The 135,389-nt window shown below is 46.6% G+C and overlaps 7 protein-coding genes and 3 long non-coding RNA genes across 14 annotated transcripts in view; 6 read left to right on the top strand and 4 right to left on the bottom strand.

The window, feature by feature from the left end:
* The first annotated feature begins 47,642 nt into the window (after positions 1-47,642).
* LOC142878982 (L-threonine 3-dehydrogenase, mitochondrial-like) lies at positions 47,643-50,734 on the top strand. Its single transcript, XM_076012393.1, has 10 exons — positions 47,643-47,676; positions 48,160-48,354; positions 48,439-48,481; positions 48,557-48,627; positions 49,114-49,263; positions 49,366-49,538; positions 49,705-49,795; positions 49,914-50,006; positions 50,094-50,270; positions 50,368-50,734. The coding sequence occupies exons 2-10, from the start codon at positions 48,168-48,170 to the stop codon at positions 50,493-50,495; spliced, it is 1,113 nt and encodes a 370-aa protein (XP_075868508.1). The 5' UTR covers positions 47,643-47,676; positions 48,160-48,167; the 3' UTR covers positions 50,496-50,734.
* Positions 50,735-54,642: 3,908 nt separating this feature from the next.
* Positions 54,643-64,545, top strand: rp1l1a (rp1 like 1a). The gene is made up of 7 exons (XM_076015709.1): positions 54,643-54,887; positions 55,099-55,494; positions 55,578-55,842; positions 55,928-60,210; positions 60,290-61,186; positions 61,266-62,198; positions 62,833-64,545. The coding sequence occupies exons 1-7, from the start codon at positions 54,654-54,656 to the stop codon at positions 63,250-63,252; spliced, it is 7,428 nt and encodes a 2,475-aa protein (XP_075871824.1). The 5' UTR covers positions 54,643-54,653; the 3' UTR covers positions 63,253-64,545.
* Positions 64,546-65,314: 769 nt separating this feature from the next.
* gckr (glucokinase (hexokinase 4) regulator) lies at positions 65,315-73,686 on the bottom strand. Of its 2 annotated transcripts, none has more exons than XM_076012392.1 (19): positions 73,478-73,686; positions 72,429-72,581; positions 72,272-72,340; positions 72,101-72,169; positions 71,778-71,851; positions 71,625-71,691; positions 71,358-71,411; positions 71,165-71,259; positions 70,993-71,089; positions 70,548-70,666; positions 69,734-69,832; positions 69,295-69,392; positions 68,694-68,770; positions 67,873-67,969; positions 67,639-67,751; positions 67,478-67,555; positions 66,876-67,016; positions 65,723-65,857; positions 65,315-65,623 (listed from the first exon to the last, which is right to left on the bottom strand). In XM_076012392.1, the coding sequence occupies exons 1-19, from the start codon at positions 73,505-73,507 to the stop codon at positions 65,507-65,509; spliced, it is 1,782 nt and encodes a 593-aa protein (XP_075868507.1). In that variant the 5' UTR covers positions 73,508-73,686; the 3' UTR covers positions 65,315-65,506. The 2 variants fall into 2 exon arrangements, with proteins under 2 accessions (XP_075868507.1, XP_075868506.1); XM_076012391.1 differs by having other exon boundaries at positions 66,876-67,019; positions 73,478-73,682.
* Positions 73,687-78,931: 5,245 nt separating this feature from the next.
* LOC142881622 (XK-related protein 6-like) lies at positions 78,932-86,703 on the top strand. The gene is made up of 4 exons (XM_076016009.1): positions 78,932-80,085; positions 83,947-84,143; positions 84,561-84,978; positions 85,560-86,703. Exons 1-4 carry the CDS (start codon positions 79,460-79,462, stop codon positions 86,062-86,064), a joined length of 1,746 nt encoding a protein of 581 aa, XP_075872124.1. The 5' UTR covers positions 78,932-79,459; the 3' UTR covers positions 86,065-86,703.
* A 1,876-nt stretch (positions 86,704-88,579) lies between these two features.
* Positions 88,580-92,530, top strand: LOC142881790 (uncharacterized). Its single transcript, XR_012925705.1, has 2 exons — positions 88,580-90,628; positions 90,675-92,530. It is a non-coding gene; the product is annotated as an uncharacterized LOC142881790 (long non-coding RNA).
* Positions 92,531-92,889: 359 nt separating this feature from the next.
* Positions 92,890-99,597, bottom strand: enpp4 (ectonucleotide pyrophosphatase/phosphodiesterase 4). 3 transcript variants are annotated; one of them, XM_076016036.1, is made up of 9 exons: positions 99,456-99,597; positions 97,534-97,761; positions 97,149-97,442; positions 96,190-96,294; positions 95,695-95,893; positions 95,429-95,602; positions 94,624-94,896; positions 93,640-94,553; positions 92,890-93,107 (listed from the first exon to the last, which is right to left on the bottom strand). In XM_076016036.1, exons 2-8 carry the CDS (start codon positions 97,759-97,761, stop codon positions 94,456-94,458), a joined length of 1,371 nt encoding a protein of 456 aa, XP_075872151.1. In that variant the 5' UTR covers positions 99,456-99,597; the 3' UTR covers positions 92,890-93,107; positions 93,640-94,455. The 3 variants fall into 3 exon arrangements, with proteins under 3 accessions (XP_075872151.1, XP_075872137.1, XP_075872143.1); XM_076016022.1 differs by lacking the exon at positions 99,456-99,597 and adding an exon at positions 99,248-99,427; XM_076016028.1 differs by lacking the exon at positions 99,456-99,597 and adding an exon at positions 99,211-99,335.
* A 1,388-nt stretch (positions 99,598-100,985) lies between these two features.
* LOC142881696 (chloride intracellular channel protein 5-like) lies at positions 100,986-106,321 on the top strand. Of its 2 annotated transcripts, none has more exons than XM_076016104.1 (6): positions 100,986-101,120; positions 104,116-104,225; positions 104,475-104,600; positions 104,687-104,793; positions 104,939-105,102; positions 105,222-106,321. In XM_076016104.1, the coding sequence occupies exons 2-6, from the start codon at positions 104,170-104,172 to the stop codon at positions 105,384-105,386; spliced, it is 618 nt and encodes a 205-aa protein (XP_075872219.1). In that variant the 5' UTR covers positions 100,986-101,120; positions 104,116-104,169; the 3' UTR covers positions 105,387-106,321. The 2 variants fall into 2 exon arrangements, with proteins under 2 accessions (XP_075872219.1, XP_075872218.1); XM_076016103.1 differs by lacking the exon at positions 100,986-101,120 and adding an exon at positions 102,330-102,483.
* A 1,443-nt stretch (positions 106,322-107,764) lies between these two features.
* Positions 107,765-135,389, top strand: part of mgat5 (alpha-1,6-mannosylglycoprotein 6-beta-N-acetylglucosaminyltransferase) — a 54,442-nt gene continuing 26,817 nt past the window's right edge. Inside the window, exons 1-4 of the mRNA XM_076015985.1 lie at positions 107,765-107,901; positions 119,877-120,293; positions 124,950-125,114; positions 135,097-135,173. Of these exons, the coding sequence (XP_075872100.1) occupies positions 120,053-120,293; positions 124,950-125,114; positions 135,097-135,173 (483 nt within the window). The 5' untranslated portion in view covers positions 107,765-107,901; positions 119,877-120,052. The remainder of the gene's footprint in view (positions 107,902-119,876; positions 120,294-124,949; positions 125,115-135,096; positions 135,174-135,389) is intronic.
* Positions 109,035-133,748, bottom strand: LOC142881797 (uncharacterized). The gene is made up of 3 exons (XR_012925706.1): positions 133,308-133,748; positions 132,800-132,913; positions 109,035-110,169 (listed from the first exon to the last, which is right to left on the bottom strand). It is a non-coding gene; the product is annotated as an uncharacterized LOC142881797 (long non-coding RNA).
* LOC142881812 (uncharacterized) lies at positions 121,537-132,548 on the bottom strand. Its single transcript, XR_012925713.1, has 2 exons — positions 129,035-132,548; positions 121,537-128,581 (listed from the first exon to the last, which is right to left on the bottom strand). It is a non-coding gene; the product is annotated as an uncharacterized LOC142881812 (long non-coding RNA).

Below are 135,389 nucleotides of genomic sequence, written 5' to 3'. Positions count from 1 at the left end.
CCATTACTGTTGCCACACTTTGTCGCACATTGTCAAAAAAATCATAAAAAACAAAATATTTTCCCCCAAGTATTGTATTGATGTCTTACACAGCAACAAATTGAATCCTACTTTATGTGGTTCGGAATTACTAGTGCTGTAAATTTGGAATGCTAGCTTAACAACCCATTGAATTGACTTTAAATTGAATTGAATTGAATTGAATTGAATTGAATTGAATTCATTTATTGTAATTGCACAAGTTGCAACGGAATTGAAATTGCTGCTTCAGTGCACTATAACTATAAAGCTAAATAGTTTAAGTAACAACAACAACAACAGTTATAAAGTGCAGACAGTGTGAAGTGCATCTGAGGAGCAAACAGCCGCTGCACCACCGCGAGCCACCATATCGCCAAGCCAAGATACCCACTGAGTTGTTAAGCTCTTGAATGCTAATAAGCTTGTTCATGTTAATGTTAATAAGCAACGTAAAGCTGGAGATTGGAATGTACAGTATTATCTAGCGACGTTGAGAGGTTGTAATAATGAAATGATAATAGATTTTATTTGTAACGCACTTTACATTTGTGGTCAAACCTCAAAGTGCACAGTGTGATGTTAGCCGACATCCTCCTGCTAGCTGTAGCGATCAGCTGTTTGATCACTCATGTTTCTTGGAGCGTTACATCGCGAGGGATTCCAGCGCTCGCCTAAGCGAGGCTTTAGATACTTCATGACCCAAGCGTGAAGTAAAGAGAGCTGTCGGTTGCCATGCTGTCTTTTCACTTTAATTACACGTCAATTTATAAACACAGAATCTATTATGTCCCGTAGTGGCAACCATAAAACAATTATTGCATTTGTAATTGTAATTATAAAAACTTGTTTTACGATGCAAATACCCACTAGTGAGACGTCCTAGTGCCTGCCTGCTAGACCCACACACTTTGCATATAATTACGCAAATGGCGCCACTTCTCATGGCCGGGTGGTACACGGCCTGCAAGCGAAGGACAATTTTCACATCAATCAGTGTGTATTTTCCCTCGCTTACATAACTTGGCCCAGCGCCAAAATTGTTTGTGTGCTTCATTTAACAGTGTAAGACGATCTACAAGTGAATCTGCAAAATATATGTCGCCGGCATTTGTCATTTCGGTGCGCAATGCTGCGAGACGTGGGACCAGGAAGAGTCTTTTTTACGCACTTTGAAACAAATACCGTCCACATCGAGAAGGTAATGGGCAGAAAATGGCACCCAGACACCCAATGTTAAACTTTGGGGCTCCGTTTTTGGATATCACGTTCCAGTCCGGGTCGGGGGGGGGAGGGGGAGACCTCGTATATCACAGGGTACTGTTAAATCTGTGGTCTGGCACGATCCCGTTTCACAACTCATGGGAACCAGACAGTAGCTGGAGGAGGACAGCAGTCCCCCCCACGGAGAGGACAGGAATCCGAGGGAGGCACTTGAGGAAATTGTGAGAGCGGCCGATGAACATTTGAGCAAACGCTGACGTCAACCCGTAAGACGTTGCCGGGCGTCTCGGACACGCACGCAGGAAGAGTTGCGACTGTAGTTTTAAGCCGCGCCGCAGACGGACTGAATGAGACATTTCCTGTAAAGTTTCTGGAGAAAAGGGCTAGCGGGTGCAACCATCTCTCACCAAGAAATATGTGATGTTAGGTTAGCATAATGCGACAGACCAAGAAAGCAGCGCAGCGGAGTAACACAGCCGCCTGCTCTGATCTTGTGCTTAGCTCTGCAGTTTCTTTTCCCACAGGCCAACTCTTGATGGTTTTGGTTAATTTGCAAGAGCACTTTTTTAGGCGGTTGAATCTTGTTCCTTTGTCACACTTTGACCAAAGCGCTGTTAACAATGTTATTAACATTCTTAAGACTCATTTTGCTGAACGCTCACAGGTTTTTCCAAAAACTTTTGAGATGCCAATAAATCACTGATCAGCCGAATGACCGCTTTTTCCCAATTTGCTTTTCCAAGGCCGACAGCAATGCAGCTGCTATTGTCTGACATTTAACTTTATTTTTTTGCGCAGCTTACTTCTGGACAGATCAATTCTAATGATTCCAAAATCTTTCAAACATTAATTTGATCTCACACTTGGAACTGAACAAAATGAATTATCCTCCCTCAAGGAGATGATTTGTGTTGTTGATTTGTTTTTTCCTTTTCCTCTGGATCTTTTCCGTCTGTTTCGCCCTGCAAGCGCACCAAGATGGATGGAGCATCGCTCCGACCGCAGTTGAAGACACGAATAAAATCTGGTTTCTGCAATCGGCGAAGATACTCGGGGCGAACACGAAAGAATGCAGATGTCAACATCTCGTTGCGGCCACAAACTGGCAGTTGTGACATGGCTGAGGTTTTGTGCCTCTTCTCTCTCTCTCTCTCTCTCTACCCCCCCCCCACCCCCCGACTGCCACCACCCTGGTCCTGTCATCCTCCTCCTCCTCCTTCTCCTCCTTGCCTTCGTCGCCCTCTCCGTGTCCTCCCTCGCCTCCCCCACTGTGAGAGATTACAACTAAAGAGCCTTTTACCTAATTGTGCGCATCAGTGTCACCAGTGAACAGGGTTTGGTTTTTTTTTGACCTGCTGAATGCAGAGTGCTTCCCGGTCATTACCACCACAACCAAAACAAAAAAAAAAAAAGAAACTGTTTGTGATTCATCTCATTTTTGTGACGATCCAAAATTCCCAATCATTTTCCTCAACGTGTCAAAAAGGCAAAATCCCCCCCCCCCCCCCCCGGGTTAATTCACACTGTCACAAGTGGTAATTAAGTTCCCACTGGATGTTTCAAGGCGAATCCCTGCAATTCAACCTTTAGCCTTTTTTTTCTACTATTTCCGAACACACAAGGCTTTATTTCCTTTCTTCCAAACGGGACTGGGAATAACACGCCTCCCATTGATGTGCGGCGACATCATTTCTGTTTATACTGCAACATTGGAAAAAGGCAGCCGAGTGTGGGGTGACTTTGGAGAGGCGACCGCGGCTCTGGAAAACACCGCTCTGTGGTTCAGGCAAGGACACGACGGGGAAGTCTGTCGGGATGTGAGCCCACACAGCCAAACAAAGGCTGCTAGCATCTGTAATTGGTGATGTGAGGAGGAGGTAGGGGGGGGATGCCTCCGGTCACTCGTGTGGAGGTATTTGAAATCGTGCAGAGGAGGAAAGATGGGGTTTTTGAATAAGAGAGGTTGTCTGTTCAGACACAATGTGTGAAAACGAGTCATCGGCTGTGGTTTGGGGGAAAACACGCGGAAGGGGGGCAATGGGGAGAGTAGAGAGGGGAGAGGAGGGGGTCCCGAAAAGGGAAAGGGACAATTAACTTCCTTTGATAACAATGCCACCATAAAGTGTTGATAATTCCACATAGTGGGGGAAAAAATTGGGGATTGTTGTTCACAGAGCAGAGCGGTAATAATTGAGGATAATTTATCCCAGCGCTGTTCGTGAGTCATTTTGTCACCTTCCACCCTGGCATACGCCCCTTCTATTCCCCCACCCCATCAGAGTCAAAGCCAAAAGAGCAGACACTCAATTGGAAGCAGGAGGAAGAAGAAGTAGAGATGCTGCGAGGGGAGGGAGGGGAGGGAGTGGGGTAGGAAGAGCCTGGAGGAGGAAAAAAAAGCAGGGAGAGAACAGAGTGTCTATCAGCGGTGGATTAGCGTGGAAAAAGAAAAGGCTGGTAGATTTATTTGGCAGGGTTTGACATTTGGAGTGTATCAACAAGCAGCTTTCTCCACAAAGACAAGCAGGGGTGGGCGGCGCTGGCGGTATCCGAGAGCCGAGCAAGGTGTTATGACAGAGCGCAGAGTCGGAGAGGAAGACAGGAGATAAAAAAAAAAAAAACTACACGTGTGCCGCGAGCTCTGCGGGGACGGATAAACAGCGATCGGGCTCTTGCTTTTTGTTTTTTTCTCCCTCGCCAAGGTGTCAAAATTTGTCAAGCCTCACTGCGACGCTAAGTAAATAGGCGCTAGTGCTGCTAAGCGGAGGTGTAAAGCACTTGACCTCATCATTCTTCAATTAATTTGCGAGGGTCCGCTCGTTGAACATCTCCGCTGAGGAACCTCTGGGGGGAGGGGAGGTGGTCGTAAAACACCCATCAAGTTTGAAACGCCACTCTTCTGTTCCTCAAGTAAACGGCTAGCTTGGGAGATGCAGAGGCTCGGGGGGGGGCGATGCGTGTACTTGTGCGACGCCAACTTATAAAACGTGCGGTGCAGCCGAAGCGGACGGAGCAGCGCTCATAAAGCGTCCTTACCTGCCCTAGACATGTCTGCGAAAGAAAAAAAGAAAAAAAAGAAAAAAAAAGCTAGGTCGTGGCTCAATTTAAAGGGCCGGCAGTAAATCCATGAATAGTCGAGGAGGAGGCCCGATGTCTGTAAATAACAAGCATCGCTGAGCCGCCATGTAGCCCCTCGCCTCCACCCACAGGCTCAAATTCAAATGTTCCCGAGGTACCACCGACCTTCTGTTTTTGACTATTAGCTAACGTTAGCGAACGCTAGCACGCTAACGGTCGCACCGTGTGATGTATCAGACTTATAACAACTCAGCTGAGCCGAGCAAGGTTGTGTGTGTCGATGGGGGGATTAGTCAGTTAGCTGATTTACTCTGTAATTTGCTCAGTAAATTGATTGATTGATTGATTGAAAATTCGGGCTTGATTTAATACACCTCATGCCAATGCGTTAACCGCACTGTAAAGTCGTAGTTGGAAGAATTGTATTTATTTATTCATTTGCTAACACAACTGCAGTGGATGTTTTGTTTGGGAGCGGGGGGGCAAAAAATAACTGATGTGCGGAAGGTAACAGAATGTCGTAGAGTATGTGAGGGATGATTCAAAGACGTCCGTATGAACCAACGCGTTATCTTTTCTTCAGCTTATTATAATAAATATATTTGAGATCTATTTTGAGATGCTTATTGTGGCCAACTGTTTTAGTTTGATTGACGTGGCCTGAACGCTGGACGTCACCAGGGCAGCTTACTCTTGAGAAACTCGGCTGACCTGACTGAAGATCTGCGGACCAAAACTTTAGCGAGTCAATAAAGATTTATTTGTGGCCCAGACTCGGTTGTGCAGTCAACTTCCTGTTACTCAATGTCTGCTGTTGACCCAGACATGTATCATATTGCCAGTAAAGCCACGAGGAACATGAATAAATCATTGAAAAAAAAAGAAAAGAAAAAAGATGATTGGCCCTCTGTTGCAAATTCTCTTGTTATTAGATACTGTTGCCAGAATAATGGATGTGGAGGATAAACGTCTTTTTTTTCTTTATGGCTCCTACAGTTTTAGGTAAAAAAAAAAAAAAAATGTTCAGGCGACTTCAGCTTCATTCCTTTGCAGAGATGGTCCTCTCAACTCTTTTTTTTTTTTTTTTTTATCAACCATGAGTTTTTAAAAATATTTTTTCTTGACTTGAAAATAAAACGGTGATTGAGATGCTAAAAATCTAAAAGTGAAAAATTGTCATAATTGCATTGCTATTCTCTTCTTACGAAGACAGGTTGCTTCGAGGGGAAACGCTTTTCTCGGCTAAAGGCCAAAGGCACCCAGGAAAGGAACATAATTTCCATATAACAAATGCAAACAGACATACGGCCACATGTTTAGCGTAAACTGCACGAGGTTGACTGATGGCTAAATTATCTTTGAATGGAGGGGTGGGGGGGAGGGTTGAGAGAACTTTATTCTCCCTATAAATGAGCACAATTAATCCCATCAGTTTGTTCAGAGGGGCCTGACATATCGCACAGGGAAACACAACACGCACACAGAGACACACGTACACACACACACTCGAAAGGAAGGTTTAACAAGCAAGACATGGATTGGCGAGTGAGTGAGAAAATGGTTGTAGTGTCAGAGACGCTTTGTCCCACATGGTTCCCATAAGCGTGTGTGTGTGTGTGTGTGCGTGTGTGTGTGTGTGTATGTGTCTATGTGCGTAAGCACACGAGTGTGTGTCTGTGTGCACATGACGGACGTTGCTGTTTTGCGTTACACTTTGCTCCGATGCGACTCTGAATCACCGCCGTCCACAGGAATTACATGTTTCGCGCGGTGATGGCAGACTTCTTTTCACTGACTCGCGTTTGTACGAGTCAGCGAGTCCCAACAGCGGTGTTTCTGCGTCTTTGAATCCCTGACAGTAATGCAGAGCCGCGCGGAGAGGCAAACGCAATTTCTGCCCAACTGGTTCCTACTGTCAAAGCCAATGACCTGGGATGGGGAAACAGTCGATTTTATCGCAGAATTAGCTAATCATGCAAAAAAAAATGAACTGCATTCCAGCAAGCAGACCGATTATACAGCACCGAGTTGAAAGAAGAACACTGAGCCGTAAGGAGGTAATGGAGACGAGGATTCACGACTCACGAGTCAGCAAAACAACTCGAGTTTCCAACATTGGCATATCACTGTTTTGGGGGGAACCGGTGTTGTGTCAATGCTCTCAGTCACACACTCTCTTCCTCTGTCTCTCTCTCTCTTTCTCTCTCTCTCACACACACACACACACACATACATGCATAGCAGTCAAGTACATCTTGATCTCGCTGTCAACGATCAGTGCCAGCACCATCGTCCCCCCCCGTCCAACAACCATATTTCACTCTCGCCCTGTCTAGCAGCATGCAGATATGCATGCAAAATGTATTCGTCCACAAACACACCCACACACACACACACACACACACACAAACCATTTCAGTGCGGGTCCCTCCACTGTAGAACAGTTGGCTCAGTGGATCAGAGTGCGCACACACGTCATTAATAAATAGATAAACAGGACCGACAGCAAGGCAGCTCTGAGTCTGGGAGGATAAAATACGTCCACGCTAACGTTTCTGTTCCTGCACAACAACAACGGAGGAAAAAAGAAGGATAAAAACTTGGTTCCAACAAAAGAAAGCTGGCCTACGCATCTGGTTTGCGGTCGGCACTTAATAAAGATTAAGTAAGGTCTGACAAACCTTCATCAGCAGAAACCGCACGGAAATAAAAGAGAAATCTCTCAACGTATTAGCATGGAATGTTAGCCAAGAGCAGCGAAGGTCCTACACAAGCAGAACAAACTGAGGGGATGCCTGGGGGGGCGGGAGGGGCAAGACAAATGGGCCGGCGCAGAGGTGTTACGGATAATCTCGCCGAGGAACAGATCCGGTGTCTGGATCTCTGTAATAGTCCCATTTCAAGTGTTTGTCTGCTGCACTTAGTTCAAATATGTGGTCGTAAGCAGGTCGTAACGCACGTCCTCTTAACCACCGGGTCCATAGACTGTACATTGCTCTCTATTAAGCTACTTTGGATTCTACATATTCTAAGGAGGGGCAACGGTGGCTAGCGCTCTAGCTGCACAGCGAGATGGGTCTGCATTCTTAATTTGCTCCTCCGCTAATGAAAATGAAATCAACTTTGTCACGCAGGAAACATAGAGGCCAGGAACCGATCATCAAACTGGACCAGGTCTGGACCTTGTGGAGCACCGCGATCATTAGTCCTGATTTTCCACTTTGAAAGCTAATCAGATACTGAAACCTTATCGTCAGATCTTTTTCAGCTGATTCCTTCAGTCGAGTCACTGAAACATGAGGCCTGTGCCACCACGGCAGAGCTTGCATCAGTAACCGAGGCGCTCAGCTAAGTGTCGCTCAGGTGGGTTGACTGTTTTCTCGTCCCGGGACTTCGTCCACTTGTCATTAAGTGAACTGTTTCACAAATACGACAGCGAACGCTGCGTTTCGTCCAAGCAGGAAGTGACCTGCATCACGCCGATCACGAGGCCCGAGCCCGGTGGTGACAGGCGGGTCCTGATTGGAAAGAAGAAAGGTCCGTCGTATGCATACAGGCACATTTATACATTACATATTATAGGATATTATACAGTATATGTGGCTCGGCCCTGGCTGTCTCTCTGTGGTAAACACACTCGTCAGAAGCGGGCCTGTCCCCGGAGAGCGGGCGCATGTTTGACATCATTAATTGGCTTTTTCAGAGCAAGAAGTCAGGGAGATGAAAAGCTTTATCAAGCTGAAATAATTAATTTTGTCGCCGCCGCCCCCGAATTCGCTGACACTTCACTTCTCTCAGAAAATGAAGAAGGCGAAGGAAATGATATTTTCCCTTCCCTCCACCACCAAGCGCCCACCCCCCCCACCCCCTTTTTTTTTTTGGTCTTGATTCAGTCTCCTCTATTAACTTTTTTTTATTTCCTCTCCCGGCTTCATGGAGGAGACATATTAGCGGAGGTAATGCCCGGTTTTGTGTTAAAATACAATTAAAAAGGAGATTTAATTAACTTGAAGTCGCATAAAGGGGGGGGGGGGAAAGGTTAGCTTTATCTCACCCACTTACAAAAGCTATACATTAGAGGGGCAGCACTATGTGCCCAGTGCACCGTGCGCATTATCTCCAATTAATTCTAAATGGCTGTGAAAATTATAGGGGGTTTGATAAAACACCGTTGGAGAGAGTGTGCGGGGGGGGGCGGGTGGCAAAAAGTAATCACAGCGCCTATCTAGTGCAGCTCTGGATGGATAATTAGTTTAATTAGATCTCTGAAAGACATCCTCTCCATGTTGAAGTGAAAGAGGAAGTTTGAACTGTACCTGAGTGCGATACTGTGGCTGTAAGTGGGAGCAGGTGCAGGAGGTGGAGGACAGAGGCCTCCGATGGCGTTCTGGCTTTGCAGTTAAACTTTGCAGCGATGGGAATATCTGACAGCAGCTTTGCACCTGAGGCACCGGCACATTGAGACGTGAACCTCAAAACCGAGAGCCTTTTCCCGCTTCTTTAAAGCCCCGACCGACAGCTGACTGCCTCGCTCGGTGGTTTCTTGGTACGGCGTTTGAAAACGACAACATTTTGTGCAGTTCGGCCACAACTCAAACGCTTTTAGCGACAACTACGAACGCCGTACTGTGGAATTCGAACTTTAAGACTCGGCCGATGAGGTTCACCGTGCTCGCGCCAACTCCTCTCCGGCTGCAGAAACCCCTGTCCCAACAGTTCAGTCGTATTATTTCTAATTATGTCACGTGCAACTTCCAGCTCCTCTAATAACAGCAATTAGAACAATAATAACGGCTGATATCTCTCAGCACCCCAGGCCCCGACATACCCCCGTGGTGCCCCCCCACCCACCCCACCCTCTTGGAGCAATTTGAAGAATATGAAGAGTCTGAATAATAGAGTCAAATCCACACACACACACACACACAAACACACACACACACACACACACACACAGAGTATTCTAACAGCCTTCTGGTGGGAGAACAGTGAAGGTTCTGCTTCGCTTCCCAAGTGGAGAAGCTACATATTAAACCAAATCTCTCTCTCTCTCTCTCTCTCTCTCTCTCTCTCTCTGTGAGTGTGTACGTGTGTGTGTGTAGGTGTGTGTGTCCCTCTCCCTCTCCGACACATCTTCAGGCTACCGCCTCGCCTCAGTGGCTCCCTAACATACACAATATTTACCCTTCTCATTCGTCACAGGTCTGCGCCGTTATTGTGTTTGGATTCTCCCACACTGGTGGAAAATAAAAAAATAAAAATAAAAACACCAAGGAGAAAAAAATGCTATTAAAATAAATTATTTACACGGGCAGTGTAAATAACAGTGGCTGTTGCACAAAAAGAAAAGAAAAGAAAAGAAAAGCACTTGCGGTTTATTCAAACAGCGCAATAACGTCATTATAACGGCGGAGTGAAATCATATAATTCTGCCCCTGCAGGCGGGAACGTTGTTTTTTTTTTTTCTTTTTTTAAGGCTAATGAATGCGTTGGGAAGCGATGCTATATATTAGCGCTCAGCGCTGGGAACATGACTAACACCGGCTAATTATACATGCATAGGCGTAACCGCCGCTTTATCTAATCGCCCGGCTGTTATGCGATTATCAATTATTCATGTTAAAAATAAGGAACTCCAATTAGGGGTAAATACGCCCGTGTGAGCCCCCCCCCCCCCCCCAACCCCCCCAATTTCCCCCCACCCCCCTCACATCCGCGGTAAATGTAAAGTGACTGCTCAATGAAAAGACGACGAGCAGCGCTTTATTTACGTACGTGAGCGCGCCTTATTGCTTTCCAAAGCCCGCCGCGGCGGCACACCACAATTTTTTTTTTCTCTCTTTTTTAATTAAGACTAATTGTTTTCTTTACGGACGCGCGGCAGAGAGCTAATTAGATATAACGGCGCCGACATCTCCCGCAAGATTCGCAGGCGGCGGGGTTTTTTTCTCTCCCCGTTTCCTATTCACAGCGGGACAGGCGTCTCGCAGTTCTGCTTCATCATGCGGCAAAAGTTTGCTACAACTCAGGACTTTGCAACACCTGAGCAAAAACTGGAAGGCACGTCTGAGAGTAGTGGGGGGGGGGGGGGCAGTGAGGTGGGGGGGTATTTAAAGTCTTTTTCCACTTTATTAACAAGAGTGAAAGCTGACTGCACTCCATTTTCCACCATGTCCCCCTGCGAGGGGAAGACAGAGGAGCTTCAATCCGAGAGAGTCCAGGGTTCCACCAGCGAGGAAGCCCTCCGACCTCTGGAACCTCTGGGATGCCGCTGCCGCCGTCGCTGGACGGCGTACTTGATCAGCCGTTGCGCACGTTCAACGTTTGTGAACGTTTGCAGAGGTTGGATTGTCCCTCGGCGTGTCCCCCCCCCCCCGAGTCTTCCCATTCACAGTGCAACCGCACTGTCTCTGGTCCCAGAGCAAACAAGGAAAATGTTTGTTTTTATTTTTAGCACAATTCCTGCCGTATGGTCTGATTTATAAAAGAACAATAGGAATCCTGCTGCAGCAGTAACAGCTGGACACCAAACGCCTGCGTGTCGACACACTTTTTCCCCCCCTCTATAAATCTCAATCTTCAAAATGCTCCGTGACACATTCAATATAACGCAATCAGCTATTAGCTAAAAGAGTCAATAGCGCAGGAGTGCAGCAGATTTATGAAGCTCGTTGATAATGCAGGAATTGCGAAGCTAGCTAGCCACAGCCGTACGGTTACACAAGTTGGTCATTTGATGGCCTCGGAAGGTTGGAGGTCCAGTGTGTGAAACCTGGCTCGGTTTAGGATTAGTTATATTCGTAAAGGCTTAAAGTACGGCCCATTAATACAATGTTAGAGTGCATACTCACAGTTTTTCGAGGTTTTCCTACCCTGAGAACAGTTCTCATATACATAGAGCAATGAGTGTCTCGCTCTAATTAGCTGCCAACTTGCAACGCCATTCTTAAAGGAAGCCCACCTGACGGCGTCAGAACTATGAAACACGCTGTCAGGCGGGCGTCCTTAAAAATTTGACACACTGGACCTTTAAGATGTACTAGAATCTAAATACAAGTGTCATTACGAACAAACTGAAAAAATACATTGACTGGGTTTTTTTCTTTTCTGTTTAGAGTCACACGAACCATTATTCCAGGTGAAAAAGCGCAGTGGCCTCTGTGTGTGTGTGTGTGTGTGTGTGTGTGTGTGTGTGTGTGTGTGTGTGTGTGTGTCTGTGCGCGTCCACTCGGGGTGGTGACGGCCGCTAATTGAAAACGAGGAAATAATGACTGTCTTTAAAAGGGTGATGGAGGAGACACCGGGGGACGGTGGTGGGACATACGGGGTCATGCGGTCTCAGTGGAAGTAAATTGGTCCTCGGGGAATCAATCTGTTGTCGTTCACTCAGCACCGAAATGCCGTTTGCCACCACATCTCTTATCTATTTACATTTTTTTTTTTTTTTTTTTTTTTATCACCAACGACGGACGCACAAACTTTTCACAGTGCGGTGACAGACCTGCGCAGCCCTGAGGGACCGGAATTAGAAATCTGAAGGTTTGTGTGTCCCGGCGCTGATAACAAACGATGGCGATGGATCGGCTCGGGTTTTTTTTTTTTTTTGTGCGTGCGTCTATGTGTGTGTGTGTGTGCGCCTGAGGAACAGTTGGTGGCGCGGCCGTCCTCATCAGCAGATTTCAATTGGCAGTGCAGCCTAGCATGGAGACCCTAATCTCTCCGCAGACTGTTATTTACATTTATTACCCCACTGAGGAGGCTGAGGTACTCACTTCTGCGACGCGTGGGCAGGGAAGCACGTCGAGTCGCGCCCCCCCGACCCTAAGAAAAAAAAAAAAAGAGAGACAATAAAAAAAAAAAAGAGACAAAACCCCAGATCAGATATTGCACGTGAAATCATTTGGAAATGGCAGAGCAGGGGAGAGATTTTATGAGAATTTTCACTTTATAGAAACGTCGCCGTCATCCATCTTATTGCGAAGGACACTTCACACGCCCCCTTTTTGCCTTTGGGACGCACAGATGTCCCACCTCTATCTGCCTTTTTTCCCCTTCTTCTAACAAATGTGACAGACGACAAGAAATGAAATCACTTGCACACGTGGCAAAAATATTGCTGAATTTTTTGTCATTATTATTATTATTATTATTATTATTATTATCACAGCCCTGCTTTTGTTTGCTTTGTCTTTGTACAGTATTGATTGCTTTTGGACTGACTGAGTTCATTTGGAGCTTCCAGCTGTATTTTACCTGCATAAAGAAATTAGCAGCGTTACGGGAGTTACAAATTAAACATTGTAACGTGTGTGTGTGTACGTGTGTGTGTGTACGTGTGTGTGTGTGTGTGTGTGTGAGCAGGCGAGGCTTGTGGATAATCTGCAGAAGAGCACGTTCTAGTGGCGCGCTTGGAGCACAGCAGCGGCAGCGACAGCGACGGCTCAGCGGGAGCAGCCTGCCGCTCGGCCTGCTGTCTGTCGCTGTGTTCACCCTCCCCGGGCAGCCATCCTCCCCTTTCTCCCTCTCTCTCACTCTCTCTCTCTCTCTCTCTCTCGCACTCTCTTATATACACACACACACACACACACACACACACACACACACACACACACACACACACACTCTCCAAGGCAGGTCGCCGGGAGCAGGCGGTCTTTTCACAGCGGCGACAGAAACACTCTCCTCTGCAGCATGCCGCTACATGGGAGACGCAAATAGCGCCCGTCTGCTCGGGAGGAAAACATGTTTTGTTGTGGACGGAGGCCTGTGTGGGCTTCCAGCGCAAGAATAGCCCGTAGTAGCACCACAACGGCCCCCCCTTCCTCCCCCCAGTGAAGACTGATCCTCTTTTTAGACTGAGCGCGCCAAATTAAAAGCGTTTATTTTTACATTTATTCCGTTTTATCCCTCGGAGACGTACGAATAAAAATGTGGTGTGTCGCTCTCGTCGTGGTACCTCCTTAAAGGGCTCATTTAGTCGCCATTACGCCGTCATCAAAGCTCATTGACCTCTGCCAGGGGTCCCCGGGTTACTTTTCAATGGCCACCATTTCTCAACAAAGGGGCCGTGACAATGGGGAGGGGGGGCAGCAAAAGCCGCCTGTCGGTCTGCGTCGGGCGACACAACGGACCACCAGCATCCAGCAGCCCGGGTGTCCTGGGTGATTTAGGCGACGCCAGCCGCTATTTTCAGCACCCGCGTCTTTGCACTGTATATTTTGTTGACAATCACGGCGCTGACGCGTCTGTTTTGCTTTTTTCGTTTGGTTTTATTGTCCACTCGTGTTGCCAAGGGGTTTGTTTTTGCGCCCATTCTTAAATTCATTGCCCCCCCCCCCCCAAAAAAAAGCCAACAACAACATTTTTATTATATTGTTGACAGCACATTTTCCGCCTTGAGTGCGCAAAAACTGACACTGCATGACACGACGTTCCAGCGAAACAACCCCCCCCCAACCCCCCCTGCCAAAAAAAAAAAAAAAGGGACATTAGCATGTCAGCCAAGAGATCACAGCCAGCCAGCGAAATGCGTTTCGCGTCTCGCCAACTACAGCAATTAGAGGTTAGAGGCTACGACTGTGATGGACTCGCTTTATGACCCCTCTGCTGACACTGAAGGCTCAGGCCTATTGTTTTTTGGAACAAGGAGGAGAAGAAAAAAAAGGGAGGGAGAGTATAATTAAAAAATAAATATGGTTGCAGTTTAAAAAAAAAAAAAAAATGACAAAACAAAGAAAAAAAAAACTAAACTAATGTAAGTACAATGAGCATTTGTTTGGGAGCCTTTTCAAATGTGGATTAGTTTGCACACATTGCCCAAATTAGAATTTACTGCAGTGGGAAAGTGTGTGTGGCACTGGCTGAAAATAAACAGTTTTGCAAAGAGTGTAAGAGTTTTTTTGGTCACTGGAAACTGTTGTTTTCTTCTTTATTATTGGACCTTTTAAAAAAAAAAAAAAAAAAAAAATCATCATTACCCTTCATTTTAATAACAATTTATCTCCAGTAGCAGTCAAATTGCTTGTGTTATTTCCGTCATTTGTTTCACGGCAGGCGTATTATCTCTGTTTTTTTTTTTATCTTAAAAATTTAAATCCTACTGAGAGATGTGCGAAGAAAAACATTTTTCTTTCCCAATGATTAAAAATCCATTTCATTAGAGCAAACTGACAAAGTCCAATAAAAGGTCCGGCCCCAGACAGCTCCGGCGTGTGAAAGAGGCTGCCCTTTCCCCAATTTCCTACAAGGCCTGTGAGCGCGGGGCCCGAGGGACCCGGCAGCCACCAGCTGACTGACCGAGCCGCTTGCTCAAAGGCACAATTAGAGGGTCTTTGTTTCACCCCGAGTGGCCCTTTTGTGCCGCCACGTCGCCTGGTGCTGAAGGGGGGAAACGTCATCAGTCACTGGGGCTGAATGGTCCGACTGAGAGGACTGGTGGGCTCGCGCACACACACACACACACACACACACACACACTCAGGTTGGTGGTGTCCCTATCAAAGCGAGGCATCTGACGGCACCCTGCGGTGCTCCAATAGGCAGCCCTGCTCTGTTCGCCCTCCCGTCTGAAAGGGTGTTAGTGTCATGTGGACGGCGCTTTCATCAAAGTAGAGCGCACAATCCTTCTTATTCCAAACCTCAAAAGCAAAAAAAAAAAAAAGTAAATAAATCACACCTCACCCACAATTCCACAGTCTTAGCCCGACTGATGTGTTGCACAAAGCCAAAAAAAAATAAAAGGTCTGTGCGCCGTGCAAAAACGAGATTAACAGATTTGCAAATTATAATGGAAAAAAAAAACCTTCAAACACAAAACGACTGACCCGTTTTAAGTGTCACCGGCAATCACAATGTTGTGGTTACACAGTGTCGACTTTCGCAAAAAAAAAAGAAGGAATAACGGGAGATTGCGGCTTTACGATCCGTCGGAGAAAACCTGAGGGAGCGACTGGCGAGAGCAAGACATCAGCGGCGAATCTGAGCGGCGATAACAATATCTTTGTTTTAAAGGCTGGAGACGTGTAATTGAGGGACGGAGCCTCTTGTTGGAACGCCGTCAGACGCCTGCCGACGGTACTGTTTGCGTAGCATTTTTTTTTTTTTTCTCCCCTTGTCTGATGGGAAGATATCTTTTGGGGGAGGGAGGGGTTTAATTCAGCTTGCCCAAGATACGCTGGGGCCGAGAAGAGGGTGCTTATCAGCGATAGGGGTGTGCGTTAGAGGTACGCCGGGGAGGTTTGGTTTCAAAATCCGTACCGCAATTATTGTTTAGGGTTTGCAATTGGAAGTAGATAAAAAGTGGATTATCATAAAAAAAAAAAAAAGAATATAGCAACAGGAGGGTCTGTCGGTGAGGAGGGAACAAAATGGTGTTGCCATTGGAAACCGTCGACACCCGCTGAGGAGGCATTTAAGCAGGTCATATCAGTTGAAATGAATGAATATTTTTGATTGAACTTAAATTAGATTAGTCACAACTCTGCTGCCAATTCAATACATCCGACAGCTGTGTTTCAGCCGATGAGAGCTAAAAGCTTTCAAATGTTTCGCTAATCAAAAGAGACCATGGGCCTAAAAGTCTGAAACGTAAAAGTCATGCTTGTAAAAACCACCAAAGTCCTTAAAATATTAATAAATACTAAAACAAATTAATGTTGCAATTTCAACATATATCTTGCAGCGAGGGTTGAGGGCGTGGACTCGCAACGAGTTCTTCACGCACCCAAAGCTGCTCAAACTGCTCGCGCCTAGCTAGCTACCTACCAAGCTAGCCACGTCTGGATTGTGACACGGATGACAACATTGGACTTCGCCTCGCAGGAGCTCCCAAAGTGCTCCATTAGAGCTATTGTCGGCGGGGTGGCGTGCCAGCGCTAGCAGCCTGTCCCTGTTGCCCACAGACTCACCTGCTGGGTGTAATCTGTGCCGTCGACGTTACAGGCCAACTTCTAACTCACACGTCGCCTGCACCCTATTGCGCCTCCTCGGCAGCGCAGTCCACTGCTGACTTGTCCATGAAAAAAAACGACGTATCTTTCATATCGATAACTGGGCAGAATACGAGAGCATTTTCCTGTCGGTGAGTTCACAAGATGGCCAAATATTTCTTTCAACTCATCCACATCGAAAGTCGCCTCATCTCTGAACACAAGTGGTTTCTCTCGTCCATGTCTCCATGTCCAAATTCCATGTCTGCCTTTTCTGTAAAGATGCTGACATACCAAGATACCAAACGAGACGTAGTAAAGAAATGGTCACCCAAACAAACGGAGCCTTTTCTCTCAAGACGGAGAGGAGTAATTGCAGCTAGAATAAAAGCGCAATACATTCACGAGAGACCTTTTGGTATTTGCCTTCCAAAGAAATGAAAACAGGGAGGTGATTAAGAAAAGATGGGCGGGGGGGTGGGTGGGGTGGTGAGTGGGACAGTGACATTCACGAGTTGCGACGTGGCGACACTGACAAGGTGTCCTCCCCGCCGCTCGGCCAAGCTGTTATCGCAGTCGGCCTCCGTTTCCAGGTCGCAACCCTCAGCGGCACCGGCATTATTGGGTCGCGGCTTGGCGCCACAGCCCTGCCCCGTGTGGGCCGGCGATGCCATTGTCCGACCGCGAAGCGTGGCTTTGAGATACCGCACGCACACACACACACACTCACACACACTCACAGACACAGAGCGGTCTGCCCTGGCAACCTCCCTGGCAACCATCTGTCTTGCTTTTGCCATGCTCAGGCTTGGGCACAGCTAGCACTGGGCATGCCTGGACACTTTTGAGTTAATGGGACAAAACAGAGGAGCAGAAGGGGACAAAAGACTCGGGGTTCGAAGAGAGACGCAAGCAGGGGACGATTGGAAATGTAGACGCGACAAATAATGTTTGAAATAAAATCATTGAGCATCGGCACTATAGTCTGGAGATAACGGTTTGGTTTCTTCACCACGAAAATAGGGTACGATGTGGAAGAGCGACTTAGCTGGCAGCTGCAAATTTGCAAATAAATAAATAAATAAATAAAAGACCCAAAATGTTTACCTGAAAGAATTCTGGTGGGAATTCACCCTGATGTTTCCCAGCGCTCCCATTTCTGTATTCAACAGCCGACCTGGTCAACGTCATTGCTAATCAGTACCTTGTCATGGTCAGACATTAGCATGTGAAGCAACAACATGGTGATGACGTGACAACAAACAAAGACCTCAAGTCCAAAAACGTCTTGCGTATGGGGAAATCCACTGAATGGCTGACCCCACTGGGTTACGGAAAAAGCACCAATGCATAACCTTTTAATTCTGCAGCTGACCTCACTTTTGTACTTTTGCCGATTTGATTGTGATTCCAGCCCAAGACTGTTGGGAACGTTGCTGCCCTCGGGGTCACTGCGAAAGCGGGCAAGGTGCTGGAGAAATGACGGTTTGCTTGGACGAGAGCGGGTGAGGGCGGGGCCGAGCTGCCCTGCGACGCCACATCACAAACAGATACATCTTCCCCCGCCTGTCGAACTGGCTAGCCCACGTCGGCTTACCAGGGCCGCGCCAAAAAAGGCCTTTCACACCTCTCCTCTGTCTGTCGCCGGGAAAAGTCTTCTTTAACATGCAAACACGCTGCCTTTGTGAGGCCAAAACGCACAAATCAATTCCCCGACTCCCCTCCCCGACCGGTAGCCGAGACCCTCAGGCCCGGACTAGAAGCAGAGGGGCATGGGCAGACACCTCATGATGGAGCCTCTTTTGATTGCAACTGCCGCTCGTTTCACGCATTACTTAAAACAGCCAGAACCGGCTCTAAATATCAAACTGCGGACATCTTAAAAAAAAAAAAAACTAAATAAGAGAAAGTTTTCTTTCCAGACACAGGAAGAGATTCTAACATTTAGCAGGTTGCCAGACGCTAGACAGTGTTTGCTGCTCTGACCCCTTTACCCGCCTTTGACACTGTATAAACAAGCCATGTCAAGTCAAGAAGGGAAGCAAAGAACACCCCCGCTCCTCTCCCCGCTCCCCCGGGTCGTACAAGCGGGGAGATCAAGCGCTCATCATCGTCCCTACATTTTGCCGGCGTCTTTTATTTACTTCCTCCGAGACCCCCGGGCTGGGGCGCCAAGTGTGGGTTAATAAGAGGACGTCGCGATCGACTGGAGGATATGATGAATGTAGCAGATGAAAATGAGGCGGCGGCGGTGGGGATTTTGAGCCGTGCCAACTCTCTCCTGCAGCACCCCCCCCGCCCCCCCCCACTCCCCCTCCACCTCCCTCGCTTTCTTTCACCATCTTGCATTTTCAAAGAGCCGAGAGGCCACAGCCAAAGCGAATGAACCATGACCGCAGGCAGATGCTCCCCACATCTCTGGCGCCCTTCTCCCACTTGACACCCTCCATTTCCCACAACTAACTTAACACTGTTGTAACACCCGTCCTACATTTAGTCTCTCTCCTTTTAAAGCGATTGCGGCCGCTTACACCCTCAAGTGGACTCAAGACTCTGGAGGTAAAAGAAAATGAATCTGTTCTTATGTTAGTTGGGTATAGACGCTTAAAATGAAACATACCAGGAAACATACCTTTCTTTCATAGCTACCTTTGCCTATGCTGTCCTCTATGCCTTTTTTAAATGTTTAAACTTTTTGTTTTTGGCCGGGGTGGAATTTTTGAAAGAATGCCATTTGTTAATTTCTCCAAATTCCCTCGGGGGAGCTTGGAGGCCAAATGAGCACAGATGGGACATTTTCAGTGCTTTGGAACAGTTCATTGGACTGGTTTGGATTCAAAACTATTGTTTCACACTCTACATACCACACTTTGGCCCCTGTGATAAAAGTCAAAGGAAATTTATACATTTTTCAGACATGATTGAGGGTCAAAGTATATTAACAGCCAACAGTAGATTAAGGTTATTCTTTTTATATTCTATTTATCTCAACAAAAAAGCAAGATCTAGTCTGTAGATAATGTTTAAAACACTTTATTCTTTCACTTTTTTTGCTTCTTTGAAGCAGTTTGTTGTTAAGCTGTGGGTGGGCAGCATAATCTAAGAGATGTGTCCTTAAAAAAATAAAATAAGTTGTAATGTCAAAAGATTGAATCAAGCTTTGAAAAAAATAAATAAATGCAATAAATTGCCGTGCTGCATATTTAGTAAAAAAAAAGATTAAAGGTTTTCAAAAAAATAATTCTCATTAGAAAATTTTGCTTGTACATCTAAAGGCAAAGTGAAGGTTGCGAAAGTAAAATATTACTATATTATAACGCACACGTTTAGTTTTGCTTTAAAATATGGATAGATTGTGAGAGAATGGTGTTTGGTTTTAAAAAGAAAAAAAGAGAAATAAACTACATTATGTATTTACCGACATAACACCGTCAGTTTCAACCACGCACTACTAATTTTTACACCAGTGGCACAACACTCCCAGAGAAAAAGGTCTATTCAGTGAGTTTGTATGTGTCTGGTGACCATGACCGCGTTCCTGGGAGCAGGAATCAGGCCAGTCATTGGCAACCGACGGGGCAGTGGAGCGACCCCAAAATCCACTCTGCTGACTCTCAAAGGGTTTCCGCTGCAGGAGCCAACAACGCCGCCTCGGCTCTCCTCCCCCCTCCCCTGCCAAAGACAATGTTTGCTCGTTGTCTGAAGAATTTCTACACAGAGACGCTGTGATAAAAATGTTAGTATCCTGGCACTAACAAGAGTGTATTATTCCTTTATGTTGGAAACAATCGCACAAGAACTTACGGTGCGTGTGAAACATTTTTTCTTTTTTTTCATAAATGGCAAATCCCCGGCTTACAGAGAGAGGGTTTTTGTTGCAATAGGTGGCAACGACAAGTATCATGCATGATACCCAAACATTTTTTTGCTTCAACATATTCAACTGATTTAAAAGGATAAGTGGGATTAGTTGCAATTTCAAGAATAGGTGATAGAAAACAAGAGAATTCTGCACTGGTGTTTACAGAAAGTTTTCATAGATTAAAATGCTTTAGGACAACATTGGGATAAAATATTAATGTATCTGTATATTTCTTACAGTTTTTTTTCTGTGACGTTAAACAAGTTTGTTTTTTTTTAACAGTTGCAGCTTTCTTTTGAATGACCCTTCCAGTGTTAGAATGATTAATATTGTTTGAAGGAGATTGATTTCATTTCTTTTTTTATTTAGTAACAAAAATCAAATATGTGTAAATGCTGCACTAGGGGCAAGACATTTTAACAACGGTCTTCAAAATCAATACGCAACGATATGCTTTCTAATATACCATCATATACACACACATATACACACACACAGAGGTACGAATGAATGATAAGGTATGATCTACTCTAAGGGTAAAAAAAAAAAAAAAAAAGAAATGTTCAGAAAATCCGTCCTACACCAAATAATTCTGTAAATTGAAACTACTCTATTTCTGCGCCGGCCGTACGGCATGTTATTGCTCTGGAGCGCCTCTCTCTTTTTGAAGATGGAGAGGAGGCCCCTTTTTCTCCTCTCTTCAAAAAAAAAAAAAAAAAGGATATCCTGATAAAAAGGTGGAGAGAGGATGAGCGGGGAGAGGGACGCGAGGTGATACAGCACACAGAGAAATTTCATTTCCTGCCTTGTACGGAGAAAAGAGTATCAGCTGGGGAAAACCTGGCGGAGAGATGGGAGATTTACCCTGCGAACATTGATAACCATTTGTTCATTTCCTGACAACAAGAGCGGGAAGGCGGTGAAGGGGGGGGGGGGTCGCACAAGCCTCCTCTGAAATGGGGGGGGGGCGCAGAGATTTCTCTCTCTCTCCCTCTCTCTCTCCCTCCCTCTCCCTCTCCCTCTTTGGTTTTGTTCTGCGGCAGGATGGGAGTCTATTTCATAGGCCAACATGTGGCGGCGGCGGCGGCAGCGGCAGCGGCGGCGGCGCTCCTAATCACAGGATCAGTTATTATTGGAAAGGGTAGCACTCGCCGGTGCATCGTCTGCATAGCTGAGAGGCCAAAGAGAAGAAGGGCTCCGCGGTCAAATTCTCCCACTTTTGTGTCGCTTAGCTTCCCTTCGCTGGGGTCGGATTTGCATTTTAATGGAAGGCTTTTATAGACTTCTCGGTGGCGTTCATGCCACCACAAGTGGCATCATTAAGTGAACTAAGCCGGATTAGAGGCGATGCCGGGGTCAGATACCCGTACGCCATAACACAGGCCCGAGCTTTCTGCTCCTCGGGATTAGCAGGGGCCAAGAGACAACGGAGGACTTGGGGGGGAGGTGGGGTTTGGCGGGGAGGAGGTTTTGGTACTGGTGGGGGCAATGGAAAGAGAAAGGGGAGGAGGACGTTATAAGACAGGCCGCAGCAAGGTGATGAATTGCTTGTAAAGTGGCTCCTCTTCAGCTTGAGGGCCTCTCAGATCCCCCTTTTCTTTTGGGGGGGGGGGGGCGCTCCGGTTTCAAAGTGAGACAATTCAGACAGTTCTCGCAGATAAGACGATCGCTTCACAAACATTCAGTCAGGCAGCCTGGCGGCAAGCAGATTTGGAGCAAGGACTTTGCGAGGGGGAAATAAAGGACGCTAGGTGGTGGTGAAAGTTATGGTAGCAAGTGGCACTGGCCTCGGTAATTCAGACAAGAGAGCAGGCAGCGTGTCACAATTGTGTGACTGCAGTTCTAACTGTATTTGTAAGTACATCAAACTTAGTGCCATAAAAGCCACTGCTCTGAATTCTGGCTTCTAATCACCTCCACTTTCCCGTCTTTGCAATGAGGCTGAGCCATGAATGAAAAGAAAATCACTCAGTTGCTCCCAATGGCCCAGTTCCACTCACAAAAAATAACCTAAACAGAACCAGTCGGTTGAGCTTGTGTGCACATTAGAGCTCAGTGACTCAAATGACATGAGTCCTTGTGGGAGTATTTGTCACCTCTACCCAAAAGCATTGGCATTTGACGTGTTTTGAAAGTGATATTTCCTATTCTAATAGCAACTGCAGCCAGGCTGCACTGCACATCATGTGTGACATTAGATTGACCACACTCTTTCACGTCCTTCCATTAAAGTGGCAGTCTTGTAGCTTACCGTCACCGGAAGTACCCTAAACGCTACGCCTTCTTGTTGACCTTTTTTTGGAGTCCTACCCTTTTGATGGAAACATCACGGATCAATGCCTGCCATGATGAACATCCGCACGTGGCAAATGTGGCTGAGTAATGGTAAAGATCAACCTAATGATGGCAGTAATTCTCAGGTAAGGGCAGGGCGTGTGAGCTGGCAAAGGTGAAGTTGGTGAACCGTATGAAAGGGCGATGGGAGTCACAGCGGCAGACCGGCTTCTGGCTCCTCCGCAGCGTTTCTTATTTAAACAGAATCAAAAGAGCAACAGAAGGCGTGAAGCGGTAACAGATTGAAGGTTTTCTCTTGAAATTAGCCTGAAATTTGAGAATTCGTCATTCTGGGTTAAGATGCGCCCGCGGTCGTACAGGCAGAGACTGGCGGTGTATACCGTTAGCACTGCTGATGCTGACAGAAAAATACTACCTAAGGCAAAAAGACACATCAGCAAAGATAAACGGTGAAGACTAGTTCCCAGATTTCTGTTTTAATAACAAAAAAAAAAGTACACCGCAGACATCACTAGACGCAGAATCTGTATGTTTAATATGTGTTTTCACTTTGTGTAATGCTAACAAGTCGTCGTGCTGAGATGAGCGACCCATCACTCGGCAGCCATCTGCCCGTGGAGGTCACACCTCGACGGCTGCAGGTGAAGAAGAGATTATGATGTGTGCATGCATGTGTGTGTCTGTGTCTGTGTGTGTGTATTTTCTTTAAATAAGAAAACAGAGATTATGCATTGTGATATCTGACTGGGTTAGCGTAGCGCGCTGTGTTTGCATACAGGGGTGCCACGGTCTCACAGGTTTTAGCTTTAATCCCACACACACACAGACACACACACACACACACACACACGCACACACACAAACACAAATACAGACACACAAACGCACACACATCACACCATCATTTCCCACCGGCTGATTTGGCACTTTTTCAAAGTATTAGGCCACCAGGCGAGGCAGCTTTGTTTACCTCGACAGACGAGTCATCAGGTTTTTATGAAATCCCTGCTAGCCGGCATCTTTCTTTAGCTTCGTGCTTCGCTTAGCTAACGTGACACTAAAGCTTCATTGATAGTGATGTCTTTTTAGCACCAAAACATTATCGAAAAAGGACATGTAAGCATGCAATTTGGGAAGCCCTAAATGTTAAACTGTTCAGAAAAGTCACAACACAAAAGCCAGTTTTAGAAAAAAGGCTCGGAAATCACACAGACTAAAGTGTAATTTCCTTTAACAACTAAAAGTATTTGCCCAGCTCCTAAATTATTTTACCATTTCAATATTTTGGTTCGTCATTTCAGATAAACCAATAAAAGCCAAAATCATTAGTGCCATTTGTTACTCCACATTTGTACAGCCGTGGGGATGCACATATCTAAAAGGTTTTTTCTTAGTGAGGTTTAAGGAGGAGGGGAAGAGGGGGTGGGGGGGGGGGGGTCAAAAAGCATTTTGGGTAAGGTTGACTAAATGAACTAAAAAGATTTAATAACAGATTAAAATCAATAGGAAAAACAGCATGTCACAGTTGCTTTGATTAATGGACTCTCCTGGTTTGATAAATTAAAGTTGAAAACTTTTCTGTACACATTATTAACCCCCCATTTTCTAACTCATTTAAAAAGCTGTGGGCTTATTTCCCATTATGTTGATAATGCGGGTACGCGTTGCCAAAACTCTTTGTGCTAATTGTGTGTGGGTTCAAAAAGCCATTTTCTGTTAGAGTGCACAAATCCATTACAGCCTCCTCCTTAGGCCGGATAATGGGGATTGAATTAATGCAGGGGATAAACACATGGCCCGGGACTGCTGAAGATATGATTGATCGTCTTATTGCTGGGTATTCAACCGGTTTAGGTGTGTTAATCGATACCATTACCTACTCAGGATTTCACAGTGGGGCTGTTACCAGGCGGGCACCAGGGATGACGTGCACATGGCGATGCAACCAGTTAACGTACCCTTTATCCCTGGTAGCATTTTGGTTTAAAAAACAACAACAAAAAAAAAAAACATGACAACACAGAGGAGCCGGACAAAGGTTTAAGCACAATCCCTCTTTTCACTATGGACTCTGATGTAATGTTTCCAACTTTGAAGGAATCTTTGGAATTCTGTAGCCGTACTCATAAATAATAAGACCAGTGGCATCAGGGTATCAGTTCGTCCATCCACCAACCCAAATGGGGCCTATGCAACAGCAGATACTCGGGACACAAAGGAGCAGAGTTCCCAGCTGACCAGCAAGAAGGAACCGGAGCACTATTCTGGGGGGGGCATACAAATTTTAGCCTTAATGGCCATCCTAAAGATAAATACTGTAGATTAGATTCTGCCTCTGGGAACTTGCAACCGCCACCGATCTTCACGATTCAATGGATTCCAAAAGTATTTATGCATTTATTATTTAACAGGCAGTCAGCTTAAATCACTCCACTCTGAAGGCAGGTGTGCATAGAGTCAGCAGGGAGGGTTCAGACTGAGGGAGGAGGAATTGAGGGGGATGCAGAGGGCCATGATGGAATGGGTTCTAGAATTGGAGGCAAGAAGGCACCAGTGCCTCCGAAGCTTCAAAAGACATCACGGCAGAGGGAAAGAGACCAAAGAAGGTAACCTGGCAGGCCAGATGGAACGTCTCCCAAATCCTTTGGATTCATCTCATGTGTCCCTCTGGAAAGGAGCCCATAGAAAGAGTTTGGAAGAGAGGGAAGCGAAGCCACAAAGTGAGTGCTTGATCAGATTTCTAACTGCCAGTTTCGCCAGGTGATGAGCGATTGGGGCGTCCTCCTGGCGTGAAGGGCGACCACCCCATGGCAAGCATCTAGTGGTGAGTTTTCCACAAAGCCTTCTGATGCACATTTCCATTCAATTCCTCTGCTGGGTGTTTTTTTGTTTATTTCTGCTTCTTCCTGTAGCCAAATATCACCGGTCCTGAAAGCACAATTTTGACAACACGCCGATGGCATCAATGTATCCCGTCTGTTTAAAAAAAAAGTCTAATAATCACATGGCCAAGTTCAAGACTTTTTTTTTTTTTTTTTAGCAACGGAGCCACTGACGTGTGTAAGAATGCTTACGGGGATTAGGCAGCGGTGCAGGTCAAGCAGGAGGGGCAAGAGATGCTGGCTAATATGCTGCAGGATGATAAAGATAACCAGCGACGGCACCCAACGAGCGGAGGTTGCACCCACATGGACGAAGAGGTTAGACATGAAGGATGAGAAAGAAATAAAATGGATGGCTTCAAGGCAAACACAACAATTCCGTCTGTTTTCTTTCATTCAATTTCGCCTGCCACAAAACGTTGACGGGGGAAACTAATAAAGCTTTAGAAAGGACATTCATTTGAGTGTTTGGGTTTCAGTCTGGATCAGGAGTCAGCAACCTTTTTGGCACTGAGAGCTACTTCATGGGTCCTGAGTCATATGAAGGGCTACCAATTTGCTACACTCTCCTGAAATAAACTCTCTCAGTTAATTATTATTATCAACGATACTCATCTATTCGAAGACACTCATCAAGTTAATGAGTTTTCAATAATTATCAACAATGCCTTCACAAGGTTGGATAAAACTGAGGTTTAGACGCAGCTCAACGAGTTGTGCTATTTTTCAAACACGCCTGCTGGCTACTCATGAGGTCCTCGGGGGCGACCTGGGGCCCGCGGGCAGCACGTTGGCCCCTGGTCTGGATGGTATTTTGTTTTAACAAGGAACTAGACACTTTACCTGATTAAGTGGCTGATCAAGTGAGCACGCACCACCCCAGTATCAGAGGAGGCCGGCAGGAAGACGACGTTGGACGGGAAGCAGAGACATCATCTCACCTCACCGGAGCTCCTCCGACATGCCACCTCGACCCAATAACCCTCCGCCGATAGGAATCTCGCCGGCTTTATCCGCGTCTCCGCCAGCTGGCTTCACCTACCTCCGCTCCTCATCCCCTTTATCATCGCCCACTCCTCTGATCCACCGTCCCCTCTACACCTAATTAGGCCTTATCGCCATTTGCACACCTTTGGCTGTGACTTTTTTTTTTGTTAAAATCTAATAATGTTGCTTTTCACCTGCAGAGGGAGCGAGAAAGGCACAGAGGCATGCTGGGAGGATGTTTCTACTCTCCTGCGTGCTGCCCTCACGACTTCTCCCACTCTCTCTTGTCACACACACACACACACACACACACACACACACACACTGCCACTTTTGTCTCACCCCAAAACGCAAACACACACACACACACACACACACACACACACACACACACACACACACAGAAAGGATAATCAGACTGTACCAACCCTTTTATGAAAATACAATTCCAGATTGTCCGTGGTGGGTGAAGGCCCTTTGAGCAGGACCCCCGCTGGCCCCAAAGTCCCGCCCCCGACGCCTCCCCCCTCCAGAAACAGCCAGACACCCTGATAAAACTCCCCGGACACTCCTCCATTATGAGGCGATGATAGGAGGCGCTCTGGCCCCTATCGAAATACACAAATGCGGCGAGCGCGCTAAAGAATTGCATCCTTATCGAGCTCTTCCAGTGGCCTTTCCCATGCACTGTCGTGTGCCGTCCCTCTGAGCATAATCCCCCCCGCAACAAGCCAGCTCTCATTGATAGAATATTTTATTATATTTTCCCTCGTTTGTTATATAAGAGGATGGAAGTGTGTTTTCCTTTTCTTTCCACCTCCCCCCAGCGTGGTTCTTATGAATTATATGAAGTTTAAATCTCAGAGTGCCCTGGTCAGGGCTCCTCTATCCACGCTAAGCCATGTAGCTGCAGAAAGGCTCCTATCTGAGAGTCAAAACGCAAGTTAAAATTGAAAAAAAAGAAGAAAATATGTAGAGATTGTATTTGGGTATTAGGAAACAGGGAATCTATTTTGTGCAAGAAGTAAGCTGGCACCCGTTAAAGGAACAAATGTCAAATTTCAGAACTGCTCTGAACAGCCACGACTAACATTTGGAAAGTAAAAATGTGAAAGTTTCTTCCTTTTGAGTGCATCTACTCCAATGAATTGAGGAGCATGACATAGAGCTTCGCAGGATGGTTGTAACTGCACCACAGATGGACGATGTGCATCTTGCAGACAATGGCACTTCTTTTTCGAGAATGAAGAACAGTGACTACTCAACCAATTTGAGAAAAGAAATGCACGTTAACATCCAGAAAAAAAGCATTCAAACGAGCCTACGATGAGCCAAGTCTGTTCCCCGAAAGAGGGACAGTTTTCGTCTTCTAGAGAGTTGACCCTCGATAGAAAGTAGCCTGTGGACCGCGTCAAACCCCTATGGCCACATTTCTTGAGACACACACGCACACACAATTCCAATGTTTGCTTAGGACTCCAAATTATAAAATCACAGGGCCAGATCCACAAAGCGATCGCCCGGGTTTTGCGCCAGAAAGTCAGTGTAAATAGCCCAGTGCGTCCTCTCCACAGAGCGGACGCAACGAGAAAAGCGGAGGAGAATGTGCCGAGGCGCAGGTAGCGGCAGGGCCACGGCCGACTCATTTGAATGTATTTAAATTAGTCATTACGCGCAAAATGACACCCCCTTCCATGCAAATATGCCTCATTGGAAAGAGTTTGCCCTCACGTAATTTGACAGAATTAAACAGCGCCAGCCAAAACCAGCCGCAGCTTTGTCAACGTGTTTCTGGCGTCCGAGCAACTCTCTCTGGTGATGAGGTGTGTGTATTTAGAAAAATACCATACACACACACACTATTTGTATTTATTTATTTATTTATTTATTTATTTATTATCTATTTATTTATTTACTAAGAACGGAAAACATTGCAAAGTTACAAGTTCACTTACATCTGAAACCTGCACTTACTCAATCAGATCAGCCACTATACAGCTACAAATCGCACTCAGGTGGCGGTTACTGTAATGTACTTAACATAATGAACGATATATACTAACACAGTTGACTGCCTTCCAGGCATGACCACGGTCGTAATTCCCAGAGCGCACAGGAGCGCCAGAGTTTCTCTTTGTGAAATCAGACTAATTAAAATAATTTGAGGGTTCGGATTCGTTCTTGCCGTACAATCAACCACACTCGTATTCATACTGTAACGTTGCTGACGTGTGTTCGGTTTTGTACGCGTTCCACTGTTCATTCATTTTCGTGTTGCTGTTAGTATGGGGCCAACATGTTACTTATACTTCCCCTTTAAGAGGACGACGGAGACCCCGGAAAGGTGTGTGCACTGTGCTCGGGGCTGCGGGGATGTTTGGAGAGACGTGTGCGACCGTCTCTTTCTTGGCGTGAGTTCAGGAGAAAGCCAATGTGCATGTCATTTGACAACAACAGAAATAAAGCATTCCTCAGAAATTCAACTTCTGAATGCGATGCAAAGGTGGTGGAGATTACGGCCGCAAAGTCGCCGAAAAAATGCGCCGCAATTTACCGTTGCACTCCATCATTCTCTGTGTATCTGGCCCGCGGCGTATTCAGAAGGGTTAGGGGATGAGGCTCCGACCGAGAAAAGGTCGAGAGATAAAACCTGCTTTAGGTTTCAGTAGCAGTGGGCACAGCGGGGTGTTTTACAGGCCGGCAGGAGTGGAACCTGTCGGGGTCAAACTGTAGCCGCAGGAGGGGAGCAGAGGGGAGGAGGCATCATCTGGAACAGCAAGGTGCTCGGACCTACAAGGCTGACACTGATGGCCCTCTCCATATCTTGATCACACACACACACACACACACACACACCACACACACACACGTACATGCATAGGGACACACCCCAGAGTGCGTACAATATGTGATTTTAATGAACCTAATCTCCAGGATCACCAGGTCTCTGAGCCGGGAAATTAACGAGAGCAGGTTAAACACACACACACACACACACACACACACACACACACACACACACACGGGGAAGCGGGTTCAGTGAAACCCCCTTTTCAAATCGTGTGAGTGTGTGTGTGTGTGTGTGAGGGTGAAATTGGTTTTCCTCAGGATTAAAGGATTAAAAAGGCTGTTAGTTCCTCAAAGTACTCCAAATACCCCCCTCAGTATTCATTACAGCAGATACAAAAGGCACAGCAGCTCATAATGGCCCCAACCTTCTAATCATTTCAAGCAGGGACGCTCTGGATCCCTCACACACACACATGCGCGCACACACACCGCCTCTCTTTTATTATCATTATCCACGCTATTAGCATTAGATAAGAATTGTCTGGAAATCACAACAGGGGGAATTTTTAATGCGACGGAGGGAGATTACGGAGCAAACGGTGGCAGAACATAAAAACGCTTTTAACATTTGTTATTTTTTTTTTCTCCTTAGTATTATCACTACTGTGATTATCGATGCCAACAAGTCTCAGCCCCGAAGTCCGACGCCTGTGATCGTATGTCGTCATAAATCCATAAGTGCGTGTGCCTGCCGCACGCAGTCAGAGTCGAACCCTGTCCGTGCATAAAAAATACCCCGTGGAGGAACTGTCCCTCAGAGCGGTGAGGAGGGGGAGAGGAAGGAGGAGGACGAGGAGGAGGGGGATTAATTGAAAGTGATTGAGAACGCTTCTCACCGTGCCCTTTTTTACCGCCCTGCGGGGTGGCCACTTGTTTGCTGACAGCAGCAGAGGGATTGTTGGGTAGTGTTGTCTGCTGCCTCCACCGCTTAGGCTAACCACGTACAAGTGTGTACATGCGTGGGCCTAACAAAGGTGAAGCTGACATGGCTATATGGAGAGCCAGGTTTTTGGGTTTGTTTTTATTTTTTTCTGACTTGATGGCTGCTGACATTCGGCACCAGAAAATATCGCACTGATTGCAGTGGGAAAAGGTCAAACCAAGGAGACAAAAAAATGAGTCAGGGATGAATGTGTGCTCATGCTATTAAAATGGTTAAAAAAAAAAAAAAAGACGCTTTTACTTCTAATCTTTTATCTTCTATCTCTAAAGGCACTGTTTTTTGAGGCCTTTAAAAAAAAAAGATAAAGTAGGATGGAAAATATCAAAAATGAGCCCTTCATAAAAGGATGCAGGGCCAAGAAACAGGCCAAAAGAAGAACAGGAGGATCGTCAACATTTTTGCCCAAGTGTGCATCTACACGTGTTGAACTATTTCAAGGGGCATTTATTTCTCAACAAACACTGTCTGAAGAAATGAGGCAGGTGGTGCGCATATTTGTTCTACACGACAATGAACGCCGCTCGTCGATTAGACGTATTGTGCAACAATGAGCGACTTCAACAAACCTGCTCTATTGTCAGGCTGCTGGAGAGCGGAGCATCCCAGGCAACGGAACAACACGGCGTCATCTGCATAGAGATTGATTTTCTCCACCGACACAGACCAAAGAAAGCCCATTATCTACCGACGCTGTTGCACAAATTGCTTTATTTAAACTTCTTCCTGCGTTAAATCATCCTAATACTCCTCTTATGAGCTACTTTATAATTTATGGTTTCGGGAGGGGCAAAAAAATTGTAAAATAACTTAGGCCGCCTGTTTAAGGAAGGGGACGAATTAATTCAAAACTGCCCCTCACTTTCCGAACAAGGAGCTATAGAAAAGTCCTGTCCGTAAAAATATTAAATGACCTTCTCACAGGCTATCAGCTAATAGCGGTGGCACCGCATTCCACAACTCAATGGTTTCACTGTCCAGCCCGATGAAATCCCCTCCTGGGTCTTTTGGTTTGTGTTTTAAGAGGCACTGCTGACATAAAAAACACCCCATCAGCTGCTGCGGGAGACAGGAAACTATTACATGCACATCATTTTTCTTCACTGTTGGCACACAGGAGTAATCGCAGTACTCTCTCTCTCTCTCTCTCTCTCTCTCTCTCTCTCTCTCTCTCTCCCCCCCGTCTCTGTATCTTCCTCCTCCTTTACAAGTGGGAGGAGGGGAGAGTGGAAAAAAAAAACCTCCTCCCGACAAAATAAATGCTGCAACCACAGCTCGTACTTCCCCGCCCAGCCCCTGCTTTATTTTCCATCATCTCTGCAGTTGGAATGGGGAGTTTTGGGGGGGCGGGGGGGTGGAGGCCACTGTCACATCTATTGTCTGGGCGCACAGCAGCTGCTTGGGATATTTGGGTTATCGCACTATTTTTTCCCCCTACTCACCACTTCCTACTGTTGCACTTATTTTACATTGCTCAGGATAACGGTGGTGTCAGCTTAGTGCATAAATCACATTAGTGTGAGTCAGCATTTTTTGTTTACAAGGCAAAGGTCCAAAGGTCTTAATCTTTTTTTGCTCCTCGTTTCCTGTTTTAATAAAGTATTTACAATGGAGAAAGATGCTCTATAGGGCAAAATCTCTGCAGAAAGGAGGCATCGTGTTTTTTGGGGGTTTTTTTGCACCAGTGGTCTACTTCTTTACATCAATTTAAATTTTATATTCTTTATCAACTATCTCATCGAAATCATTCGCAGATGGGAAAGTACACAGCACTTGCAGGGGATCTATGAGATCCATCCAGTTTCTAACGCCGTTTCTCCTGCACTCAGGGTCACAGAGGTGCAGCGTCCTATCCCAGCTGCTTCTGGGGGTGAAGGTGAGGTCAACAACCTGGAGAAGTCGGCAGTTTACCACACAAAAGACAGGCACACGTTCGCACTTATCACGATGTTTCGGCCTTTGGACTGTGGGTGGAAGTGGGAGTGCCCGGTGGAGGACGTGCAAACTACACGCAGAAAGAGTTCATGGTCACAGAATCGGAGCTGCAACCATCAACAATGAAGGAGACCTCAGGGCTCTACCTCTCGTGAACACACTCACTGTGCCCTTTCATGCTTTTTCCTCAATTCATTTGCCACTTAGGCCAAAACAAACACAGATGCCAATTAAATTAAATAGGCAGGTTTGATGAGATTTTTACTTGACTCGTTACTTGACTGAGCCACTATTCATCTGACCTCCCTACTGATCAGCCCAACCCGGCTTCCTTCAGCTGTTTCTCTCCTCCACTTCCCTTCTACCTTTACCTCCCATTTATTTCCCCTTTTGTTTTTTTCCTGCGCAACTCAGCTTCATTTAAAATGTTAACGACTCCCACTAATGGGCCCGGGGGATCGATCCCTGTTGCCATTTGCGTGCGCCTCCCTTAATAAAGTGTGATTAGAGTTAGTTTTATCCACCGGGGCCTCTGTGTATATTTACGCTGGCGCGTCCAGCCGTTACTCTGATATATCGATCATCGACTCCTGCCAGTTCAACGCCCCGCTGGACCTTCTTCAAGGTTCGACGTGTCCGGCTTGAAAGGCGAGCGTAAAAATGACTACAGGTTGGAAAGCTACATTTGTCAAATCTTTCTTTAATTATTATGATACAATTATCTATTTATCTATTTCTTCAAATTCCTGCCCAACCCTTCGCAATTCTCCTGCTCGCGGTCTAATGTTTTGAATTATCCCCCCACCCAGCCATGTGTGTTTTTGAAGTGTCAAGACGCTGCAGGTGAGGTAGCCTGGACCACCGCGGCTGAAGCACCCCGGAGGTTACGCCGATCCCAACACAGCAAATCACAGCAGCTTTGATGGCAATCCCATATGCTCCCAGCTGACCGGGATAGCCACATAGCCTGGTCCTGCACCGCTTCCCGACGCTTCTTTAAAGAGGGATTGGCACAAGCTAGGGTATTCGCAGCCGAGCGGAGTCGGAATTCGGCCTCCGAAACGGCAAGTACAGCTGAGTGAGAGACAAATGAACCGTGTCATAACAGTTTAAAAGCTAAAAGGGGGAAAAAAACATCCTTGTTTCAATTACGCAACGGGCGCATTTCTGCCAATTAAAATAGATAAACACATAAATGTGTGAGTAGAGTGCGGAGTTTGGCCACTTTCTTTTGTTTGATGTTATCCACCGCGCCTCTCCGAGCAGACGGGCCCCCGAGGAGACCCCCCATTCGCCGCGGTTTGCATCTGCCGCCTTGATAATCCAGTGATTCCGCCGTCAGAGGGGGATTCTGGGGAGCGCAAACACGCACCAGCACACGAACCCCTGGACTGTGACGGCACCCATTGTTCCCCCCCAAACAATGTCTTCACTTTGATGTCTGTGATGCTTGGCCGGCCGAGGGAACTTTTTTTTTTTGTTTTTTTTCTCCAATCTGTGCCTCTCTAGTTACATCTTCTCTGCCAGCTACTCGTGAAACAACACCTTTTCTATTTTGGGGGGTTTGTAAATACCCAAGTTAAAAATAATAACAGCTAGATATTGTCAACATACTTTCTGAAATAATAAAACTAGACTTTGATTGCAATTGTAGGCATGGAGGCCACATATTTCTGTTCTTCATTTTATTTCTTATTTATCCCCATGCTTGAAAAAAACAATTGAACTTAAAAAAAACTGTACAATTTTATTTTCTATGCGATTCATATTTAAGATTTTGTTACTATATTTTAGTGAAAGTTAAATAAAGGATTTATTTATTTAAATGTCTATTGCTGCAAAGAGGAGAAATCCATGAGCTGTTTGGCTTGGTTTTATTTTTTATCAGTTAAAAATGCAAAAGTTGCATTTAAAATGGCAGGACATGTATCAAGATACGTTTGTAATTTTACTCTTTGTTCATTACTGTTTCTTTATATTATTTCTTTATTTCTCTGAAAACTTTACAATAATGTAAGTATATTGACACATAAAAAACAACTTATTTCAATTTTTGTAGTTTATTTTCTCAAAGTATTTTTAAAAGGGATAAAGTGTGTATTTTTTTTTCTCTGGAAAAACAGCTGACCAGTTTGTCACTATGGGCAAAAATAAAAGCGGAGGGAAAAAGATCAAATTTATAATAATGACGTAATGTGGTGGGTTATTAATTTTTGTTGCACTAAAATTTAAATTAACCTCAAAGGGTTAAACCCAAACTAGTGTGTGTGTGTGTGTGTGTGTGTGTGTGTGTGTGTGCGTGTGCGTGTGCGTGTGTGTGTGTGTGTGTTGTGTCACCGTCATTGTCAGGCTGCAAGGGGCAACATGCTGGCTTGGGCCTTGACTGACAGGTTCAATCCTCCAATGTGCTTTGGCACAAAAGGTGACAAGCAGAAAGGAAATTGGCTTTTGTCGCTGCCTCCGAGCAACTTAACCTGCGCCGGCTTTCCCATTCATTAAAAACAGACGCCGGAAAAAGAAAAAAAAAACTCTCAGAGACTTAGACAAACACGGAGAGGCTACAGTTGCAGAACGTGGTCTTGGATATTATTTTTATATTTTTTTTGAACTTAGAGCTTCAGCCTTTTTTGTTCTCATTTTACAGGCAGAGTTACAGATAAAGAAATCCACAATTTTGGAAGTGTAGGATTGTTGGTTTTCTGTTACTATTTACACTATATTTTATTTAGATATTGTGTTCTTCTTTACTGCTTTACAGATTTTATACATGATTTTATTTATAGAATAGCAATTTTAAATCAGCCTTTTAATTAACTCCTTTTTATGTTTTAAATGTGCTTAGTTGTTTAGGACGTGGGAGATTTTCTTATTTTCACTCAGATGTGATTACAAATTTAATTCTAAGGGGCAACTTTAACAGAAGAATAAAAACATTATAACTTGACCTTCTTTTTTTTTGGCATCTTTAGAGTGTTGGCAGCTGAGCACGAAAAAGGCTGGAGGCCTAAAATCTTGGCTGGGCCTGCCTCTGCTGATCTATTAACCAGTAGTTTTGTGCCCCCTTCTGGCAAAAGCCAAGCGGCTGGCGCAGCTGAGCTAAGCTGAGCTGAGCTGAGCTGAGGGCTGGGCTGAGTTTAATATAGCGATCACGTCGTATTCAAGCGTAGAAGAGCGACCGCCACTTGCATAAATGAGACAATGAGATGTGTGTGGGGGTGTTTAGTTGTCGCCCGGAACCCGGAACGTCCGAGCCGAGCTGCAGGGAACGGGTGTTTAATGCACGACACAAAGAGATATTAATAGATATGGAGGGGAAAAAAACTAAATTACAATCAGAGCGATACGACGCAAGCAGGCCTCCGAACCAGAGGGGGCATCTCCTCGTCGCTTCTTCCCCCGTCGTAACTCGTCATCCTCAACGTCAGCTTCCTTTGAAAGATGGCCGCCATTAATTTTCTTCCCCCTTTTCTTCCGACTCCCCTGTTTTCCGCGCCACGAACCTTCCGCCCTCCCTCCGTTTCTCACCTTTCTGCCCGTGTCCCACTTTTGCCTCGCTTCCCCTCCAAACCCCTTTTTATTTCCTCCCTTGTACCCTCGCCACCTTGACCTTCTTTATCTCATCGCGCCCCCCATTAATTTCCATTTAAAGAAAGAAAGGGAAAAAAAAGTGCTGACTGCAGCCAATCGGCGGCGGTGGCTGAGGTCTGGTACCGCTGGGATGTGTTTTGCAATTGTGAGGGAGCGAGTCGGGTGCCGCGAGTTGTCATTATTAACGTGGGTTTTAATTAGTGGCAGCGAGACGGGGGGGCGGGGGGAGGGACGGGGAGGTAGGGGAGGAGGGAGACGCAGGACAGAGTTCTATTGTGATTAATGGATCCCCTTTAAAAAAAAAAAACAACACTATTTTACCATCATAACTGTGTAAAAGAAAGGAGAGCAGGAAGTATGAAGACGGAAGACGGAAGACAACAAACTAAATCAGGGTGTGAGTAAAAATTCATATCCAAGCAGAAGGTATTAAAAATATTATAAATATTCAAACACTGGAGGCAAGTGGGAGAAAAACAAGCAGACCTGTTCGTTTCCTATGCAACTTGTGCCAATTAGGAACTGTGACAAAGAGGCAATCTACCATCACTGGGAATGTATTACTGGCATTGCAAGAACACCGTGTACACAATCAGATTCCATTAAACACACAATCTACGGTCATGTAATAGTATAATATTGGTTAATCTAATGATATCTCGCCGTGATTACCGCCGCGTCGTCTATACTTCACACCAAATTTGAATTAGGGTGGCTGCAGACCGGCAATCGGAGAGAAAAAACAAAAACAATCTGCTAATATAAATCTGCAGAAGTCACATGACGCTGGTGCTGCTTGTTCGAGCCATTTAAATCAATTCACCCAGGTATCAGGCACCACGATATTCATCTTCAAGTTCAAATACGCCATTTGGGTGATCCTTTTTCCAAACATTCAGTACAATTGGGATTTTTAAGAAAGAGGAAATGGCGGAGGACAGGTCACTACTGTTTTTGTTGTCGCCGCGTGCAAAGCAGGAGGGTAAACAAATCCAGTTTTAATAAGGGGCTTGTAGCTCATAATCCGGCCCCACCAGCAGGTGAGGGCCAGCATATGGGGAGAGACGGGGATGAGGAAGGCAGCATGGAGACACGCACACACACACACACACACACACACAAAGTAACACAAACACACACAAGCCGCATACAACAGCTGTCGCTTGTTTTCTTAGCCCGCGACGGGTCCAACAGGAGCACCGAGGGGTCCTGGGGAGCCGCGCCAAGAGAGGAAGAAAGGGAGAGGAAGGTGGGAGAGGGAGACGGAGGAGTGGGGGAAGAAGGATGGGAGCGCACGCGAGAGGAGGCGGAGAGAAGGAAGAACAGCGGAAGATAGTAATGAGGCTGATGGGCGGAAGGAAGTATCAGCGGTGTATTTCATGGTATCATTAGGGCCAATCACATGAAGGCCAAGGAGAGACAAGTAGGAAGGACAATCTGATGGGAGTAACGTTGGGTGGAGGGAGGAAGAGTGAAAGGAAGGAGGGAGAAGGAAGGAGGGGGTTAATGAGCAGGAGGGAAGGAAGGATGGGGAAACAGGCAGTTTTTATCATTGGAAGTAATAGAAAAGGAGGGATGAAGGAAGAGAGGGAAACGATGGACTGAAGGAAGGACGGTTGCAGGAAGGGAAGGACGACTGAGTTCAAACGAGGGGTCGAGCACAGTGGGAAGGAGGGACAGAGGGAAGGAAATGAGGAAGTCGAGACTGAGAGAACGAAGGATCATCAGGCAGAAGAAGAAGGGAGGCAGGGCCACGCCCCTTTGTTCCCCGCGACCTCTGACACTTTCACAAATCGAAACACAAACAGCGGCGGCGGCGCCACATTCCGCCGAGTGGAAGTTTGAGCCCGACTAATTCGCCACTCAATTCGCTGGGTTTTTTTTTTTTTTTTTCTGTAAACATCGTACGTTTGACTGGCTAGCGCCACTCGTTCACGGTTACTTTGCCCTTGTGTGCTCCAATGCGATAAAACGTTTTCAGCTGTGCCGGTGGGGCGGGCGAGGGAGTGAGACAGAGAGAGAGGGAGAGAGAGAGAGAGAGAGAGAGAGAGAGAGAGAGAGAGAGAGAGGGAAAAAAAAAAATCAATTTCCCCCCTGACTGATTTGGTTACACACAGCGCAGAGGCGGCTGGCTGTTCTCGCGCTAACAAGCACACTTTTGTTGTTTTTGTGGCTTATTCTGCGGAGTTGGGAGGGATTTTCGGAGGAGTCGGGGGCGTGTTCGCCGTCGGGGCCGGCTTAAGCTGATCGCTCAATAGTTGTTAACATGGGAAACCAAAAAAAAGAAGAAAAAAAAAGCACACACTCTGGATTTTTTTTTTTTGCTTTTTTTTTAGCGATTTTACATCACAGCGCCGCTCGTCACAAATATTTACTCTGGGAGTCGCTCGCTGCGCTCCTCCGTCTTCCCCTCGCCCTCCCCCCTGCTTCCTCTCCCCATTTTCCCTCTCAATTTATTCCAAATTTCTTGTCCGACTCTCCTTTGTCCGCCCCCCCCCCCCACCCCCCGCCCCCACCAGCACCGCCACCTCCCCCACCCCGGCTCTACCCGGCCCATTTCTGCCTCCTTATGAAGTGTGAAAAATGATCGTCCGCGGGATGAAGTGGACAGGATTCGCCTGCGTAATGGCCTGACAAAATGAATCGCGGCCTTCCTCGCCATCCATCACCGCTCTGCAGGCGGCGGCGGTGCGAGCAGCAGCGGCGGGTTAAGATCTGTGAAGGCGCCGGCTTATTGATTACTGGTTGTAACTACAAAGTGTCTGATTCAGTGTTTGTGGCGAGGGGGGCGGCAGGGAAGGGATGGGGAGGGGGCGGGGGGGTGTCGCTTGGGTGGAGAGCGGAGGGCGGGTTGGGTGGTGGGGGGGCAGGCAGGCCTCAAAAATCCCCTTTTGATAGATTTTAAATGGTGAAATATTGATCCGAGGCACAGTCCAAGGCCTGGCCGAGTGCTGGCCCGCAGGCCCATTTATCGGGGGCGTAATGCCGGACACCCAGTTCCACCGCGCCGCCATCAGTCATGGTGACACGGGGAAAAATGAGAGAGGAAGTGAAGGAGTATGGGGTGGGGTGGAGGGGGACAGAGGGAAATAAATCAATGGCCGGAGCCTGTTGGCTTCGCGGGGCGGCGAAACGAGGTCAGAAGCAGCGTTATGGAGATAGTGTAGCGCCACTGACTCAGTGTTTTCAGAGAGCGGAACAGCAGCGACGCCCCCCCTCACCCAAATCCCGCACATACACATACACAAAAACACAGACAAACAACGCCGACATCCACCCTTCCAACTTTCCTCGTTAAGCCCTTTGCGAGCTCGACGGCAGCAGCGGGCTAACGATCCCCTGAGAGCGCCGGGCCACAGGAAGGTGATTATTGTCCCTAATTCGATGTCCGCGGCGGCTGCGGACGAGCAGGCAGGTGGCATTAATCCACATTAGGGGGACGTCAGGGGGATGGGGGGTGGGGTTGGGTGGGGTTGTCGGCGACGGCGACGGCTGCTGCTGATTCACCCCCCTCCCCCAAGGGCTGCGTAGAACTACCTTAACACTTTTCAAGCACCAAGGGCTGAACTTGATCGGTTTGGGTTTCAAATGCAAAAAGATACTGCAATATAAAATTCAAGAAAAAAAAGAATCACAAAAAATATCTGAAGAAAATTTTAAATAAAGTTAATCTATTGTCAGTGTACTGTGACACAGCCCAACCAGGTGGGGGCAGTAGAGGTTTTACCCATTTATTTTTTACCTATTTCCATTTGTTTGTTGCTTTGCTCGTTTCTCTTTACACCTCAACCTTTAGTTTTGAAGGTCATTCTCTCAACTGCAATATTCAGCGTTCACTTCTATTGCCCAGACCGAAACCGCGTGCAATAAAACCCGTTTTCGAGTCCAGAGAGAGAAAATTCCCATCATTCCACTGTGACAATTCCATCCGTGGCGATTTATACCAAAAACAGCAAGGGCGTCGAGCGATGCCGTGTTTAATGCTGGTGGAAAAATTGAAATAAGGTCGAGAGCAGGTGGTGACCGCCACCCACCCACACACACACACACACACACACACACACACACACACACACACACACACACACACACACACACACACACACACACAGCAGAGAGGAAGCCCGGTCCTGGTGGGAGGTCCGAGGTCTGGCCCCATCCACATTCCACAGACGAGCGTCTCGCACCTGCTAGGCCTCAGTCAGCCCTTTTCGTGCCCGGCCAACAGATCAGGACGGGTGCGGACGCACTCCAAGTCTGTTAGCTGTGCAATCTGCGCGATCGGGTGGGCGTGCCGGATCGATCGTTGGCGTCGTCCTCTCAGGAGAGCCAACGACGTTCCGATGTTGTTGCAAGCGCACGGGACAGGGATAAAAACGCGCAACACAAAACTGGTGAGGAATCTGGAAAAAGAAAATGGGGGGAGGGGCGGGGGGCGGGAGGGGCTGCAAAGCACCATCTGGTTGAGCTGTGCACAATCTCTTACCATGCGTGGATTTCGGCATTGCAAGCGCACGCACGCACGCGCACACACACACACACACACACACACACACACACACACACGAGTGCGCGCGCGCAGTACCGCATGTACACAGATCTGCCAACACACCTTCAGCAGCCCATGTCTGACAGGTGCACATGTCGCTGCTTAGTTCAACCTGGATCAGAGCATTTGGTCTCACTCTGTAGCAGTCAGGCCCCCAGGGTGTGTGTGTGTGTGTGTGTGTGTGTGTGTGTGTGTGTGTGTGTGTAATCCAAGGGCCCGCTGCTCAGCACCCAGACACTACCCATATTGTTTCCCTCAGCGGAGTTGAAGAAAAAAAGCGGGGGGTGTGTGGGTGGGGGTGGGAAGCTGATTTACAGAGCTGTCTGGCACCGGGAGTGCGTGGATGCATGACTGTCTTGGCCCTTAATGGAGTTTTCAGCTTTTTGGATTTACACTTTTTCGCCCGATTTTTCCCCCCTCCCTCGGACGGGCTGACGGCTGCTCGTCTTTGCTGCAGCGAACATCCTTGTCCGCGTCGCTAATACCCGCCAACGGTCGTCTCGCTGTCGGCAGAGGCTCAGCGGCGTCTCCAGTCCAACTTTAGCGAGTGAGGATATCTAGAAGTTCAAGATTTATAGTGATGTTCCAAGTACAGTCTAAACCCACATTTCACAGCGGTGGTTTTTAACTAATAGAAAAACGGAGCTGTATGCGATTTACTTGTGAAAGTGAGGTCAAAAGCAATAGAAATGTTTAATAATTCTTCTATTATCTATTTGTTTAATTGTTGTCTGTGAACAAAGTCACAGAAAACATCTTTCCTGCTGGAATTTTGCCAAGGCAACTTATCAACCTCCAACAGGGAGGACCAGAAATACATGAAGAAGACCACTCAATAGACCTCAAAAAAGACATTGAAGGCTCCTCTTCATCGGGCAATACATTTATGTGTTGTTTTTTTATGATACTTTTACTGGGTTTTTTTGTTGGTGTTTAGCTGAACTTTCATATAGGTTTACCTGACCAGGCTATTCAAGGGAGCGCCACCACCTGGCCGAGCAAGCGGTCACACAGGTGATTTATTAGCTTTTCAATGTAGAAGAGAGACATTTTGTCCGGTCACTTTCAGAGAACGGAAGGGTGGAATAAAAAAAAAAAACAGGAAATGCGCGAGAGCTACGCCGCTGCTTTCAGAACTGGATACCAGACGAAAACGGGGAAAAAAAAGTTTCTGCGGACAGCATTGTTTTATTCTACTTCAAACTAGCTTCATCAGTTTAGTAGAACATTGTTGCCCATAAATACTGACGTGAATCCCAGCATCAACTGGACACGCTGGGCTCAACCAGTGACTCAGATGAGTGAGAAGGTGAGTCCACTCTCCCCTCAGAACAGCGGCCTATTTTAAAACACTTCCTGTGGGCTCTTTATTATTAGATGGATACAGAGTACAATCAAATCTGACCCTCCCTCCCCAACCCCCACCCTACCGCCCCCCGCCGACATGTCAGGTCAACTTTCTATGAACCAGGAAGAAGCTGCTCTGACTATTTTGGCGTAAAACAGAAATTACATTCCCCCTGGAGACTAAGCAGTAAATTAGGTGTCAATATCTACAAAGGGGACATCAGGCCTCCCCTCCTCTATGACTCATCATCGCGCCGAGCCAAGAGCCGAGAGCCGACAGCGCTGGGAATGGAGCTCGCGAGTCAAACTGGACCTAAATTGGTTTAGCCTGTGTCGGATCGCTGGACGGCCATCAGGGGCGCCCCCCCCTGCTTAATGTGTGCAGCTGCCCTTTAGGAAAAAAAAAAGAGAAACGCAGGGCTTCAACAAATGACTTATTTCACAGCTCGCAAAGCGTTTTTGGCCTGCAAACAGAACAAATCGGTTTGTGGGCCTTTTGGATGGACACCCACTCGCATGTGTGCGTAAGACAGTAAGTATGATGCCAAAGCTGCCGACTTAAGTCTGCGGCCCAAGTTTAATCCTTTGCAAGTCTGTCTGCGTAAGTGTGAAGGCTGCGGCGACGCAAGCGTCCATCAGTGTTGTCTCTTTTTATTTAATTAATTATTAAATCAGTGCTCAACTTTTATAACTCATAAAACATAACTGATTGTGTCCTCGGTCATTTCCGTGACCAGAAGTTTGTACATGTACATTGGATATGTGACGTATTCAATTGTTAATACAGGATTACTCCAGAAGAGCAGCAAACATAAATATTATTTTTACTTACTAAAATCATACACATGCTCAGAAATATATAATATACCACTTCTGGACATCTTTTTTGTGTAAACCAGGTATGGGCAAACTACGGCCCGAGGGCCATATGTGGCCCGTTTAGCTTTTTAATCCAGCCCATCGAACTTGAAGAATTTACATTAAGAGTAAGTAAGTAATAAAATGTATGTATTTCATGTATTTCAATGTATGTATTTCATCGTCATTTCCATAAAGAGCTAAATACTGTGGGGCTTTAAAGACACATATTTTGTTGTTATGCTTTTGTTCGTTTTCAATAGATATTAAAGGACATGTTTCCTGCATGTCCCATTGTATGTTTGTTTCTCCTATGAGGTGGGTCACCAAGACGCTCCATCCATCTGTTTCTGGTCCTGCCAACCCATCATGGCCACCATTCGAAAAGTTTTGCCACCCCTGGTCTAAACCATAAAGTGAACATTATATTGGTTAAACTCGGTGACAAATAACATTTCAATTGAATTGAAATAAGCCACAAAAACAAGTCAGCTACAATCATTCCGTCGCAGAAGTCTGAGCTATTGGACACATTTGCCATTTGACACTCAAGTGCACATGTACTGAAGGTTCTGAACGTCTCTTTAAAAAACACATGTGTGATTCATCTCAATATGATAATCCAAACGGTGCTCACGCACGGAGCTGCAACAATGCCGACGATGTCTGTGTCATTCTTTCACTTTCAAAAAGGCACCAATCAGTTCCAACGAAGCATTACAACAGATCCAAAACATCACAACACAAAGACAAAATGAGGCCAAGGACCAACCCCAACAACACACCTGCCAACCCCCACCACTCCCCACCAGTTAAAGGGACGACCGAATGACCTCAGACACTTTTCTCTGCCTGCCGCCGCCAACTTGGATCCGGAGTTCTTTTATTATTTCATCATTTTTGGAGAGATCATCTGGGGATTTTGAAGCATGGTCGCCAATAAAGAGCGAGAGAGAGAGAGCGAGGGAGACAGAGAGAGGGAGAGAGAGAGAGAGAGAGAGAGAACTCTGGCTGTCACAGCTCACGCAGCAGCAGCAGCCGCTTCGGCCCGACGTCAACAGTTGGCTAATGAACGCTATATGAAGTGGAAAACTGATTTCCCCTTAATCAGCTTATATTCCCTTTCAGGTCCTCTTGCTGTGGTTAAGCCTATTAGGCGGCGGAGCTGTGGCCAATCGCGTGTTGAAAGCAGCAGCCGTGGGAGGAACAACTGTGGCGGGGGCTGCATCCTGGAAAAGCTTTATTTTTTTTTTCAAATCGGGGGGGCGCGGCGTAATGTGCGATTAATTCACGCGATATATATATATATATATATATATATATATATATATGTATATATATATATATACATACACACACACACACATATACATATATATATACATATATATATATACATATATATATATATGAAAGCAGCCTCTGAGTTCTTCATCGCCTCCGCAGCGGCGTCTCTGGGGCTCCTTCTTCGCCACGTTTACTCCGACGGAGGGAGACGTTACGAGACTGAGGGATCACGGTCTCTCCCAATAATTAAAAAAGATAGCAACGGGCGCGCTTCCTCCTCGGGCGGGAGTCTCTGAGGCGTCACTCCCCATCCCTTCATATTGTATAAAGACTGTTCTATCAGCTCCGGCAAACGGCACCGGCGCTTGTAAATTAATTTAGGGTTCCTGTCAGTCGGCCCTTATCTGCCCGGGTTGTAATACGGGGAAGCTGAGAGGGGCTGCACCGAGAGCCCTGTGAGAAGAGGATGAAGAGGAGGACGGGGCGGGGAGGAGGGGGGACGAGGAGGGTGGGGTGGGGTGGGGTGGGGGTGAAGTGAGTAGGAGAGGGAAGAGAGATAAATAGGAGGAAGCGGAGCGAGGGGCAGGGACACAAAACAAGAGAGTTAGAGGCGGGAGTTGGTCCCCGCTGGGTGTCAGGAGAAGATTCCAGAAAAGGGGCCTGACTCAGTGATAAGTGAATATGGTCTGGCATCCTATTTCTCTACCCCCCCACCCCTCTCACTCTCTCTCTCGCTCTCTCTCTCGCTCTCTCGCTCTCTCACACACACACACACACACACACACACACACACACACACACACACACACACACACACACACACACATGCTTGGCTATTTGTCATCCTGTCCGGACTCCGGCGAGAGGCCTTCACCCATCAGCACTATTTGTCCCCGCATTGCAGTGCGCGGATAAATCTTCCACCTCGTTCAAATCCCCACTCCCTATTAACAGAGGGGTCCGGCCCCCCGGTGACCCTCAACACACAGAGACATATTACCCCCTGACCCGTTCTGTTGATTCGAATTAACCGCTCACCCACAATTCCCCCATGGCAATAAATAGATCCCATTAGCGCGGGGAGGGGGACATGACGGCGAATTATGAGCGCGGGAGCTGAACGCTGGTTTTATATTGAGGGCTTAGATCATTCACTGAATAGACACTCAAAGGATTATTTACGGAAACTACTCATTTTTCAGGACCTTTTTGGAATAAATACACAGTAGGTATTTGTGAGCAACAAAAAAATGCATGGATAAATCAATTTTTAACTGATGGAATAAAATTAGTTTACTGTTGTGAAACAAGTTCAAAACGATAGCTCAGAATTAAAAGGTTTTACTGAAGCTGTTTTTGCTTGATTCTTTTTTTCAAATGAGTAAGCAAGTGTAAGTTTGAGTCTCAAAGAAAAAATCATCACAACAAACACAGGGGATTTTAGGGAGAATTTTCTCCACCATTGTTACTAATTGTAATAAAACTAATAATAATGTAATAATACATAATAATCCCACAAGGCTCCACTCCATTGCGTTATTATAAACCCCATTATTTCATCAAGGTGGCGCCTCTAATTAGATTCAGGTCTGTGCACAAACAAATATTAATTTTCACCCTGCACCAACACAATCAAACAAAGAATATCTTCTTTTTCATGCAGGGTAGCAAGTCTGCTGCGTGAAAGGGAACGCACACATACACACATGCAGGGCAACAATGGGTATTACAAGCTTCGAAAAGTGTATGGCACACATTCAGGTATTTTGGCAGGCCTCCAGAGTAGCACAGAGCCCAGAAGCTATTTAAACCAGCGAACAATAAGACATGCATCATCTTTTTTTCTGCCTGCCTGGCAGAGTCAAATCTGAATGCGGGAGAAAAATTGTTTTGTATCCCGGAGCATATGCAAGCAGTGCTGGTGATTTGTTTTTGTTCTTTTTTTTTTAAGAAAAAGACTGTATTTTGCTATTAGGAATGTGAATTATTACACAGTACAATATTAAAAACTTTAAAACACAACGTGAATACACAGGCTTTCATTTGATGAACCACATTCGCCCAGTAAATTACACAGTGCTTTTGAAAAATGGGTGAGAAACCGTCAAATTGGTACGTGTAACAATGTTGGGATTTCTTTGCATCTATTGCCATCTGCTGGACACTGGCGTGATTGCTTTACCAGTTAATCTTACTGCTGTTTGCAGTTTACACAATATTCTTAGATCAATTTCATTTACCTTGAATATCCAAATCAGTTTCAGAGTCTATTTAAATGTGACATTGGACATTTTGTAACTCATTATATCATGAAAGCTATCAAAAAGGCAACTTAAATAAATAAAATATATGTGTAGTATAATACATCCATAAATCCATTAAATTGTGTAAATTTGTGATTTTTGATTATCGTCGTGACACTAATACATATATTTAAAAGGGGGAAATAAAATAATAAAATAAAGAGGTCTGCCTTACTTTTGAATAGGTGTCGTATTCATCTCAGTGTAGGCCACATTCAGAAGTCACCGGGTCTGATCTCATAGGGGGGGAAATGAAATATTAGATCCATACATAGACGTTTTTCCAATAAAAAATAAACAAAAAACTTCGAATTTAAGTGGTCACTAAGAAAAGGGGCTGGATATATGTTTAAAAGGTCAATCATAAAAAGCTAAATAGGGGAACCTTTTGAATGTATTATTAATAACGAATCTACTTCTTCTTGCCTATTTTTTCGTGTGGAAAACAACAAGTTTGTTCTTTGGAGTAACTAAGTGACATCATGCCATGAAACCTAATAGGAAAGAACAAACTTTTAATTCCACAACACGGGTGATATGGACTGAAGCTGGTGGTCGTAAATTGAGAATATTGATGGGAGACATGTTAACTTTTACATACAATTATTAATGGACAAATAAACGTGTCATTGAAGCTATTTAATTTAAAACAGGCACACACACACACACACACACACACACACACACACACACACACACACACACACACAAATACTGGTGTAAAAATACACTATTGCTAAAACGGTAGCTAACCTTGCTAGCTTCGCCAAGGCGTTTACTGGGCCTGCTGTGACGTGAACGATATACTGAACCTGTCTTTTACGACGTTTGTGAATTTCTTTTTTATTTTTTTATTTTTTTATTTTTTTATTTTTTTACCCTCTCTTCTTCTTCCTTCCATGAAATGTCCCGCAGCTCTTCCTTTTGCGGCTGACGGTAGACGAGTTTCTTGGCCAACGACGAAGTCCATTTTCCCCACCGCATTTCATTGTGTGTGCCAACAAGCAAGCCCTTCAAAAAGCGAACAAACTACTTCAGCTAACGTTGGCGCTTTTCATTAAAATAAAAAATAAAACATATACACATTATCTTGTACGTTTTAACTTCAATTAGCGTACTTACCTCACGACTGCTTGAAAATTGTTGCTACCGTAGTTTCACTGTACTCTGGGGGTTTTTTTTTTTTTTTTTTTCGTGAAACACGGCAATATCGAGCCAGATCTTCATCATCTGATTAACTTTTTTTTTCTTCTTCTTCTTTTAGGCGCAGTCCCACCGTTCAACCACAACGGCTAAGGGGCATTGTTTCGCTACGACAACACAGAGGGGCGCTATTTCACAGACGCTATTAATGTTTTATCAATAATCTCTGCCGTACAAAACTTTGCAACAAAGCGTTCGGAATGGACTTTTACAACAAAGTCTTTTGACACAATTCATCTCCGTATTCATCGAACAAGATTCCGTTTTTGTGTCACAACACAGATGGACGCTGTTTCACAATTGAAGGTGAAGATCCTCACACATGAAGATTAGACATACGAGTCGGGTGTGGAATTTTTTTGGTTCGTTTTTTTTTTTTTTCCGAAGTAACCGGACAAAATAGAGTGCTCACGAAAATCCCAATTTTATAGAAGTATCGAGTTGCACGATCCGGGAAGTGAAGCTTTGTCTTTCAGTCACATACCTCTGAGTTTTAAACCAATCACTCGACCAGAGGTGGGCTAAGTTTCCTGATACTGATCCACGGTGAGCAATAAAACGCCTTCCCATCATATTTATTTATTACTGCATCAAACATTGCCGCTGCCGCAATTTACGTTTTATACTGCACATCCACACATTTTGTAGATCTGCAGGAAGCTTTCTTCTCCACACATCTACGTCACATTTTTTTGGTGGTCTGTGGATCACATGGTTTATTTATAGAATCAGTCAAGACAAAGCCTTTATATGTTAATCTACAGGGTTGGATTGTGTAGTCTAGTGTTATTTTTTTTGTATATACACTTATTAAAGCCCAGACAGATGCATCAGTCTTCGAGAGTGTGAAAAATACTCTACATGTTGAAACATGTTAAGTAAGGTCGAAAATAAGATTTTCATTTTACTATGGGGCAAGAAGACTCCCCCCTTTCACATATATGTGCACAAGACTTCATATTTGGCAGTAACTGTTGTGCCGTGGGGGTGGTATATCATGGCTGCTGATGCATCCTTGTGTGTTTACAGTGAGGTGCATGATGCGGTTGATGCCGTTGCTGAGAAATGCAACAAAGCATGTCGGGAGCTGGCCACCGAGCAGCGTTGATGGGCAGATGTCAGCCGTACGCGTCATCAACTCGTCCACCCAGCAGTGTTTCGCTCCCTTGGAAACTCAGTCCTCAACATGCTCGGACCCCGACTACCCTAAAGTCCTCATCACTGGTGTGTTTTTTTGTCTCCTCAGTTCATTGAAAGTCTGATTGTCATTGTCATGACTGCATTTTGCCCTGTCTGTGTCATTTAAAGGAGGACTTGGGCAGCTTGGGTTCGGATTAGCCAGGTTTCTGAGGTATGAACAGTGTTTTTTAATGTAAAAATAGTGGAGAATAACGACAATTCCAAGCGATTTGTGTTTCACTCTTAGGAAACGATATGGCAAGAGCAACGTGATCCTGTCGGACATCAAGAAACCTTCGTATCATGTCTACCAAAGTGGTCTGTCGAATATCCAGTGATTTGTTTATAACAATTTAACATTTGTTCAAATAAAGTGGACAAAATGAGCAATTAGCTATAATGCAATCTGTTTTGGTAATCACTATAATTAAACAAGTCTTCTGATTGGGTAGGCCCACCTAGTGTTTGCCAAAGAATCATGGTCTGTGTGAGGACAGCTCAGAAAAACATGTTGCAAAATGAATTAAATTGGTGACAACCGTGAGGAGGACAGTGGAGTATATGCCGAGAAGCATTCTGATTATTGACACTCCAAATCTAGTGTTGCACTTGAGCATTCAAAATGACTCCTTTTTGCAGTGTCAAAGACTCTTTACATTAAAAACCAAGAGTCAAACCTGGTAAACAAATATTTCCCTGTTCAAGATATGATCAGATGTGGTTTTCTTAAATTCAACTCACCGAGCCAAGATGTCTTGAGACAGCTTTCCATTGGGCCATTCCAAACATCTCCGTCCCCCTCAGGTCCGTTCATCTTCTCAGACATCTTGGACCGTAAACGATTAGAGGAGATCGTGGTCAACAACAACATCGACTGGCTGGTTCACTATGCAGCCGTGTTGTCTGCTGATGGGGAGAGAAACGTCAGCCTAGCCAGAGAGGTCAACGTTACTGGTACACCCACACAACACACACACACTCACAGCCACTACTTGACACAACCCTATCAAAACTCGGCTATTCTGAGATGTTAATGTACCATCCGGGCCTCTGCAGGCGTCCACAACATTCTCGATGTAGCCACCAAACACAGCCTGCGTGTGTTCGTGCCGAGCACTATCGGCGCCTTCGGCCCGTCGTCCCCCCGGGACCCTGCCCCCGACCTGTGCGTGCAGAGGCCGCGCACCATCTACGGCGTCTCCAAGGTCCATGCAGAGCTGATGGGCGAGGTACATACCAATGTGCGGGCACAAAACAGCGAGTGCTACAAATTTGCGCTAATAACACAGAAACAAATCAGGTTTTCAAGACTCAAGGCGAACAGGTTTTTTTTTTTTAAAAAAAAGGAGAAAGAGAAATGGAACTGGGCCCTTCCCATATGATTGTCTTTGGCAGTACTACCACCACAGGTTTGGGCTGGATTTCCGCTGTCTCAGGTACCCAGGCATCATCTCAGCAGACTCCCAGCCAGGAGGAGGAACCACAGGTAGGCGCTCTATTTCTAACAACATCCACCTTTAGAAATATCCCAATGTTTTGCCCATTAAGCTGATAAGATTTATGTTAGCCATGCTGCCCTTGAATTGCTTTTCGGCATTTTCCAGACTACGCCGTCCAGATTTTCCACGCAGCCATCCGGAGCGGTTGCTTCGAGTGCAACCTGCGATGCGACTCTCCACTTCCAATGATGTACATTGGTAATTGGGGTCTCTTTTATTTTGATCCTCCGAGTAACAGTAACGCGGGTCTCCCTTTCATTTTTTTTTTTATCTCGCCCGGTATAGACGACTGCCTGCGGGCCACCCTGGAGATCCTGGAGGCCCCTGCGAAGGCGCTGCTCAGCCGCACCTACAACATCAACGCCATGAGCTTCACCCCATATGAACTTGCCAAGGAGATACAGAAAGTCCTACCCGACTTCAAGATCACCTACAAAGTGGATCCCGTCCGACAAGCCATAGGTCAGAACGCTTGGTGAACAAATGAGACACACGATAACATATAATTATTCAGTTCAACACAACTAAAAGCCTATATTCTCTGTTTTTGCCGTTCTAGCCGACGGCTGGCCAATGGCGTTGGAGGACAGCGCGGCAAGGCGGGACTGGGGCTGGAGGCACGACTTCGACCTCCCGGAGTTGGTGCACGTCATGCTGACTCGCATTGCCATTGCCAACCAGCTGTAGTGGGCTTTGTGTCAGCAGCAACAAGTGTGCGGGCCACTTACTTGAAATATTCAACCATTTTGGCTTTCACAAAACTAAATCTTACATCGTATCCTGAGATCCTTAACTAGGTATAGTTTAGTAAAGGAATTAAAAAAAAACCTCTTGGTTCAGGAAAGTGTTTGGTTCTGAGGTGCTTTCACGTATGGCTATTTCTTCGTTTTTTCTATTTCTTTTAAATCATACAAAAAAAGGTTAGTTACTGTATGTCTCAACTTGAATGATATTGTTGCTTCTGTTACAATTCTGCTGCCCCGGGGCTACAAGTTTTCTCAATGTTTCACCAATAATCCAGAAAGAAAAAGAAATGTAATGGTGTACTGTGTACTGGAGATGGTACTTTACTTGCATAGCTTTTATTTACTTTTTTAATCTGGTCAACAATTTCTTTTATTTTTTTAATAAAACAAGGTTGGAAAGCTTTAGCAATGAATTACCTTTTCATTTCTTTACACACATACACAACATTTCAGACTAACCTTGTGGTCAAACACAGCATTGATCAGGTCAGGTCAGGTCATGTGATATCCACCAGGTACGTCATCCATTGTCCCATCTGACCTGTATGTCCAGTGCATCCTCTGCAGCGCTACAAACTCGTGCAGTGGGTGGGCCTTGAAGTCAACGTTGGATCAGGGTTGTCGAAAGTTGAGGGGTACTTGAAAATAGATGCGTGTTTATTGTATCTACAAGACATTGAAAGCAACATTGCACGTCATAAAACTGAGCTCTTTGCAGACTCGTGGAACACCTGTAACAGACTGAAATACTGAAACATGAGTGTGAAGTACTATTCCTTTAGTTTTGTGCTGAGATGTGTATGTATGCTGTGGATTCACAGTAGCTGTGGGACCTGATCAGTGGTTTATCATTCCAGGGCCCACAGATGGCTCATGCAACCCTAATCCTCCTTAAATCCCACCGCTACACCCACTCTTCTTCCAACTCCTTCACCTTCATTTTGTGGCACCACAAGAAATAAAGTTATTATTATTATTATTATTATTATTATTATTATTATTATTATTATTATTATTATTATTATTATTATGAAACAGATAAGGCGCCCGATCTTGATGGTAGTATCGAGTTTTACAACATACAACATCCGGTTGGGATTTCAAAATTAAAGGTTCATGTGTATAATTATTTTTTTCCGCTATTGGATTTTGCGGACAACAAGTCAAGTGTACGATATTCAGGGTCCCCGAAGGATGAGGAAACGCCAACTGTCAAATCACCGGGCGCCTCCTTGAGACGCTCGAGTGCGCCGCGTTAAGTCGAAGTGTCCGCTTTCCCGCTCACTTCCGGTGTTGAAAAGCGCGACTTGATGCACGCCGAGCGCCGAAGGCTGACGCGAGGAGCACGTCGCGTCGCACTCGCTGTTCCTTTCGGCTCGATTGTCACACTGGAATTGACTGATTATTTATTTAATTCATTATTTATCTCCTGTCGGCTATGTAATCAGACATCCTCCTCCTCCTTCGTCTGTCGCTATGGATCCTCCCCGGTAAGACTGAGCTCTCTAACCCCCTTGTTGGAATTTAAACTCATGTGGTTTTAAAAATATTTCATTAGTGGTCCGGCCCATAGCTTGTGAGGTGAATTGCATCGGCTAGTGGTCCATCTATGTCTATATCTTTAATGATAATAATGATTTATCCAAGGTTAAATCGCTGGTATTCCATTTGCATGCATGCAGTTTATTTGTTGTGTGTGCTCCAGTTGTGAGGATGAGGTGAGTGACACACACACACACACACACACACACACACACACACACACACACACACACACACACACACACACCTTGCTAATGGGATGAGGCACAGTGAACATATGTAATCTCTCTCCTTTCGCCTGAGTCCTGCTGAATGGACACATATACACACGCTGGGCTCTGACGTGCTTTGTTAATTAAAAAAAAAAAGAAATTAAACAAACACACCATGTAAGTGGGATGGAAGGATGGAACCTATTGAGTAACAAACAGTCGCCCGTAGGGGGTGTGGAGCCCATGATTATGTCCACCTGGAATTACCCACAAATAGTAGCAGCGGGTGTTCCGGTGACTGACTCCATGATGGTTCCCTCCTCCTGCTTCATGTCAGGACGGGAATTACTCATCCCTGGTTTCCCGTCATGTTCTCAGAGGAGCACCCACTGCTAAAAGCCGAGCAGCAGATACAGATTCATTAAAGGTTGAAGCAAAAAAAAAAAAAAGGCCCATCAGTTTCCTTCTGTGCATCTTTGCACTAGGACATAAACAGAGGGCTAACTTTAAAGGACCGTTTTCGAGAGAGTGTCATACAAATCAAGTGTAGACGAGCTGTTACACAACAGTCTTTCGTTGTTGTCGCAGCGCGCCTCAATGAGGCTGTTTTTCTACTCGATAAGAGCAGCTGGTGTTTTCTGCACGGGAGGCGTCCTGCTGTCAGGCGAGGATCGTCTGGAATCACAATCCTCACTGACTGTCCAGACGGAGCAAAAGAGGAACTAAGCGACCGAGAAAGGCACATATTGACTCAGATTTAGTGCATCAAAGCCCCCCTTGTGAGATCACAAAAGGCCATTTTCCAGAATTGTGTGGGGAGGTTTTTTGCACACACCTTCTGAAAAGTGGAGCGAGAAGAAGAATCAACAGGTGGTTGATTCAACAGTTGCTAAAGTTGAATTTTGCATAACACCGGGGGCCTTGCAACACTCCTGTGTCCTGCGTGCATGGTGACAACAAAATCCGCTCGCTAATCCTTAATGCTGATAGGTCAGACTGATGGCATAAAGACGGGAGACGCCCGGCTTGTCTCCAAGCTGGACCTGCTGCTTTACCTCAAATTGCACAAGTTTGCAAATAATAATAATAATGAGTCACATAAACAATCAGAAAGCACTTCCTCTTAAAGATTGTGCGTCGTGTGGGGGAAGAAGTGACCATCATGAACTCAGCATGACACACACAGGTTCTTAAGCAGGCTTTTGGCTCTATCCTTAGCTGAAACCGCCCCTCCCCCCGCCTCCCTCCTGTCGTCTCCCTCCCTCCTGACGGGCCCGATTAGCCATTTTACCGCGAGAGCGCAAGACTCAAACAGCACACAATTGCAACATTTTTTGAAGACTGGATCGATCGGTCAGGTCCTGTGGCATCCGGAAGATTTTTTTTTTTTTAGCCCCCCCCACCTCCCAACTTCTCTTTGGACCATGTTCCTCAAACATGTGAGTCGTGTGCTAATTGGATAGAGTTGTTTTAGCGACTAGAGGTCAGTTCTTAAGTGAGAAACTTTACTTGTACATATAAATGCTGCTTTAAAGGGTCTGAAGTGGACATCAGACAGATATTAAGTTAACATAATATGGATGTATAATGGATGATATTGGCACTTGTAGAAGAATTAGCAATCTTGTCTATTAGCATAATGGATTATTTTATGCATTTTGTTGCCATGTATCATTAGAGCTTCAGAGTACTTTTGGCAAAAGCCAAAAGTACTCTGACGACCAGGTGGTATTTCAGGCGCAAAGATGTTAAGAGAGCGATGCAGCTGAAGCAGGATTAAAGAGCACAGCACTGATCTGTCCCCTCAGTCAGGCCTCACAGGACTTGACAGCCAGCTAAGCCTACTGTTAAAGTTTCTTAAAAAAAAATAAAAAAAATTCACAGGCTATTGGGAGGTATTCCTGCTTAATTTGAGACTTGCAAGGTTTTTATGGGCTTAAAGTCATGCAAGTTTGCTCACGGGAACAAGCATTGCAGGCCATTCGGCTAAATATAGCAGGCTGTGGGAAGCACAATCTTATATATTGAGTTGTTACATGTACAGTAGCTGTGGGTTCTGGCTGCTGTCGGTCTGTAGAAGGAGCTCATGGTTTGAATTTTAACTGAAAAAAAGAGTTCATTCATTCATTCATCTTCCATACCCGCGTATTCCCGAGCTATGGGGCAGGGGGGTCTGCTGGAGCCTCTCCCAGCTGTCTTAGGGCGAAGGCAGAAAAACATCAGGCCCCCTTTTACAAATGTCTCCATTATTGTCACAGATGATAAATGCCTCATATGTAATGTTTTTTTAAATAAATTTCTTACTCATTTGCACATCTCCCCTCAGGTCCTCGTGAGATCACAGCATGCACTCAGTCCAGACGGGGATGTGGGACCCCCAGCCCCCGTCTAAACATGCCTCACCCCTACCCCGACCACCGGAACCCAACCCACGGCCCCCGCACGTGACCACGGCCGCCCCGGCTAAACGGATCACCTTCTACAAAAGCGGCGACAGCCAGTTCGCTGGCGTCAGGATGGCAGTGCACAAACGGAGCTTCAAATGCTTTGACGCCCTGCTGGACGACCTTTCCCAAAAGGTCAGTGTGACGTGAGGGCTCCTTTTGAGGCTGACCTGCAAAAAGACTCACTTTAATCTTTTTATCTTGGCATCAGTGTTTGCTCTATTTCTGTCCTTCCTTACCGCTTTTCTGTCCTCATTGACAGAACAGTCTTGTCGGTTTAAAGAAGTTGCGTTTTTCTAACGTATCACACGTAAAGTGTATTTATACGTGTACACCCCTCACGCAGATGCCGTTGCCATTCGGCGTTCGCACCGTGACCACTCCCCGCGGCACCCACGCCATCAACCATCTGGAGCAGCTCCAGGATGGCGGCTGCTACCTCTGCTCGGACCGGCGGCAGACTAAACCCGTGGACATGGAGCTGGTCAGCAAGCGGCCCAACATCTGGTACCATCACAGCCACAGGCCCCATAGGCCGGACTTTACACCCACAACGCCCAGCGGCCATGTGCCGCACAGGCAGCAGCGACGGATCCTCCTGGTGAAAAACAGTGACCCGGGGATTAGGAGAAGCGTGGTGCTCAGCAGGAGGTCGGCCCGGAGCCTGAGGGCCTTCCTGGATGAGGTGTCGGAAGTCATGCAGTTTCATGTCCGTAAACTCTACACTGCAGAGGGACGAAGGGTAAGAGAAGTATTTTTTTTTAACTTTACAATCAATTTTCGGAGTGCTGCATGTGGAACCTAAAACGATGTAATTATGTTTAGATTGACAGCGCGCAAAGTCTGATGACCTGTCCTGGCGTGCTGGTGTGTGTTGGGCGGGAAGCCTTTAGCCCGACACTGGTGAACTTTATAAGGAAGAACTCAGAAGAAAAGCTCCCTGGGCTGGGCAGCAGGTCCTCTGGTCTGGGCCCCAGGACCCCTGGGAATGGGGCAAGGTCCCCTGCTATGCAAGGTGCAAGATCGCCACCTCATGGCGCACAGTCCAGGGCCAGCGAACACAGCGAAGGGCATGACAGCAAGAAAAATGGTAAGTCATTCCGTCCAACTGTTTTTTCATTTAGTGAAGGTCACAAGACTTACGTTCTGCTTTGCTCTCTCCCACTGGTGTGCAGTCAACTTTGGCCTCGAAACCAAAAAGAGCATCATCCACCCTCGCTCCGATTCCTCAAACCGCTCCACCCGCTTCTCCCTGTCTTCGGACAAGTCGTACAGCAACTGCATCGGCACTGACCCGCAAGCCAGACCTGCAGTCATGAACGAAGATATCGAGAAGCGCGTCCTGGTCAACAAAGACGGAAGCCTCTCCGTCGAGATGAGGGTTCGCTTTCGCCTGCAGAGCGATGAGACACTGCAGTGGTCCACTCAGATTCAAAAGAGGCCATCCCTGACCAATGAATGTTGCCCCCTGAGTCAGGCCCAACCCCACTACCTGCAGCAGGCCCAGTCGGAGAGCTGCTCTGACCCCGACTCTACGTCCTATGACCCAGAGGCTGTGGATTACTCCGCTCAACAGGTCCCGGGAGGAAACCACTGTCCCTGCTGCTATCAGAGGCAGGAACAGCAGTACGACCTGTGGGAAAACCCAGTGCACAGCCGCAAATACGCCGCTGTCCCTCACCCACATGCGACCAGCCACTCCCACACCGTCACGAGACACACCCACTCCTCCAGCTCTTCCTCGTCATGCAATTCCAGGAGGGTGGTTCGCTGCAGGGCACGTCTATCTAACTGCGGAGGAGACATGGATTCAGAGCAGAGGCACCTGGTTCAGGAGGAGATGTGCATGACGGAGCACCTTGAGCGTCGGGTGGAGGTGGAGCAGAATGGAGACAGGCATGTGGAGGTGTGCAGGGTGAGCCGCTGCTGCAGCCGCAGCAGCGAAGTCGTCGCCACAGACAGTAACCTGCGACCAAGCAGCGGAAAGTCAGTGGATGATGAGCTGAAGATGGAGGAAGGGGAGGAGCCTGCACTGTCGACTGTCAGTAGCTCGTCACATGTCCTGCAATCCCTCAGAGAGGACCAAGATGATGACCTGCCGCCCAGTGCCTCACAGTGCTCCCACAGGAATGAATCCGCCGCAACTGCTGATAATCAACAAGCAGGCAGCACCTGCGATGGATGTGTCCAGGGGGAAGGGAGTGGTAGCAGAGCGGTATCAGACTCACATTCAATAGCTGAAGGAAAAGAGGAGATGGAGGTGCCTCAGAGCGGTCATTCCAGAATGAGCAGAGCCTCCTGCAAGTCCAGCAAATCCCAGATCCCAGCCTCAGAGGTAGAGGGACCTGCAGATGAGGCAGATGATGTGATTGAAAGGGTTGCTAGTGGCATGTCTGGTCACACAGGACTTTCAGGGGACTTTGCGCAATCACGATCATCCAGCGTTTGTCTGAACTGCGGTGGGTGTAAAAGTAAAATCACCTCCAATTCCACCAGCAGAGCATCAAACAGGTCGCATCATTCCAACCATGGCTCTCAAAACACTGCGACCCCCATCCCCACACAAGACAATGGCAGTGATGGCAGCAAAGACGACAGTGGCTCCAATGATTCTGCTGTGTCGACACAGTCTAACAAGTCCAACCTTACCAACATTGGAGTACCCAATGGACTAGAAGACAGGCCACCCAGTGCCACCTCAACCAGAAGCCACAAGTCCAGCTGTTATGGCAGGATTAGCGCAGGAGCAGAGGGGGAGAGAAGCCCCAGCGCCCAGTCTCAGAAGTCCAAGTGCGGCATTACAGCAGAGGAAAATGACAGCAAGTCAGCAGAAGAGGCAGAGAGAGCGTCTAGCTCTTTGTCAGCCAAATGTGCTCTGTCTGATAAATCCAACATATCCGGCAAGCTTGGCAAAGCAGAAAGACCCAACAGTGCCATTTCTGCAAAATCAAATGAATCAAAGGCATCAGTTAAGTCTGGCACATCACACAGGTCAACCTGTAGTCACTGTGGACGAGCAGCAACGCCTGGCATAGCCAAACCTGTTGTTGAGACGACACAGCAGGAAGGAGGAACTGAAACAGAGGAGCGAACACAAAGTGTCCTGTCAGCAAAGTCTGGCAAAACTTCAGAAAAATCTGTATCTCCGAGGGTGGACATTGAAGGAGAGGAGAGGGTGATGAGTCAAATGTCTGGTAGATCTGTTAAGTCCAACTTGTCTGTCAAGTCCTCAAAGTCTAACTGCAATGGCTCCTGCAAATCCCACAAATCTAACTGCAGTGAAAGCCCAGAGGCAAGACCTGAAGAAGAAGACCAGACTGGAGATGGGGAAGAGCATCAGGAGCGGGCAGCCAGTGCTTTATCTGCAAAATCGGATTCCCCTTCCAAGTCAAATGGTGATGCTAATTCGAGAGGAGTTTCTCCGAGCACAAATGAAGTGAAGGCAGAGGAAGGCACGGTCAACGGCAGGACCCCTAGCGCCATGTCAGGAAAATCACACACCTCCGCCAAGTCCTCCAAGTCCCAGAGGTCAAACTGCACCTCAGCATTGCTAAATCCAAACCAAGACACCGGCCCCTCCACTGAAGCTGACAGCGATGAGAAGCAAACCCAAGAGCGAGTGGCTAGCGCCATGTCAACAAAGTCCAAATCATCAGCACGGTCTGGCACTTCTCACAAGTCAAAATCAAACCTGAGTGTCAAATCACTGTCACCAAATGTTGTCACTATCAAAACACCGGAGGACAAGGAAGGACATGACACAGTACAGAGAGCTCAGAGTTCTGTGTCAGCTAAATCAGGTAAATCCAATGTTTCATACAAGTCTGGTAAAGATAAAGCAACTGTTGTTGATAACGCAGATGCAGATGAAGACAACAGGCCAATAAGTAAATCCTCCCAACATTCTAATAGCCAAAGTCTCTCCGGTACCAGGGCTGGAGAGGCAAGAGGGCCCAGTGCCTTGTCAGTTCACTCCATAAAGTCAGCCAAGTCAGGCAGGTCTAAATGTAGCTGTGGAGCTGCGTCAGTAAAGAAAGTAGAAAAGGAAGAGCAGGAGGATAAAGAGGCAAAAAGTGAGGAGGCTGTCAGCATACGGTCACCCTCAACCCAAAGAGGGCGGATAGAATCGGGAGGTTCTGACCAACCACTCAGCCGAACCTCTTCCGGGTCAGTGTCTCTAGGGTTGCCAGCAGACACAGCAGAGTCAGACAGTGGAAAGTCAGGCATTTCCTGCTATGTGACCAGTGACATTCCAAATGAAGAGTCTATCTTGAATGAGGATGCCATGGAAACAGAGTCCACAGTATCCAAGATGTCTAAAAATGCTGAAAGCGTGCTATCTCAAAACAACCCAGCAGTTGAGATCCCGACAATTGAAACACCCGGAGGGACTGAAGACAAAAGTGAGGAAAGTGGAGAGAAAAGTGCAGGAAGAGCGTCAAGTGTTATTTCAGCCAAAAGCAACAGATCTAAGAAGTCTCCCTGTTGCTGCGGAACAGAAGCTGGAAGTGTGAAGTCTTCTTCAAAGACGGAAGTTCACGAGACAAACAGCACTGACAACAGGACCTCGTCTGCCCTATCATCAAAAAGTGCAAAGGTTCGCAGCAGGTCTCCAAGAAGTGCAAGTGCTAAAAGTGTCACTCCAATTGAAAACAAATCTGACTCTAGACCAGCTAGTGAGGCAAAGGAGAAAGAGTCCCAAAGTCCCTGCTGCCTGCTGCCCGAGTCAGCAGCTTCAGCTCTTCAGGATCCTTTGAACATCGACAAAAGTCTCAGAGCAAAATCAAGCAGTGTAAAAACCACCAGCTCTCAAAAGAAAGACAAACCACTCAAATCTTCAAGTCCGTGTCCTTTACACACTTCCAAACCAGGCAGCAAAGTGGAGACATGCAGCGGGAGCACCTTGTCACAGTCACTGTCTGCTGCAGACCTGCTCAAAGAAACCATGTCTGTTCCACGACCTCACAGCCAACAATCCAAAGCAAGTAAGACCAGCCAAAAGACCAAAAGCAGGAACCAGCATCACCAGGAGGACACAGAGGAACTGACACCGGCATGTCTGCCAAACGCTTCCCCCTCTGAGGTCGTCAGCGACTGGCTGCGAAGCATCCCTGCCGACAGCACCATGCTCACGCTCGGCGACGAGGAGGAGGAAGGGAAGGACAAGGGTGCGGAAGAAAACGCTGGAGAAGAGACAGCAAAGGAGGAAGCGAGTCCTGGGGATGAGGAAATCAATGGAGAGGAGGGGGAGGGAGCAGAGGGAGAGGAGGAAGTAGCAGGAGAAGAGGCCACAGAAAATAAGAGTTTGGATCCAGCTCCAGGCGACCCAGTGCATAATTCTTACCCGCATATGCTGCTGCTGAAAGGTGAACCTCAGCCTAGGAACTGGCAATCTTCTACGGCAGTGATGAAGGTTCTCCTTAGCTCTTCGCTGGGTCGGTGTCGGAGCTTGCCAGAGGTAGGTTAAACTCCTTGAAATAAATTCTATCAATGTGACCGTAAGTATGTGTAAGATAACCTGTATTTTTCTGCTTTAGGTCTCTCCATCCTATGGCCGGAGACTTAGCACATCAGCCAGGGGATTCTTGGACTGTTTGGCTCAGCTCCAGCTCATTGAACCATCCGTGAACCCAGACCAGCCAAAGGACCGCCGTTATGAGGACGTCATGGCCATCCTACAGTCCCTGTGGCTTACCGAACCAGGAGACATTCTAGCCAAGAACAATGGCGAAGAGCAAGTGACTCCACCAAGGTCCTCATCTGGGGTGGGTATGAGTAGTGGCTCCGGTGGATCGGGGAAAGAAAATGGCAACCAAGAGGGAGATGAGACAGATCAAAACCAAACAAATGAGGCAGAATGTCCACATGAGGTTGAGGGAGTGGAAAAGACAGAAGAAGAGCTTGAGCAGTGTGGTGGAGGTGCAGAGGCAAGCAAAGCTGGGGCAGAGGACACCATTGACAGTGTAGTTCCTCCAAGTTTGGACAGCCCAAAAGCCACCGACACCGACAAGAGTTCCGGCAACGACAGCTCCAAATCCCCAACTGACAACGAACACGAGACACTTGAGGATTCCAGCTCGGGCACGCCCCCCACTGTCCCGCGAGCACCCTTGTCAAAAAAGACATCGCAAGACCCCGACCCAGTCTGGATCCTGCACCTCCTGAAGAAGCTGGAGAAGCAGTTCATGAACCACTACGTCGACGCCATGTCAGAGTTCAAGGTCCGCTGGGACCTGGACGACAGCATCATTCTAGACACCATGATCTCTGAGCTGAAGAAAGAGGTAAGCTGCCGGATCCAGAGCAGTATTCAGCGGGAGATGAAGAAGATTCAAGGTCGCGCCGGCAGACTAGGGAGGTCGCCCCAGCCACCAAAAGGATCAAACCTGTCCAGGGATTCCAGCACAACAGAAAAGAGGCGTCGCATGTTGAGGGTAAGTCCAACACAAAATCTTTCAATCAAACTTGTCGCTCCTTAAATTGCAGAAGGATAACAGTTGCCTCATTTTCTAGGTCATGAAGAACCAGTCAGTAAAAACTGCAGATTCGCTCAGTGATGGGGAGATGACTGGGGAGTTCAGCGACCAGCGGAGCGATGACGAGTACTGCCCCTGCGACGCCTGTGTGCGCAAGAAAATGGCAGCACGGCCTTTTAAGGAAAACTCGCAGGCGGCCGAGGCGCCGGTCATGATGGAATTTGACCTACTCAAGATTCTGCAGCTGAAGAAAGGCCCATCGCCTGCACCAGCGGCCGCGCCACCACCGCCGCCAGAGAAGGAAGAATCTGACAGTGTTTTCACGGAGGAAGATGGCAGAAATTTAGATGTTGTGGAGGAGGAGGAGGAGGAGGAGGAGGAGGAAGAGGAGGAGGAAACTAAAGGGGACATCCAAGCTGATATTATTTTGGAATCAACCATCCCAGAAGAAGATGAGGAGGGAGAAGATGACGATATAGGTGGGACAGGAGCTACGGAGAAAGAGGTCGATGAATCCGACGAGAGGCAGGAAGAGGGAGAAACAGGCGGTGAGGGGGAAGGAGAGGAGGAGGCAGAGAACGGAGAGGAAGAGGAAGTAAAGGAGACCCAATGTCAGTGCCAGTGTGTTAAAACTGAAGGGCAAGGTAAGGAGGAGGAAGAGGGGGAAACAAGCAACAAGGGTGAGACAGCAGGGGAAGAAAGTGAGAGCGCAGACAACAGTGGCGAGGAGGGGGAGAGTGACAAGGAGACGGTGAAGGAGGCGACGACAGTAGAAGGAGAGGAGACAACTGAAAACGGCGAGGACGAGGAGGACGAGGAAACGGGTGGCCAGGACACTGCAGATGAAGAGCAGTCCAAGGAAAGTAGTGATGGGAATGAGGAAGGGGACGACACTGCTGGAGAGGAAGAGGGAGGAGAGACTGAAGAGAAAGCGAGAAAGGCATCCAAGGAGGAAAGAGCAACCCCGCAGGTAGGATGGAGGAAGTGCAACAATGTAATGGTGCACTTTTGTCAATGCGGTATTGCAAAAGTACCCTAATATAGTCAAATTGAATTCAAAGTATAACCTTTAATACCACCCAACAGTTTGTTGAGGTTATAATCTCACCTGCTGGTTGAACCTGAGTTACTTTTAGTTTGAAAAAGAAATAGTTTTAACTAATCTGAAAAGAGGGTGAAATGAGGTTGGATCAGATAACTCAAGAGTTATAAGTAACGGGTTGAGCGCCACCTATTTTTACTTGCCTGTGATGGACTGGGCATGAGTGCCAGGGTTAGAGCGTACTGTCCCTTAAAGAAGGGTCTGACCTAGTGCAGCCCTCGGCGCTGAGGCTAAGCCCAAAGGAAAAGATAATCTCACTATCCAATTAGCGCGACGGCGCAAGCAAATCTGTTTTTGCCGGTGCGGCGTCGTTACTGGCCGTGACAAGCTGTGCGCTAGAAGAGAGAACGTTTGCAGCCGCCGGAGATTAATGCTTTCATTTGTCCTTGCTGTCTCCTGAGAGGCCGTTAACTACTAGCGCTTAGATCAGCGCCGGCCAATTTAGTTAATCACAGCTGCTTGGCGATAATAATATACGTTGTCTCACCAATCGTGGCCACAGGGGGCAACGGAGGGAGAGGAGGCCGACGCTGAGGACTCAGACACCGACAACAAACGTCCCAGCGATACCAGCTGTGACGAATCCGGAGGTGGAGAGAAGGAAGAGGAGGAAGAGGAGGAAGAGGCGGAGGATCAGAAGGAGGAGGAGGCGGCTGTGGAGAGCAAAACTGAGGAAGAGCAGGAGGTGAAGAAGGAGGACGGCGCTCTGTTGCACCAGTTCACCAGGACCTCCGTGGAGTCCCAGCCGGGCTCCCTGGAGGACGTCGACACGGACCCGCCCCAGAACCCTGTCCACGCCATACAAGTGCCCAAAGTGGGTGCTGGCGGCGGTAGGAGTGGCCAGGGGAGGAGCCGCTCTCCAGCCAGGATCAAACGTCACAAACCCAAGGGGAGCGACGGAGCAGAAATGGGGGACTTTTGACTTTTGGCTTTGCCCCACACGGTCCTCAATGCGAGGGCGTGATTCAAAAGACCAAGAATTAAAAAAACAGAAAAACAAGAAAACACTTCAAGCACTTTAAACCTCCAGGAGAACATTCCATAGTATAAAAACATGAAACCACCACCATATACTTTTCATCATTGTGCTTATGTTTGTCATTACTATATCTACTTCTTTTTTTTTGCTGTATATGTATTAATAAGGTATATTACGACACCTCAGAGTGTTTTGATGACAATTCAGTTTTATGTCCAATGAAGCACAGGCTCATTTATTTATTTAGCTCAAATACCAAGTACCTCAGACATATGTATTGTATTACAGTATTAATTGTTTAAGCCAACGTACTGTATTGACAATTGGTTATTTTATGGATTGAACTCTCTGTGCATTTGTTGACGTTACTGTCACTGTCATATTCTCAGGGGTTTGAAAAGTAAGATTTCAATGTGCAGCCACTAACTAGTACCTAGCTACCTGCTAACGCTGGGAGGGAAGGTAGATTTGTGTTGCAACCTGGTTACCTAAAAGAAACAAAATTGACTGTGAGCAGTTTTTTTTCCACTTTCACTAAAAGTTTAATACAATACAAAGTTAGCTTGACTTTCCTAGCAAGAGAAGCAATGGGAATAAGCTAAGCTAAAACATATAAGAGCAAAACTCATAAATGAGCTTATGTCTTTTGTTGCTTTTGAAGCTAACCAATTTGTCAATTTCTGCGTCAGCAAAGCTAACAGCTGCAGCTTTTTATGGGGCGCAAACGCAAGAGCTAATCGATAAGTGTTTTACTCTTCAACTGGCTTAATTGGAACATTTCAAAATTGTGGGGTTTTTGTCCTGATGTTGCTCATTACCTAGGGATATATATTTGGCATTGTTACTATATAGCTGCTAATTGTGTTTCTTCATTATACAGAGACTTTCCACCATTCCAGTTTGCTAAACACGTTCGCGTAAATTTCAGGAGGCTGGAGTCTAAATTCTTGGCTTATTTCAAACGGTCCTCTGTCGCCGGGTGTCAAGACCATTCCTCACACGTTCACCGCAGATTGGGGTGTTTATTGTGTTAGGTGGCCACACGAGGCAACGGCGCGAATCGTGTCACCGATGCCTTACTGTATCCATGGTTATACGGAGGGAGGGGCGGGACCGTCTCACGTTTCGTCTTGTCCCCCTCCTTTGGAGTGGCTCTCCAGCACACCGGAGAGCTCGCGCGAAGAGTCTGAAACAGATCAAAGCTGCTCATTAGAACAGGGAAAAACAGACATTTGCGGAGGATTTTCGTTTAAACATATAATCCTCGCATATTTAAACCAAATAAAGCTGAGAGAGTTGGACCCCACTCCTTCTGCGAGAAGCATTTACAGTGTTTTCTGCACATGTACTATTGTGCCGCAAATGGGGAAAGAAAGTGTTCGTCAAAGGCCTCCCGGTTCTGGTACTGAGAAGACGTGTGCGTGTGTATGCGAGTGTGTGCCTATGTTTGCTTGTATTATCCTCATATACCAACAAAATGTACCTAGAGCTAACTGACGTATGAAAGACAATGATGTAAATAAAACGCTCCTCTCCCCCTTGGTCTTCTGTATTTCAAGGCCGCTCGGCACAGTTGTTTTGCCCACACTCTGTACTTGAACTTCCTGGTTGCAGTCGGCTCCCTTTCCAAAGGTGCTCCCAAAGCTGCTCTCAAGATACACGCACGTCAACGCTAATCCGCTACCTGTTTTTCTTTTTTCTTTTTTTTGCGAGGGCCGCGTGCGTCGAGGGATTGAGGCTGACTTACATCATGCGGATGAAAACGGCTAAGCCTGTGTCTCCTGAATAGAAGAAACTGTAACGGGATGAAAACAGAGAGGGAAAGTCGGTTGATAGGGACGGAGAAATTTCCTGTGTTCTTGGAGGCAGGAGGGAGGTCAATGCAATCACGCATGGCAACACAGTATCCTGCATATACATCAAATTATAAGTATCATGTATGTATTCATGCACACCATAACATTTTTTTCTGGATGCCGCCATGGAACGTTTTGTGTGTATGGAGCCATCTAGTGGTGGAAAAAATGTTTTGCAACACACTTCATTTTTTATTCACGAGATTGAAACAATACATGGGAGCCAATCCTCAAATCTAAAGCACTTCTGAAGCCATTAATATATGTTGTTGTTTTTTAAAGCAGCAATCACGTGACCCTAATAGAACAACATGTCGAGGGATGCGGGGGCGGGGGCGGGGTCACACTCGTAGACACGCCGCCACGGCATCCCTCACCGCTGGGTGTCGCTCAAGATGGGACTCTGCCTCCGCCAGGGAGCAGCCGACCAGCAGGCAGACCAAAGCCAGGGGGACGACCTGGGCAGGGAGAGACAGCGGGGTACAGCTGCAGTGAGGCGGACTGAAGAGGTCATAGGTCATAGGTCACACCCACTGCAGGCCTTCCTGCCTCCTCACCTTGCTCCTGTGTGTGGCCGCCAGGGCGTGAGCGGTGATGTCGAGCGACGAGACGTCGGCCGTCAGCTGCTCTCGGCGGTAGACGGCCTTCAGCAGGGACTCCTCGCAGTGAGCTTCCGGCCGCCCAGACAGCTTCTACAGGAGGGAGGGAGGGAGGGAGGGAGAGAGGGAGGAAGTCATCCATCAGTCTTCATGACACCATTCTAATTTTACAACTCATAGCGCCAATCATTGTAGCGCATCACTGGATTAGAGCATTGTCAGTTTATTAGGAAGGAAACTTTTTTTTAAGAGACAAAAAAAACCTTTGGGATTGATTCAATTAATATTGTTAAATTAAAACAGGGGTCACCGACCTTTTTGAACCTGAGAGCTACGAAGGGTGACCAGTTTGCTGCGCCCTTCTGAAATAACCTGTTTATTAGTTTTTTTTGGATGTACTTTTATCTTATTTATTGTTATATTTTTTTGTTAATGTTGTTGCTATTGGCACGGTTCTGTCTTGTGTTTCAATTGCTGCTGAAATCAATAAAGTTCTATTCTATTCTATTCTAAAAAGGTTATCTCAGCTTGCCTTTAATTATACATTATTACTAATGATATCGATCTATGCAAAGAAAAAAGGCAAACACTGACTTTATATGGATGCTTACAGATAATATCAGTAATCAACACTTAATTCTATTAGTCAGAGTTTGCAGAGTTCACCTAAACTTCTCTAAACTTCACGTATAATACAATATTTCTAATCTTTTTATCTTTTAAGATATTGTTGTTGTTTTTTAATCTACATAAATGCAAGTGTGATTACAAAAGAATAGCAACAGAATAAAATGAAATTGTCTCTGTGTTGGTGACCCCTGAATTGAAATAAGCCGTGGAGGTGGGAAAAGTTTTGTAGTTTCATGGAAATTTTAATTAGCAACTCGTCTGAGGACGACCTCGATGATCAATTTGAGGTTAATAACTGATTTTATTATATTGGGTAAACTTTATTAAATTCTGTGTATTTATTTATTCATCCATTCATACATTGCTACTTCAATTAAAAGTACAAGAGGAAAGAAAGTGGTTGACATGACATCAGGGGCCACGAAAAAGGATGAAAGCAGTAAATGTATGTATTTATTTATTTATTTATTCTTTGACACACCTGGAGGAGACGCTGGGCCCGGTGGTACAGTTTGCTGTTGGTGACCTGCACGTCGATCATGTGGTTTTGATAAACCTTCCCCTTCAAGACATGAGCGCCGGTGCTCACTGCGTTCAGCACCAGCTTGGTAGAGAGCTCCCACTGCTGGAGGGAGGGAGAGAGGGACGGAGGGGGAGAGAGGTGTGCTGATTGGATGGACCCAAAGCAGCGGCAGACCCAACAGAAAACAAGAAACACAGAAAAGAAAAGAAAAAAAAAGTACAAGGCAAGATGTCTAAAGTGAGACCTGCACATCGTTGGAAAAGAAATAATCACAGACAACACTTGCTAAATTTGGACCTGCAGAGGGCAGTGATGCAGAGGTAAAGAGAGCAATTACTTTTTTATATTTATAAAGTTTTATAATTGTACTGACCTTGAGAGCACTAAGAGGCAGCTTAAATGTATTTATTCATTGATTGTTTTGTTGTTTGTTTGTGTTTCCGTGAATTTCCTCTTAAATAATGATGACCTGTGTTGTGTTTTTCTTGTTTCTTCTTTCATGTGTGTGTGTGTGTGTGTGTGTGTGTGTGTGTGCGTGCGTGCGTGCATTTGTACTTTACCATACACTGCAAGTTCCCTGAAGAAGGCGGCGGCCACCTGATTGTTAGCGAGGTCAGACACAGTTTATTGATCATATCCTATTAAAAAAAACACACACAACAATGTCAGACCTACTAGATAGACGGACATACATATGTACAGACAGACAGACAAACATTACTAGTGAGGCAGCGGCTGCAGTGTCTCCTCCGTCCACTTGGTGGCAGATGGCGTGGAGGTTGGACGTCTTCTCTCTCACGCTGCTCGCCGTCGCAGCCACTTCCTCGAGGTCGTCTGCGGGGGTGGGGGTGGGGGGTGCGTGTGAGTGGGGGCGGGAAGTGAACAGAGGTCAACGCCCGTGGAATGTTGCGCAGAGTAACTTTTGCATCGTGCGAACGTCGGCCAAACTTCCCACCGGAGTGAGTGTACAGCAGCAGAACAGCGTCACCGTCGCAGAGGGACGGCAGGACCAGACGCAGGAAATCCTGGTGGGAGACGCAGAAGTTGGGACCCTGGAGGAGAGAAATCACAATCACATGGGCACAACTATTTTTTATTATTATTATTATTTTTTAACAGTATGACAACAGCTGTACTGTTGCTTGTGCTGCCAGACTGTGAGTCACATTATATTAATAAATAACGATGGACGATAAGAAGAAGCATTTTGTGTAAATTTGTGAAACACCTGGGTATGTTTTTCCTGTGTTTGTATTGTTTGGGTTTTTTTTGCTGATGAAAGTGCGATCACTGGAGCTTCGCGAGGCGTGAATACTGACATGAAGTGAGAACATTGCCACTTGGGGAAAGTAGATAATGAGCTAGTGCAAAAAAGAGAGAGAGAAGGGGGGATGTAAAAGAGGAAAATAAGATATAAAAGACTGAAATCGTCAAATTCTCCAAGTCAAGCATTTCAGGGAAAAGAAATTAATTTCCTTCCAGATTGGACCGAAATATTGCAGACAGAAGTCAGAGAGCCATGTTCAAATCCAATTAAAGGCGACCCGCACACAGACGATGTGTTCATGTCTGGGGAGTATTTGGCACTAATCCCACCCACAGGTTAATCCGCCAGTTCGACTCAGCCGTCGTCCGTAAACTGGATGTGATGCTAATTGGATATCACGCCCCCCCCCTCCCACCAGGACTCTTTTAATCTTCTGTGTCGTCGTGACATCTCCTGCTTTCATTGCAGCAGCCAGCTGCGACGTTGCTGTTATGTTTCCCTTCACGTACCAGCGACGTCAGAGGACCCTCGTTGTTGCCCAGCTCCTCGTACCCCCCGCGGACGAAGCCTCGCACATCATTGTAATCTTACACCAGAGGGGAAAGGAAAAAATAAAGAGAAACAGGCACATTAAAGGTCCCGTGTTGTGGGAAACTCTTAACGGTAGTAAAATGTTTCAGCAAACTCCATCCGTTATCCCTCGCGGAGCTAAATTTTCCAGTTCTAGATGTTCTTCTGGCCTTCGTGATGTCACAAAAGGCAGCTGAAAACCCCACCCACCAGTACAGTTTAGTTCCCCTTCCATAAGCGCGGGAGGGTCCAAACAAATCATCAGTTTCAGCAACAAAGCCAAAACAGGAGGTTAAAATCCAGCTTCCTTTTTCAGGGAAACGGGCAGGCTGCAAACAAAGGGCTAGATACAGTCAGGTGTACGGTCAGCTTTTTTTTGGGGGGGGGGGATAATCTATCACATAACTCCACTTCGCTGGTTCTCTAGCAATGTGGATTTTGAGGCACTAATTTATCACATTTCGATGCTACCGTGCTTTTTTTTTAACGACGTTCTATGAGGATTACTCGTAAAATGAAATTCTATTTTGCGACTTTTACCTGCGCCGAACGTCAGGTTACACTCGCTGGCGTCAATGAGCCCCATCACACCCAGGGAGCCCCAGCCCAGGTAGCACACCCGCCTGTTGGAGCGCAAACTGCAACACACAAATACACAGCTGAAATCTGCAGTACATGCAGAAATCAGAGTTTTCCCAATGCGATTGGATACAGCAGCATCTGCTTGGGCTGCAGATCAGGTTGTTTGTGTGTGTGTGTGTGTGTGTGTGTGTGTGTGTGTGTGTGTGTGTGTGTGTGTGTGTGTGTGTTTTATCCTTCGAGCAAGCTAGAAGCAAATCCACCGTGATAAATGTCATTGCCGCAAGTTTCACATGATTTTTTCCCCCTTCTTCTTCTGGGAAAAAAAGTTTAGCAGGATCGATTTACAGTTTCAAAGGTCGAGGCGAAAGCTGCCAAGTATGAAGGGATGTTCCTGCACCTCTGCCCCGCCGCCTCCAGCAGAGAGCCGATGCCCCGGCGCTGAGCGTACGTGGCCTCCAGGCACTTCCTGTAGGCCCCGAGGTGCTCGCCGATGCCCCTAGTGGGAGGAAAGAGGAAGATAAACTGGGAAAAAACGTTTAAGCGGAGTTATTTCAAGAGCACAGCAGCGTCCAAAAATAGCATAATGACAAAAAGTGGCCACTAGAGGTCAGCGTGACACAGAGGATTTTAAACATCAGGACCATGGGAGGAGGACGAGCTCTCACGCAAGAGCTGCAAAGAAGAAGAAGAGGAAGAAGAAGAGTCACGTTTGCAGCAGCAGCAGCTGCAGCGTGTGGTCGCATAGAGCTACAGAGACTAGACACGTCGGTCAGGACACGAACGAGCACTTAACGCATCTCCCGGGGTCACAGGCAGTGGAAGAAAAGCAGGTTCAAGCGCCAGTAAACCGGAGGTGTGAAACTCCCCAGTTATGAACACAACTTGTGATTTCCATCCTTCAGTGTCACACAGTGGGAACAACTGGCTTTGTTTGCATGTGAAACATGATCACATTGAACATTGAGGATCATCATAAACATCCCAAGTGAGCAAAAAAGAAAAAGGATCTTTAACCGCAGGAGGCACTAAAGAAACATATTATATTTGATTGAAATTATAATGTTGTTGCAGTTTAACACATTATTAAATCTTTTTTTTTTTAAATATTTATTTAAAGTAAAACTGAATTTGAATCTATCATTATTATTAAGGTTCTTCTACATTTGCAGCTTCTCTTTCTGGTACTGTGGAAGCCTGAAGGCGATGCTCACCTGCGTGTGACGGGCACGTGTGCGAAGGCGGCGGCGTGCGCGGCAGCCAGGGCGACCTCCAGGATGACCTTGGTGGCGCTGCCGCCCTTCATCCTGGACGAGCCGCTGACAGCTTCGGGCTGACAGGGCAGCGAGTGTCGATGTGAGCTTCTTTTTTAAAATAATGGTAATGTGGTGTTTTCACCAGGTGCACGGAAGAATAAGGGGCGGGTTGAGCATGAGGGCTTAGACATATTTACAGGATTATTTATTCTATGTATTTTCCTATAATTGGCATTGATAAATATGCTGGTTAACTGTATGTGATTGTGTGAAAAACAGTTTACACAGGAAATAAATAATCATTATGTGGAGAAGGAGCAGGGTTAAATAAGCGAATGCTTCTCCCTGCTCCTTTTCAAACACGCTCAGTTAAAATGATTTCTATCGTTATTGCGCTCCTCACCCCGACTGCCGGGTTCACAATGAAGGCCTCGTGACTCCGCTGCATCCGCCGCACCACGTCCAGGAAGGTGAAGCTGCAGCCCGCCACGGCCTCGTCCCTGTGGTGACGACGCCGTTCAGAGTGTTCTAAGCTGTGTCGCTAACGCGCTACGTTACATTGAACTCGTTCACACCTGGCCTGGTCCGCAGGATTGAAGCCGACCAACACCGGGGTGAAGACGTCCGGCCGCTGCAGGCACCAGTCCAGCTGACCGGCCACAAACGGAGCCTGTCGGGAAAACAAACCAAGAGAGGAGTCGCTTGTTGTTTGCTTTTGTTTTTTTTTTTATTAATTTCCCAGAATGCATAGCGAGGCCCACCACTCACCGACAGGCCGCAGGAAATCCCGATAAACAGGACGCGCCTCTTCCCCTCGCAGGCCTGTCCAGTTAGAAAAAGGAAAATAAATAAAACAATAAATGAATTTATGAATGAATAGGTAAAAAGACAGACAGACAGACAGACAGACAGACAGATAGACAGATAGACAGACAGATATAGATAGATAGATAGATAGATAGATAGATAGATAGATAGATAGATAGATAGATGAGCAGGAAACAAAGTGCAGGTGTTAAAAAACCTCTTGCTGACCTGCTTCAGACTGAGCGTGCCCAGTGCCGCGTCATCCTCAGGAGCTTCCTGTGATGACAGCAGGGCTCTGGGGGATCAAATCAAGGCTTCTGTGATCTTCGTATTCACTCTCTTCTATTTGGTGTTATTGTTATTGGTTTGTCCCATTGGTACCTGTCGCCCCCCGCAATAGTGTATGAATACACACAAGGCTGGTTCGTCTCCTTCAGCAGCCTGTTGAACGCTGACTAACACACACACACACACACACACACACACACACACACACAAAGCATACACACAGGGATACACATTCACACAAAGGATAGGATAATAATAATAATAATAATAATAATAATAATAATAATAATAATAATAATAATAATGAACAATAATAACAATAAACTCCCAAGCTATTTCCCTAAAATTCACTTGCTTGAGCCACATTTCAACAACACAATTTTTCAATATAACAACAGCAACAACAACTAACTTACTGAGATGAGGAAAGCCATCCAGCCAGAGGTGCCGCAGCCGCTCAGCACCACCAGGCTGTCCTTAGGATCCTGTTTTTTGTTGTTGTTGTTTTTTTTAAACACAAGAAACGTGAGTTGAGAGCAGACCGACCAATGACAGCTCAGATTAAAGCCAGAGGGGGGTGTGCGTACCTTGAGAATAAGCTCCACCCTCTTTGCAACCTCTGTCAGAGCGACCACCACCGGCTCACTGAGCAGCCTCTGAAAACCCCACCATCATCACTGTCGTCACAACTCGAGTGTGTGCGTCTGTGTGTGTTTCTGTGTGCGTGTGCGTGTGCGTGTTTACCTGGTAGGCTCCTCCGCTCTCTCCATCGTGGAAAATCTGGCCGTCGCAGGCCTCCAGCATCCTCACGATGTCATTGGCCGACGCCTGGTCCAGGTCCCGGGTGAGGGGGTTGGACTTCTCGGTGACAGGAAGTGACGCCTCATACTCTGGGGACTGAGAGAACCATCTTGTCTAAAGGTTTAAAGGTTTCAGCTTCATGTATGAAGCTGCTTAACTTAGCTTGGCTTGTGGCTGTGTGAAACTAGCTGTGTTTCCATTACCCCTAGAATTGAGCAAAACTTAAATATTGTAATAAAAAACTTCAAAAAACCTCTCAAATATGGCTAAAAGGTTTTGATACTCCAGTGAGGTGTGTTTTCGATGTAGGGGTATATCGCAAAAGTAAAAAAGTTAAAAGGTATCGCAAAAATTTACACATCACCGGACGTGACGTATGGGGTCACGTGACCAGTTCACATCAAGTGAAAATGGCGCACTATTTTTGGACAGAGGTGGAGACGTAACATTTTTTACATGTAATCAAAGAGAAAAATATAACAATGTGTAATATATCATTCTTGACAACAAACAAACGTAAACAAATAAAAGCAAACGTAATTCTCAAAAATCTCGCGGGACAAGATTTTACGAGAATTAAGGCTTATGCGCTTCACACCATTCAAAAAACAAAAGACAGTAATGGAAATGCAGCTCGTGTCTTTGAAGCCCCACGGTATTTAGCTCGTGACTAAAATGACTCTAAACACTGAAATAATGACTTACTGACTATTGATATCACTTCTTCAAGTTTGTCGGGCCGGATTAGTTTACTGGGCCGCATATGACCCTGGGCCGTAGTTTGCCCACCTCTGGCTTAGAGTATCAACTAGAAAGGTGATGATATCATCTTTTAAAGTGGGGAACTTTTCTTCACTTCCGCCCGACAGGCTCCCTCAGTTTTCTGCAGGAGCCTCAGGCAAACAGATTCGCTAATGCTACGTTAGCCGGCCGCTGCTAACAAGCAATCACTCGTTTCCCCAGCGTTCCTCGCCGTCCGACGCCGGTCATACCTCCCACTCGGCCCCTCCTGCGCCTGCCATTGTGCCGGAAGTCTCGCCCTTCGACCGTCAGAAGAGTTAGAATTTTCTCCAGAAGAAAACCTCCCCTTCCCACAGAGCCGTGTCCTTTTGTCGTCTATGGCGGATTTTGAAGGAAAACGAAAGCACAGAGAGAGGCGGGGGGGGCCTCTATCTGCGGTGACAAAGTTCACCTGCAGGACCTTTGAGACCCGGCAGTGAGAGCAGCTGCGGCACTCATCTCAGGGAAGTCACGCAAAGAAAAGTTCAATGTCACACACTCAGACTGCCGGTGGGCTGGTTGCCACTAGACTGGGAGAGGGTCTGTGCCCTTTGTGACATCGCGAGGGGGCCGTTTCCATAGCTGAGCACGACGACAAGCGAGCAAAGGTGCTTTAGTCACTTCTGGGGGAATTCACTGACAGATTTGACACATGCGAATGTTTAAAAAAATAAAATAAAATCTATTCAAAAAAAGTTCTAGATTTGATTTGATTTGATGAAACACTATTAACATCAGTCGAAAAACGACGCAACAGTGTGGAAAAAGACCAAATGACTCTCAGACGCAGCGTGACGAGTGTTCACACGCCAGCAAACTGAGACTCTTTCAGACTCCTCTGAAAAACTCCCACCTCCGTCTCGCGAAGCTGCTGGCTAATCGTCTGGCGCTGACAGATCCGAGGGGACGCTTGGTTTTTCTCTCTCTCTCTCTCTCTCTCTCTCTCTCTCTCTATCTCTATCTCTCACGACATGTTCCATCAACAAAGACAGTGTTTGTCCTCGCACTTCGCTAAACCCCTGTCGCCTCGTTTACTCACTAATTGCCACCTCCGACCCGCAGCCGACTGACCGCCGGCGACATCGGCCGGTTGCGAGGGACAGATTGGCGTTAAACGTCTCTGAGTCAGCTGGCTGGTAGGGCGCAGCGCCACCTCTGGTTGCCGGAGGTGGGGGGTGTCGCTACCGTGCCAGGCCCCCGGCTGCTTGCTAACATTCGCTAACTTGACTCGGAGAGATTTGTACAAAACCCGGGAGTCAATCTACAAGTAAATTGTAATACATTTTTATTTTGAAGAGGGCATTAGAATGCAATATTTGCTTTCAGACCATTACACAGTCAGATTTTGCCGCTCACAATACTTTTTCTTGAAACAAAACTGAACAAAATACAAAAAAATCAGGGATGCCATTTTAGAAAAACTTATGATGGACATATATAAAGGAGTGAGAGAGAGAATGATACAAACAATACAAACAAATTGGGCTTGGGCACAGCAGGACGTTTGACAGTAGAAAAAAAACGAGCAATGCAGAATCAATCTTTCAAGTCATCTATTTATAGGGTACCAACATATCCAACCCACTTGGTCCAACGTTGAAGCGACCACTGTTCTAACTGCATTTGTAGCACCGTATCGCGTTAGCGGTTAGTTTGTTTTTGTTTAAACTGGTTAGACATCTGTCGCAATTCAAAATCCGACAGGTAGGCGGTGCCAAAGTCCAGATGCCGGTCTTTAGTGGTTTCAAAACTTGTTTTCTTTTCTCATTGTTTGTTTCTTTCGTTGTTGATGGATGGATGGGTGAAGAATTGGATGGATGGATGGATGGATGGATGGGTGGGTGGGTGGATAAATAGATGGGTGGGTGGGTGGGTGGATAAATAGATGGATGGATGAATGATGGATGGGTGGATGGATAAATGATAAATGGGTGATGGATAGGTGATGGAGGGAGGGGTGGATGGATGGATGGGTAGATGAATGAGTGGATGGGTAGATGAATGATGAATTATGGAAGGAGGAGGGATGGGTAGATGATGGATGGGTGGGTGAATAATGGAGGGAGAGGTAGGTGGGTGGATGATGGGATGACGGATGGATGGGTGAAGGATTGGATGCATGGATGAGTGGACATATATATGGATGGGTGGGTGGATGGATGATGGATTGATAAATGGTTGCAAAACTCATTTTTTTGTCATTGTTTCATTGTCAGGTTAATGTTTTGGGGTTTTTTTGTAATTAAGAACCCAACCAACATGACTCAAGCGAATCACTGGTAATAAAAACATATAAAGTTAATTCATTTTTGTTTTTGAGACAAATTACTTACATATTGTTGCACTTAACAACTTAACAACTGAAGCTGAAAAAATGGGACGTGAAGAAGAAGCAGAGGGAAAGTGGACCTGACCTGTCCTCCTCCTCCTACTACTCCTCCTCCTGCGGCTCCTTCTGACATCTGCCCCTCGAGTTCTGGGAAGAAATCTAGACGGCCGCTTGAAACACAAGCAGCTTCCATGGAAATGCAGCAACTCACTCAGCCTCACTGCATTCACGTGTATCATCAAATACACTGCAGCAGAAGGGCCTTCGCTTTCAGAACCTCCTTCCCCTCATTTCAAACAAAGCTTTGGTTTATTTAATTCAAACACAAATCCCCCTCACACCTCCCAAAGGAGCCAGGAAGCCCTTAACTCTAAAGTGGCTCTTTCCATAATCAGCCATTTAAAAAAAAAAAAAAACATTCAGGGTGCAGAAGAAAAGAAGAGCCATTAAAACAAAAAAAGTTTGTTTGGGTTTTTTTTTTGTTTCAAGCTCACAGTGATTTTTAACTGCAAACCAACTTGGCAGTAAAAGGTATGTTGTGCTGTAAATTGATTAAATTTAATGTAACATTGCCAACACTTCTCTAATCAGCCTGCGACCATAATCACTTCCAATCTGTTGCAGCACCCACTCGTTTCCTCCTCCCTATGTAAGAGTTATATACAGTATAGCTGACTATACAGTGAACATAAAACAATAAATTCATTATTAAATATATAAAATATATAAATACATAATTAACTTACAAATAATGGGCGACACTGTGGCGCAGGGGTTAGCGCTGCCGCCTCACAGCAAGAAGGTCGCGGGTTCGATTCTGGGGCCCGGGCCTGGGACCTTTCTGTGTGGAGTTTGCATGTTCTGCCTGTGTCTGCGTGGGTTCTCTCCGGGTTCTCCGGCTTCCTCCCACACTCCAAAAACATGCATGTGAGGTCAACTGAACGTTCTAAATTGTCCGTAGGTGTGCATGTGAGTGTGAATGGTTGTCTGTGTCTGTGTCTATGTGGCCCTGCGATGAACTGGCGACTTGTCCAGGGTGCCACCCTGCCTTCGCCCTAAGACAGCTGGGAGAGGCTCCAGCAGACCCTCGTGACCCTGAATAGGAATAAGCGGGTATGGAAGATGAATGAATGAACTTACAAATAAATATATATTTGCATTTTCGAGTCCATATTAAGCTAAGCGTTTTTCCACATTAAAAAAAACCCACTCACCTTTTCTAGCTATGGGTCAGCGTGGGCGCAGTGCATGATGGTATATCTTGCCAGGTTAGTGGCCATCGGTTGTACTACTACCACTACTTTTAGTGATGCATTGTGGGTTGCAACGAGCGCAAGTAGTATATAGTGAATACAGACTTTCACTGAGGAATCGGACGTCGCTGCAAAATGGCGCTTCCCATCTATAATCAGTAGGGGGCGCTTTCAGACTCAGGCCAAGTTTTCGATGATAGAAAGTGATAAAGACGCTGCGTTATCTTGAGATTTTCTGACTAATTCAGCAGCCCAGCACCATCTCCCCATTGTTGGCCGTCGCTCTGAACGCGCTGATTGTTTCACTCCGATGTGGCTGCATTGTGTGGAGGAGGGACGGAGGAGGAAGAGGAACAAGAAGCAGAAGACGCACAAATTGCTTGTTTTTCCTTCCCGCCCTTTTGAAGCCGCTCTAATCTCGCTGCTGCCAATCAAAAACGCCCTGAGTCATGTCACTTTGGAACAATGTAATCATGGTCTTGGGGCCTTTATTTGAAGTTTTTTCTGAATGTTTTTCTAACTCCAGCAGCTCCTGGATCAACACATTCAGGAGCTGCTGGAGCGATGAAACGCAGGAAGTTGAGTCCTACATATCTGGTTGCTGCAACGTTAAAAACACACACACACACGCACACACACACGGACACACGGACACGGACTCTCAACCCTGTAACTCTCTGGGACCTGGGACTTGGTCCGAGGATTACCAACAAAGATCTCCGCCGGCCGGAGCATCTCAGGTCACGTGACCTCCTTCAGAGAAAAATCCAAAGTGTCACTTTGCTGGCACTCACGTGCAGCTATGCAGCCGTCGCCATGACAACAGGGAGGCTAAGAACGAACGTGGAAAAGACAAGATGTTTAGGATGCAGCCCGTGTGTGTGTGCATGCGCACCACCGATTAAAAAAACACAAACAATGTGTAGGTCGTGACTTATAGTCGATTCAGTTTGACTCCTTCTCTCCGTTTCTCTGCAAAACTCTCTCCCGTCCTCCTCCTCTCTCTCGGACCACCACAGCAAATCCTTCCACACCTCCTTCTGTGGCTTTATCCCCTCTCTCTCTCTCTCCCTTCCACTGTCCCTGACACGCCCTTTTCCTTCCCTTCCGGCAATTCTTAAATCTTCCACTCATCCCGCAGCCCCTCAGAGCGGCTTCGGTCCGAATCGTCTTTTCTTTCACTCTCTCGCCGCTCTCACACAGCACACACAGGCATGCAGGCACCGCTTTCATCCCCCTCTCCGCCCCCCCCCCCCCTCCCCGTCCTCTAATTCTTCCTAAATCCATCCCTCTTTTCTCCACAGTCACTTCCCATTTTCGGTGGCTCGCCTCGGCTCACGCGCTCGTCCAGTGTCCATCTCTAAATCCTACACGCTCGCCCCACAGCGGGGATCACACACACACACACACACACACACACACATGTGTTACGGCTGATTAGGCTGGCAGAGTCACAGAGCAGTCAGCCCACATGAGGAGGGGAGGGGCTGGGGAGGGGTGGATGGATGAAGGAGTGATGGAGGGAGGGTTTGGTGTGTAGATGATGGGATGACGGATGGATGGATGGGTGAAGGATTGGATGAATGATAAATGGATGACGAATGGGTGATGGAGGGAGGGGTGGATGGATGGGTAGATGAACGAGTGAATGGATGGATGGATGACAGAGGAGTGGGTGGACGATGGATGATGGGTGGATGAATGATAGATGGATGATGGACGGAGGGAGGGATGGATAGATGATGAAGGGGTGGATGAGTGGATGGCTGGATGGGTGGAAGTTGAAAGAGGGGAGGATGGTTGTCAGTTGAGAGGTGCAGCTCGTTCGATCCATCCAGCAGAGAGGAGTGGGATAAGAAATAAATAGATAAATTAAAAAAAAAAAAATGAAAAAGCAGCGATATTCGTTTGACAACATTGCTCAGCTGCTGCTGCTGCGCGCTCCCGAGGTCTCGGGCGCGCGTGCAGATGTGCGTTCGGCGGGGGTTCAAAGTTTTCTCCGGCAGAGGGCGGAGTGAGCGCTGAGGGAGGGAGAAAGAGGAGGGGAGGAGACAGAGAGAGAGAGAGAGAGAGAGAGAGGAGCGGAGACGGGCTGCGGCCGAACACCTGCAGCCTGGCAGCGGGGAAGGGACGACACGAGAAGGCGCCCGGCTTGGATGAGTCGTGCTTCGAGTGAATAGCCCGCACCCACCCACACGCACGCACGCACGCACGCACGCACGCACAGAATTCACTCACTCACTCTCACACACACGCGTCTTGAGGTATATACGGCGGGAGAACCATCATGCATTACGTCATAGCCTCCAGTTGCCCTAGATGACCGCGCGCGCAGGACGGGACGATGCGGGGCTCGCGGTTCTCTGATTCGGCTGCTGCTGCTGCTGCCGCCGCTCTCGGGACCCCTCGGCCGGGCGGCGGGGAAGAGGAGGGGGCAGGCCGCCGGCTCTGATGGCTCCGCGCGCCCCGGGCGCCACAGAGACGCAGCAGCAGCGGCGGCGGCAGTCGCGAGGGGTCCGCGGGTACCTGTCGAGTGACGTCGCGGGCGCGACCCGCACTAAGCTACCACGACGGTGCGCCTGTCGTGCTTTTCGCAGGAGGGGAAGGGGAACATGGCCGCGCAGTCGGACGGCGGCAAAGCGGGGCTGGGGGGCGGCGGAGGAGGAGGAGGAGGAGGAGGAGGCGGCGGCGGGTTCGCGCAGCTGTACGACGTCGATGGCGACGAGCCGCTGGACTCCGCCGCCATCCACATCTGCCAGTGCTGCCGCACCTCCGCCTGCTACTGGGGTTGCCGCTCCGCCTGCCTCGGCTCCTTGCTCGGCGGCGGCGGAGGGGGGCAGCAACCCGCCGGAGGGCTCGGCATCCGGGAGACCCACTGCCCGCCCCGGGAGCAGCTGTGGCTGGACTGCCTGTGGATCATCCTGGCCCTGCTGGTCTTCTTCTGGGACGTGGGCACGGACCTGTGCCTGGCGGCGGACTACTACCGCAGGCAGGACTACCTCTGGTTCGGCCTCACGCTCTTCTTCGTGCTCGTGCCCTCGGTGCTGGTGCAGATCCTGAGCTTCCGCTGGTTCGTGCAGGACTACACGGGCGGCGGGCTCGGCGAGGTGGAGGGGTTGACCAAGCGGGGCACGGTGGCCCTGGGCTGCCTGTACCCGGGCAGGGACCGCCTGCAGCTGGCCACCATCTGGCTGTGGCAGGCCACCATCCACATCCTGCAGCTGGGACAAGTGTGGAGGTAGGATGGGGAGGGAGGGCTGTGTGTGTGTGTGTGTGTGTGTGTGTGTGTGTGTGTGTGTGTGTGTGTGTGTGTGTGTGGAGGGAGTGAAGGAGGAAGGGGCTGGTTAGGGCAGTTGGTATACTGGTGGGGAGGGGGGGGGGGGGCAACAAACACCTGATCCCAACCTGTCATCCTACTTTACTTTCTTCTTTCTCCACGTCTCCCATCTCGGGGCCATGCACACACACACACGTGCGCAGACACACACACACACACTCTCTCCGAGGCAGCTAATGGGCAGAGCGAGGTGTCTCCTCGATGTCTCCGGGAGAGAGCGAAGCCTTGCGTCGCCCTGACAGGGAGGATGGGAGGAGCAGGGGGCGGGGGGGAGAGAGAGAGATGAGGGCGGGGGGGTTCTAGGGCGAGACCTCTGCTAAGCGGGACTGACAGACGGATATCGGGGGAGGCAGGGAGACGAGCTGCTGCAACTTCCTGCCGGTCGTTCTTTGGAGAGAAAAAAAAGTTCCCTCCGTCAACTCCGTGCACAGTCAGTGCCCACCGATTCCAACCACTGTATTAGTAACAAGACACCACACACACACACACCACACACACACACACACACACAGGTCCACTTCCTGGTTCATCCAGTCACACCTGCAAAGTGTCGCTGTCTGTGGTATTGAATTCAGCATTGCCACTGCTGCTTTCTCTCAAACTTCTCCGCTGAACTCGCACAAATTGGGAGCCCCAAGGCTATGTGTGTGTGTGTGTGTGTGTGTGTGTGTGTGTGTGTGTGTGTGTGTGTGTGACGGGTGGAAAAACGGTGTCACGGCTCTTCCTGCGAGTGTCAGCGTGCATGCGGAGTACAAAGAGGAAAAAGCATCTGCGCTTCTGGCAAACGCATCTCGCCGCGTGTCCCTCCCTATCTCGCTGTCTTACACACACACACACACACACACACACACACACACGTACACGCACACACACGCACGCGCACACACACTACACACACACACACACACACACACACACACACACACACACACACACACACTTGGAATACGGGTAGGTGCTAATCGTGCTGCTTAAGGCGCCGGTAGGGGAGGAATAAACAGAAACAGACACACACACACACACACACACACACACACACACACACACACACACACACACTTCCCTCTGCAACTCTTGCTGCTCTGTTTTCTGCACAAGTGTGTGTGTGTGTGTGTGTGTGTGTGTGTGTGTGTGTGTGTGTCCGTGTCCCTTGTGTGTTCAGCACTAGCATTTGAGCAGTAGTAGCACTACCAGTAGTGGCACTAGCTGGTCTCCAGCCCCGATACGCAAGGACAAGCTCTCTCACCACCCACCCCAACCCCCACCCCCCCACTCTCAGAAGATTCCTTAATGGTGTCCACTCGCCTCTGGGCGGGGAGAGCAGAGTAGAGTGGTGTGTGTTTGTGTGTATTTGTGTGTGTGTGGGGGTGGGGTGGGGGGGGGGTGTATTGTCTTTAGCTCTCTGCAGTTGTAGGGTTAAGTCGGCACCGCCTCACGCCTCACACACACACACACACACACACACTCACAAACAAACATCTCTCCTCCATCTTCATTCACTCCACCCAGTCATAATCACCCCGCAGCCCCCTCCTGCGAGTGTGCAGAATGGACTCTTCCACCTGGAGGAAGTGGGAAGGCGTGAAGAGAGAGGGGAATGGAGGGACCGGGGGGGGTTGAGAGAGACGGAGAGAGAGAGAGAGTGAGAGAGAGAGAATGGTACGGCCCTGATTGAGACGGATGGGTGAGGAAGGAGATGGAGGAGGTTGGGCGGCGAGAGCGGACGAGAGGCGGGGGGGAGGGGAAATCGAAAGGGAGCTGGCGGAGAGGGAGTGAGGGAGGGAGGGGAGTGTGAGAGAGGAGGAGTGAGAGTGGTGGGGGGGGGGGGTCGGAGGAGGGAGCGGAAGATGTACTGTGCTCGACTCACGCGGCTGGAAACCCACCTCCCTCTGTGTCTTTGCGCGACGGGTCGGGGGTTCCTCCTCGCACTGCGCTAAACCAGAACACACCCTACTTCCTGTGGACAGAGGGTTTTTTTCCCCCAAGAAAAAAAATAAAACAACGCGCTGGATATTTGCCCTTCATCGATCTTTAGTCAAGGACATCCAGCGGTGCGGCGTGTGCTGTTACATCTTAAAGCTACAAAATCCCGAAGTCTTGTTGCGATGTGCAGTGGTACATTTCTGTGCTGAGAATGGGACACGTACCAATTCTTTTTGCTTTTGTTTACTTTTCGCTGAGCAGCTTGTTCTACGTCCAGGGCGCAAAGAAGGCTTGCTGCTTTCATAAATACATTGTATCAAAATACCCTCAAGATAGCACCTTTTAAATGCTTTGCTGCTTCAAAAGCTAATTTAGCTTCGGATATTAAAGTATCTACTTCAAAGGAACTTTTAGGCCTTATAAAGATCTACATGAATAATCCGTACCATAGTAACGGTTTGTATTTTTAAATGGTCTTTATTTAAAAAAAAAAACAACTCTTTAGATGTCCAGGAAGCAGCACATTTAGCCCGCTGTTTACAGCTTCCCGCAATAACACTGGGGTTCAGCTTCCTGCGAAAGCAGATGCTTTGCTGGATCTCCCGCGCGTTCGGCTCTCAGCGAGGTAACGCCACCCTCTCCTTGTGACGTCACAAGGGGGCGTTGAACCGATGAGGAGTTACAGGCAGCTGTGGGAAATGTATTCACATCCCACACATAAATCATCAGCGAAACTTATGATACAGCACGTGGGAGGGAATGACGCGAGAGGAAGAGGCCGACGCTTGAGAGCTGCGCCCTTCAGCAGTAGCGCCCGCCTCTGGTTGGGAGAACGAGTGCGTGCTCACGCCTCGCGCCCCGCCCCCACGATGAGCTGGTCCGCCCATGCTCCTCTACTCACGGAGAAGAGACGAGCACGAGGTGTGCGTGCGCACACGCGGGCGTCCTTCTGCGTGAGGTGTGTATTATTTATGTCTTGCGAATTAAGCCGTCACCGCTGTAACAGCCGTTCATACAGAGCCATGCATTATGTAGGACCGACCGCACACAGACGCACACGCGTGCGCACGAACCACTTTCTAAGTGCCTGAAGCTGTTTTTCATTGAAATCGCTGCGCTCTAGCCCTCCACACAGGATGTATGTCACAGGTCAAAGGTCTATCAAACAATGAATTCATAGGACGAAGGCAACATTATCAGCCCAGTGAGATTGTTCCCCTGCCAGTAAGTCACTTTAAAGCGTGTTTGTGTTGCTGGAGAATCGCCTGCAGCAGCAAAATGCTGCAAACATTAAAGCTTTTCTCAAAGTCCGGAGACTTGAGAAAGTCAGAGAAGTCTGAGACGCGTTCAGTACAGTACAGTTCCCCCGAGTAATGCGCACTTGTGGCTTCTTTTTTTAACACAAATGTTGCCACACAAAGTGTGTTACAATCAGGAAAGCAACAGTACAAAGAACACAACTGTTTCGCAAAATTTGAAGAATTTAGATTGCCAAGCGATCTCACCAAGCTGGTGTGTTCCTCCTCATGTAGCCGACTGACTGAGGTCAGAGATGTTGTTCAGGCGCACAAAAAGTTGAAAAACTTGTGTTATTGCTAGATCATGGTATTGCACTAAAAATGTGAACAAAACTAAGACCTTGGAGATTCAGCCCGTACAAAACATCAAATTTCTATATGCACAAATTTCAACGACCACCAGTTTGGCATCCTTGATCCAGTATCTCAGAAATCAAAGGCAACAAACCTGATCGATTTACTTCATGGGCTAACTAAAAAACAATCGCCAGGACTTTAAGATCTCGACTCATCCAGACTGACCGTACCCCATCCCCTGCAGGTACATCAGGACCCTCTACCTGGGCATCATGTCGCGGCGGCAGAAGGAGCACCAGCGTCGCTGGTACTGGGCCATGATGTTCGAGTACGCTGACGTCAACATGCTGCGGCTGCTGGAGACCTTCTTGGAATCGGCGCCCCAGCTGGTCCTGCAGCTCTGCATCATGATCCAGGAGAACCGGGCCGAGACACTGCAGTGTGAGTGGGCACACGCCACCTTTGTGCACTTTTGGCCATTACGGTAGAAAAGAGGCAGAAGGTGCAAGAAGGTGTCATCCAGCTTCCTTATTCACCCAGGAAGTGCATCATCTGGGTGGCCACCCACTGGTCTTATTCAACCGCATCACTCTGGCGTCTTGGTATGTTCCTTCTGGTTCGGAGGAAAGCTGTGATTAGTGTTAAGAGGCTAAAACTGTCTTTATATATTTAAGACTCTTCCCATAAAAGATCCTCACCAAATGCCGCCTTTGTTTGACGCCCCGCCTCTTACATAAGGACACGCTCACATTTGCCTGCCGACAGCACCTCCGGTGACTCACAATTAGATTGAGCCCGATGTACCAACCTGAAACCTGGAGTCTGCTCACTCCTTCCTCCGTCTCCCTCCCTCTGCAGGCATCTCCTCGCTGGGCTCCCTCTTGTCGCTCGCCTGGGTGCTGGCCTCCTACCACAAGCTGCTGCGTGACTCCCGTGATGACCAGCGCAGCATGAGCTACCGCGGGGCGCTGCTGCACCTCTTCTGGCGCCTCTTCACTATCTCATCCCGCGTGCTCTCGCTGGCCCTCTTCGCCTCCCTCTTCCACATCTACTTCGGCATCTTTGTGGTGGTGCACTGGTGCGCCATGGCCTTCTGGGTGGTGCACGGCGGCACTGACTTCTGCATGTCTAAGTGGGAGGAGGTGCTATTCAACATGGTGGTGGGCATCGTCTACATCTTCTGCTGGTTCAACGTCAAGGAGGGCCGGACGCGCTACCGGATGGTGGCGTATTACACGGTGGTGCTGGCCGAGAACACCATCCTCACTGGACTGTGGTGAGTCACACCGAGGAACTGCAGGTTTACGCTTTTGCGCTACGTGACCCAGCTGTGGCCACAGAGAAGCTCTCTGGTTTGATTCCACCAATTTTCAACAGGCACAGGAGGTCGCGCCGACCGCTGTGTCGACAACGGGTGTTAATGGATTCAAAGGACATAGAAGAGTAGTTTCAGACAGCACTGGCTTAAAAGTAATGATAGACTGCTGCCAAGACCACGCAATTTGTAGTGCAGAACACAATTCTTGTCGGGTGTCACAAATTAATATGGCAAAGACTGAGCCGATTTTTGCCTTTTGTAAACTTCTATTTTTTCAATAAAACAACGGCCAGAGCGTCACCGGTCTCGCGGGAAATCGCTAAAAACACCCCCTGACCTACACCGGTCTACTCAACGAGATGTTCAGCAGCAATACTATAGTGTAGTATGACTCAATCCCTGGAAGACCGTTCTGCTGCTGCCGTGCGCGCTCGGTAGAGCACCGAATCTAGATTGATCCACTGCAGACAATGAGCCCCATGCAAACAAAACAAACTTGCATGAGCTCAAGGGCGGCGTTTCTTGTCTTGGCCTTGCAGGTATGCCTACAGGGACCCAGCGGCGACCGACTCCTACGCTCTCCCTGCCCTCTGCGGTGTCTACCTGACGTTCGCCGGCGGAGTCCTGGTCATGTTCCTCTACTACGGGTTCCTGCACCCGGCCACCACCCACCTGCAGCCAAGCCCCGCCTCGTCCTGCTGCGCCCAGCTCCTCTGGGGGCTTCCCCTTCCCCCGTCTGCACCGCCCACCGCCCCGCCCACCCCGGCGCACATGACCAAGTCGCAGACGGAGGAGGACGTGGCCGAGACGTGTCTTCCCGTCTTCCAGGTGAGGTCGGCGCCCCCCACCTCCAAACCAGACGGCCCACTGATCAAGATCGACATGCCCAGAAAGCGCTACCCGGCGTGGGACGCGCACTACGTAGACCGGCGCCTGCGGAGGACTATAAACATCCTGCAGTACATCACACCGGCCGCTGTGGGCATCCGCTACCGTGATGGACCCCTGCTGTACGAACTGCTACAGTACGAGTCCTCACTTTGACACACACACGCAAACACACAAGCAGGGTTCACAACGAAAGACTCACAGCTCCATGCGGGAAGTTCGGATTTTGAGGAACTTTCAAAAACAAGCCCTCAAGCACAGAGAAAAGTCCCAGTTGGTGTAAGCACACTCCCGACAAGCAATCTGTCACAATTTTACGAGCACACAGACACAAGCGCACCCACGCACACACACATACACAAACACATTCCTTGCAGGCACCTTCGACCTGCGAGTTCCGTGGCCATGACTCAACAAAACTGCTTCTATGCGATGCCATATTTTTTTTCTCACATTCTCCGGCTGTCACTCAGCGGCTCCTCCGCTCTCTTAATCAGCCTTCCGCAGATTCTGCTCGACATGTCCACGCTCCACACGTCCTGAAAGAAAACAAAAGCAAACCGCAGCCCAAAAGTCAGATGCAGAAGTTCGCCATCGCTACATTTTGTTTTGCACTTCCTTGGTCCCTCTATGGCGGTTTCATCGCCTAGTAAAAGGTTTAAAAAAAAAAAAGACATCCGTGAACGTGTTGTCGTTAGTCTTGTCAAAGGGTAGTGTATATATTTTGTGAGGGGAGGGAGTGTACAGCTAATGTACAGCTAATGATAGCTGGAGACAGCATTGCTGGGCACAATGGGTGTTTACAGGTGATCAGGATTTTAAGAGCATTGACAGATCATTTTATTTAACAAAAAAGAACAGTTTAATAATGTTTCATCATAGAGAAATAATATATGAGAAGATTGATATGGTTCTTCAAATGACTTGAAACTAAGAATCTGGAGATGGTCCTGAATTAGCACAGTTTAGCTTTAGTAGTAGCTTTTCTACGAATCCCCTAGCTATAGCTTAAAATTAAGTTACAAAATAGAGTTGTATAGTTGTAAACTTTGTCCTTGGTAAGGCTCAACAGTGAAGGAACCAGTTAGATCTCACAGAATGTACGTATACCACCCACAGCAACTTTGATTTTGAGTTAGCAACATTAGTTTTGCAGCTAACAAATGTGCAGTTGTAAAATTAAGAATCCAAAAACTGTTGTTGGCCTTTAAAGTTTAAAGGAAAGGTTTCAAATTCACCAACTTTAAAATGTATATATTATTCAGAAAAATAGGCAAACACTAATCCGGGCCGCAAAGCAATTAAGAATTAGACATTAGTGAACCAAATCAATCGTATCAAACTTCAAGCCATTCAGCTAAACATATGATTTCATGCAATGAGAGGCTTGTGTAGACACAATTCAGAGACAACATGCTAAGGTGTTAGCATGGAGCTACACAAGGGAACTTCCTGGGAAGACAGGCGACCATGGGTAAATGAACACAATGAAGCAACAATATGCAGATCCCCAGAGTGTCCTCTGTTTGAGAAGGGCAATATCAACCACAAGAGCATTCAGTAAACAATTGAGTTCTATTGCTCAGTTAAAGAGACGGTTAAAATGTTTCAAATGGAGACTAGTGTATCCCAACACTCTCTGTTTTGTGAGTGTATCGCCTTTATTCCCGTTACACCGCTGATTTGTTCGTCAACACTTGATCGTTGGACAATGATTTGGAAAAGTCTCGAAATTCTAATCAAAAAGAGCGCAAGCATGACTAATGGCTTTTAGAATATGTTTGCGAGCACCCACCAGTGAGTGATGTCTTAATCATGTTGGTCCCACACTAACGGGGTGGTGTCATTGAAGCGAATATATAAAAGCTTTGCTTGGAAGTTAAAACGTCACATCTCTCTCAATGACTCGTCCTGAAGAAGAAAAAAAAAAGTCCGGCATCAACTGCTCCAAAAGCCACCCACGGCTGAGCTGTGATGTATGGCTCATTATTTCTTTTCTTTTTTTTTGTGTTTGTTTATCCCTCTAATCCAAGCTGTTACATTGGCAGGCGGCAACAAATGAGCCGTGGTATCAGTCATCGGGCCGGTTGGAAAAAAAGAAAATCACACACCATCAGGGGGGCGCAGCTACACCGCGCCACAGTGAGTCATATCAAAGGGTTTGAAAGGTGGCGAGAGTGTTAAGTGTCGTTGGGCCTCTACAGTGGTCCCACGCGGGTGGCAGGGTCACACAAACCCTGGCCACGAGCCATTTCAAATGGTGCAGGTAGACGATATGAAAAGAAACACACAAGCCTCTTAATAATACTGCTGGCCAAGAGGATCACACAGGTTCAACAGTGAAGAACACTGCGAGGACTTGAGAAGGACACATCAACATTTTTGGGAAATGGAAGAAAAAAAGCAGCCATTTAAACAACAGTAGGAGTTCTCATTGGATTTTCAAACAACAAAGCATTAACTACACACATTTAGGTCAGGTCCTCAATTCAAATTTAAGTCCAGCGGCAACCCGCCCAATTTTCATACGTGGCAAATGTTGACACAACTGACACACCAACCTGCTAAGATTTGACACAAAGCTCTATAAGTGCTTCAGTTGGCTCCTAAGTTGCAGTTGGATTTTGAAAGGATTGAAAATTCAATTCTTGGTCATACCAAGAGCAAATTAAAGTAAGGTTTAATTCTGCTTTTCAGCTTCCACCATGACCAGAACTATTAACGATGAGTATCTTGGAGACTTTTGGCCTAACGTTGGAAAAAGTAAAGATGGTGGACCAAGCGGGCGACATCAGTGAATGTTGATGTGTCCCTCAAGTTTGTATGGTGGGATCAAAGTGCAAACTAAACATTGTTTTCTCTGTGGTGCTAGCCGATTACAAAACCTTTTTTTTTTTTTTTCATTTTGCTGCTAAAAGGTGATTCACTTCAAGTGAGCGCAGCGGCATTTGATGTCCATATGGTGCAACACACTTGAGCTAACTAGAGTCAATTGGCTGCTAACCCTAAACTTCACATGGTGCAAACACAAGAAACGCGCACGTACTTAACTGGTGCAATAAGGGCAGATTGTCTCTTTGAATTCTATGGTGCGACTTGAGCACTGCCTTCAGTTCTCAGCCAAGGCTCGTGCCAAAGGCTCCACGCAAACGGACAACTGCTCTTCCTGTCCTGCAGAAGCTATGCAAGTCTCCAACGCAAGGAGATGTGCTTAGCGTAATGACGCGCACACACACGCAGACAAACACACACTTACACAAAGAAACCCTCCACGTCAGGGAGGCACTCTTAACAACACACATGTAAAGACATTGGGATGCATCCCTACCTCACTGCACAGACACACACAAACACGCACACACTCGCGTTCAATAACCCCTTCTTAACCACTTCACAATTTGGGAACAATATTCATATGGTGCTATTGATTTGGGATCACTGGTTTTGTAAAGTCGTGGTCACAGTGGAATGAAGGAATACGTTTTAAAGGTATTTTTTGCGAGTGTACGCAAAAAAAAGTGACACCCTCTGTAATAGGAAGCATGAAAGGGACTGACGATAGCAAGCTACAATGCCTTATTTGCTTGACAAAAGATGCTTCTGTCTTTAGCACCGATGCTAGGAGGGTGTGGCTAATTTTTGGTACACTCTAATCTGAATGCGCACTGGATGTTGAGCATGGGTTCAGTGTGTTCTAAAGCACACGAGTCCGTGGTGGCATAGTGTGACCGTGTTAGCACGTCGTTGTCCAGAGGACGTCCAGAACACAGACTCTGTTCGTTTTTTGCGGATTGTGCTCGTGAATTTCTTGCATGAATGTCCTAGTTTAGTGGGGCTCGTGTGCTCGTCGGGGTAACAAAAGTGTTCAGACAGTCACGGCTTCTGCTAGTTAAAAAAAAAAAAATGGTTAGGGTTAGGGGGGGTTATATTCCAGTGAACCGTTTGACCCTTTGACCCATGCCATGACCCCTCCCCTCCTCCGCTTTGCAACCAGAGCTCCAGCCAATCAATGGTCAGGTTTTTCGACAAATCAGGTCTGACACAACCAAAAAATATAAAAACGCACCTCACCTGTCTTTTTGCAGAAAGGCTCCATTCAGAGCGTTCAGACTCAACTGCAGCTTCACACAATCAGCTGACCCCTACTTTCCCAAGTATCACCCTCACTCTTGGAATTAACAATCTACAGCTGAGTCTTTAACGCTGCGAATGAAAAGTCTCTTCCCTCCACACGCATTACAACCCTGAGCCTTAACCAGGGCCCACTCGGTAGGATCCAGTCCATGTTATTGTATGGCTACACCTTCACAGCTATGCAAGGACACAACACAGCAACAAGGTTTGCGGGCTTTGGAAGACACCACATCACTGTTCCGACGTACCGCCTGTCTCTAATCTCATCGTCTCCGAGACGAAGCAAAGCAGATCGTTAATGAGCATCGAAACAATTGTGATTGGTTTGTTTACATTTTTAAGTGCATTTTTTTCAGACTTTTGTTGACTCTTATTTATGGAATTTATTTCCATGAGGTCACTTTATTTTGTTTAACTGTTGTGTTTGAGAGGTTAAAAAAGGGAAATGTACCCGTGCAGCCTGCGAGGAAGCAATGTGGAAAGATTTTTGTTGTTTGAACCATCAATGTTTTAAAATCAGGGTCTGGAAAGCATGAAGCCTGGTAATTGGCTTTGTGTGTGCACATGTGTGTGTGTGCGTGTGTGTGTGTGTGTGTGTGTGTGTGTGTGTGTGTGTGTGTGTGTGTATCAAGTGCGTGCGTGCGAGTGCAAATTACTGTACGCATCTGTAAGCTGTTGCGTTATTCAGCCAAAGTTTTACTTGCCTGGTCCAGAGCTGTGAAATTATCACCCCTCATTGTGGTTTTTTTTGCAGAAAAGGAGGCCAGATGCTTAAGCTGCCTCTGATATCAGAAAGGTCTCAAACCAATCTGAGTCGACAAAGCACTGCTGTAAACCTTGTTTCAAAGGACTAAAAGCTCCAAATGCTCAGATTCAATCAAAGAAAAAACAAGGATTCCAGTGGTACAACACAGATGGAGGTAAAACAAAGTGCAGGGCAGGGTCAGGGGGAATGTTTTTGTGGATGTATCTATACGATGTACCATGGGCTTTGATTTTTGTTGGGGGTCATGCTTTTCTGTTCTCAGCTTTGGGGTTTAAAAACAAAAAAAACAACAAAAAAAAAAAAGTAGCTCTAGACATTTTGATGTGCTAAAGTACCTGTTATTTTTCTCGTGGTTGGCATTTTGATTGTAAATACCTTCCTAAGGTAAATCCTCTTTAGTTGGATCTATGTTGCGACAAGTTTGCTTAGATGGCTCTTTCAAAAAAAAAAAAAATGTACCAATCGTAAATGTACTCTATAAAATATGAAGAATGTATGGTGAGAGGAGAAAAATACGGCTTAACTGGAAACTGTGTTTTCGTAGGAGTCTGTGCCATCGTATTGTCTTGAGTATAACCACATAGATATTAGATCTGTAGGCAAGAAGAAGCACGTGGAGGTGATTTGCCAGACAGCCACCTTCACAAGCCTGGGCTCACTGACAATAATAAAAAGAAACACACAAACAAAAAAAAAGAGAACGCAAATCATTAGTCCACGTTATTATTTTTTTATTTTTTTATCAAAAATAGCAGCACAAACATTTCAAATTCCTGAAATCATAAAATTGGAGAAGAATAGAATTAGCACTTTGCGACATGCGCGCAATTTTGAAGTGGGGTGAACTAGCTAGTAAGCTAGCCAATTTCAACACTTCTCAGGTCACAGTTTGACACTTTCCAACATAGCTGCATCTCTAAATGTAAACGTTTTGCTTGTTGGACTTTCCCTCTCGGAATCTGGCTCACCCGGTGACCCTCTAAAACTTAAATGAAACTGGTCCAACTGATGTCTTACACAACTGCGCTAACCTCGCAATCTCTCTTCGTTGTCATTTTGCTTTGCATGCACATGGCTTATATTTCATGTTTTGGATGTCAAACACTGTCATGCTAAGAAAGCGTAGATAGATTGTTAAGAACCACAAGAACTTACCCAGCTGGTTTTCTGCGGTCTGTGGAAACTTTTTGACAACCAAATGGGTTAAACAAGCCCTAAAACAAACAGCCAATATATTTAACCAGAAGACATAATTACTTCTTCTTCTTTCTTTTTTTTTTTCTTTTTTACAGTTTTATTCCGTTTACATTTTTGAGATGCTAATCTTTTTAAACGTATATCTTTGAGTTTCAACACTATGATTCTCCCCTTAAATGCAGAAATCCCACAATATGTTGTAAAAAAAAAATTACACGTTACAACTCCAACACATTTGATAATTATCTAAACGTTATGCAGCCATCTACAGTTATTGACCATTTGGCATTGACTAGCTTAGCGCGCTAACGCTAGCGGGCGGGTCTGTCTGACTCTCACTGCCACAGCTTCACTATAGAAATGATGGCTGCTGTCATGGCCTGTGTTCAAACTGCTCCTGCGTCAGCTCATAAAAAAAAAGAAAAGAAAATCAGTATTCCGGAGTCCCGAGAACTGGAGTGTGGGGGGAGGGGGATTCTCACACTGAATGTTGACCAACCACAAACAAAACAGGAGAGAGAGAGAGAGAGAAAAAACAAAAAAACAAAGCCAGGCGGCATTGTGTATCTCTTGTTTGTCTGTGTACTTTGTGTCTACAACAGTGTAAGAGGAGAAAAAAAAATCACATCCAGGGGAAAAGTTGAATGATATTTTCAATGGCACAGAGTGGCCAACATTAGGAAATGTGTTATTTTTGTTACAATACCTCCTGAAAATAAAAATATCTATATTTATCTGTGAAGAGACAAAGATTTACAATAATACAGAGTACATAAAAAACGATTACTAGATTTTAAAGCAATGTAAAAAACAGGTATTTAAAGAACACGTGGACTTCTTTTTTGGGTTTGATCATGATACAGAGATGTATAAGCGTCCGTAAGTTTGATTTTATATATTTGCCATTTTATTACATTGTAATGTTGTGACTGCAATCAAGAAAGAAAAAAAAAGAAAAAATACGGGAATATAAAGAATTTCTTTTTCCAAACATTGTGTTGCGTCTCCTTGCTTGGAAACACACAAATATTATAATAACACGAGGCATCACAGATCATGTCGGCTTTTATTGAGGTCCAGTTTTGCATCTTTACGCGAACCACTTGTAGCCTAGGGTGAAAGATGCGATTATTTATTTGTTTATAGTTACATGCTTTTTGTGCCTTATGTGCCCCGGTAGCTGCGCCACCCGTAAGCACCATGTGACGTGATTACTCCGCAGGTGTTTCACGTTCGCAAATTAGTGTAGGGATAACATACTTTCCTCCCTTGTTTTATTATATTGATTAATTACTGAATTTAGCCAGTTTAAGAGTTGTTTTGTTACAGATCCTAACTTGGTTTCCGTACAGCAGTGTAAATTATTTTGTGGCCATTATTATTATTATTATTATTAATAATAATAATGATATTCTTGCTGTTGTTTTTGCTGTTTATTATTGATGCTCTTGATTATTGGTTTTGGGGGGTTGTAAATATTTTGGTTTCCACTTATCACTTAATACACGTATTTGATAAACAATCATCTTGTGTTGTCTTAATTACTTACACCAGCTCCAGCAGACGATCTTGGCTTTTGATCATAGTATTATTATTTTTTTCTAAAGTAACTAATTGAAACACCCGTTACACACTTCCATGTAAGGAGTGCAGGGGAGGACAGGTTGCAGTGCTCTTAAACAGGATCTCGTCCAAACAGAAAGTCATCATTTGCTTTTCTTTGTCTGTTGTGATTTGTAATGCGCGCTGAGAACAAACTTAACGTCACGCGAATACAGTGAGAGCTGCGATCAGCTCTGGTTTCCACAGCAGGTGCACCAGGAGAAGAGAAGATCAGTCATTTGCGTCATCAACGGAGGATTTTACGTTTCATGTTGAAAGTGTATTGCAATCCAGATCAGTCAATTCGGTTTCAATGCCGTCAATCGTCATATTCTTTGGTCACACACATCCCCATCCCACCCCACTCAACAACACATATATTCACAAACACGCGCAGACATCCACACATTTTCCGTTGAAAGGCACTGAATGATTTCCGTCAAGGAAAATGTTGTCAATAAATATCAGTTTGGATTTCAAATATGTTAAAGGGGAAAAACAAGCTGCATATCAATCCTTCCAAGCGACATTCAAATGGTGTCTGGCTCCCTCTGGTGGTACTTAAAAAAATTCTACACATCTACACATTGGGAGTTACCAAACAATTTACAAATAATAATAATAATAATAATAATAATAATAATAATAATAATAATAATAATAATAATAATAACAATAATAATAATAATAATAAAACAGGAAAAAGCATCTCCCTTGACTACTTCTGACAGTGATAACCCTTAACAATGGAAGTAAAAAAATAAGACAGTAACATCAACAATATAAAGCACGAGTGCTGCAACAGTGGTTGTCGACTTTTGACTTCTGGAAACCCTGGCATCTGCGGATCACGTGATCAGCAGAGCGCCGTCCGAGTCTTGTGCCTGCAGGCTCTGGTAGGAGTGGACGCTCGACCGCCGGCGTTCAATCAGCAGCTGGAAGACAACTGAGGGAAAGCGCAGGTTAACAGTGGTGTGTAAACACCCCGAAGGTCTCCTGTCGGGGTCTAGACTCACCGACACCCGCAACGACGAGGAGGAGGAAGAGGCCCACCACCAGGCTGGCCACCTGGGGCCGGCGGGAGCAGACCTCGGCTGCCAGCAGGCACTTCGCCTCCGCCATGCTGCCGTTGTGGGGCCGCGGCGGGATGGCCAGCAGGTGGCACATGAGTGGGTAGAGGTCCACGCTGCGGAGGCTGCTAGTGCGCAGGCCCACGCGGAAGCTGGGCCCAGTGGCCGCCATGAAGGGGTGCATGCTGGGTAAGGAGTTGTAGTAGCCGTGGTCGCCCACTGCGGGAAGGGTTGAGGGGAAGTGAAGGAGGAAATCGGACACATTAGGGCAGGTGGCGTCCAAGCTACGGCCCGCGGGGCAAACTGCGGCCGTTGAATCAAACGAGCTGACTTTGTAATTTTTTCTGTTGACCTCACGATAGAGGCACTTTTGCGCAGCCTGTCGTACACAGAGTCAGCCAAAAAATTATGTTTCCACACATTAGGAAAACAAAAACTTGCATTAAAAGACACCTCTTTCCAAGTTTGATGAAATTACAATAGCACTGTGTGATAGCACAATGCTTTCCTAACAGATGGCATTGCCCTCATGAATGCAGCATCAACAAGTGTTGTGTGGTGACAAACGTAGTTCGCCGTGCACATAAATGCCTGGAAGCCAATGGCTTAAGTTTGTTAGTTTTTTTAACCAAAGTACTGCATATGACGAAGCAGCTGGCCCACATTGTGAAAAAAAAACTTTGGACACCCCTGCATTAGGGGCACCTAGCATGCGTTGCACTCGCACGTTTCCAGTTCGAAAAGTTCGTACAGTATTTGGGCTTGTCGCCGCGCTGGACGATGGTCCAGCCCTCGTCGGCCACCAGCAAGATCTGCTGGATGAAGTCGTTGTTCTTGTAGTGCAGCCAGTCGGGGATGTCCTCCTTCAGGTAGGCCGTCATGTTAGGGTGGCACTGGCTCAGCCGGGTGTGGACCTCATGAGGGTCTGTGGGTGACAGTTTGTGCTCATCAGCGTGCGTCACTCACCCCCCAGAGGTGGAGGGTGTGGGGAGGGTGGGTGTTCGCAGGGGGTGTTACCGATGAGCGGCACAATGGCGGCGACCGGCGTGAGGTCCACCACGGCGTAGCGGTCGGGCTGGATGCAGCGGTCGAGCCGGATGAGGCGCTCGGCTGAGCACTGGGTCATGCCGTGGTCGCTGGTGACGATGACGTTGACGCGGCCCCACAGGCCCGTGCGCTTTAGCTCCGACACCAGCAGGCCCACGTTGTCGTCCACCTGGTGGAGGGAGGAGAGAAGTGCGAGTTACGGATGAAACTGCGCTGGGAAACTTTTAGATTTATTGCGTGTCGGAAATTAGGTTTCTAATTTTTGTTAGTAACTGCTTTTGCTTAACTACTCAAGCCCAGAAATTCCCAGAGTTACAGCAGGAAACTCTGTCTCCTTATAGAAACGCTTACAATTAAAATCACACACCCGTTAAAACAGCACTTGCTCACGACCTACGAAAGGAAAAGGACTTTTCAAGCTGAAGAGAACAACAGATAAAACCCATTGTGTAACAGTTCTCGCACCTCCTTCAGCGCTTTGCCCATGGCGGTGGTGTTGTCGGGGCCAAAGATGTGGCCGGCCCTGTCAGGCTCCTCCCAGTAGAGCGCCGCAAATGTCACTCCCTCCTCCTGGGGCGGTTAGAAGGGGGAGGGGGTGTGCGAGAGGTGGACAACGTCAGGAGGTCATATAGCTCCACAGTGAAATTTACACAAATGACACACGTCTGCCTCCCACAGCTACAAGCTACCAATGAGTTGCTTCTGTTTAACTGTCGTTACTGCAGCAAACACACTATCCCGCAAGGTAGCGTCTGAGCTGGTGCTGACACATCCTGTTCTTCCACTGTCACTTCATCTTATGAGCGATCAGATTAAGAAATGATTACTGCTGGAGGTTGACCAGAGGTCCAGAGTGAAAAATCGAAACGAGGCAGCACTTCACTTGACGACTGACACAAGTTGCGTTTCCATTACAGTTTGGCGCAAAATAAAAGCGATATTTCTAAAGATTTTGACAAAGTACAACTGCGATTTGCAGGTGTTTCCATTGAACGGTGTGAAAGGCATAAATTCTCATAAAATCTCATCCCGCAATTTTACGTTAGAGATATGTTTGCTTTTGTTTGTTGAGGTTTGTTTGCTGTCAAGAATGGTTGTTATATTTTTGTCTTTGAAAAATATTCCGTCTCCTCCTCCCTACAAACATAACGCACCATTTTCACTTGAAGTGAACAGGTCACGTGACCCCATACGTCAAGTCCGGTGGCGTGTAAATGCAAAAAAAAAGTGTTTCCATTAGACTTTTGTGATATACCCCACACCTCATTCGAGCTTAAAACCTTTTAGCCATATTTGAGGGTTTTTTTTGAAGTTTAGGTGTTTCCATTACCAGTTTTCTATTGCAATATTTAGGTTTTGTGCAATTCTAGGGGTCATGGAAAAGCAGCTGAAGAGACTTCTGGTGTAAAACTCATACATTATACCTCTCCGTCCCCCAGCAGCCAGCTGGTCACGTTTTGCAGCCGCTGCCGGAAGGTGACGCGGTGATTGTAGGAGAAGTAGTGCGTCGCCGTGCGGTTCCTGATGCGCACGTCAGAGCCGGGCCACATGGCCGTGGCCGTCGTGTAGCCGTGGTCGAGCGCCGTGAGCCAGATGGGCTCCGCCTTCCTCCACCATATGGGGTCAGTGTCGTTCATGTTGCTGAAGTGCTTCTTGGTCACGGGGTCGTACATGGAGCTGGCGAGGATGCCGTGGGACTCGACGTACAGGCCCGTCACCTGGAAAAATGTAAAAATCAAGGGGGTCATTCTGTTGACTTTGCATGCACAGCCACGATCGACACGGAGAACATCGGCGAGGGGAGCTCACCAGGGTGTAGTGGTTGGGAAAGGTCTTGGTGATGAAGACATTGGTGAGCTCCTCGACGAGGACCCCCTGGCTGTACAGGAGCTCCAGGTTGGGCATGGGGAACCGCCGCAGATAGTCGGCTCGGAATCCGTCGAAGGACACCAGCAGCAACGCCGGTGGTTTCTGTGGGGTCGCCCCTTCTTCAGCGCCGATGGTGGCCAGGAAGAGGGACAGCATTGGAAGCAACATCTTTGGAAGGTGAGACAGGAAGTGTGAACAGGTGCGACGGTTTAAATTCAGCTCACAATGAAGAGGAACTGAGATGAACAGATGATTTGGCCTCTCTGTACCATCTGATCTGTCTTTTACATACATCTGTGCAACAGGATGGTAAAGTTCTGCTGATACATCGTTTTGCACTACTTAAATGATGCTTTCAAACTAAGTTTCTTTGAGGAGGGTTCAAGGACGACAGACAGCATCGTGTATGTAGACAGATAAAGGAGAACGTGGAACAAGAACAAATCAGGAAAAGAAGTTATTCAATCTAAAATTTCTATCGATTGAAAATGGAGAGTAAGTCAAAGACGATTGATAAGTGACTTTTAAAGTTATGAAGTTGACAAAAATGAATACTTGGATCGCTGGTGCAAATTTAAAAAGATGAGATTGAAAAATATTTTTTATACTTTAAATAATAAGGATTTGGGCGAAACAGAAAATAAAAAAAAACTAGAGCTCTAGCAGCTCTAGGTAACTTTCGGTGGAAATGGCGAAGTGACGAAGTAAACACGTCGCAGCGCCTGTTTATTGATGTGGGGAAATACAAATAGTGGCCTAGCTGGGGCGCTCGTGTGTGTTCAGGAAAAACACCAATATGAAATGCAAAACAGACATTGACAATAACGTCGTAGCAAACGTTCAACACTTGTATTACTTCGTCTTTCATCGAGGTTAATTATTGGGTTCCATTCCGTCATTTTATAATCTTATGTATTTGTAATAGTAGTATGTAAAACCGCCTCTCGCACCATCGATCCTATTAATCGGTTATGTACCGCTTTACTAAGTTTGGAATCCTAATTCTATGGTGGGGGCGAGGTGGGAATTAAACATTCAAGATTTTGAAAACACACGCCAAGCGGTTTGGAGCCTAGTATTTGGAAGAATACGCATTTGCCGAGGTTGAAGTAAATAAAAACTACAAGCTAGTTAAACAGGAAGCTGCTTCATTTGACCAGGATGTCCCCGGAATGACGCCTTCCCCACTAGACAGGTGGATACACCTGAGACTCAAACCCAGTTTGTGTTTTTGTTTTTTTTAAGACCTTATGACTTAATGACTTTTATGACTTAAGTATTAAGGGAAACGTTATATTCAGTCTAAATTTACCGCGACTCTTGTCAGCGAGTGCACGCGCACAGGCACGCGCTCAGACGGAAGTCAGCGGCGACGAGGCCGAAATGTTTCCTCCTTCGGTATCAATTAAACTACAAACACGGACGTCTTCGGCGGGATTGTCGCTGCACTTGATTCGTAACAATTTATTTCAGTGTTTAAAAACAACAACATGCAATGTCAACGCGAAGCGAGAAATGTTCGAGAATAGCTGTAAACGTGAAACAAAAGCGAAATAAAGTGTCGATTCTCGTCTGCCAGCTGGTTAAACGTATCGTGCCGACTGTCTGTTGAATTACCTGGTGCAAGCGGAAAGAAGCGACCAGTTGTACTTACGCTAGGGTTTTTAAGAAAACTCATTCGCTTGTTTGACAACGACATCATTATTCCCACAAACCAGAAATGCCGGAAAGTCTTCGAGCGCACCGATTGCGGACCGGAAGTTGGAGTCGCACCTTTCACAATAATCCAACTTCATCAAAGTCAGCTCAGGCAACGAGAGCTAATGTTGTGAATCACATTCACATTTTCATCACATACGTGCATGAATTAACTATAGTTGTTGAACTAGACAAACGGTAATGATAAAAGCAAAATGCGTCGCTTTCAACAAGACCATTCGCTGATTCCAAAATGCATTATATCCACCGTTTCCTGCTTCCACTCTTGAGTCAACTACAGCAGATTCGCAGTTCCGGCAGCCAATAGGCATGCTTAAGGGATGGGGCATAAATATTGTTTTTGTAAATATAGGCGTGTAAGCAAGTTTAATAATTTTTACTCAGGTGACACTTTGAGTTTTCAGCATTTCAAAACGATTTAAACAAAATAATCATTAATTACAGCATGATTTGGTTTAATTGCTCCAAATTAAAAGTGCATGACCAGAGATCCACTTACATAATTACATCTCAGAATGCAGGATATTCGTTGTTGGTTTGTTGTTTTTCCTCCACGGCACAAAACTGCCATGTAATGCATTGTTTTCCCATAACACCATATATTATTTGTAGGGATGCAAATTAATTCATTTATATGGGAACTGAGTAGGTTTTGTAAGCGGTGACCGGCTTAATTAGATACCCAATAGCTATTCCAAAGCATTTTGGTGTGGAGAAGAGGAGATTTTTTTTTTTTTTTTTTAACCCATATGAGCTTAATTGCTGTGATTTAAAAAATGAAGCTTCTGTTCTCTTTAACTGTCGGAATGCCAGACACACATTTTTGATATTTCTTTTTTAGTTTTTGGTCTCCACAAGAGGAGTCCCTGCCAACCGTCCAGAAGATAAAACAAGAATCAACATACAATTGTCGTAGATCCTTTGAGAGACCTCTCAAAGCTGCCTGGATATTGAACGGCTATTATAGTATACGGCCTTGAAAAATGCTGACGTGTACATTCTGGGTGTGTCTTGGTGATGGCTGTATTAAAACGTTAAGGGTAGCCCTTTATAAAACGCACTTTGCACTCAGATAAACACAATAATTAACTTCCATGCTGCGCTTATCTCCACTGGCAATTTCATGTTTCAAATGACCCGTGGTTGTGTGTACCATCTACATAATGCTGCTGTCCTCAGTTGGCAAGGGTTCAGTTCACACCTGAGCAAAGTCCTGGGGGGGAGTGTTTTTTTCCCCCTTCTTTTTGATAAGCCAAGCGAGGCTGCCGTCGCGCTCACTCCACCTGCTGCCTGCCACCTACCACGAGCTGCGCGCGTCCCAAGTAAGAACGACCTCAGCCCAAAGGATGAGCTCCTCCGACGAGAATGAATTTGAGGCGCACGTGAACATGGAGACGTACGGAGTCCCGACTCCCCCTCCCCTGCCCCCCCTCATAGAGGAGGAGAGAGACCGGAGCGGGTCCTCCGCCTCATCGTCCTCGTCCTCGTCCTCGTCCTCGGCCGCCTCCTCCTGCGCCCCAGCCTCCTCGCACTCCGAAGACACCCGCCGAGAGGAGGTGGAGGTGCATGTGGTGCAGGAGGTGGTGACAAGGAACGAATGGCAACGGGAGGAGGAGAGGGTGGAGGTGGTGAGTATGGAGACGACCTGGGAGACGAGGTCAGCCGAGGGCCTGGTGGACCACACGGACGGGGGGAGGACGTCACGCAGGTCTTCGTCTTCGTCCTCCTCTTCCGCGTCCTCAAGGAAGGGCGGCATCGTGGAGAGGCGAGAGGCGGCGGGCGGGCCTCAGGTCACGCTCTTCGTCAAGGTAGGCGACACAGGTTTGAAAACAGAAGAACAAACAGCATGTATTCTGGAAGTGGTGGCCCATTAGCAGGATCACATTCATAATTAAAATTACAGCAGCTGCAATGGGGGGGCAAAGCTCAGCCAGTACCTACCAGCGCTTCAGCTTGTCTAAGAATGAGTGTGTGTGTGTGTGTGTGTGTGTGTGTGTGTGTGTGTGTGTGTGTGTGCATGTGTGTGTGTGTGTGTGTGGGTGGGTGTGTTTGAGTGCATGGACCCTGGTGAGCATGAGCGTTAACATGCCTGTGCTACTGTGTGGATCTAAATTTAAGTTTTGGGGTCGAAGGGACGGGAATGCAGAGGCGTTTCCTGTCGCGTGGCCATGCGAACGCCGGCGCGTGGCTGTGAGCTGCACAGTCCTCCTCCAAACGCCCAAATTTATTAAATCAGTGGCTACAAATCCACAGCCTATAGCCAAAAATAAATAAATAAATACGACATGGAGGGCAGAGCTGGTGATCAAAGGTAAGCAGCAGGCATAGGATCTGGGATAAACACCAAGCACAGGATCATAAAAGTGCAAGGATGATAATATGATAATATGAGGATATCAGATAAAGGAGGTTGGGAGAAAAAATATCCCACTAATTGCAATTTGTTAGGTTGTGCCAACCCAAGTAAGTAACATCGAGGGTTATTGCCATATTCAAGGCAATAAGAAGAGCTGAGAAAATTTTAAACATTGTAACTAAAAATTGTGCATTGATATTTTTACCGGTCAAAGCATTTGCGCAAATGCACCTCTTCGCAATCACAGCATTACGTAATTGCAGTGAGAAAGGTCAGTTCGCCACCCTTTTATGCTTTGCTGGGACCACCAGGTGGCGCAGAGGAGCCGAACTGGGGTTCCAAGTTCACCCGGTTGCGTTGCTGATCTGGGGTGGGGAGGGATGGGAGGGGCACGGACGGCCAACGGGGGATTGGGCCTTCCTTGCGTCCGACTGGGACACACCCACCACCTTGCCCCACCCCCTCGCCCCTGCAGAGAGGGGTTTATTTTAGCCCCGGCAGTCTTTGCACCCCACTGCAAGCGGGACCTCTCGCTCTCCCCCTCCCTCACACACACACACACACACACACACACACACACACACGCACACACACACACACACACACACACAGCCGGCATTCGCCCTCAGCTGACACTGTGACACAGCTGCCGTGACTGCGCCACATGGGCCCCGGAGTAAAGTGAAACTCCGACGTACAACAACAACAACGACAGCGACGACAGCAGCAGCAGAAAGCAGAGCACCTTCCTACTGACCATGACGGATGCAGCGGCCGAGGAAGACAAGGACCCCGACATCGAGCTGTTTGTCAAGGTGGGGGGAGTGTTTTGCGCTGCTTTTGTGACAAAGATGAAGAAGAAGACGAAGAAGAAGAAGAAGAAGAAGAAGAAGAAGAAGAAGAAGAAGAAGAAGAAGAAACTGACACCTGATCAGTTTCATGGCCTCCGGGCGAGGCCTCGCAACGCTTGTGTGTGTCATTCCCGCGTTTTTGATGTCAACCTCGTGTCGAACTTGACACAGGTTACTGATTTTTCCATGCGTGTGTGCACGTTCAACCTGACACCCACCACGTGCGTGGACAATCTCTCTTTCTCTCTCTATGGCCGTGGCCATGAATCATTGATGGGGGCGCTTTCAGTGCTGAGAATGGGTCCACGGGCTGGTGAGGGGGTCACATGACTTCATGCAACGGCATTTGTTGCATGTTAGGACCTGTGTCGCGGAGATGTTTGGACACTGTCTGTGTGTGTACTGAAGTTGCCCAGAACTTCATTATGGCGCTCGGGGGGTTGCAGGTTGGAGATTGGAAAAACAGGGACAAACCTCAACATTGGTTGTAATGCACTTTCTGACCAGCAGATGCTGCTGAATCTGAAACACTGGCCCTTTAATTTGAAGTCATATCAAAGCGCCTGTTACATAATTTGGTGGCACTGCAATAAAAATAAATTGGGTCAACTGTCGACTTGCTCAGACTGCTGAGAGTTGTTTTGTTTATTTATGAATCGTTAATTCCTCCCCTTAAACTGAACGGAACCTAGGGTCTAGAACAGGCAGCGAGCCGGTTAATCGGGGCAGTGTGGATTATTAATGCTGAGCTCGGGGTTTCGTTACAGTGTCCTGTTACAGCTGCGGCTGCGTGCGTGTACGCACACACTCAAGGAAATACACGGTCTCTTGAACAATGTTGCATAAATATATCTTTTTTGCAAACAAAAGCAGCAACAAGTGACTTTTTTGGTTCGCTCAAAGCTGCTAAATGCTAATTTTCTAAAATAACACTCATTTGTGTATACTTAATGATGTAAATTATATGTACCGGTGGTCTAAATGAGGGGGAATCGGAGGGAAACTGCAATACAAGTAATTAACTGAATTACAATATTAAAGTTATGGCGAATCATTCTAAAACAAAAAAACAAAACAAAAAGCAGTTCAGCACGTTACATTATAAATCCACTAGAGGGCAATGTAGTACAGCACAACGACTGTTTTAAGTTTAGGCCAAGGAAGCGATTCACAGCAGGGCTTATGGCGCAATGAAAGTCTTAACACTGGGAAAACAATAAAAGCAGACAAAGGTATCAAAGTCATGGAGATTATGAGAGGGCTCTCTCAGTGTTGCACATTAACCTTTTTCGATGACACTGTCTGTTCTGACAGGAAACGGTATTTGAACGGGTGTGACAGGTGTCACGTTGTTGAACTAATAGAGTAAACATAAAGCAAAAAGTTGTCATCACTGTGGCATTATCTTTGTAATGTGGAGTTTGCCATAGAGTTCATTGCTGAAGTCTCACACGCTGGGCCTTTAAATTACATTTCGAAAATAAGCGTGAGCCTAAACGCACCGCGCCACGATTCAGTCCCCAGCATTTGTACACTTTGTGTCACTACATTTATGGTAACTATTGTGTAACTGTTGCTGCTTGTTGTCTGTGTCAGGCCGGCAGCGATGGAGAGAGCATCGGAAACTGTCCCTTCTCACAGCGCCTCTTTATGATCCTCTGGCTCAAGGGTGTGGTCTTCAACGTCACCACTGTTGACCTCAAGAGGTAATGAATTAGCCGATTAAAATGTTTCTTACTTTCAGTAAATCTTTCTTTTATTTTGAAAAAGTGCTTCATGTTGGTGCTTTAGAAATGAGCATAATGGCTAATGTTAGTGGCTTCAGATGCTATGCTAATAATTGTTACACACACACACACCTTGAAAATACATACATACATACATACATACATACCAATGGCGCAATGATTGAGTATTGCTCTGAACATTTCCATTATTATCCCACCCAAAATCAGGAGGCCAGCTGATCTTCACGACCTGGCCCCAGGAACGCACCCGCCTTTCCTCACCTTCCAAGGGGAGGTGCTCACCGACGTGAACAAAATAGAGGAGTACCTGGAGACGATGCTAGCGCCGCCAAAGTAAGTCCCTGGCCGTGCGCTCACACCCAGGTATAAACCATCCAAACGGTTACCTTTCTAAAGACGTGCCAACATCTGCTGCTAAGGTACCCCCGACTCTCAGTGAGGAACCGCGAATCGATGACGGCGGGAAATGACACGTTCGCAAAGTTCTCGGCTTACGTTAAAAACACGCAGCCTGACAAACATCGCGGTAAGCTGTTGTCTCTGCTACTCTGGCGGTTACACACCTTGAAAATGCTCTTGTGTTTATTTCGAACCGCACGTGTGTGTGTGTGTGTGTGTGTGTGTGTGTGTGTGTGTGTGTGTGTGTGTGTGTGTGTGTGTTTTCTGTTTAGCATTAGAGAAAAATCTCGACAAGACTATGGCGAAGCTGGACGAGTACCTGCTGAGCCCGCTGCCCAATGAGGATCACGTGGGAGAGTCCAAGCGAAAATACCTGGACGGGGATGAGCTGACGCTGGCCGACTGCAACCTTCTGCCCAAACTTCATGTCCTCAAGGTAGGTCTACCGCTTCAAACACAAACATATTTTGTCCGTCAGTAGATCTGATTTTCAAAAAAGCAATTGTTCTTTCTTTCTTTCTTTCTTTCTTTCTTTCTTTTTTAATTGATTCTCAGGTGGTCACAAAGAAGTACAGGAAGTACAACATCCCGTCCGAATTCAAGGGTGTGTGGCGTTACCTCAACAACGCCTACAGCCGCGAAGAGTTCACCAACACGTGTCCATCGGATGTCGAGATCGAGCTGGCATACAAGGATGTGGCCAAGAGGTTGGGAAAGTGAACGCGTTGTTGCCGCCACCGTCAGCTCCTTAAACTGCTTCTGCTTCATACAATCATACTCCAGACACATCCCTGGAACTGCCGAAATATCGGGGTTTCTAAGAGCAATCGAAAATGTACGCCAGAGACTTGGACCCTCCTGGAAAATGTCCAGCTCGAGCCCAAAAATGTTAATGTCATTTAGCTTGATTTCAATGACCGTATTTATCCAGGAATTGTCTTTTTATTCAAACTGAGGAAACCACAGATCAAATATCATTGTATTATGATTATGATTATGATTATGATTATTATTATTATTATTATTATTATTATTATTATTATTATTATTATTATTGAAAATGAGTAATTTAAGTGTTGGGGGAGAATACAATAAATAATGTTTTTTGCCAAAGTCATTTGTCGTTTATTTAGGCGCTGTCAGCTTTTGGGACTAAGGGTTCGATTGATTAAGGTTTCTTTCTTGAGGGTGGACTCTTCCAGTCCCCCGACCCCCACAGTATGATTGGCTCAAACTGTAAAACTAGGCCCATATTTCTTTAGTGATAGTTTGCATCACAGTTTTTCTCTTTCACCCTCGGTACTTTCTTGGAAATTGTCAAAGACCTTGGCTATATTTCAGATTAACATTAAATCTGTTTGACTCTCTAGTTTTGAATCAAATAATAGAACCAGTTCAACCAATCAGTTTTTCCCTAGCTGTTGTATTGTTATGCCTCTCAATGCAAACTGGTGGTAATAAATACTTAAGTGTTTGGTTCTGTAGCAGGAACTAAGAAAAATCCTGTTTAAATATTCAAATTTTCATAGGTGGTTGATTTTTTTTTAATGCGTTTTAAAAAAAAATCATTTTGCATCTAAACTTTGCCTCATCACAAAAACCGCAACCAAGTTGTGCATACTTCCCTTTTTGCATAATAAATCTATTTTCTCAGACTGAGCTTTTTGTGTTTTCATGTCTTGGAATACACTTGTGTCACATAAAGGTACAATTACATTGACGACAAAAGAAAAGCTGCCCACCTCATTTGTTTAGGGAAATAAACACATGCAAAGTCATGTTGGGTGTGCCATGGAAGCAAAGAGGTCCATCTTAAAAGCATGATGTAATTTCACGCTACATTTATCACACACCTATCTAAACAGTAGCACTTCATGATTAAGTCATGCACAACTAACTTGAAACCCAGAAGGATCTGTTGCATTGAATGCAGAAGACTTAAGTCCTTTTGCGAAATGAAAGGTTTTTCACACTTTTTTACACTAACAGCTCAGAAGCGTGAAACAGCTTGGTTGTTATCATCCTCACACTACTTACTTTTTTTACTCCAATGTTCTGAGAACTATGAAGGCTTGTTGCCACAAATAAAATCGTGCAAGTAAAGCACAAGGACCTGGCCAACACATAACCAGTTAAAATCATGGGTAGATTAACAAAAAAACATTGCTGATGCTTCTTTCAGCCAGCAGGTGGGAGCAAACATCTGTTTAGTTGATGACCGCATGTGTGTATAGTCAGGGACCGTCCACTGTTAACGTGCAGGTTATGTTGGCTTCAAAGGCAGAGAGGCACTATAACATTTTAATTAGATTAGTAAGATATTATTTAAAAAGTTGTTATAAAAGGAACTCGATTTTTGGGGTCTTTTTCTTTCTTTGATGATAATGTTGGGGTGATGACGAGGTGCATATTTTCATGTTTAGTGATGTTTTGATTACGTTTAAGAATTGCTAATCATAGTTTGCGAAGTAGCTTTTACATTTGAATATATATGTACAACATTTTAATTGCATGGAAATACTGTGAAGAGTGATGATGATTATATTTTGTTTGTATGTTTGCTGCAATTTTACAACAAAAAAAGAGAGCAGATTCAACCACACTGTTCAATATGGAAATACAAGGAAACAAGTAAAAAATAAAAATAAAATAAAAACAAAACTTAAACTTCCAGGCTTCAGTTTCATTGGATCGTCTCACATGTTAACTATCTGTCTAGTTTTTACATCAACTCAAGCGAGGACAGAATAATCCTCGCTTGAGTTGATGGGACCAAACCAAGAGAATATACATGTATACCAAGTATACATGCATTCATGTACATAGAGAATGCATATTCTCTTGGTGTGGCCCTAATCCTCTTTCATAGAAACGTTTAGACGGCGAGGCAGCAAAACAACAAAAACAAAAAAAAAAGCATCATGCAAACCCACGCGTTTTCCGTGGGATTCTTAACACGTGGACGGTCCCTAAAGCGTCGCTCGCTCGCTGCAAGTGGGCAGAGCAAACACACGCACACACACACACACACACACGCACTTGTACATGCACACGCACACGCCAGACAGAGGCAATAGAGAGTGGCTGTGTGTCTGAAAGCTCATCTATTCAAGTCTGTCTAACGGAGCGACGTCCCTCGGCCACCCTTCTTCTCTTTCTACTTCTTCCTTCCTTTCCCCCGCGTCGGATCGCGCCTCTTGCCGCCGCGGAGCCCCGGAGATCCGCCGCCGTCAAGGTGAGTCTCGCCGCCAGAGCGGCATAGCAGCTCCGGCTGATGCGCTGCCCCGTTTCGCCCGGGAAATAACGGCTTTGGAGCGGAGGAGGGCGACGGGGAGAGACGGGGGCGACTCGGCTCTGTGTGTGTGTGTGTGTGTGTGTGTGTGTGTGTGTGTGTGTGTGTGTTGCACGGCGGCGGTCGACGCAGAGCCCCGGAGCCCCTCCGAAACAAAAGCGACCGCAGCCAGCCACAGACCGACTGCGCCTCGGCTGCCGTGGCTAGCTCCGTGTGGCTAACGCTAGTTAGCTGCTTCCCTCTCCTCTTCTGTCCTGCCCACATCGGAAACCCGGAGGGTCGGTTCGCCGCTGCGACACGCATTTTCCTTCTTTAAGAAGACCCCCTCACCCCGTATGGTGTCCCCGCCGACAACATCCTCGGCTTCGTTCGGTTGCCTGCAATCTCGCCTATAACCGCAGGTTTTTTGAGGGGGGGTACGAACGGTGGGCGCATTGCGGGGGTTTCGGACGCGTCTTGCACACGTTAATTCGAGGATGGCGTGTGTTGTTGTTGTTGTTGTTGTTGTTGTTGTTGTTTTCTATAAATGTATATCCCACTATTGTGTGGTCTGCCGATCGACAGTCGCCCAGTTTGCTGGTTTATGGCCAATGACAGTGCCGTGCGATCCGACACAAGTGCTCCCTGGCTATTTTAAGAGGTGCGTTTTTATTATTCACCCAGCAAAGGCGGAGAGGGGTGGGAGAGCCTCTGCACTCGCCCGTTCGACTTGAGCCTCTTGACTGTTTTATGCAATGACACCAGTGAAAGTGATGAACTCATCACTAACGTGAGAAGGAGAGGCCGTGAAGGCCAGAATTTGCTAAGCAGTTTGTTGAGTTTGTCTTCAGGGAAAACTTGTTGTACACACCCTATGTTGCCACGATATGGGGTTTAACACCTTTATGACGTCACAACAGGCCCAGCTCATTCTACAAGTCAAGAACAAGGCGGCATCTGGGAGTTTGTTACACCTGCGACTGTTTATGTCTCCCTCCAAACATATCAGAGGAGCTAAACACGGTTTGCCAAACAGAGAGCTAAATGTGCCATTCTTTCTATTTATTTATTTATTTATTTATTTATTTATTGGGGTGGGGGGGGGTTGTAATTTAAGATAGAGTGGAAATATGCACGATACATACAGAGTAGGGTGTTATACCACTATGAGTGAGAGATTACTACCATGTCTTCCAACCGCAGGTTGAGGCTCGGCCCAACACGTTATCGGCCAGTAAATGAGTGTAATAGCAGCCAGAAGCGTGTATTAGGTTAGGGATCATCAGCCGAGCACTTAGCTCACCAGCGCAGGCCGTCAATTTTAGCCAACACCACGAGTTAGTGGCTGTAATCAGGTTACGAGCCGCCGGTTTGAGTACACGTCGGCGTGCAGGCTCAACGGTGTGTGGCACAGTTCACTTTGCTATATTTCACCCATGAATTATAATATATTTTTCCATAGGGTCACACAGTGACAAGGTTCCCCGCTTATGATCCTTGAGTGAAGGCCGCGGAGCTGCCCGTCCGGACTTTTTAGCCAGCGACTGCCCCCGCGGCTTTATAAAGAGCTCTTTCAGCCCTTCAGATTATAAATCCTGAGGAAAAGGAGCTTTGCCTCGGTGGCATGCTTCACTGGCAAGAAATCGTTTCCAGAGTATGTGTGCGTGAAGATTGCAGCGAGGGGTGGAGGGAAGCCGAGGACGACCTCGCCTCTTGCAGCACACTCACGTTCTGGACGCACCTGTTCCAGTGTAAATGTGAGTTTGGAGAAATTGCGCGAAATAATTACTTTGCCTTTCAGAGCTGTGTTGTTGGACCTGTAAGCCAACACCAAATCCTCTTGAAAAAATGCAATTGTTATTGTCCCCTGGACACAGATTGCAAAAATGTGCTAACACTCACGGTGCAAATAAAGCCAAAATATATGTGACAGTCGTTGGCCTGAGGAAACTCCAACAATTACTATCATTAGCTTTTAGCTTTTTTTTTTTTTTTCAACAGACGTGACTGTTTTGAGATTGCATTTTTAGCACCTTTACATCCGTCTTCCTCAGAAGGTCACCTGGGTGTGTGACGTGCATTTATCACCTGGTATCACGGTTGTGCACTGTCGGTCCGCTCCTCCCTTCCAGGACGGCGCTCCAGCTATGGGACGGCATGTTTGTCACTCTCTCGTCCCTGTTCATCGTCCTCGGGCTTCGCTTCCGTATCTCAATTGCCTCCATGAGCCAGCTGTGAAAAGGAGATGGTACAAAGACACACCAGATCAATAAAAGACAAGGCACAGCAGGGAAACTCAAATAAATCATGAAATCAGCAATCAGCATGACAGATGACTGCAGAAAGGGAAGTCATGTCATGGATTGGGACAATGCCAGGGTCATAGTACATGAAAACAACAGACACCACAGCTGGATCAAGGAAGCATTTGAGATACGGAAGCGAAGCCCAAGGACGATGATTAGGGGTGAGGGAGCGTACGTGCTCTCCCATACCTGGAGCACCATCCTGGAAGGGAGGAGCGGACCGACAGCGGGATGTGTAACTTCACGGCAGTAATTAGTGAATTACAGACCCTGTCAATACCAGCGTTTATACTTAATTGTAAAACTCTTATCACTTATCAATCAACTGTGTTATTTTGGGCATATTAATTTAATATTGAAGTTGCAAGAAATCTCTTTAAGGTAATGTCATAAACATTACACGTAACCTTTAAATATACCTTTAATATGCCTATGATATTTTGTCACAGATAAATTCTTGTACCCTGCCTCGCCCTAAGACAGCTGGGATAGGCTCCAGCGGACCATGACCCTGAATAGGAATAAGCGGATGTAGAAGATGAATGAATGATAAATGCTTTGTACTTATGATGTCAGAGTACAACAGTATAACACGGGTGTGCAGATTTAAGCATGTCAGGTTAAACAGAAGTCTAAAATAGGTGTTGAAAATTAAGAAGATAATCGTGACTAATCGACTAATGGTAAAAATAATCAATAGATTAGTCGACAACAAAAACAATTGTTAGTTGCAGCCCTAATTGGTGCCACTCTTTTGGGTAGGTAAGCTAGCTTACCTTGGAAAGAAGTCTACGATACGATTTTTAATGAAATGATTTATTTATTTATAGATTTGTATTATTTTAAGAGAGAAAAGGAACAACGCTCTTTGCTTGGAAGTTCTATTGTTTTGTCGCCTGAGGCTCATTGGGAGTGGCACTGCGTAGCTCTGCATGGCGCTTTAAAGTCGATGTTGAGCAGAGGTCAGTCACTTTCTTGCATTTATCTGGGGACGCGTTGCCCGTGGTAACCATTCCATTGTCTCTCCTCTTAGGCAGAGTAGTTCTGCATGCTGGTCCGACGGGTTTCATGCACAACCATATCTTGGAAAGAGAAGGAGAATAAGAAGCTATGAAAGTTACAAGAAGTTTGCTTTCGAGCGTGAGCCTCACAGCCATGTGAGATTTGGTGTGTTCCTGTCGGTTGTGCTGATTCTGTTGTACCGAGACTGCAGTAAGTATGAGTCGGTCAAATTTCAGGAGCATGCTGCTGCCGATGCCGGGGCAGGCGATGCCAACGCTAGTTCTCCTCATGGTCACGTTGGAAGTGGGTGAGGACAGTTTCGCTGCTCCCTCCCAACTTCTTTTGAGGGTTTTTTAGAGGATTTGTGCTGCATTAGGCATAAGAGCAGAATTAGGATTAGTTTTGTGTTTGGCAAAGTGTCCAGAGTATAGAGAGTAGCATGAAGTTTAGTTTTTTTTTTTAATTTATATATATATTTTTTTTTATGTAGGTTTAGGTTTAATTGTCTCTGTGCCTTTGACGCGTGATTAAATTAATAATAATAATAATAAAGTAATTAAAATGCTCACTGATATCAGACGATAACAGAATGCTTGTGATTGTGGTTCCAACAGGAAGAAGGAGCCCCGCTCGCCCCCCTCCGTGCCCATCTTCTTTCTCTAATTCTAACCAGGGTTGCACAGTTCTTGGGCAACCCTCCACGGGAATTCACGGAAAGAAACAAAAATAAACTAGAAATTTGCTGGGTCCAAGGCCAGCCCTCGACAAACACTTAAATGTAGCTGGAAAAATTTGCTGTAGCACAATGTCCTCTATTGCACTTAGTACCCTCAGTGTTGTTCCTTGCTGCAGGCCTGTTAAGGCCACACCCTCCACGTGCACTGTGCAGCCTTGAATCACACGACCACGCGTGTGAGCCCACAGCACAGGCCGTGCGTTTGATATAAATGCGTATAGTGTCCCAAGGATTGATACACTAAAAACTATGACCATTAACCAAAATAACAGCATTTTGGGTTGCACAAGCTTTTTTTGTTAAAGAATTGAGTCACTTTTGTTTGGATTATCCCCATGTCGTAATGTTTTGTTGAATCCCACAAATTCCCATGCAAAGGTCCAAAACTTTTCAGATATTTCCAAAAGTTCCCCGGTCTTTTTTTTGCAACCCTGTGCCTTCCCCAGGCCGCCTGCCCCTGATCCTGGTTTTGACACCGAGGTCATGTTCAGGATGATCTTGCTGGTTCTTTTCAGGCATGTTGTGGCAGGTCAAAGCTGTCGCCACCCGTCTGGTATGTTCTCATCTTGTTGTTTTTTTTCTTTGTTTCCTTCCTGTACAGAGTGGGCTCTTAGCCGGAAAGGAAGATTGCACGGGGGAAACAAAGCGTTTTTTGATCCTACGAGTTGGCGAGCGTGTGTTTAAATGTCTTATGAGTGTTACACATGTTGCCACTCACACAGAGGTGTTAGCCATCAGTTTCTCTCAAGGCTCGGCCTCATCGGGGCAGAGGCAGATCACATCTCTCTGTAAATCTTCTTCAGGATTAGGTTTGATTGCTCGACTTGCAATCTGTTTATTGGCGCCCGTTTGACTTGACAAAGCTGTTTTCTGGGGTGATAATCTGCCGCTTGCCTTGCTTTTTCCACGGCGGCGAAAGGACGTGCACGTCAACACGTCAAGCGTGTTTTGTTCTTAAAAAGTGCTGAGATGATTTCCTAATTCTTTATAGGGGTAGTGTAGAGTTCACTGCTTCTCGACGCTGGTCTGCGTGCTTGGGAACGTTAAAGGGAAGCACTTGACTTCACGTCAAGGGAGCTTCTTGGCTTCACTGATGGGCTCAGGAGGCAACAAACAGGGGATTCGACCTAATGCATTCAGCTGATATAATATTCTTCTTGGAGCACCTGCTGCATTATCAAGCGTTTAACCAGGGGGACTATTTAACTCATTAAAAACCACACTGGCTTCTCAACTATGACACTTATTAAATTGCTCTTCTTTTTTTTTTTTTTATCATAGAGTTATTTTTCACACACCATTCGTAACCTGTGCACTCCTGCTGGAGGAAACCAAGAGTCAGCCTGTTTCGATGTACTTTCACTTCATTTTATTGTAAAATGGAAAAGGGTTCCGTTACTGATTTTGAAGCTCCAAAATGTCACATCCAGTCAACATCGTAATCGCATTGTCACGGCCATGCACTCACAGTCCTGCTTGAAGTGTTCTCTCGACTACACGCATCAGTACATTTTTCTTCCAAAAAAACCCCCTAAAAAACAAATTGTGTCCGTCCCCCGTCCCCCCGCCCCTAAACTTTCTCTGCTTTTCACTCCACTGGTGTTGAATCGTTAACCAGGCGCCGTTTGAAGAGCAGATCGGCGCAGATCACGTGACCTGATCTTTGATGACAACCCCAATATCTGCTCTACTCCGCTCTCTCCGGATGGCCCTGATGAATAATTAAGAGGTGGGGTTTACATGATGGAGTGTCATTAAGATGCAGCATCACAGCGAGCTCCACGGCAGCGAGGGCCCTTCTGGTTGGGAGCGTCGGGATTCCCGAAAAGAACTCAAGAAATGAAGAAACTGCTGTTTTGACATTCACGAGACGAGCCTCCATCGGTCGGTTGCCAATCATCCGTTGTCCCATTCGCTACCCCGCGAGGACCGTCAAACAATGAGTGTCAGTAAAGTGAAGCGCGAGTTGCAGTCACTCTGACTTTTGTTGTCTTCTGTCTGCGGCCGTGCGGTGGCGATGATGCAGCCCGGGTGACTTCATGCGCACAGCTGTTGTGTTGAGTCGCACCAGTTCGGTCAGATGGACCCGACTGCTCCAGACAAATGTAGATGTCATTCCTTTTTTTTTTCTTTTTACAATGAATTGCTTGATTTTATGCCCCTTGTCATGGGTCCAGCTGCCCGGGCTGTCAGCCCTTTTGTTATTTTAGTGAAGTTTCCCAGAGGTGAGAGGTCGACCACTGCAAAAGTTGCCGACATTTGGTAGGAAAATGGATAAATTTTTTCAGGCACAGTCCATAATTGATGTGCAAGGCCACATCCACTGCATCTTTTGCCACTTTCTGCAGTTACGCAACCAGCACTTAGTGTATGTTATTCCAGCGTGGCTCAAGCCTCCCCTCCTTTTTTCTTTTCTTTTTTTCTTTTTCTGTTAAGACCTGGAGTAATGCACCGGAACTAATCAACATGTTCCCCAGCCTGCCTCACCTCTATGGAACTGCCCGTAAACACGCTTGGCAGGGAGTTATTTTCAGTTACAAGATGCACAGGAAATGGAATGGCTCTTTACCTTAGTCCGGCCATCTGGCTCCATCCCGCCGCTTGGCGTGATGGAACAGGGTCAGAGGCTAGGTGATTAGGATTCTGCTGCCGAGGTATTAAAGCCTCAGATGACTGGTTTGACAGTTGATGGGATATCGTCATTGTTCAGTCCAAATCCCCACCCACTTTATAATAAACCTGGTTCATCTGTGCATAGGAGGGGTGGGGGCCACGGAAGATAAGCACTACTTGATAAGATATGCGTCCAGTGCCAAGAGCCATTCTGTAGTGTCCAGTAGTCTGCACTGATATGACACGGTAAATTGAAGTTTATAAATGATTGTGATTATGATTATTTTAAGTTATATATACTGCTACTGCGGTTGCCCGTCTGGACGCAGAATCAAAATTGGCACCAGTCATTCAGAGTTGGTTTTGTGAACAGTTGCTCTTCAAACCGATATCGGCCGTCTGCACTGCATCTCATCTCAGCTCACGAGACGAGACAATACACGATATTGGGATCACAAGAACGAGACGAGGCAAGATTTTCACATTACTTTTAAGAAAACCAAAAAGCCGAAATATGAGTGAACAAGGAGTTTGTTTTTTCTGACACAGTTACAAAACATTGCAGAGGCATTTTGAAATGTTTTATAACTTGAATTCATAATTTCCATGCATGAGATGTTGAACTGCATTCCACAAACAACATTAAAAAGGGTTTTGCAAACAATATTTGCAAACTGTATACAGTGTAACAGCTTTTCACTTAAACAAGAAATATTGCCACGATATAACCTTGTCAGATCTTGTCGCACGAGATCTGTCACACCCCTACTACTGAGTATGCGCGACTACCTTAGCGGGTTTACGTGCACAGTTAAGTTGAGGCCCTTTTTTTTGGATAAGGCTTTGGTTGAGTTTTGCGTCCGCTGACGGCGCATTTGATACCAAACCGAGCCACGAGGCACTTTGGGAGCTACGATTACTTTGTCCCTGACAGGAAAACACCCCTCGCAGCAGATTTGGGAAGACAGTAATTCCTCTCAGGCACGAATGATTCAATTGCTGCTGTCTTCTCCACCCATGAATCTGTAGGCCCCTGCCGAGTTATTTCACCGTTGAAGTTCCCATTCAGCAGCTTGTTTTGGGTTCGCCTCGAGTTGTGAGGATCCATATATTGTGCAACCTCAGCCGGCCCCGTGTTGCCATCAAAAATCACCCTGGCCTCTCTTTCCAATGGACAGCAGCACCTGAAATGCGCCTCAAATAACCACACCCAAGCTCCAAACCACAATCAGAACTGGTCATCACAGGTGTGAAGAAGATGATCATTTCAAACTGGCATGATGACAGCCACAATGGTTCTGAAAAGTTTTCCAACACAAAACACCATTATGCCATGACCTTTTTTCCCTCACAATTGATAAATTGCAAAAATAACAATTTGAATACTGTTTTCCAACGACAGGTGATAACAAAAAACAAGTGTTGCACCTGCACGATTGGAAACAAGACAGAAAGTGTGAGCAAGAAAACTGTTGTGAAAGACAAGAGTAGGCATTCCGGCGTTCATTCACCCGCTGTGTGAATATGTCTCAGGAAGTCTCTGGCCTTTGAGCAGCTACCCTGCGTCACGCCCCCAGTGATGCTGCTGCACCGCCTCACAGGAATCCACCCTGCTCGCAGCCGCCTCCGACCTATTTCCAGAACTGACGGATGGATGCAAGTAGGGCTGGACGATAATTCGATAACAATATATATCGATCGATAGACGTGTGCTGCGATAGGAAAAAAAGGGGTCGATAAAAAGTCCGATAGTTTCACTTCCTTTTTCATCATAGCAAATCATGTAGCTTAATATTACGGTCATTTCTTCCTCCCAACCAATCACAAACACAGACCCATTACCAAGCCCCGCCCCTCTCAAACCACAACAGAGAGCACCTGTATTAAGATGCCGCAGCAAGGAGAGGCGGAGGAAAGGACAAAAAGGTTTCAGTAACTCACTAGCATGGCAATATTTTGGCTTTTTCAAGACCGACAAAAAGCAAACTGCGGTCGTTGTTTTACGCATCCGCAGGAACACGAGCTGTGTCGCCCGCGCCGCGGCTCCACGTCATCGGAGGAATCCGCTGCCAGCGCCAGCACCAAGCAAGCAAAGCAGACCAAACTAGACTTTTTGCAGTAAATACGACAAAGCGTCCAAGCGGCATAAGGACATCACCCATGCGGTAACATGCTTCATAGCGAGGGATATGCTGCCAATAACAACCGTTGAAAAGCTTGGCTTCAAACAGCTTCTCGCCACTCTTGACCCTCGATATGAAGTTGCCGACCGCAAGTATTTTTCAAACACAACTCTTCCTCATCTGTACAACGAGTGCAGGGAATCAGTGCAGAATGAGCTGTTATCCGTTTCTCTCTACGCCACAACGTCGGACCTCTGGTCGAGTCGCACGTTCGAGCCCTATCTCAGCCTCTTTAAAAAAAAAAAAAAAAATTCAGTTGTGTTTAAAAAAGGTGGTTGAATTAAAGTTTGAATTTGAATCCAGTGCTCGTGTGTTCTTTATTAAAAGTTGGTCATTAAGTAATAGCATTAAACATCCAGCGCTGCAATTAAAATATGTTTTACATTTTTTTGATGATTATCGATATCGATCAATATGATTTTTTTTCTTATCGATATGCTTTTTTTCTATATCGTCCAGCCCTAGATGCAAGGTGAAAAGGCTCCGTTGTGTGGTGCTCTTTTGTGTCTTCACCGGGGGCTGGGACTCGCAGGGACACAATGCTAACTTGCCGAGATCCCCGAAGGGCACCAACGGGAATGCGGGCACGTGAGGTTGAGCCCTCACGGCTTCTGCGCAGAGTGGCAGCGGCCCTGACCTGGTTAGAGCCGCCTTTAAAAAGAGCCAAAGAGAGTTGGAAAAGAAAAGGGAGGCTGCACAGATCCTCCTCCCTGCACTTTGCCTCGTTCACTGAATGCAGATGAGCGAGCACCATCGCTTTCTTTTCGGGTGGGTTTTTGCGTCCTTGAGAGGTTGTGTTTTTGCTGGCCCAGAGTCCGAGGAGGAAGTTCACCCCTTGCTTGGCCTGTGGTTGTCGCCAGGGACTTTGATTGCTATTTTTCCAAGGAGTTAATTTCAGGGCACAGTCGGTAGTTTTGTTTTGTTGAGGTGTTTTGCCACTGGCATGTTTTCTGCTACTACCCAAATGTAGGCGTGCAACAACCTCCCTGGAAATATTGCTCTGGTCTTGCGGTCGGACCTTGTAGGTTTATGTGTTAACTGATTGACTGTTGATTGAATTTTAGATTTCGCTGAGACAGAGGAAGTCAAGTGGTGGACTACTGTGGTGCGACATACACCAATCTGTACGGGGTTTTATTAGTCTGACCGTGTTGTAAAACAGACAGTATAGAGAGAATCATGCAATGGTTTTACTACTAATTTTACTACTTGTACAAATGCTAATGTGGCGTTAAAAATGTTTATTGACTCCAGGAAAAAGAACAAGAAACATCGACAAATAAGTTTATTTGTATTTTCAAAGCAAACCGAAAGTAACCAGTTGTCTCAGGCAGCCCCAATCAAAATGTGACCGGCTGCTGACGTTCTTAATAATACCCAAGGAAAGACGTGGTTGCTGTGATTCTTGGTGGCTCCCTTTGGTGTTGGGGGAAAAAAAAAAACAACAACAACCTATTAACATGGAAATACATTTTATCCATTTTTTTTTTTTAAACCAAGTATGTTAAGAAACCAAGCATTTAGAAAAAGATGAGATTACACGTAGCCGTCTACAAAAGTATCCGCATGTACACGGAAACGCTGGAAAGTATTCACGCTTTCACTCCCTGAAGGCGGAAGAAGAAGAAGACCTTGAGCCCGGTATATTTACAGAAGTAGCAGCTCGCTAACATAGCACTGCGAATATGGCGAAGAACGCACGCAAAAAGACGGTGTGGATAGACGACAAAGTTGAACTTCTGCTTCGAGTTACTTAAGCCACTTTCCCGCTGGCCAAAAAACGTAATGTAGTCCCGCTATTAATCGGCATTGATGGCAGTGGGAAAGGCTCGCTGAGCCGCGCCGAAACCCGTCCAACCCGGCAATGGATCGAAATCGGCTCCGATCGGCTTGGCTCTGATCCATCGTGCTAGTCGCGTATATCATGTACTGATGCAAAGGTGTTAAATTACGTTCCATTAGCGCTCGAAAATTTTTCATTGTCCTCTGGCTTTTTCGCTCGCGGCTCGTGCCCAAAATAGACCAGAGGAGAAACGGTCGCTGCACGGCGCAAGCCGGCCATGTCGGTGTGCGGCGCTTCAAGTCTGGCGTGAACGACACCATCGTTCCGCGGTTATTCGCGGAACCTACAGTCAAAAGTGCCCAACAACAAAGAACACTGGCCACTGCTGGACTCGCTCCCATGTTGCTCTCCATTGTCTATGTCAGGTGTTTAAAGTGTTTATTAATGCAGGAAGTCGGGCAGTCCAAGGTGGAGAGCCAGCGCAAGCGGAGACGGAGGCAGGGAGGATTGGCGTCGGTAGTCAACAGGGGAACGAAGGAGCAGAACAATGAAGAGATAACCGCAGGATTACTGGCCCAAGGCAAACAGATAATCTGGCAACGGGGGAACATGGGAGACCAGTTAATAAAGGCAGTGCAGATCACAGGTGCAGATTGTTGGCTCGCAGATCGTGACAGTCTACTTCCCTGAATTCTGGCGCACTTGATTCACGCAATCTCAGCTCGATGACGTCAGCAGACGGGCAGCGGTGACAGCGGAGGGGGTGCAGCTTGCTGGCGCGGGTGAGACCCCGCTGGTTTTGGTCCGTGGGAAAGGGACTAAATGCCAATCGATTGAGTGTCGTCCCGCGTTCCGCTAAAGATATGCAGGCGCAAAAACACCCCCAAAAATGCGGCAACCGCTGAGTTAGAAGCCCGAATTTGCGCTCTAGTAACCCTGAAGCACTTGCAACCTAGATTGTCAGATATCGTTGGTGCAAATGTCAATCACCCGACGTTTAATTTCCAACGGAATACTTTATTTTTATTGCTGTCAAATAACATGCACATTGGCTTTCTCCCTGAAGTCACACCAAGAAAGAGACAGTTGCAAAAATCCCCAAAGCCTCTGGTCTCTTAAAGAGGCAGTATAAGCCCCCCTGGCTCCAGGTGAATGTTATTTGATGGCAAATGGGGCAAGATGGCTTTTTTGATAGTGAATGTTGCCAACTCCTGGTATATACATAGCATAAAGGAAAAAAAAAAATTAGTTATATGCAGCATATTATTATTATTTTAAATGGGGCTAACTGATCTGATCTTTCTCCTCTCTGGCAGGGAGTGGGATGGTACTACGGCGTGAGGATGGACCAGAGAAGAAAGTCACGTCGGTGAGGCAGACGAGGCCAGCACCACCCGCACGTGTACCCTCCATCCGCGCCGACTCCATGGCAAAGCCTCAGGCCTCCTGATTGGCCCACATCACAGTCACGGTGGCCCCACGTCGAGTCGGCATGGCGACACCCTTCCTGTGGAAGCTGTCCTCCCAGAAGCTGGGGTTCTTCCTGGTCAGCTTCGGCTTCATCTGGGGCATGATGCTGCTGCACTTCACCATCCAGCAGCGGGCCAGCCACGAGAACAGCGCTGTGCTGAGGCAGCAGATCCTGGACCTTAGCAAGCGCTACATCAAGGCACTGGCCGAGGAGAACCAGAGCGTCATGGACGGGCCCTACGTGGGGACCATGACGGCCTACGGTGAGTAGGGGAGGGGAATGGGTGGGGTGGAGTGTGAGAGTTCCAAGAATTTCTGTGTCTCAGATTGTCTTTCCACAAGAAAGGTGAACAAATATTGGCTTGATAAGAGTTCCGGAACTTGAGTCCAGTTGCGGCGGTATGCAGCACCTCCGATTTACAGCCCTCATATTTGCCATTTACGATCAGGGCAAACGTTAGATGGCTTTTAGGCCAGAATATCTATTTAGGTTTCCAGTAAAATAGAACAGGTCAGTCCAATTTGTTCCCCATTCTCACATACAGTATATACATTTCGTTCTTTCCCTCAAAGGTGGTGCGCAGCTGCATCTGAAGCCAAAGCGCTTTTCGGTCGCGCGGCTTCAGCAAAACCCGGTCGATAAGTTATTCATGCCTCTAATAGACCTGTACGGCTCATTGGGGGCTGGTCTTCGTTAGAAAACCCAAGATTGGAATTGATTTGTTCCGTAGCGGCTGCACGAACAACAGAGCGCAAATGCAGCCTGCGGAACTCCCAGGGTGGCACGGCGATGAAGACATGCAGCCTAGGCACAGCGTTAACTGGAGGAGTAACAAAGGGGATGCACTGGTATGGGAACGCGTGGGAGCACTAGCATGCAATACCGCGTGCCACTGGGGTATTTTAACATTCATACACAACTAGGGATGTTATGATACAGCCTTTACTCATACTCGTAAAATACGTGCCGATACCGCCACATCGATACCAGTTGTATATTTATATGCAAATGCAATTTTTTTTTTTAAACTTGTGTTTGTACTGTAATAAAAAATAAAAAAAAACCTCAAAGTAATTCCATTACGTGTAATGGCCTTATCAAGTATGCAGTATCTGTATCGGTGAGTACTGAAATGCAAGTACTCGTACTGTACGCACCAATTCCACTTGTAAAAGTAGAATTGGTGCGTCCCTGGGTCTTACAGCTAAAGACGGGAGTACAGACTAGCGCTTTGGTGAAGAGCTGTCAGTGGGCGTGGCCCTACGACACGACAACACTGACAGCTCGAGTTCTGTCAGGGTCAAAGGGGGGGCGGGGGGGTGCGGAGCTTGCGGTGGGGCCGTGGCAGGACAAGTGCGAGGGTTAATTACATATTGATACAGCGGGCAGCAGGATGTCGCCGTGTCCAATTCCGCCGCTTAACTTCTTCTTTAAATGTCAATTAATAGCAATTGGCAAATGGTAATTGGACCGCCCCCGGCAATAACACGCATGGCATTTCCAGGTTATTTTTTTCTTTCTGCCAACACGCAGCTCTAATTGCCTGGTCGTTATATCTGCAGATAATGAATAGGTCAATAGTTTTTTCCACTGCTAAAATTTATAACTGTCTTCATACTGTATTTGCATATAGGATATCCGTTGATCTTCACCCGTCGTGGTCACGTTAGATCTGAAATGTGACTCTAATTGTTTCTGTTACTCTGTCGTATTATCGTATTATATAGATCTCTCATAGGATAGATGCCTTTTTCCTTCCTTTATGTTTACCCTGGCCCCGCCAGAGATGCTAGACCGCCAGCTGATCTCAATCCATCCCACATCCCTGATTAGATACCGAAGCAGCAGGATGTCTCTGTGCTTCCTGTGTCCACTCTCTCTGCCGACCATTTGCCCTAATGCAATTTGCAGTGACCGGGGGAGGGGCACTGCCGCCCGCAAATTACCCGCGGAATCTAAATGCATCTGATTTTAATATGGGGTTCGTGCGGAAAAGGTCTTGATTTGCATTGTCACGTCGGGCCCGTCGAGGAAACGGTGGGCCTGCTGGAAAGCAGGAAGCGAGTTCTTCGCTCTGCCTGCTCTTTTCATTGTTCACGTGGACGTAATGCTTTGTCATGCTTCCCGCTCCATATTTTTTCAGCCGATCCTCGAACCTGCCTGGAGCCGGTCTGAACCGGTCACCGAATTCTGAAGTATTCTCTAATTCCGCGCCAGGAGTCTCGAGGAGGATTTCCAAAGTATGGTTATTTATAGAGTAATGTGATGCGGGCCAGTGCGGAAGGTTAGCAGGGTATTTCCAACTTGAGGGACAGCGAGAATCCATTGGCTGTATATTTTCTTGGGCGCAGAAACCGATCTGTCGCCGGCAGTTCCGACTGAAACCGAGCGGCGGCCCCCCTCAGGCCAGAGTCTCTAGTCCAGAGACACCCAGGATCCACAAGTGAGATGTGGGCGTGGTGCGAGATGAGATTACCGCTCTGTCCCCGCGGCATCCGCCAGGGCGATGGGGCGGGGTTCATTGTTTTGCTCACCCTGCTTTTTTTACTTGTTACGCCGTGGCGAGACCGTGGATGCAGACGAGGGCCAGGCCTGGTTACACCCCCTGAGGGTATCCATGGAAGAGGAGCCGCCTCGCCGCTGCCCTCTATGTTCGGACGTGCTTCCATAGTCAGTGCGGCTATCATTTCTTGCATTATGATTAAAACGGAAACTGGAGGTCGTGGCTGTGCGGTTCTGTTCCATGTCTCATTATTGCGAGACGTGTCCCTTGGCGTGCCGTTGCTCGCTCTGGGGTCGGGGGGTCAGCTGGTGCTTGAAGCTAATGAAGCTAATGAAAATGTCTCCAATTTTCAAGCTGCGCATTAAATGACTTTGACTTGAATCTTTAAATGAGTCAGAGTCCAAGTGGAATTAGTGCATGATAAGTGGATAATTTTACTTCCAGGAGGAACTATTTTATATTATAGATTAAATTCACAAACTTCACCGGGGCACTGTTTTCGAGTAGCCTGCCAGCCGACTCCCCAGATACATTCAACGTTTTTTTGTTGAATGGTTTATCATACAAGGGGTCTGTAATGAGAAACAAAGACTCAAAAATTGCTACAGTATGGAACCTTTGTATTGCAATGAGCTTTGCACCAAGTTGCATAATATAATGTGTCATACACCCCAGAGAGTTACCAGAAACACTTGTTAAATTACCCAAGACTCCTAAGGCAACACCGTTAGCACGAGAAACTAGCCACTTATTTCAAAGTCAAGTTCTAATAGCACCCTCAGCTCAGGCTGCGGACAGAAACATTAAATCAGCTGGAGCTGGCGTGCACAGGCCAGAGGTGAACAGATGTTTTGTCCGACCCGCTGGTTCCACCAGGCCGCCTCTCCAAAAAGCTTTGCGTTTGGTTCCTGCTGCTGCTGCTGCTGCACAAATGCTCCCTTTGCACAAGAAGGAAAAAAAAAAAAAAAAAAAAAAACGTTGTGCCCCTGCCAATCTCTCTGACGTGATGGGAGCCGGCGTGTCAAATGCATTGCGGTTGCGCGACGAAATTATCGCCGTCTGAGGAGCGCGACGTGGCACCCAGATCGGTTCTGCGCGCGGCATTGATGAAATAATATTCCCAGGAGTTTGCAGGCTATGGCGGAGCTCTCTCGCTCTCTCTGTCTCTCTCACTCGTTCTCTGCCGTCGGCCAGATAATGGAGTGCGAGCGTCGCTCGCATCTCTCTGCAAATGCCAGTGCGCGCGCCGAAGGCTACGGCATCAGACAAATACCACAACAAATAAGGCCAAAAAAAACCCGCCACCCACGCCGTAACATTTTGCACACATGCCCCCTCGTCGTTTCATTACTGGACGGTGTCACTTCCGCTCATTCTCCCATTAGCTGTGTGCCGTGCGGAAAGAAAGATTTGGGGAGGGGAGGAGGAGGAGCAGGAGGAGAAGATGCCCGCGGAAATGCAGAGGCCCAAATTAAACCGTAAGGTCAGTGACTGAGACGAGCCCAGCGCTGGTTTTACATTTAAATGAGCCTTCGGGCCGTCGGCATGAAATCCAGCCGCTTTTTATTATTTGCAGAGATTGCTGGACGTTAATGGCCCTTCGCTGGGCCGAGCCACAATAAATGTAAATATTTATTTTACTTCTCTCATTTTTTATTTTATTAATTTTAGCTGTTTTTTTTTTCTCTCTCTACATCACACAAGGTATATTAATATTATTTCTTACTGTTGGATCAAAGTGAGGTCATTGTATAAGCCTTTTGGGTTTCCAACCTCACCTGCACGTTTCTCATATCTTTCTCTCTATCAAGAGTTATGTATATGTATTTGTTCTGTTTCATCCTTCAATGTGCAAATAAATAATAAAGGTAAAAAAAAAATACAAACAGCAAAAAGTCTGTTCCGCTAAGTTGAATTAATGACATCCTCGCACCGGTAAATTGTTTCGCCTTAAGTATAAGACTAGTTGGAGAAAGCGTCACATCTTTATCAGGAAGACAAAACACTCCTCTCTACAGACCCGTGGCCTTGGCGCTGCTGTCCTCAGAGAAAAGAGAGAAAATCTGAAAAGGTGCTTTAGGCTAATTTGACTGCAGTTTGTCTGCTTTTCCACGCGGACTGTTAAAAATCATCGGCCATTAAAAGTGGAGAAAAAAATGTAAACGCAGCAACCGGCCAAGGTTGGCCTGCCACGCAGCACTGTACTGCTGATTGATGCCGAAGTTTATTGTTTGAATGTTTTCAAGCATTCCACCCAGCAAGATTCCAATTGTCCAGGCATATTTTCCATGCATACGCTGCAGTGGATTGTTTGGCAATTAGTGACTGACAAGCTAGTTTGAGAGGAAAATGTGCGGAAAAAGATTTCGATGTCTTGACGGATATAAAACACGACTTGTGCTCTCACTCTTGCAGACTTGAAGAAGACCTTGGCTGTGCTGCTGGACAACATCATGCTGCGGCTGGGCAAGCTGGAGGCCAAGGTGGAGAACATCTACAATGGCACGGGGGGCAACCTCACCAACAGCACGGTCACGGCCACACCCATCGCCACCAACTCCGAGAAGGTCAACGTTGCAGGTGGGTTTGTTCATTTGGGCAGCACCCTGTTTTGCCTGCTGTGGCAAAGGAGGATTTGTCCAAGGATCTGGATTGGTAAACCATGGAGGGATGGCTTTCCTTCATGGTTCCGTGGAAGAGGAAAGTCATTTTCCTTGAACTGCGACTCATCCGTAGGCCAGTTTCATCTGTTCCTTCTTCCAGAGAAAGTGTTATTCGGAACAGGAAACTGCACTGGAGCAATAAAGTGGCTGTGACCAAGTAAAGAAACCAATGATAAGATAATTGGCTCTGTGTTTTTACACAGAAATCCCCAAATTGTCATGGAGGGGGCGCATTCCCCACTGAACTCTGCCAGTGGTGCACAGAGCACACCAGGCACTTTATGGGACCAGACCACATCCTTGGACATAATTCAAATAAGGCCTCTGTTCAAGTTGCGTGACCCTTTTTTATTAGTTTTCATTGATTTTTCTGCCAGCTCCCAGATGATGAATTCAGGCTTGTTGAAGGAGCCGAGGTGTCCCCCACCCCCCCCAATCCCCCACTCTCCCACTCCGACTCCCACCCCCTGGATTCTGAGACTGGCTCTCAACTGCTATTTAAAAACAAACCCAGGTCTGGATTAGGCATTTGAGGAGCTAGTTCATGAAAAATGAAAAAAAACAAAACACATCAATACGACAATAACCATTCTGGCGTTTCACAGAAAGGGAGAATTCCAGCCAATGACAAGACAGGGGGTAAATGGAGACAACGGACTCCAGCGTAACACAGAAACACAACACCCCTCCGTACAAGTTGTTTACGGATCTGGTGTCGTCCAAGTGTCAGTGACAATGTGACTGTCCAGTCTGATTCAAAAACACACATGGACATAAAAAACCATAGCCTCCCAAGTCGCAGCTCACTTTAGCTCCTGTGAGAATGTTTGTTTCCATGCTACCCAACGTTACTGGCCAACTTGTATAAGTTGAGATAAACTCACCAGAACACATATGGTAAAAAAAAATACCTGACTGAGGCTGTGATATTGAATGACACTACCTTTGTCTGCAGTTTCCTGGCCAGCTGCAAACAGATAGCGACTGATGCCTATCAACCCTCACGGATTTTGATTTAAATGACAAAGGGTTTGGACTGTTTGTCAAATGAGACCATAAATCTCCAAATGTACCGCTGTAAAACACATTCATTGAGAATTCAAACATCTATTAAACAACATCTAATGGTTTGGGGAACTGCTCTGAGCTCGTGATTTAAAACAAAGTAGACTTTGGAAGCTCCTGCTCTCCCTTTAAGAGCCAAATCTGTTTTTAATCTTGCCGGTGGCCTCCCGGAATTGTATTCTCATGTTAGGGATGTCGAGGCCCATGTTGACTCCCGCGTTACCAGGATTGCAACGGCACGGGGACCTGTGACAGATGCCGGTACACGAGCAATGCCCTGCTCGCTCACGACTTTCAGGATTGACTTCCTGAATGCCGGTCAAAAGCCGTCAAAGCGGCGGCCCACCATCTCTTTTGGCAACGCTCTAAAGGGCCGGGACACTCCAGAGCCGTCTCCTCTTTGCTTGGAGTGGGTGGTAGGAAGTGCCGCTGGCAGTCGCACTATAGTGCTCCTCCCCCGACTGGAAGGCAATTACAGAGATAAGGATCGGGACAGTGAGGGGAACACGTCTGGCTTTCAGAGGAGCCCCTATCAAGATGAAGGCGAGCGGTGGCACGATGGCTGCTCGGTTTTCTACCTCTGTCGGGTTCACTCTCTCAGCCAGCGCCAATCAATCCCGACACAGAAGACGAGGCTTCAAAAAAATAACATGCAGATGCAGTGGAAGGGAAAGTGATAATTTGGGGACGGTTCCCCGCGGTGCTACGCTTATCAGATGTTTATTTCTGTTACCGTCTTTAATCTCGGCGAGCTGCAGCGAATGGTAAAAACGGAGGGGTTTTGCAGGCGTCTTGACACAGTCAAAAGCAAGTTAGAAAACGTGGCGGGACGAAGAGTCGGGGAGAACATTTTGATATGAAACGTGGGCCCAATTTTATCCCCAATCGAAAGTCTCCAGTTGAAAAATCCAACCTCCCCTTGTGCACCAACAGCTGTTGTTGTACCAGCAGTCATCTCAAAAAAATGCAGTCCGTCCAGCTGATATCTTCATCTTGGTGTCCTTGGTGCAGAGTTCGGGCCAAACAGGAAATGCGAAGCCCCTCGTCCGATCCAAACAAAAATCCATCTGGACATGGCCAGCGGGACACTGGTGGGACTGGGGGTCCCGTTCATGTCTCGTCGATGGCTGAACAACCTCCACAGAGGTCTTTGTGGGGTTGGAAATATAGCCTGAATGGGGTCAGATGTAATGAATGACAAGGTTCCTCCAACCTTCGAGGCTCAATCTGCAGTTTTGGTGACACTGCCTTGATTTGCAGTATCCCGTCTGGCGCCTCTCTTCTTTTCAGCCAGCAGCTCAGGGCGTCTTAGTGGCCTTGTCTCCCCAGGGTTATTGATCGGGCACCCACGTCTCTGTTTACCATTCATGGTGAAAGATGAGATCTGAGGTCCTGGTGTCAACAAAAGCACCAAAGACGGGTGTCTGCTGAGGACGGCAGCTCGTCTCGGTTACCTCGCCTTTCCATCCGCCCCCGTGCCGTTTCACTCTCGTTTAAAAAAGTGGCTCCCTCCTCCTCGGGTGTTGGGTTTCAAATCTATAATTCTTTTCACTATTAAAAAAAAATGAGAAAATGAAATCCAGCACATATTGTCGGGTGATTACTATTCCCAGTATCTTGCGGGACTGTTTCTCAGCGTTTGAACAGAGGCTGTGGTCTCCATTATGTCTTGGAGGGCCTGTTTACTTCTCCGGTGAATCGATCGATACTAATAAAGTTTCGCTCAACCCACTCAGGGCTCATAAGCTGCCGAAGGAGGTCGTCGGCTCCCACGCGCACGTTCAAATGCTTGCATGAGGATTGGCGCTGATTGCTGTCGGGTTTTGTGCAAACTAGTGCTGTGGCTGGATTGGAATTTATCTTTTGCAGTGCTGTGTTTGACACAAACTCGTTGGTGGGGTTTGAATCTTCAGATATTGTGTTGCACACCTTCACACATCTCCGCAATCCTCTAACAGTAAACAAGCGCAGGACAAGACAGGAACGGACAAGCTCACCCGTGAGGCTGTGAAACTTGTTTGCACGTTTCATTCTTGTATGCGCTGAGAAGAACAAAGCGCGTTTGAGAGCAAGAATTTAGCGGCCGTGCCTTGTGCTGCGCTACCCGAGCGTCAGCTCAGTAGCACACCACATCTTAAAGCAGTGGCGTTAGGAAACAGAATATACAAAACCGACTTTGCGCTTATTGCCTTTTTTGTTCCGCCTGGCACGACGGGCCATGTCGGAAATGCCACAGAAGGCAAGTCAAGGACGGCGTTACCTGATGACTGGTGATCTCAACTCATTTGTTTCATCTGGAGATGATCGTTTTGTCTATATCTTCAGTTAATATAATTCTTGACCTTTTGCACTGTAGCCAATTTCTTTTTTCTTTTTTGTTGTTGCTGTTATTGTGCAAATTTCCCCATCGTGGGATCAATAAAGGTCTTCTTCTTCTTCTTCTTCTTCTTCTTCTTCTTCTTCTTCTTCTTCTTCTTCTTCTTCTTCTTCTATGTTTTACAGGAGGGCAGGGGACTTGGAGCTTTTCTGTGACATGTGGACTTTTAACAGTGCATTGTGTGCAGTGACAGAGGGGGAACTATTTTTTAGCGACGTGCTTGTGTAAAAAACAACAAGAATTTTTTTATTTATTTATTTATTTAGTTTGATTGATTGATTGAATGGAAATGAGAGCGGCAAATAAATGTTATTTTTCAAAAATCAAAAAAAAATCTTCTACTTCTTCTTCTTCTTCTTCTTCTTCTTCTTCTTCTTCTTCTTCTTCAACCAAACGTCCCTGCTGATGTCCCTCTGATGCTTCACAGCAGTGGTAGCTGGTTGGAGCGCTGCCACCACTCAACGCTGAGCAGATCCAGCCATACTTAATGTGCTCCGCTAATTACAGACACTCTCCAAAGTTTATGGCACTACAGATCGCGCACACAGCTCGAAGTCCAAAGAGGCGTTTGTTATTATCCAAAGAGTCTTTTTAAAATGACCTCACCGGACTGGAATTGCCTTGATCCACGGTCCCTTCTGTGGTTATTATTTAACCGTTAGACAGTGTAAAATAACCCAAGCAGATTTTTTTTTGCACACTCCGAGCAGCTGGCGATAATCTGGGAATTTTGTTTTCGTAAACTAATCTTATTCACATTTGCGCAACTCATTGCATGTGTGCTGTTGAGCTATGACAACCTGCATGTGTATAATAATTTTTTGAAAGGCCTCGGTTTGCTTGTCGTGAACTGGTGAATCGATAACTTCGTCATTACTTGGCGATAACTGCAGTGGAAGGAAAACGCTTTTGAACGCAGTTGAACAGACACCCACATTTACTCACTCTGTGGGACAAGGGTTGATTGGAAATGCAGGTGTGAGACTTGGAAAAGATACATAGTGGCAGCAATTGCGACGCACAATCCGGCTGAGTTCCAGTCTTTAACTGCTTCGCAGGCATTTAGCGACAGGGCATTAATTCCTTGTTTGAATCAGACCTGAAAGAAGCCAGAGACGTGCACAAAGTAGTTGCAGCTATCCTTTACTAGATCTGTAACATCACACTCCATTCATTGTGTGTGCTTAAGCCCCAATGAACAGTGCGTTTATTTTAGGCAGCTGCTTCCCCATACCTGGGAGGATGGGGATGGAGGCTGGTAAGACGATCCTCTGATGTCCCACACGGAACAACATATTGTCCTTAAAACTGGTAAACGCCACAATTCCGCACCTTATTTTGGAGGTTGTGGGACATTTGGACCATGGTGCAGGAGTTTAATTGTGGCGTTTATTTAGAAGAATCCTGTAATTGGAGGCAGAGTGTCCTCGCCTTCATTTCAAAGCTCCCTTCCCATCACAACAACACCGTTCTCCAAGTCCGTCCGTCTCAGCCCACAGCTTTCCCGCGCTCGCTGCAATCCGGCAAGCGGAGCGTGACTCACGGCTCGGCAACGACGGGAGCTGATCAAAGTCGTCTGGCTCGCCGCCACCGAGAGTGCTCACGCTGAGCCGAGCCAAATCCGAGTCTTCCTCTTGGATATTTTGCGGGGACGGGATGCTGGGGCGATCAGATTGCAGCGAGGACAAAAGAGGGATTGATTACAGTGCAACAACGGACTTTGTGCTCCTCTCAGCGGAGGGAGGCAGAGAGAGAGGAGATGGAAGCGGCATGTGGGCTGGCATACCGAATAAATGGCAAATCTGGATTTGGTATTTTGCCACCAGGATTTTTATTGTGGACCTCGTGTGACCAGCTTTTAAATACATGCTATGAAATCCACCTTGTTCTCCCAGATAGTTTCAGCTGAACAAAACAAAACCCACCCTTGTGTTGTGTAAGAGTCCAGTGAAGTCCCCGCCCCCATTTCCCAACCTCCATTAGCTATTTTTATTTTCTTCCTCTTGACTTGGATGACATGATAGAAGTGTAGTTGACTTTGTTTTAAATGGAACGTGGGTGTGGGAAGCTTTGCAAACTAGCTAGCGCCAGCGTTAGCTGATAAAAACTGAACTTTTCCACAAGCTGTATTTATTTTCTTTGTCTCGACCCAATGGGGATGATAAAAGTTAAATGGATGAACTGAGACTTTCCTGTCTAAGTTTTAATGATGGCTAACCTGGCTATCATTTTGATTTATTTGTACATACACGCGCAAGGCCTGTGCTGTGTACCTCCGTTTTTATTTCACTAAAAATCAGCAAAACTGTTCTCACATAATTTGACTGATTGTCTGATTGTGCGAAGAAAAAGAGCAAATGTTTTCCTTCTCGCCCACCGTCGGGTCGGAACTCTTTCCCGCCGTTCCCCCACCTGCTCAGCTGTTAACTGTAGCTGAGAGATACATCATCCATCTGCTGGTCTGCTGCCTGTTTAATTGATGAGCTGCTGCAGAGATTCTCTCTCTCTCTCACTCACACACACACACACAGTGGCTACAAGGACGGAGAAAAGAGCGGAGCTGCACTTTTCACCCGGGACTCTTTCCCACTTTCCTTCTTGCCTTGAGTCTCCGCTCATTACTGAGCTCGCCTCGACATGGAAACCATTTGTCAGATAATATTCTCCCGCTAATGTTTTTGTTTTTTTTGTGGCGGTAAATCTTAAGTCGGTCCGTCTTATTCGGGAGGTGTCACATGTTACATGACGGTGGAAGTGGGGGCACAAAGACAGGAGAATGGAAAAGATTTTTATTTTGGGTGTAATTTTTCTTCTGATTGTGCTTTTTTTTGGGAGCCATCGTCTGGTAGAAACCCGTGTGTTTCGGCTGACCTCAGTCCTCTGTGGGGGGTTGGGGGGAGGGGCTGGAACATTGCTGTCTAATCCTGCAGTGTAACTAAGCGGGATCCATTATGTCTTTATTTGATATATATGGTAGTTAGCATTTTTCCTCTGTCACAGACGCACAAATATTTTGTTTAGATGTTGTCTCTCTACCTTTACGTTATGTTTCTACGTAAACTCGGGTGGCGGTGTTGTTCCGAGACGCATTTTAATCAGCTGGTATCACGGAGGTGGAACGTACCTGTCAGGCTATGACAGGTTGTAAACGCCTCCTGATGGCATCCCTCCCCTTCCCCCGCTTGTGGCTCACAAAGCCCCGCCACGACCGGTGTGACCTTCTGAGGAAGTTTACGTTGAGAACTTTGTGTTCTCATGGAGAACTTTTTTTAAAAATATTTATTACTACTAGTTATAGTAATAATGATTATTATTACTCCAGATTGTGTTCTGCACAAGTACTGATTCCCATCCCGGTGCTCTCGAAATTTGGGTGGATGCACACACCTTGACTCTTTGTGTGCAGGACGGGCAACAACGAGCCGACCTTGAAGCAGCGTTTTTCAGCACCAACAATGCGTGCACAAGGTGCAACATCACTCATATCTGTGCGGTCCATGTCCTATTTAAACTAAAACAGGTTACACACACACACACACACACACACACACACACACACACACACACACCTTACTAGGGTTACTGGGGAAGTTCATAGGTTTCATTCTCCAGACAGACAGGCCAAAAGTAGTGATGACATCGCAACTGAACCACGAGGATTCAGCTCCTTTTTTCTAACCTTAAGCTGGTTGGCTGAGGGGACAGGAAGTAACGGGCATCCTCGCTAAGATCAGGTGTGCTCAGGTGTCGTTGACGTCAGGTGTCTCTCACACGTATGAACTAAAATGAGGCAGCGCAGTTGTCTCTTAAGCACCGCTCCCAACTGACCAACAGTTTTGGCTGCGCTGTGTGCGGGGACGATACAAATCAAACTTGGCAAATATTGAGCAGTTGAGCAGTTGCCAGAGCAAAGGCTGCGACTGATAAGAGCAAGTCGTGTTTACACTCGGGTATTGTGTGTGTGTGTATGCTCGTCTTTTTTTTTTTTATCCCCTCTCTCTGTGTGCTGTGACAAAGAGGGACGTGGCAACTTTCCAGGGCCAAAGTGGAGAGAATCTCATCTTGAGGAGCTTCGCTCACGGCTCCATGAGCTCAGCATTAAAAGTTCTGGCCCCTCACCGCTGACATTTTGGTTGGAAAAAAAGCTGTAATCCACTGACCTGTTTGTTGCCTGATTCCCGCACCGTAGCGGCGAAAAGGACGACTCATTTCAAATTTCCAACTCAAGCATTTATTTTCCTTGTAGTCGGTTGGTAGTTTTGCAATAGGTGAACCTTGAAAGACAGAGGAAAAAAAGTTAACGCCGTCAAACACAGAACCAAAAAGTTGACATATTAACCATTTTAAATGAATCAATCATTTAAGCCTTTTAAAGCCAACAAAGAATGTCCACATTTCAAGGCTTTAAAAGTGAATTGAATAATTAACATTTTTGTAAAGTTTAGTAAAGTTTTAATATTACAAAGAGTATACATATATTATAATATATTCTATATTTTTACTTTACTTGAACTCAAAATGAAATATCTTAATTGAACCTCATTTGACACAAAATCAAAGAAGTAAATGCTGCAGCGCTTTCATTAACCAATCACACAGCAGTTAACATAAGCGACCATATCAAAAACATTTCAGAACACCGAGAGAGCAAGTGAACATTTCACCGACCATTTGACGTATTTGGACTGAATCCATGAGTGGACTTGGCTCTTGTTTGTTCTTTCCTTGTTTCTTTCAACTCTGCTTTCTCCTCTGAAGTTTGTCTGAATGACTGAGCCTCCTCCGGTCCTTCCCAGGTGCCCAAAATCACTGATGAATGATGAGGTGTCAAGCACCCCTTTGTTGCTACTTGCAGGCTACTTTCCGGCTAGTAGCCTGTAGAGTTAGCGCTAATGGAAGCTGCTAGTGCTACTGATTTTTAAAAACCTGCCGAGAGCAACAGTCTTGCCCCAGATTCCTCGGCCGATAACCAAGCGCAAAGGAAGGTGCGAAATGGGGCGCCGGCTAATGGCGGCGTGACGCTACGCTCTTTCTGCTAATACATGCCCAGGGGCGGGGCGGGTGGTGGGCGTGCGCCGGCATTTTGTTGGCAGAATGGGGGTTTTTGTCTTTTGCATACCTGTCATCACTTTCGTTTGTGGCTCTTACCTCCACCTCCCCCTCCCCCGACACGCGTCGCTGAGCACGTGTGAAAGTTTTGCTACTTTCTTATCTCGCGAGTGCAGAGAACTAGAAGGGGGGGAAGAAAAGAAAAGCAATAAAAAAGGAAATTGCTTCACCTTTCACTGGACTTCCTGATTAGCTTTATACACGCACGCACGCACGCTTTAAAAGAGCAGCACCAACAGTCGCTCATTAAGTCAGCATGGCGTTCGCCAGCGAGGATTTTATCTTGCCGCCGCGCTGCATTATTTATATCGCGAGCGGTAAAGGTCACCGATGATGACGTTAATGCCTCTGAAGAGGAGAATCAGAGAGGTGATTGTGAGGTGGTGGCGGAGCCTGCGTGCGCGCACGAGCTTCGAATCTAAATCCTCTGTCAATATTGAAAGCACCGCGAAAAAAGATATGACCGACTGTGAATATTAGCATTTATTTCAAATGTAATATGTATATATATATATATATATATATATATATATATATATATGTATATATGAGTATGTATGTACATGGAATGTCTTGTCTTATCCTAACATGAAGGAGCTCTGTGCTAAAGACAACATTTTTGGCCTTCTAAAATAATATTTAACATGACTAGCTGCTAAAATTTGTCACTTGAGGTCTTGATTTAGCGGCCTAGCGTGGCTAATCAGAGAGCAGCGCACCCTCATTTCGAATGAGGCGGGCCTGGTGAGGGGGTATTGGAGCCCCTTGTGACATCGCAAGGAGCCCCTGAGCTGCATTTTTTTTAACAGGGGGAAAGTACTTCTTGAGAAAATGAGGCCATTTCTCATTTTCTCATTTCTGGGGAGTTCATTGACAGGCTGAAGGCGTCTTATTGTGAAATGTGGAAGTAGTGAAATACATGTCATGGTGACCTTAAAGATTCTATTTACGCTGAAGAGCAGCAACAGGAAAGAAAACAAGAGAAGAAACATGGATGTTTTATATTTCCTGCTGAAAACACATCCGTCCACACCGACCAGTGGCCAAACATTCTGTTTGTCATACCTTGACATGTTTCAGGCGGAGCCCCCCCCCCCCCCCGGGCCCCTTATTTCAATCGCCTCCCTGATCCAATGCTGGTGTTTGTTGTCTTCTGTGTGGATGACTCTGGCCGCAAGGTCACAAGGACATGTAGGACAAACAGAACCCTTGTCTGTACAACAGAAAGGCATAAACCTATGAAAAACTGAAGACAAAATGAACACAATCGAAGCAGTGAATTTGTTCAACCCTCATATTTCTGCACGAGAAAGTAACAACTTGTTTCTACTTTCTGTTTCCCCTGCAGACCTCCTGAACGGAGCCCAGGAGAAGTGCGAACTGCCGTCTTTGGAGGGTTTCCCGCACTGCGAGAGCAAGCTGAAGGTACTCTAGGCACACACACACACACACACACGCACACGCACGCACGCACGCACGCACGCACACACACACACACCCACACATGCTGTAGTTGACAGAAGACCAGGAAACCGCAACATTTCCGCAGATGCAACCAAAAAACGGTGACCCAAACGCTTCCAAGGGCGTTTTCTCATTGCCTCGCCTCGCCTCACCACGGTACGGTTGTAGGGCGTTCGC

This window comes from Nelusetta ayraudi, unplaced genomic scaffold (genome assembly GCF_046127955.1).
Source record: "Nelusetta ayraudi isolate G7.1 ecotype Tasmania unplaced genomic scaffold, CSIRO-AGI_Nayr_v1 ptg000006l, whole genome shotgun sequence".
Lineage (NCBI taxonomy): Eukaryota > Metazoa > Chordata > Actinopteri > Tetraodontiformes > Monacanthidae > Nelusetta > Nelusetta ayraudi.
This window is presented reverse-complemented; position numbering and strand designations above follow the sequence as displayed.

Coding starts and splice junctions, on each gene's coding strand:
- LOC142878982 (XM_076012393.1), top strand. CDS start 48,168: ATGATGCGGTTGATGCCGTTGCTGAGAAATGCAACAAAGCATGTCGGG. Junction 48,628..49,113: donor GTATCATGTCTACCAAAGTG/GTCTGTCGAATA, acceptor CGTCCCCCTCAG/GTCCGTTCATCTTCTCAGAC. Junction 50,007..50,093: donor ACTTCCAATGATGTACATTG/GTAATTGGGGTC, acceptor CGCCCGGTATAG/ACGACTGCCTGCGGGCCACC.
- LOC142881696 (XM_076016103.1), top strand. CDS start 102,427: ATGACGGATGCAGCGGCCGAGGAAGACAAGGACCCCGACATCGAGCTG. Junction 104,601..104,686: donor ACGATGCTAGCGCCGCCAAA/GTAAGTCCCTGG, acceptor TCTGCTGCTAAG/GTACCCCCGACTCTCAGTGA. Junction 105,103..105,221: donor CCAAACTTCATGTCCTCAAG/GTAGGTCTACCG, acceptor ATTGATTCTCAG/GTGGTCACAAAGAAGTACAG.
- LOC142881622 (XM_076016009.1), top strand. CDS start 79,460: ATGGCCGCGCAGTCGGACGGCGGCAAAGCGGGGCTGGGGGGCGGCGGA. Junction 80,086..83,946: donor CAGCTGGGACAAGTGTGGAG/GTAGGATGGGGA, acceptor CATCCCCTGCAG/GTACATCAGGACCCTCTACC. Junction 84,979..85,559: donor ACCATCCTCACTGGACTGTG/GTGAGTCACACC, acceptor TTGGCCTTGCAG/GTATGCCTACAGGGACCCAG.
- enpp4 (XM_076016022.1), bottom strand. CDS start 99,295: ATGATGTCGTTGTCAAACAAGCGAATGAGTTTTCTTAAAAACCCTAGC. Junction 95,894..96,189: donor TGGGCAAAGCGCTGAAGGAG/GTGCGAGAACTG, acceptor TCCCTCCACCAG/GTGGACGACAACGTGGGCCT. Junction 95,603..95,694: donor CGCCATTGTGCCGCTCATCG/GTAACACCCCCT, acceptor TGTCACCCACAG/ACCCTCATGAGGTCCACACC.
- gckr (XM_076012391.1), bottom strand. CDS start 73,507: ATGGCAGGCGCAGGAGGGGCCGAGTGGGAG. Junction 71,412..71,624: donor GCACGCTCAGTCTGAAGCAG/GTCAGCAAGAGG, acceptor CTAACTGGACAG/GCCTGCGAGGGGAAGAGGCG. Junction 67,020..67,477: donor CAGGGAACTTGCAGTGTATG/GTAAAGTACAAA, acceptor CCCTCCCTCCAG/CAGTGGGAGCTCTCTACCAA.
- rp1l1a (XM_076015709.1), top strand. CDS start 54,654: ATGCACTCAGTCCAGACGGGGATGTGGGACCCCCAGCCCCCGTCTAAA. Junction 60,211..60,289: donor GGTGTCGGAGCTTGCCAGAG/GTAGGTTAAACT, acceptor TTTCTGCTTTAG/GTCTCTCCATCCTATGGCCG. Junction 62,199..62,832: donor AGGAAAGAGCAACCCCGCAG/GTAGGATGGAGG, acceptor TCGTGGCCACAG/GGGGCAACGGAGGGAGAGGA.